The sequence below is a fragment of the Manis pentadactyla genome, chromosome 12, assembly GCF_030020395.1.
Source record: "Manis pentadactyla isolate mManPen7 chromosome 12, mManPen7.hap1, whole genome shotgun sequence".
Taxonomy (NCBI): domain Eukaryota; kingdom Metazoa; phylum Chordata; class Mammalia; order Pholidota; family Manidae; genus Manis; species Manis pentadactyla.
Window position 1 is genome coordinate 1,146,267 of NC_080030.1, and position 112,381 is coordinate 1,258,647.

The 112,381-nt window shown below is 62.4% G+C and overlaps 7 protein-coding genes across 23 annotated transcripts; 6 read left to right on the top strand and 1 right to left on the bottom strand.

The window, feature by feature from the left end:
• Positions 1 to 3,766: 3,766 nt before the first annotated feature.
• Positions 3,767 to 20,417, top strand: STK11 (serine/threonine kinase 11). Of its 6 annotated transcripts, none has more exons than XM_036889874.2 (10): positions 3,801 to 4,723; positions 12,172 to 12,255; positions 13,263 to 13,352; positions 13,931 to 14,063; positions 14,143 to 14,279; positions 14,899 to 15,026; positions 16,865 to 16,958; positions 17,187 to 17,380; positions 19,285 to 19,496; positions 19,935 to 20,417. In XM_036889874.2, exons 1-10 carry the CDS (start codon positions 4,434 to 4,436, stop codon positions 20,106 to 20,108), a joined length of 1,536 nt encoding a protein of 511 aa, XP_036745769.1. In that variant the 5' UTR covers positions 3,801 to 4,433; the 3' UTR covers positions 20,109 to 20,417. The 6 variants fall into 6 exon arrangements, with proteins under 6 accessions (XP_036745773.1, XP_036745774.1, XP_036745769.1 ...); XM_036889875.2 differs by having other exon boundaries at positions 4,103 to 4,723; positions 16,901 to 16,958; XM_036889876.2 differs by having other exon boundaries at positions 4,103 to 4,723; positions 19,280 to 19,496; positions 19,935 to 20,110.
• A 272-nt stretch (positions 20,418 to 20,689) lies between these two features.
• On the bottom strand, positions 20,690 to 39,542 carry CBARP (CACN subunit beta associated regulatory protein). 6 transcript variants are annotated; one of them, XM_057489603.1, is made up of 11 exons: positions 28,876 to 29,180; positions 28,600 to 28,714; positions 26,985 to 27,098; positions 26,757 to 26,896; positions 26,463 to 26,527; positions 26,032 to 26,176; positions 25,630 to 25,801; positions 25,314 to 25,451; positions 24,581 to 24,791; positions 23,317 to 23,500; positions 20,690 to 22,310 (listed from the first exon to the last, which is right to left on the bottom strand). In XM_057489603.1, the coding sequence occupies exons 3-11, from the start codon at positions 27,075 to 27,077 to the stop codon at positions 21,260 to 21,262; spliced, it is 2,199 nt and encodes a 732-aa protein (XP_057345586.1). In that variant the 5' UTR covers positions 27,078 to 27,098; positions 28,600 to 28,714; positions 28,876 to 29,180; the 3' UTR covers positions 20,690 to 21,259. The 6 variants fall into 6 exon arrangements, with proteins under 6 accessions (XP_057345586.1, XP_057345589.1, XP_057345585.1 ...); XM_057489606.1 differs by lacking the exons at positions 28,600 to 28,714; positions 28,876 to 29,180 and adding an exon at positions 39,526 to 39,542; XM_057489602.1 differs by having other exon boundaries at positions 28,600 to 29,180.
• Positions 31,296 to 33,575, top strand: ATP5F1D (ATP synthase F1 subunit delta). The gene is made up of 4 exons (XM_036889887.2): positions 31,296 to 31,517; positions 32,069 to 32,222; positions 32,774 to 32,862; positions 33,009 to 33,575. Exons 1-4 carry the CDS (start codon positions 31,377 to 31,379, stop codon positions 33,129 to 33,131), a joined length of 507 nt encoding a protein of 168 aa, XP_036745782.1. The 5' UTR covers positions 31,296 to 31,376; the 3' UTR covers positions 33,132 to 33,575.
• On the top strand, positions 36,400 to 45,723 carry MIDN (midnolin). 4 transcript variants are annotated; one of them, XM_036889883.2, is made up of 9 exons: positions 36,400 to 36,523; positions 37,699 to 38,339; positions 39,343 to 39,430; positions 39,571 to 39,633; positions 41,627 to 41,755; positions 41,840 to 42,151; positions 42,328 to 42,472; positions 42,734 to 42,994; positions 43,735 to 45,723. In XM_036889883.2, exons 2-9 carry the CDS (start codon positions 38,107 to 38,109, stop codon positions 44,010 to 44,012), a joined length of 1,509 nt encoding a protein of 502 aa, XP_036745778.1. In that variant the 5' UTR covers positions 36,400 to 36,523; positions 37,699 to 38,106; the 3' UTR covers positions 44,013 to 45,723. The 4 variants fall into 4 exon arrangements, with proteins under 4 accessions (XP_036745778.1, XP_036745775.1, XP_036745780.1 ...); XM_036889880.2 differs by having other exon boundaries at positions 36,401 to 36,523; positions 42,325 to 42,472; XM_036889885.2 differs by lacking the exon at positions 41,627 to 41,755 and having other exon boundaries at positions 36,401 to 36,523.
• An 8,405-nt stretch (positions 45,724 to 54,128) lies between these two features.
• Positions 54,129 to 58,944, top strand: CIRBP (cold inducible RNA binding protein). 3 transcript variants are annotated; one of them, XM_036889900.2, is made up of 8 exons: positions 54,129 to 54,274; positions 55,341 to 55,449; positions 55,533 to 55,639; positions 55,726 to 55,864; positions 55,958 to 56,039; positions 56,129 to 56,199; positions 58,538 to 58,667; positions 58,815 to 58,944. In XM_036889900.2, the coding sequence occupies exons 2-7, from the start codon at positions 55,347 to 55,349 to the stop codon at positions 58,540 to 58,542; spliced, it is 507 nt and encodes a 168-aa protein (XP_036745795.1). In that variant the 5' UTR covers positions 54,129 to 54,274; positions 55,341 to 55,346; the 3' UTR covers positions 58,543 to 58,667; positions 58,815 to 58,944. The 3 variants fall into 3 exon arrangements, with proteins under 3 accessions (XP_036745795.1, XP_036745793.1, XP_036745792.1); XM_036889898.2 differs by lacking the exons at positions 58,538 to 58,667; positions 58,815 to 58,944 and adding an exon at positions 56,585 to 57,359; XM_036889897.2 differs by lacking the exons at positions 58,538 to 58,667; positions 58,815 to 58,944 and having other exon boundaries at positions 56,129 to 56,578.
• Positions 58,945 to 59,570: 626 nt separating this feature from the next.
• FAM174C (family with sequence similarity 174 member C) lies at positions 59,571 to 61,707 on the top strand. Of its 2 annotated transcripts, none has more exons than XM_057489609.1 (3): positions 59,571 to 59,866; positions 60,548 to 60,661; positions 61,429 to 61,707. In XM_057489609.1, coding segments are annotated over exons 1-3 (384 nt in total). In that variant the 5' UTR covers positions 59,571 to 59,597; the 3' UTR covers positions 61,430 to 61,707. The 2 variants fall into 2 exon arrangements, with proteins under 2 accessions (XP_057345592.1, XP_036745819.2); XM_036889924.2 differs by having other exon boundaries at positions 59,574 to 59,866; positions 61,331 to 61,707.
• Positions 61,708 to 67,192: 5,485 nt separating this feature from the next.
• On the top strand, positions 67,193 to 79,565 carry EFNA2 (ephrin A2). Its single transcript, XM_036889986.2, has 4 exons — positions 67,193 to 67,445; positions 75,763 to 76,073; positions 77,698 to 77,763; positions 78,327 to 79,565. Exons 1-4 carry the CDS (start codon positions 67,312 to 67,314, stop codon positions 78,446 to 78,448), a joined length of 633 nt encoding a protein of 210 aa, XP_036745881.1. The 5' UTR covers positions 67,193 to 67,311; the 3' UTR covers positions 78,449 to 79,565.
• Positions 79,566 to 112,381: the final 32,816 nt, after the last annotated feature.

Here is a 112,381-nt window from a genome sequence, read left to right on the forward strand (position 1 = left end):
GAGAGGGTCATAAAGGGGGGTCAGCAAGGAAGCAAGTGGGTCTGGGGGCTGGCTGTGCACAAACATGTGTGTGTGTGTGGAAGTCACTGGTGGGCAGAAGTGAGAGGTGTGAGGAAGAGATGGGGGCAGATGCAAGACCTGAACCCTAGAGGGGCTGGTGGACCCCGCCTGTAACCTGGGCCCCCACCCATAACCTGTGGCCCTCTGCTATTAGGTGAGGCTTCCCTTTATAACCTGGAGTCCCTGCCTGGAACCTGGAACCCTCCAGTTATAGTCTGAGGCCACCTACCTACAACCTGGGCTCCCCCGACTTATAACCTGGGGCACCCACCTATAAACTGGGGTCCGTCAATGGTAACCTGAGATCCCCACCTCTCACCCGGGACCCCCACTTGTAACCTGGGTCCCCCACCTGTATCCCGGGGTCTTTAACTAAGCCTGCAAGTCAGTGTGAATGAGAGGGTGTGGAGAAAGGATGTTCACAGGACTGTCATTACAGTCCTTACATTGCCTATTTCTACTGTTATTCCCACTTCTGTTTGTTGTCCCTGAGTCAGTCCGGAGTGCCAGGCTGGCCGCTGGGGCTTTTCCTTCCACGGTGGTTCATACAGAAACAGCACAGCCCACCGCCCGTGGGCTCCTGTATCTGATGACTTAGGGTAGTTAGACTCCGGTTCAGAGAATTGGGAAGGGAGAGGCAAGGACTGCCAAGCTGAGAACTTCTACTGGAAACGGTCTGGGGCCAGAGAGAGGGTCCTTGGAGGGGCTTAGAGCAGCCCCCATGGAGTCCCAGGCCCTGTGATGCCAGGAATGGCCCGTAAAGTCTGGTTTTGTGCTGGCCCGACCTGGGTTTGATGCTTGCTGTGAATCCTAGGTAAGCAGGATGGCTGGGCAGCCTGAAGGCTTCTATCACTGTGAGCAGAAGGTGCTAGAATCCCCCCACAGGACCTCTAGGGCTCCTCCACCATGGACCTGTGCAGGTGGCTTCCCTTCTGCAAGCTTTAGTGGTCTCAGTTGTCAAGGGGGGTGGACGGAGGACTTTAGGACATTCCATCTCCCCAAAAAGTTGTCCTGCCCCCTTAGCAGTCACCCCAGCCCCTGGCACCCATGAGCCCACATTCTATCTGTAGATTTGCTTACTGTGGATGTGTCACAGAAATGGGGTCACACACTGTGTGGCCTGTGTGTCTGGCATCTCCACTGAGCACCGTGTTCAGGGCCCGTCTGCATTGCAGCATGCATCAGGGCCCGTGTGTAGATGGACAAGTATGTGTGTCCATTCACCTATGGATGGACATTTGGGTGTTTTCCGAATTTTGGTATTGTGAATTGAGTTGCTATGAACATTTGTACACAAATTTTTGTCTGGACATGTTTCCAGTTCTTTCGGGTACATACCAAGGAGCAGAACTGCTGGGCCACATGGAAACATTGTGTCTAAACTTTTCACTGTTTTTCCAAAGTAGCTGTACCACCTTTTTGAGATTTCTGTTTTTTTTCTGCATCTTCACCAACACCTGTTATTGTCCATTTTTTTTGATCATAGGCATCCTAGTGGGTATGAAGTGGTTAATTTTAATAATGTTTCTTTTAACCAAACATATCCAAAATTATATCATTTTAACATGCAATTAATGTGAATTATTATGTATGTATATATGTGTGTGTATATATATGTATGTATTTTTTCACACTAAGCCTATAAAACCTAGCATGTAGTTACACTCAGCACATCTCAGTTCCGGCAAATATACGACAAGAGCTTAACAGACACAGGTGGCCAGTGGCTACTGTACTGGATGGCACAGCTTTCACAACTGAGAACACAGCAATGAAAAAGACAGCCCCAGCGAGCTCCCAGGGTAGTTAGTACCAGAAAGAAACAAAAAATGGGTAGAGAAATATATAAATGAGACAATTTCTGGTGGTGACAAGTGTTAAGAAAAAAGTCAAACTGGAATGGTGCTACATTCCAGGGAATGACCAGGAGGGCTTCTCGGAGGAGGTGGCATCCAAGCCAAGATTTCACCTTCAAGGATTCCTGTGAAGGAGAGTGGGTCCTACAGATGCCAAGACTGCTGAACATACCCACAGATTCCAAGAAGTTTAGGAGGAAGCCAGCAGTCAAAAACACAGAAGATACCAAAAGGAATTTCAGTTAGGCAGCGTTCCCTCCTCTTCAGTTTTCTCAAGAGGTTGTTTAGAACTAATATTTCCTCTTGAAATGTTTGGAGGAAATTCAACGAAACATGGGGCCATTGTTTTTGTTGAAAGGTTTTTCAGTACCTTTCATTTTTTTGATCCCTGTTAGACTATGCTACCTATTTCTTCTTGAATGTGCTTTCATTGCACTGTTTTTCAAGGTGTCTGTCCTTTTCAACTATGAGTTGTAGAATTTACAGGCATGCAGTTTTTCCTCGTATTTAATTCCTTTTGACATCCATAAGGTCTGTAGCAAAATCTTTTCTTTCATTCTTGATATGGATCATTTGTTTTTCTTGGCCAATCTGTCTAGAGTTTTATCAACTTTCTGGATCTTTTCAAAGAACAATCATTTGTTTTGACTTTTCCCTATTTTGTTGGTTTCTGCTCTTATCTTTAGGATTTCCTTCTCAAAAGGAATTTGGGGCCGATCCACATTTTGATTGCTGTGCGTTTTGGCCCCCAAAGTCAGACCCATCCCCCTCCTGTGGGTCACTTGATGAAACTCATGGGTGGTCTCCACTGTCACGCACATAGGCACATTGTGTGGCAGGTAGTTTTGGGGCTCAGAACCCCCAGCTTGGGGCCGAAATCCGATGGCCTCAGCTCCCCTAGCTTCCGCTTCCTGGCTCTGGCGAATCAGGAACTTCACACAAGACGAGTTTGCTCTGGGAGAACAGGAGAACAGTGACCTGGCGCTGAAAAGCAGAAAGGTGGGAAGTACCAGAGAGGCAGTTCCACGCCGTCATGCCGGATTTTGCCCACTCCGGGCTACTTTTTGACCTTTGACCTGGCCTCCACCAGTGTTTCGGGGGAGGGACCCAGGCACGCGCGCCGCAGGGTCCCCGAGCCGCGCGGCCCGGCCCTCGAGGGCACTGCCCACGGTGCGGCCATTTTGAGGGCGCCGTTGGCGCTCGCGACCTCCAACCCCAGCCCCGGACCCCTCGAGGTCAACGCAACCGCCTGGCCTCCCCGAGCCCGCTTTCCTCCCCTCCCGTGACGGGCGCCGGCCGGGCCAATGGGCGATCCGTCTCCACCCTCGGGGCGGGGCCGGGCGCGAGCCAATCCCAGCTCGGGATCCCGCCCGGGTCCAAACGGCCCAATCGGCAGCCGCTGTGGGGCGGACATAAAGAAGGGGACAGCAAACTCAGCCAACGGGCGGGCGCGTCAGCGGCGTGAGGGGTGGGCTCCGCGGCGGGCGTGGGGCGGTGCGGCGGCGCAGGGCGGGGGCGGGAGGTAAACAAGATGGCGGCGGCGTGTCGGGCGCGGAAGGGGGAGGCGGCCCGGTGCGCCAGCGACTGAAGCGGGGGCGCGGGCGGCAGCGGCGGCGGCGGCGGCCCGGCCGGCTCCGCGCCGCCTTGCATGGGCTGGGCCCCCGCGCCGCCCCGCCTGCTCGACAAGCGCGGCGGCCGCGGCGGGGGCACACGCCGCCCGGGCCCCGGTGGCCTCGGGAACCCCCGGACCGGGCCTGCGGCCTGCGCCGCCTCGGTCGCCCGGAGCCCCGCGGGTGCCCCGCGCCCTGCGGCCGGCGGCGTTCGCGGCGAAGAGCGAGCGCGGGCTGCCGTTTGGGGCGGGGGCGGCCTCTCGGGGGTCCCAAGCGGTAAGGGGCGCCCAACGACGGCCGGCTTCTTCGGAAGTTACTTGCTGGGGCGGGCGGGTTCCGGGCCGCCCCTCGGCCGCCGACGTGCGCCCGGGGCTGGCGGGCGGTGCGGCCAGACCTCACATCGGTGCCCCGCGCGCGCTGCGAACCCGCACCTGCCGCCGCCTCGGGCGCCCGGGACGACCGGGGCAGTGCCTGGGCGCGCGCCGCCGCCCGCTGGTGATGCCCAGCCCTGAGAGGACCCGGCCGGGCGCGTCCGCGTCGGTCCGAGGGTCTAGAGTTCCCGGAGGATGACCTAGCAGCCCACGCCCCACCGGCCTCCCGAGGGCCCGCGAACTCGCTGGCGCGACCCTCAGCGGCCAGGCTGGCCGGCGCCCAGACTTGACGCCTGTACCCTCGGGTGCCGTGCCCTGGGCCAGGCTCGCCGCTGGAACTCACAATTGGACAATCGTTTCTTCTCGAAGAAGAGTTTTCCTTTTTAATTCCCCCCCCCTTTTTTTGGTGTTTTTGTTGAATTTTTTTTTTTTTGAAGAAGGGAATTTTGGGGGGACAGAAGGAAGAACCGCTCACCGGGGGAATACACAAAGGGGACAAGGGTCCGCCGGTGGGAGTCGGAGGCGTTGGGTCCAGGATGGATGTGGCAGACCCGCAGCAGCTGGGCATGTTTACCGAGGGTGAGCTGATGTCCGTGGGCATGGACACATTCATCCATCGCATCGACTCCACCGAGGTCATCTACCAGCCACGCCGCAAGCGGGCCAAACTCATTGGCAAGTACCTGATGGGGGACCTGCTCGGGGAGGGGTCCTACGGTAAGGTGAAGGAGGTGCTGGACTCAGAGACGCTGTGCAGGCGAGCCGTCAAAATCCTCAAGAAGAAGAAGTTGCGGAGGATCCCCAACGGAGAGGCCAACGTGAAGAAGTAAGTGTGGGCTCCGTGGGTCCGCGCGGCCTCCCTCCCTTCGGGCCCAAGCTTACCAGCCACCTCCTGGGCCCTCCTTGCCAGGGAGAGTGTTATGGGAAACCTGCTTAAGTACTTTGTCCAAGTCAGGCCAGCCGGTTGTCGTTGGGGCGCTGCTGTCAAAGCCTTCCTCTGACGGGCACCCCCCCACCTCCACCCTCCCAGCTGCCTGAAGAACTTACATGCGGGGCAGAGCCAGCCAATGTTTATCTGGCCCAGAGAGTGCATGTTGTGAACCAGTCCCGGCTGCCAGCACGTTTTCTGAGCTGTGTGGGGTTGTTACTAGGGCTAGGGAAATGGGTTTATTTATCTTGTTAAGGGGAACCCTGTGGCTGCCAAGAATAATTGTTTTTACGAGCTTATAGTCGGTAGGGGGTTGTGGCCCTTTATGTGCCGTCCAGGACATATGTGACTGCAGGCCCCCTGGCCTCCTGGAGGGGACCTGGCTTGTGTCTGGGAGAAGTTTTTATGTGCAGTTTCTCAGGTGGTGGTGGGGTTCCAAGCAGAAGTGTCCCAAGGGTGGCGGGAGCTGGGTGTCCTGTCCTCTTGCTGGTTTCAGGGAGACGTGCCTCTCCTTATCGAGGCTACTGGGCGGGCCCCCAGCCTGTTTGGGCCCAGCTCCTCTGCCAGCCTCTAGTTTCCAAGAAGGGGTTTATCTAACGGGCCAGGTGGCAGTGCTGACTTACGCCCTTGGACGCCTGCATGCCTGCCAGGCCCGCCCTGGGACGTGCTGCTCCCCGGTAGCTTCCCCTCCTGCCTTCCCACGGGCGGTCACGGCTGTTTCACTTGCTCTGCGATGCCTGAGCCAGCTGGGTGAAATCAGGGATGAGGCAGAGAGCTGAACCCCAATTGACCTGGGCTCTGCCGGAGTGGGTGCCCAGCTAATCTGAGCGGTCATCTCATTGTGGGGGCCGTGCATGGCGGGCCATGTTCCAGTAAGGCCTTTGTACTGTGTTTGGGGCCCAGCCAGTGGGCAGGGAGAAGGTGTGGCCAGGCGCCCTTGGGCAGGTCGGTTAGCTGTGTGCTGTGCCAAGCTCTCACCTGGGAGGTGGGGGCTGGGCGGGGCTGGGAGACTGGCCAGGCTACAGCAGTGGCCTCCCCGGGGCCCACATCAGAAATCCCCACTCAGCTGCTGGCTCGCAGGTTATGTTTCCCACAAGCCAGGGCACCTGGGGCAATGTGGCCCTGGGTCTGTCACTGTGGCGCTGCTGTGGGTTTGGGGCAGTGAGCGCCTGCCTCCTGCTTGCCGTCCCTGGAAGTGGCTCCCCTCCGGCCCTCTCGGGAACTGGGTGTCTTCCTGCCTGGCCGAGCCCTCCAGAACGGCGTGGGCATGTGTCCATGCTGTCCTGCTGCTGACCTCTGTAGGCCACGCTGCCATGGCAGCCCGGGCCCCGGCCTGGGGAGCATACCTCCAAGTAGGAGGGGTTCCCAGAGCCCTGGCCGGAGTCGCCCAGGTCCACCCTGCCAGCCGGGAGCTCAGGATGTAACCCGTCCAGGGGTGCCTACTAGGGCAGCAGTTGAGCAGTCGGTCCCAGAAGGTCCGCAGATGCCCAGTTTGGTGGCGGTGGCACTGGGGCAGGCCGACATGTGGTAGGCACTGTTCGCAGGGCACACTCTGGGTTCTGACAGACGCACACACCTGAGGTCAAGGGAGAGGACGTCTCACGGCCCCAGAGTGCACCCTGCTCCATGGGACACACATGACGGCCTGCCTGGAGGGGTGCAGCACGCGGGCTTCACAGTCCGGGCTCTCCTGACTGGTCAGCTGAGATCCTATGGGTTGTGGGGACCCGTGGCCGGCACTCTTGGGGATGCAGGGAGTCAGGTCCCATGATGTCTGTTAGGAGAACTGGAGGGGAAACTGAGGCCAGGGAGGCAGAGTAGTGGGTGGTGCTTAGTGGGCCTGGCCTTTAACATAAGATGTCATAGCTGCTGGGCATGAGCTGGTGCCTGATTTCACTGCTTCGCCTTTCGGGGGCTCCCCTCCGCAGGCAGGGCTGGCGCACGCTCTGCTGCCCACTGGTCTGTGGCATCTGGATCCTGGGCTGCAGTTTGCCACAGAGCCCCTGCCTTGGGCTTCCACCAGCGGTGTGCATGCAAGGGAGATTGGCTCCCGGTGGCCTTGCCGCCTGCAGGGGGAAAAGGCTCCTTTGTCCTCCCAAGGTTTGATGAACTCAACTCCAGTCACTTCTCGTGGTGAAGTGTCTGGAACTTTCCAGACAAGCCTCAGGAGTCTTGTGGGTTGGGTGGGAGGCTTTTTCTTGAAGAGGGCTGTTCTCGGTGCAGGTGGCTGGGGGCTCGGGTGGTCCCCACTCCATGTGGCTCTCCCCCAGGAAGGCTGCTGTGCGTCTGCACCTTCCCTGCCTTGCTGGTAAAACCATAGGTTCTTAATGGCGAAGCAGGGAAGCTCCAAAAAACATCAAGGAGAAAAAAAATACTCATAACCTTACCACTGACACACCTGGTTGAGCTTTCTCGAGCTTTCCCTGTCTCACCTGGGTGAGCGCCGTGAGTGAGGAGGAAGCCCCCCGAGGACCGTCTGTGGAAAACAGGTTGTGTTTACTGGTCCCACGACAGGCAGTGGAATCGCACAGACAAGCCCCGTGGAAGCTGGAGGGGTCTCCCTGCTCCCTCGACCCCAGGCAGCCAGGGTGCACTGCTGCCCCAGGTCCTGCGGGGGGTCGTGTGGCTATAGAGGAACTGCGTACATTTTCCCTCTTCGCTGCTGCCTACCAGCTGTGCCAGGCTGCATGTCCGTGCTGCTTGGTGGGAAAGGCGCGGGATGGCGCGGCCGTGCCCAGGACAGTCAGAAAACCACCAAGCTCCATGTCACAAAACTCTGCTCTTTGTGTTTTTCTTTCCAACAGCTGTTTATGTCACTCACTGCTCATGGTACAACAAAATGGTGGGGCTTTCTGTGTTTGCCCGTCAGACCCCTGACCCATGACCAAACCGGTCTGCCTCTGTGTGAGGGCAGGAGCGGGTGGGGGTCTTGGTGGTCCCTCAGCAGTGGAGCATGCAGTGGCCAGGTCTGCAGGTCCTGAGCTGTGGGCGAGTTTGCTCTGCGGGTGAGTTACTTGGGCCACGTCCTGTGACGAGGGTGATAGTATTTGATGGGCACGTCCCCAGAGGTGGAGTTTCTAGGTCAAGCTGGGCGGAGTTGCATTTCATAAGCTGTGTGGAGACCCCAGTGTCCCCAGCTCCCCCAGCCTAGCATGTCCAGCTGATGTCTGCATCCTGACTGGCCACCAGGATCCCTGTCTGCCCACCCCTGAGAGCCAGCTGTGATGAGGCGGAACCGCCTTGCGGTAATTGGTGGGCGTTGGGATTCTAGTGTGCCGAGAATCGAGCCCTGGACCCTGTCAGCAGCCTCCACAAGGCCCCGGCATCTGCTGGGCCTCCTGCCTTCCTGAAAAGGATTCCACTGTGCGGCCAGGCTGGCCGGCCACCAGAGGTGGCGGCTGGAGGGCACCGTCTGCCTGCCGAGGCTCACCTGCACTGCACTGCACCGCGTGTCCAGGCACTCCCTGCTTGTCTGGTCCTTTCCAGGCAGAAGGGGTGGTTCTGACGAGGGGCGGGGGCTCGGGGCACGTGCAGAATGTGGCTCCTTCGCAGGGGTGTCCGAGAACCGCATCCAAAGCCCCCCTTTATCCAGTGTCTGCCGTGTGGCTGTGCTGTGGTTTATTCTTGTAGCAACTTGTCGAAATACAGTTTAACATGTAACTCAAGGCATTTAGTGCTTCCCAAATCATGAAACCCTCACCACCACGTGACTCCAGAACATTCCTTCACCGCAGAAGACCACTGTCCCCATGAGCAGTCACCCCCATCTCCTCCCCAGCCCCCAGCACCTATAAGCCCATGTTCTATCTGTGGATTCACCTGTCGTGGATGTTCCACAGAAATGGGTCACACTGTGTGGCCTTGTGTGTCTGGCATCTCACTGAGCGCCGTGTGTTCAGGGCCTGTCCATGTTTGGCGTGTGTCAGGGCTTCACTGCTCTTCACAGCTAAGAAATGCTCTGTGTGTGTCTGTTCACTTGTGGGTGGACTTTTGGGACTGTTCCCACCTGATGCCTGTTACGGGTTGTCCTGGGAACATGTGTGCAAGGGTCCGTGCTGAGCTGCACTTTGAGGGGATCTGTCCTTGTCCTACTCTGCCTGCTGGACATCTGAGGACTGCTTGCTGTTTAGAGGCATCAGCAATTGGGGGTGAGGGTTCCCTTGCTCAGTTGCCTGAGCCTTGGGGTCCTGGCAGCCTCCTCCCCGTCTGCAGGGGAGCGAGGTGGGGGTGCTTCCTGGCTGACTCGTCTCTGGGGGGAGTGGAGCCCGCTGTCGCCTGCCCTGGGCCGCCTGCAGGTTCTCTTTGGGGCAGTCACTTCCCCTCCCCTGCGAGCGCATCTACAGGGGTTAATCAGCAAGTCAGCCCAGCTGGGGCCACGCCTGGGCAGGTCTGTGACATCCGGTGCGGAAGGCGCCACTTCCTCTCCCCTTCCTGCCTCCCAGCGGAGGGCTTGCTTTTCCTTTATCTTTACATACTGTTTTTTCCTTTTTTGCCAGAGAGATGACTCGTAGGAGCCATGGAAAATACAGAAAAAGGCCGTAGAAACCTCCCGCCCAGAGGTCCCCCAGCAGCTCAGCTGTCTGGGTGTCCCTCTCCCGCGCCTTCCTCCCCAAGGCGAGGTCGCTCTGGTCACCCAGTCCCATCCTGTCGGTATCCACGGCCCTTCCCTCTGGGTGCACAGTCTCCACCACCCAGCCCTTCTCAGTCTGACGTGTGTTCCTTCTTTCCTGATGTAAATAACGTGATTTGCCTGTTTGCGCAGAACGGTTTGATCACAGTTAATTAACAAATAGGCGGTCCAGCCCCCGGGCGGCAGCTAAGCTCCAGGGTGGTGCCTCTGACGGGGCCTGGTCTGTGGATGGCGGAGCAGGAGGCTTGGCAGCCTGACTGCAAGGAGAGGGCACCATCACCTGCTTTGGGTCAGAATCCGTGGTGTCGGTGCCTGCTGCAGAGAGGGGGCGCTTGGCAGTCGTTCTCCCCTGCGCTGGAGTGTGCTGAGGGGGAGGCACGGCCTCAGAGGTCGCTCTGCGCCCGTCTGTCCTGAGACTCGGAAATGTGGGGCTGCAGGCTGCCCTCTTACCCGCAGCGACCTGGGGCAAGGTCCCCAGGGCCTTGCCTTGTTGCAGGAGTTCTGTGCCTGTGTTGAGCTTGGGGCACGTTTCACACAGTAACCTCCAGGGCTGCCCCCCGAGCCCTGAGGTGTCCACGAGGGAGCCGCTGCATGAAGGGTGCCCTGTCCTAACATGTGCCTTCAGTGTGTTGGCAGCGTACGAAGTGGCCCCTGAATGAAGAGAAAAAGCTCCAAGGAGTTTCCAGAGCTGGGAAGTTGGCACCACTGGCCAGGAGCAATTGACTTAGCAGGCTGTGTCGGTCGCTCTGAGCCATCCCCACGTGCTGCGAAGCTCCTTCCAGCATTGTGGCTGTGCTGACCCACCCCCAATCCCGAGTGCAACCCCAGGGAGCCCCCGTGTCCGACCCCTCGGGTCCTGCTGGGCATTGGGGACTCACTGACCCCTCCTCTGGGGCTGTCTCATTCTGTGCCCAGGCCAAGCGCCCACTGTCTGGTAGCTCAGTGGGTGTTTGTGTGGCTGAGTGGGGCGGGTGCCTAATTGTGCCCTCTGAGGGGAGCTGGCTCCACACATGCTGGCCTGGGCATCACTGTCACAGCAGAGGCTTGTCCCCTCACTGAAGTGGTCAGGGCCGGGGGGGTCACACCTTGTGGATGGGTGTCCGCCCATCAGGTAGAAGTGGAGCGTGACGGCAGGTGGAGCATCCCTGGGTCCTTGTGAGAGGGCTGGATGGTGAGCAGGGGCAGGAGAGTCGGGCCTGTGGGGGGCACAGGCAGGAGAGGGGCAGGTGCCTGGAGCACTGGAGGAGCGACGGGCCCCAGGGAGGGCCTGCAGAGGCCAGGCGGGTCTGTTTCCCAGGGCCGGGGCGTTCCTAAGCCTTTACAACAGGGCTCACCGGGGCAGTCCTGCTCCCAGCGACACTGGGTCATGCCTGGGGACGCATCGGGGTGTGGTGGGGGTGTTGCTCTCCCCCACAGTGCCCAGGATGGCCCCAGTGTCTGCAGTGCCAGGGGGCAAGGGATCCCCTGTCGCTTAGCTGGGAAAATACCTGGGTGTGCCCCTGCCCACAGTAGACATAGGATAAATCCCCAGGCCCAGACTGTGAGCCTGGCCGCCCCCAGGCCTGGAAGCCACTGCCTCCCTCCCTCCTGCTCCGGGTGGCCTCTCAGGACCTCGGTGTCCCCTGGAGCGATGGGAAGACAGGGTGGGATTCCCGCTGCGTCCAGAGGCCCCTCAGTGGGGGCCAGGGATGGGGAGGCCAGCGAGCCGTGGGGAAGCGAGTCCCTGGTCACCTGTGCTCCGTATCTGGGGGGCCCACACGCCCTGCTTCCAGGCCCCCCTCCAGAGACTGAGTTCTAGTCCAGGAGTCTGCATGGCAGCAGCCCTGGTCGGGTGAGTGAGGTTGGCTCGGGATTTGTGCAGGGGAGACGGGAAAGGCTTCCTGGAAAAGGTGTCCTTCACAGGGAGCCAGGAGTCCCTGCAGAGGTGGGGCCACCTCTGCCTGGCCTTTCCTGTGTTTCGTGCTTGGCCTTCCTGGTGATGGTGTTAAAATTAATCTATTGAGGTATTGTGGACATGCCATATGCGACTTAGTGGCATTTTGTCTGTTCACGGAGCTGTGCCTCCAGCACCCTAACCCCAGGATATTCTGTCTCCCCAGAAGGAAGCCCTGCCCCATGAGCAGCGCCCCCCTGGCCCCTGTTGCCTGGGCCGCATTGTGTGGGATAGGCATTGGGCTGTGCCCACCCGGGGCTTCTGTGGGCCGTTCTGCCAGCTCCTGGGTGTGCTGGTGGGTGTGTTCCCCCTTCTGAGCAGCTTCAGCGGCCTGCTCAGACCCGGGCAGTGCCGTGTCGGAGGCCATGTGTGCAGCGGGCGGCGCTGGGCCACTTTATCCTCCGTGTGCCCCCTGCCTCGTGCAGCCAAGGCCTGGGAGCTCTCCTGAGCAGGGCCCTGGTCCCGCAGGGCTGCGGGGTCCCAGGAGGGGAAGGCAGTTGTCACAGGCCTGTAGCCTTGTGCCTGGGGAGAGGGGACACCGGGGGTCCATGTGGCCCCCTGGGCTCCCGCTGCTCGAGTGTCCTGCCCTGTGCTGCCATTGCTGGGTCCCTCATGATGCGAGACTGACTGTCCATCTGCAGCAGTGTGTTGAAGACCATCAAGGTCAGGTTGTCGCCGTCCAGGCCCCCTCCAGGTGGCTTGCTGCACGCGCCCCCTGTGCTGTCCCCTCACTGAGCAGAGGGCTGCCGCAGCGGCTCACGGGCGCCCTGTCCTCTTCTCCAGGGAGATCCAACTCCTGAGGCGGCTCCGGCACAAAAACGTCATCCAGCTGGTGGACGTGCTGTACAACGAAGAGAAGCAGAAAATATATCCTCATGGGGGCTGGGCCGGGCTCGGGTGGCGGGGCGTTCTGGGGGCTGGGGCGCTGTCCTGAGGGGAGATGCGCCCCTGGTGGCAGACTAGCAGCCCAGGAGGAGCGGCTCTTAACCCCAGACGTCAGCTGTGTGGCTGCGCCAGCCACGGGCGCCTGTGGGCCCCCACGGGCCGTCTCAGCAAAGCGCCCTCACAGAGCCCCACTCTGGTGCCCTGTGCTGGGCCTGTCCTGGAGCGTGGGTCCTGGTCTGCAGAGGAGACCCCTCCCCAGTCTTAGTCTGGGTGACCCCAGGCCTGGGGGCCTTGCCTGGCCACCATGGCTGCCATTTGTGGTCGAAGCCAGTGGGGGTCATCCTGCAGGAATGCTGCCCTCAGCTTCTGTCCCAGGGATGGCTTTCTCCAGGAGGTGAGGTGCCAGCTCCAGGAAGCAGACGCTTGGGGCTGCATGACCTGCCCAGGGTGCCCGTCCCCGACTCCCTGGTGTGGTGTGGTGACATTCCCAGCACCAGTCTCCGCTCCACCCCCATCTTTGCACTGCCCTGTGTGGAAATGTGGCCCAGACTTCTGCCTGACTGCAGGCCTGCCTGGCACCCCCCCCCAGCCACCTTACCCTGTGTCATTAGACATGTAGCTGTTTCTGGTCTGTCCTGACCAGCCACCCTGCCTGCCCCTCCTGCCCAGCAAGCTGTGTCCCCTTGTTCTGGGGCTCCATCTCATATTGAATGGCAGCCATTGAATGGGGAGAGCCTCCTGCAGGGCCAAGCCCAGAGGAAATAGCCACAGTGCTCCACAGAGGGACCCCGCAGGGAGCCCTGCAGGCCCTTGCGCCCTCTGGCCCTTCTCCTGCGTCCTCCGGGGAGCCAACTGGTCTCAGGAATGCCGCCACCCGGCTCATGGGCCTCTCCGCACCAGGCCCTCCTGTGGCCACTGTCCCAGCTGCCCTGGGACAGGCCCTGCCCGGGGTGGGGTCTCCACTGAGCCACATTTCCTTAGCGCCGCACGTATATGGTGATGGAGTACTGTGTGTGTGGCATGCAGGAGATGCTCGACAGCGTGCCCGAGAAGCGGTTCCCTGTGTCCCAGGCTCACGGGTGAGTGTGGCACCTGCCTGGGGCTTTGAGGGTACAGTCCTGTGTTTAAACAGCCTTTTCTGATTATCAGTAAAGCAAGAGCTTGAGTGTTAAAACTCGGGGCTTTGGGGTTCCATGTGCAGAGCCCCCAGCCTGCAGCCCCGGCAGCCCCTCTCTGCCCCAGGTGCCCACTGTCTGAGGCCTAGAGACCTGGTCCTTGGAGAGCCCCTGACAGAGGTCTGCACTGCCAGTGGCCAGCTGGCCCTCCTCGGGGTCCCACAGCCCAAACCACTTGCTGCAGGATCAGCTACCTGTAGTGTGAAGGGAAGGGGGGCTGGTGCGGTGAGCTGGGTTCTCAGCTCCAGGGGCTGCACGGCCCGGGCCAGTGGCTGGGGGGGACAGCACGGCCTTGGGGTGACAGGGAGCGTAAGGAAGGGCGTCCTCCTCTGCCTCCCTGTGCAGCCCCGATGGCAGTGGCTTCTGCCCTTGTGGGCCCAGCGGCGGCTCAGCCGGTCAGTGGCCCTCTGGCTCTGGTCTGCCGGGTCACCCCGGGCGGCTGAGTCCCCTTGTAGGACGGGTCGTGAGGCTGTGCCCTGCAGGTACTTCTGCCAGCTGGTAGACGGCCTTGAGTACCTGCACAGCCAGGGCATCGTTCACAAGGACATCAAACCGGGCAACCTGCTCCTCACCACTGGTGGCACGCTCAAGATTTCCGACCTTGGCGTGGCTGAGGTAGGCACGTTGCCTGGGGGCCCCTAGGGGAGGTGTCCTGCCCTGGAGTCACCCTGAGGGCCGCCCGGCACTGCCACAGGCCCTGCACCCATTTGCCGAGGACGACACATGCCGTACGAGCCAGGGCTCCCCGGCGTTCCAGCCGCCCGAGATTGCCAATGGCCTGGACACCTTCTCTGGCTTCAAGGTGGACATCTGGTCGGCTGGGGTCACACTGTAAGTGCCCGTGAGCCCTGGCCCCCAGCCCCCAGGCCACACTGGGACTGTGCTGGGGGCTGCCAGTGTGGGAGGGGGTTCCAAGGGAAGAGCTGCCTCCTGCCTTCAGGGTCCTGACCCGGGGCTCAGCACCCAGGCCACCCTCGTCCCCAGGAGGTGCTCCTGTCCCTGTGCCTTATGCTGAGGATTCCCAGCAAGGCAGGTGGCAGGTTGGAAGCTGCTTGGCCGAGATTGTGTGTCCTGCCCTCCTGCCGGCACACGTCCCCAGCACCCACAGGGGCAGAGCCCAAGCGGTCAGGCCCACCCCTCCAAGCACAGGCCCGTCAGTCCAGAACCTGCCCTCCTGCTCTGCGCCAGGGCGGCAGCCACCAGCATGGGTTCTTTTACTTTATTGGGAGATAATTCATGTGCCGTGTGGTCCACCCTTGTTGGGAATGTACAGTCCGGTGACCTGGGATATTTTCAGTGGTTCAGCTGCCACAGCCGTCTGTTCCAGAGCATTCCTGTCCCAGTATGAGGTCCTATGGGTGAGGGGAGTTAGGACTCCTGGGCCTGCTGGTCCCAGGTGGGGCTGCTGCAGCCCTGACTGACCAGGCCTCTCTCCTTCCCGGGGACACAGCTACAACATCACGACAGGGCTGTACCCGTTCGAGGGCGACAACATATACAAGTTGTTTGAGAACATCGGGAAGGGGGACTACACGATCCCGGGCGACTGCGGGCCCCCACTCTCAGACCTGCTGAAAGGTGAGAGACACCCGGAGTGCGGGGGGCTGCCATGGGGTGATGGTGTCCTGGGGACTTTCCAATGGCCGCCCACCTCTTGAGAGCTGGGTCTCTGTGCAGCCCGCGGGCCGGCCCCTCTGGGTGGACCACACCACCATTGAGGAAGGGCAGCCCTGAGAGGCTTCCTGGCTCCTTTGGGCTCCGTCCTCTGCTTTAGGCCTCTGTTCTACCCTGTTCTGACCCTCCTTCCCCCAGAGGGATGGTGCAGCCTGTACCCCAGCCCCCTGCTGGGTCGAGGTCTCCCCAGGCCCCAGGCCTGGTCCTACCAGCCTCTTCCTGCTGCGTTTCCCAGGCTGCGCAGCAGGTGGCGCTGTCCTCACACCGGTGGGCCCCAGGCTGGGGGCCTTCAGGTGCGGGTGGGCCGGAGCCTCCACCGTGACCTGAGGCCGGGCTGCAGTAGGCTTTGACCGCTCAGTTCTCCGTCAGGCATGTCCAGTGCAGCCCCACGCGTGACTGGCATTTAGTTTAGGGTTCTTCGGCCGGTAGGACATCCAGATCTCATGCTCTGCCGTGTAGCTGACCCTGTGCGCCTAGGCCTGGTGTGACCTGCGGCTGGAAAAGCAGATCCCCGTGCCTGGGACTCCCCACCCATGCCTGGGTTTCCTAATAAGTGAGCCAGGCTGATTCTGTGCTCAGGTCAAGGTGCAGTGAGGCTGACCCCGCCGGACTGCTGGGGCTGTGGCCACATTCCGGGCTCTGGCGGCCCCGCCCTCCCACTGCCCCAGGACTGTTGAGGCATGCAGCCTGGGGCGTGGGAAGGAGCCAGGTGTCAGTAAGTGGCCCCGGGTGGTGGCCTAGCTGGCTGGGCGTCCCAGGCACTGCTGGTCCTTCCCGCGCTCTCCTAGGAGGCCCTGGCTTCAGTGTGCCCTGAGCACACACTCCGTGCCCCCCTCAAGGACTTTACCTTCCTGCTGGCCTCGGCTCCTGCAGGGACGTTCGGGTCTTCCCCTGCCATGACATGGTTGGCTGGCATTTCTGCTAAACAGCTTCCTTTGCTGGTGTCTAGAGCAGTGACCAGTTACTGCCCTTCTCTGTCCCAGGCCCAGGCAGGATGCCTCATCCCTTGCTCTCTCCTGCCATCAGCCTTGAGGCTGAGCCAGTGGGGGTCTATGGCTCCCTGCTAGTCTGGCAGTGCCCCAAACCTCCTGGTATAGCACCCTGGCCCAGGGACCTGGGTCCACCCCCTGCCCACCCATGCCCCAAACTCAGCCAGTGGCACGGCCCCCCACCAGCCCCACGACCCCCACCAACCCCTGAGCTGCGAGGCCACAACCTGGGTTCCCCACGTTGTGCAGCCCTCAGGTGTTTGAGCACGTTTGCTGAGAACAAAGCTGCCTGCCCTCGCGGGCACTACAGTGCCCGGCCCTCTCCCATCACGCTCGGCCCTCCCACAGGGAGCTCACGGCAGGCAGCATGGACCGCGGGCTCTGGGGCTCCTTGCTGGCTTGCCCTTGAGCCAGCCCAGCCTGTGGTCAGTCTTGCCCTCCACAAGTGTCCAGATGTGGGATCTGCCCCAGTGCGTGGCCCTTGCGGCCTCCAGTTCTCCCCCGCTGCTGTCTTGGGCTGCGGGATTCTGGCTAGAACCCCTGGCCACCAGCCTCACTGACCTGGTGTGAGCAGGGCGGCCCACATGCCTCCTCTTCCTCTGGTGTTTGGAGGACTGGGCCACTGGCTTTTCCTACCCTCTCGGGTCTGTCCTCGGGGCCCTGGGGCCGTGTCCCCAGTGTTCACGCAGCTACGTGCAGTTCCAGGCTCTGGGCTGGCTGATACATGCCGCCCTCTCCCTGGGGTGTTCTCAGCGCGTGCCCGGGCTGATCCGCTGGTCTCCCTGCCAGGGATGCTGGAGTGCGAGCCGGCCAAGCGGTTCTCCATCCAGCAGATTCGGCAGCACAGGTGAGCGGGTGCCGGGCGCACCCAGGCCCCGCGGCACTGGCCCCACCAGTACCTGGGGTCTCATGCGAGCAGGTTGTGGCCGTGGGAGCCGTTTAGCCATGCTTGTCCCTGGCCCACCACGGCATGGGGGTTGGAGGTGGGCCTTGAGGCCAAAGCGCCATCCTGAGGTGGGGCCCGCGTGGGGGACTGGCAGGTGGCCCGCACCCTGCTGACTCGTGGCTTCTGCAGCTGGTTCCGGAAGAAGCACCCGCCAACGGAGGAGCTGGTGCCCATCCCGCCGAGTGCTGACTGCAAGGACCGGTGGCGTGGCATGACGGTGGTGCCCTACCTGGAGGACCTGCACGGCTGTGCTGACGACGGAGACGAGGACATTTTTGACATTGAGGATGACATCATCTACACTCAGGACTTCACGGTGCCTGGTGAGCCCAGCAGCCACTGTGGCTTCGTGGCCCGGCTTCAGCATCCACCTGCCTGTGGGAGTAGAGCCCTCGTCCCCCACGTCACTGACATCCTGAGTCTGTGAGGCAGGTGTGTCCACACCAGTGCTGACCGCGGCTTGACCTGGACCCTGGAGGGGCTACCACGGGCACAAGGACAGCGGTGGGGCCAGGCTGGTGCCCCTGTGCTCACAGAGCAGATGGGGGCCCGGAGGGCGGAGGCTGCCCAGGGCTCCGTCCTGTGCTCTGCAGCACGGGTGGGAGGCCCTCCAGAGGCCCTGACAGGGTTGCCTTGCTCCTCCAGGTGGCGAGGAGGCAGCCGGGGCAGGGCTTAGAGAGGAGAATGGCACGCAGGAACTTCCTGGAGAGGAAGCTGAGGCCCTAGTGTAGTGCCGCCCTGCTGCCCCTGCCCAGCACTCGGAGGCCAGGCCTCAGCACCTAGCTCAGGAGCTGCTGGGCAGCAGGGCCGCCTTGTATGCCAGCACTGTCTGTGACAAAACCAGCAACCGACGGCCCCGGGAAGGGGAGGCACCCTCAGCGGGCAGACCTTTATGAGGACCTGCGCGGCTCCTGAGCGAGAGCTTTGGGCTCAGAATGGTCCCTGGGGGGGTGGGGGCAGGGCCCAAGCGTCCGACTCTCCTGGGGGGCCTGCTCGGGGACCTGGCCTCCACTAGGCTGGCCGCGGGTCAGCCTGGAGCTGGTGCCACCAGGCCGTGGGGCCCAGAGCCCTGAGCCGTGGCGTCTGCATGGTGTCCCCGGCCCTGAGTCCAAGGCCTGGAGCCTCCGGCCCCTCCGCAGAGTGGGGACGGGGCATCTGGTCTCAGCGGCACTGAGGCCCCGTAACAGATGCCTGGGCATGACCCGCAGAGGTAGCCTGCTGTCCTGGTAAGGGACAGGCCAGGGTCCTGCCAGGCCCACAGCACCCTGCCATTTGCAGGCAGGGGCCTGGGCTGGCTCACAGGCACCGCAGGCCTGTGTGAGGCCAGGGGGCTGCCCTTCCTGGGAGGAGTGGCTCTCCAGCCTGGGAGCATCTCCCGCACCAGAAGTGGCACAGTCCTGCCCTGAGGCCAGCAACTACTTCTGACCTGCCCGAGGATCAGGGGCAGCTGTGCTGGGCAGAGACCCCTCCCACTGTGGTCCTGATTTGGGTCCCGGTTAGTTCCCAGCTGCTGGCCCTTGGTCTTCCTGGGTGGCCACACACCTGAGAGCTGGGCACTGGGTTTGGGGCTGGTAGCGGGTGATTGGTGGTCAACGACCTACGTGTCTTGAGGGCCAGCTAGTAGGGTGTGTTCAGGGCCTGCTGATCGCCCTGCCAAGCTGGGCTGGTGGCTGGGCCGGGGCACCTGTGCAGAGCCGCCACCCCTGGTGCACCAGCGGCTGCTCCCCTATCCGGGCAGGGTGCCTAACCTCACAAGCTCTCCAGCACGAGCCTGTGGGCAGTGAGGAGGTCTGACCTAAGACACCATCTGTGCACACACCAGTGGCTCTCGGCAATTTCCAGAAGCTGCTGAGTCAGACACTGGACACCCTTGGCCGAGAGGGCAGTTTCCCGCTGATGTCTGCAGGAGGGGGGGCTCTGGTGGGTCCCCGGCACGCCGTCCTCTCCCTTGCTTGGGGAGGGCAGGAACATGGCCGGCTGTTGTGGGAGAGACGCTGGCTCATGCGCCCAGCCGAGCCCAGCCCCTTTGGGCCCTGCAGGGCGCAGGTGAGTGGCTGAGCTCAGGGCCTGCACCCCAGACCCCAGGTCCCTCCCTGGGTGCTGAGTGGAGGGTAAGCCTGCCAGAAGGACCTGGTGGGACAGGAAGCATGGCCTGGAAGCAGGGCGGCTTGGGGTCCTGGTCCTGACCCTCACTCAGCCCTTGCTTGCCCTTCCCCTCCTAGGACAGGTCCCGGGGGAGGAGGCTGGTCAGAACGGACAGAGCCGGGGCCTGCCCAAGGCCCTGTGCATGAATGGCACAGAGTCAGCCCAGCTGGGTGCCAAATCGAAGGCAGAGCGCCGGGCCAGTGCCGCCTCCAACCCTTCCCGCAAGGCCTGCTCTGCCAGCAGCAAGATCCGCCGGCTGTCAGCCTGCAAGCAGCAGTGAGGGTGACCATGCAGGTGGGACGCGGGGACCAGCAGGGTGGGTGGGGCACATCGTGTGCACTGGCCACTGACCATGGCCAGTTCTGTCCTCCACTGTCCTGCCTGTGGCAGTGGGGGCCACTTCTCCCAGGGCCCTGGCCACTCCCTTGGGGGCAGGGGACTCCATGTGCAGGAATAGGGCCCCTCACGCCCTTGGCCTGTGCTGTAAACACGGGGGGCTCCCCTCTGCCCAGCTGCAGCCCCTCTCCCGGGCAGTGGTCCCCACAGTGCTCACCTGCCAGCGTCAGGACCAGCGGGTGGCATAGGAAGTGCTTTGAGGGAGGCCCAGTGCCAGTGGGTGCCAAGTCAGCATGGGATCTGACATCCCTGTGTGACCAGGCCCATTTCCCTGCCTGACCCGCGGGCCCCAGTGCTTCCTGGCCCAGGAGTGACCTACTTTCTGTCCGTCTACAGCCCGAATCTGGAGCCCAAGCTCGGTGCCGTGGCCCAGGCCCTCAGTCTTCCCGCCGACGGCGGGCCTGCCACCCATCGCCCAGAGTGGCTGCTGCTGCACCCTCCATGCTGCTGCTCGGGAAGTGGGGTGGGGTCCGTGGGGTCTGGCCCTCCTGTGGCAGCCAGTGGACATGACCTGTTGACTTGCAATCCTGTGCTGAGCACCTCCCGGTGGGGGGAGGGCCTGGCGCTTGGGCCCATGCGAAGCCTTCACATGCACTTTACGTTTAGACTACTGGTTCTCGCCTGCCCCTGACTCTCCTCTGCTACACGTGAGCGCCTCTCACACCTAGTGACGTGTTCAAACCACAGCCAGAGCCGGTGTGAAGAGCAGGCTATCCACTGAGATGCATGCCTAGCGCCCCAGAAGCCAGGCGGAAGTCTTGTTCTTGTTTGGTTTTTTTCTTTTTTTTTTAAGAAAAAAATAAAAACAGGTGGATTTGAGCCATGGTTGTGGGGTGTTTGGGAATTTCTGGGTGGCAGGATGAGCTGTCAGGCAGGTTGGTGGTCTTGAGCCTGGAGCCCTTGGGGGCCCTACAGTGCTGGGGGTTGGCGGTGTCTGGGGGACCTGCCCTTGGCCACAGGGGGCCTCTGCCTTGGCGCTGACCCCGCCCCAGGTCAGCAGGCCCTGGCTTAGCCCCCAGGCCCCCTGCTCCGCGGCACAGCGGCCGGGCACCTTCGCTGACTTTGCCCAGAGAAAACTATGAGCAAGAACGTGCAGTAAATATTTATAGTCAACCGGAAAACACAGCCAGGGGCTCCGTCACTGGGCAGGACGCAGACAGCACACAGCTTGGCAGGGCGGGGCGGCCCCGCGTTTTTGGCAATAAATAAAGCTTGGGAAACGTGAGAACTTGGCCATTGGTTTTGTCAAGTCTCAACACTGAGGAAGCGCGGGCTCTTCGCACGGCGAGGCAGTGGGGCGGGCGGCACGCTCACATGCAGGGGCGGAGGGGTGGTTATTGCTCGGAGGGGCGCGGACTGCCGCGAGCACACGCCGCGGTGAGGTAAACGGCTTCGAGAGTTGGTGGCCCCGGTCACCCGGTCCAGCGCGCTCGCTACCGACCCCTGGGGCCCGGCGATCCCGGCCCTGGCGGGCTTGGCGCATGCGCTCTGGTGGAGGCTCCCGCGCACGCAGACCCAGCGCACCTCTCGGACTTGCGGCCGGACACAGGGCTTCGCACAAGCGCCTGGCGCAGCCGCAAGCCCCGGGTACACCCAGCGTTCGCGTCCCGCTTCTGGGCGCCACCCTCGAGGCCGCTGTGGGGGGCTGGGCCCTGGGCGCCCTAAGCCGGGCTGTGGTCAGGGGACGTGGGCGCGGCCGTGGCCAGCACAGGGGCAGCGGGCTGCTCGAGGCGCGGCGCGAAGAGTCCGCCGTCGAGGCCGGCCACCAGCTTGCCCAGCAGCACTGGTGGGGGCGCGGCGCACAGGCCAGAGCCGGGACAGCCGCCGCCCGGCTCCTCCTCTATGGCCGGGATAGGGGCGCCCGCAGGCACGGCCGGGGGGTCTCCCGCGCGCCCATCGGCCGGGCAGTCGACACTGTCGCCGCGGCGCAGGGGCGCGCGGGGGGGTCGGGGGTCGGTGCCAGGGGTCGCGGCTCGCGCGCCGGGGTCGCTGTGCTGCCGGCCGCGCTGCCACTGCTTGCGCGCGTGTGGGTGGGCATGGGCGCGCACGCGATGGCGCACGCCGGCGGGCAGCGCGTCGTCGAAGTGCGGGTCGTGGCGCAGAAACTCGTGGAAAAGCGCGTCTGTCTTCTCGTCGATGCTGTAGTCGCGGCGCGGCGCGCGGCGGGGCCAGGCGCGCGGGCTGCGGGGTCGCACAGGCATCTCAGCGGAGGCCTCGTCCGGGGCGCCCTCGAAGCTGCCGCCCACGGTGGGTGCGCGGCCCGCGCTCGTGAAGGAGGAGCGCTTCTCCGAGGCGCTGGGCGGCCCGTCCTCGCCGGCGCCGCGGCCCTCAATGCTGGCGTAGCCGCTGTCCATCTGCAGCAGCTTGCGCGGCCCGCCCGCCTCGCTGTCCGTGGGCCGGGGCGTGGGTGGTGGCGAGGGCGGCGGGAAGGCGGGAGCGGCACCCCCGGAGCCGGAGCCCGAGCTGTCGCCGCTGCGCACCGAGTCATGGTCGTTGCCGCTGCTGCTGTGGTCGGAGGCGGCGGCTGCGTGCAGCTCCAGCGAGGCGCGCAGGCTCCAGATGTCACGGTAGATGGTCTGCGCCTGCTCGGGCCCCGCGTCCCGCTCGCCATCCGACTCCGTCTGCTGCTCAGGCCCCACGCCAGCGCCGCATTCCGCAGGAGACTCGGGGCTCGCTCCTCCCGCGGCGCCAGCCTCCTCCGCCGCCTCTAGCCTGTAAGCCAGGCCGCGGCATTCAGAAGGCCGCACGCCCACAGCCCCACTCCAGCCTCACTGCCTCTGGGTTTGGGAGGGTGGGCGCATGTGGGGGTCCTCGGGGCTTGGCCAGGCTCAGCAGAATATTAACGTTTAACAGTGCTGCCTGTCTCCTCTGCAGTAGTACGTTCTGGATAAACCGCGGGCCCTCCCGACACCTGCCTTCCAACCAGGGAGTCTTTTACGCCTGACCCTGCACGAGGGGTCTCTTCCCCAGAGACTGAGCGTGCTTCTCTCCCAGCTTCCTTCTTCCTGATATGTCAGTGCGGGAGGGGGCCGCCGGCATGGACCGGACCAGGTGGAGTCCAGCCTGGTCCCCACCCCTGGGTGACTCTGCATAAGGTGCTCCACCCCCTCATCTTGGGTCCATAAGGAACCGGGTGACTGAGACCTGATAGGAAAGGTTAACTACTCAGACCAGGAAATGCCCACGTGTGGGGACCCTGCCCTTGCTCCTTGGATCCTGGCCCCCATCCCAAACTGCGGCCCGGAACCACAGGATTGTTGCCCTTGGGCTGGAGGTGGGGTGTGGCTGGCAGAAGGGGTCATGCAGACCTGAGGAGCAGGTGCAGGCGGGATGCAGCTGGGGGGCCATGGGCACAGACCCCCAGGCAGTGGAGTCTACCTGGAGGTGGCAGTGGGGGTGAGGTGGGGGGCGGCAGGGGGCGGCTGGGCAACACCCACTGTGGCCCTTGGCCCCCTGTGAACTGTCTTGGGGCCCTGGGGCCATCGTCCAGGGTCCTGCCCACCCCTGTACTTTACCCAGTCTCCCCCAGCTTCCCGCCTCCGGTCCATGCTGGAGAGGTGGTCCCTGCCAGGCAGCCTCCAGGGGGTACGGTGGCACCGGCGGGGACACGCCTGCCTGTCCTCGGGGCAGGGAGAGTGCTCCCTGGGACACCTAGGGGGTATGGGTGGGGTAGGGGCCCGCAGGCCCACCCCTAGCACCTCTATCTACTGAAAAATACCTGCCGAGAGCGGGGGACGGGCTGGTGGGGCTGGTCAGAAAGGGGCTGGGGGGCGGGAAGACCACGGTGCCACCCGCGCTGGCGATGTACTGGATGAAGTCCACGTCGGGGGCACCCCCCTCCTCCTGCTCCGTGCTCTCGCTGGCGGCCCGCTGACGCTGGAAGTGGTGCCGCTTGGGAGAGCCTGTGCAGAGGAAGCCAGTTAGCTTGCCGGGCCCTGCCACAACCCCCAAGCCAGCAGGCACCAGCCTGGGCCAGGGAACTCGCACAGAGGGCAGAAGGGCCCCAGCAGCCCAGCCAGATGGGTGTGCAGAGCCAGGACTTGTACTGGACTCCTGGTGGCAGACCAAGCCCAGCTGAAGTGCAACAGCCAGAAAGGGTGGGTGCTGTGGGAGCCCGTGGGACAGGTGGTGGGCCTTCACCCAGCTCCACCCCTGCCCATGGGCTCCTGGGGCCAGGGGCTTCCCTCATGGAGGCCTGGGAGGGGCCTGGTGGGAATGGGGTGGGGGGGGCAGTCACCCAGCAAACAGGTCCTGGGTACTCCTGCACCTGCGCTCACCTGTAATCGCGCTCTGCGATCACGGGCCCTCCCCTCCCTGGCCAGAAGCTCAGAGGCCAGGGCGCTTCCCTCCCTCCCTGCACCTGCCAGAGCCAGGCCCCCAACCAGGGGCTGAGCCCCACACCTTCACCTTCCCTGCCTTCCCTGCTGCTGTGGCCCTCCGCCTCTTCACAGGGTAGCACGTGCCTCCAGGGCCTGGCCTGGTCCTGCTGCGCTACCCTGAGCAGGAATGGTTACAGCCCTCGGTGTCAGCCTCGCCCGCCCCTGTGCACGGCCCCACCTCGGGCTGAGTAAGGAAGCCCGATATCCAGGGTCCCACATGACCAGGATCTGCAGAATTGAAGATCGGCCCGAGTGGGCATGCTTGACAAAATGCCCCCCCAACCTGTCCTCGTGAATGAAGTTTTACTGGCACACAGCCACACCCATTCACACTCCGGCTACAGCTCCAACACTGCCAAAGCAGGCAGACAGTCTCACCCCAAAACCAAAGCTACCGCTGTCTGGTGCCTCACAGTGGGGCTCACCCAGGACTGCTCCAGGCTGACAAACCCCTCGCTTCACTGGGGCATGGTGCACGGCTGGTCTGGCTAAGACCGTGGCAAGGTGCCGACTGGCAAACGGGCACCACCGGCCCCTCTGGGGCAGTGACCCCTTCCTGAGTGCCGAGTCTCCACGCTATGGCTGTCCAGGGCCACTGCTCACCTCTTGTGTCCAGACTGGATGCTCGCTGGTTGGGCTCCATTTTCCACTTCTTGACCTTGAAGTAGGGGCTGGCCCCATCCAGGCTGGCATGGCGCCGCAGACGGGTGAAGAACTGCAGGACGGGGCCTGCCCCGGAGCCTGGGCCCGGCTCCCCGGGCCCTGCGGCAGCTGCTGTCCCTCCAGGCTTTGGGCTCCTGGCCTCCGCATCCAGCTTGAACGGGAAGAGGCATTCTCTCAGGCACAGACCCTCTCCCTGCCGCCCTGCCTGGGCCATGGGCCTGCTCACAGGGGCAGCTCCAGCCCTGCAGGCAGGCGCAGCAGCCCCCCACCTCCCTGCCACCTACATGGGGTGCAGAGCAGGGACAGGGAGTTCTTGGTGGTGGTCAGCGGTGGGAGCAAGGCTAAGCCCAGGGGCCGGGCTTTCCCCTGAGACCTGGCCCACAGGCTCCCAGGGGCTCAGCCAGGTGCCGGTCAGCTCTGCTGTCCTCAGCCCTGGACAGAGGGGTTCCCCGGGGTGTCTGGAGCTCTCGACCCCCAGCATGGGCTGGGTCCTGACCTTGCCCTCTCCAGCTGCCCCTCTCCCTGTGTATCTGCAAGCACACACCAGGATGAGATACTGTGCATGTATCCCACGCAGTGTGCCCCACTCCTCTTCCTCCTGTCTCCCAGGACCAGGCAGAGCAAGGAGGCTGACCTCCGTCTCGGGGTGGGACAGGGAGGGAGGATTCCTCACCGAGGTTCCTTCTCCAGAGGCGCTGGATGCCGAGGGGCTGATCTCGAAGTCAGCAGGGCCTGCGGCCGAGTTGTAGGGGTCACCTGGCAGGGCGGAGCTGGGGCCCACGGAGCGGCCGGTGAGGGCCTTCCCCGGGGGCTGTGGGACAGAGCCAGGGTGGGGGAGGAAGCAGCAACAGGTCAAAGAGCACGGGTAGGTGAGGGGGTGTGCTGGACTAGCCACCCGCAGTGTGCCCCGGCCAGGCCCCCTCCCCATCCTGAGCTGAGGGCTGGCCTGTCAGGGGAGGGCATGGGGACCCCACCCCCTGCACTCTCACCTGGAATATAGCGAGGCTGGCCTTGGGGGTGGCCATGGCATGTGGCGTGGTGACTGCACTGGCCTCCCCAGAGTCACACTCGTGGATGGTGACGATCTTGAGGGGTGGCAGGTGCAGATGGGTGAGACGGGCATTCTTCAGGTGGTGGAAGTCCCCCTCAGTCAGGGTGTACCTGTGTCCGGCACACTTGCCCGTTACCAGTTGACCACCCCTCGGCAGGGCTGGATCCCCAGGATCACGCTTTGTTGCCATCTCTGGCCCGTCGGCCACCCTATCTATTCTGGGCACCAGTAGGGCAAGGACGGGTACTCGGCAGAGAGCAGCCCACCCACCCCAGGAGCCCAGTGTCAGGGCACAAGCCTCAGCCCTGAGCAACGACCTGCCTGTGCACGCCCTGCTCACCGGCGGCCCTTGTCCTGTGCTTTCCGGCTCTGCTCGAACAGGGCTGCCTCGTTGAAGGACACACGACGGCCCATGGAGCTGGTGGACAGGAAGCCCTCCGTCTCGGCATCCTGGCCCTCGGGGTCCTCCCCCCTGAAGTCGGGGTCTGCGAGGAGAGCCAAGAGAGGGTGGGCCCCGGGTGGGCCCTGCGAGGCACAGGGCTGCTGGCGGGCCGGGGCGGGGCGGGGCGGGCACTCGCTCAGCCGCACACACACTCACTCGCTCAGCCCGCGCCTGTGAGCACCTACGCGTGGGCTTTAAGGACACAGAGCTGAGTCGGAATCGAGCAGCGCCCGGTCTGGTGGGGGAGACAGACAGACACAGACGGTCAGGCAGCCCAAGGGGGCGGGGCAGCAGGCACAGGGGTGGTGCAGGCCAGGCCGGGGCCTCACCTTGCGCAGGGTGCGTGCCACTGTCCAGGTAGGTGGCAGCAGCCTTCTCTGTCTCCTCCGTGGCTCTGGGAAGAGAGAGCAGGAGAGCCAGGTGGGACAGAGGCCGCGGCCTCAGCTCACAGGAGCCCACCTGCTGGGACCCGACCCCCACCCCCATCCTCCCAGGACCCTGGCCAGTCCCAGGAGCAGGCCCTGAGAACCCGCTGCCACAAAGAGACACCCGAACAGCCGGGCACCTCTCATGTGCTCCCGGCCTCTCCACCCGAGAAAGCAGCGGGGTGGGGGTCCACGCACCTGTTGAGGCGCCGGTGGACCTCCCAGCAGCGCTTACACAGGAGCAGCACCCCTGAAAGCACCACGAGAGTGCCCCCCACGAGGAGCGACATGACCACCAGCCGCAGCACATGGCTGTCCAGGATGTGGTCGGGCTCCGCCTGCGGGAGGCAGGGGCCAGGTGAGCCCACCCCACGTTCACACTCTGCCAGCCCCACCCAGCCAGCCCCCTCGCTCCCGCCCACTCACTGTGGGGCGGCTGGTAGAGTTGTCCCATGTTGCGGTCAGGGCAATGGTGGCAGCGCTGGGGGCAGCCGTGGCAACGGTGGCAGTGGGCTGCATTGTGAGGCTAGGAGGAGGGACCTGAAGGGGGGGAGGGCCTGCTCAGCTCTGGCGCCCCCGTCCCCTGCCCCATCCCGGCGGGGGCAGGAGCCCACACAGGGCAGTGGCTCCCGGACGGGTGGGGTGAACCCCGAGGCAGCCCCTCTCCGCTCAGATCAGCGCCCGGTGGCCGGGCCTGCGTGCCCCATCTTCCAACCCGGGGAGGCGTGTGCGTATCAACCGTTTCCTCAGCCGGTGGGGCCGGCCAGACAAGGTGGCACTAGGCCAGGGGCCCAGCCTAGAAGAACGGGGAAACTGAGGCTGTCAGCTCATGCCCGGGAGACCCCGGGGGCCCTGCCTGCCCATCAGGGGTGAGGGAAGGGCCGCCTCGGCCCCGGGAGACTGGCTCGGAGCAGCGGGACCCCGCGGTGGAGGGGGCCCGGGGGCTGAGCGCGGGGACCGCCGGGTCACGATTCGGGAAGGTACAGGTCCCCCTCGGCTGAGCGCTGCTGGGAGAGAAAAGGCCAAAGAAGGCGCATCTGTTCCTGGCCCTGAAGAATCTAGTTCCCATGGCGACCGAGCGCGCAGGCCCGCGGGGGAGGCGAGTTGCCAGGGAGTCGGGGAAGGGGGCGCGGGGGAGGGCGGCCTCCCGCTGGGCGGCAAGATGGCTGCGCGCCCCGCCGTCCCGCCGGTACCCGGCCTCCGCGGGCTGTGGTCGGGAGGGGCTCCGCGCTGCCGGGCCCGCGCACCTGCCCGCCCCTCGGCGCCGCTCGTCGGGGCGGGGAGGGCCGGGGGGCTGCGTTCCGAGGTCGCGGGAAGCTGAGCCTGCGGCCCGCGCGACTGGCAGGCGACCGGCGGTCCTGCCCGGGGAAGCGCGGAAGCCCGTGCCCAGGCCCCGGCGGAGCCGGCCCACACGGGCGGTGACCCCGGTGCCCAGCGGGGGAGACCGAGGCCCGGAGGAGGGGAGGCTGCGGGGGGAGAGACGGCGTCCTCGACACCGCGGGTGGGGGCGGGCCCGGGCCCCTCCGGGCCTCCGGGGGAAGGGGGCGCCTCGGTAGGTCGGGAATCGGTTCCGGCGGGAGGGGGCGGGGGCACGGCGCAGGGACGATGACAGGCCCGGGAAGATGGCAGGACGCCGAGGGGGGCCGAGGGGGCTTCTTGGGGGCAGGCAGGGCCCAGGGCCGGGCGCGAAGGTTCGCCACCGCGCCCACCCGCGCGCCCCCAAGCGGCCCCGGGGACGGGGATGGCGAGCGAGGAGGCAGAGCCCGACTCGGGCACAGCGGCGCCGCAGGCTCAGTCTGGAGGCAGAGACGCCATCGCGCTCGGCGGTCTCGCGCGGGGAAACTGAGGCCGACGGAGACCGTGGGCGGGGGGGGTCCCTCTCCAGGCCGCCGAAGAGGGTGCACAGCCCCGTGGGCACGTCCCCACGCCACCCGGTCCCTCCGGCCTCGCATCATCGCCGAGTAGGGCAGGCGGTCCCGAGACGGGGCGGCCCCGGTCCGCTCCCCCCCTGCCCCGTGCAGCCCGGGCCCGCCGTGCCTACCTCAGCGCCGGGGCGCGCGACCCATGAGCGACGGCCGGGCGGCTGCGCGGCGCTCCCGGCTGGCTCCCGCGCCCGGTGGCCGCGGATCAGGCGGAGAATTTATGAATGGAGAGCGCTGCGCGCGGGGGAGGACAGAGGAGAGGAGGGGCGCGCACGTGACCGCGTTGGCGGCGAGCCCGCTCCGACTCGCTCGGTGCCACCCGGTCCCCGCCGGTCGCCCCCGCTGCGTGCGCTGCCGGTCTGGCTCGCCGAGCGCCGGCCACCGCCTCCCTTTACCTTCCGGCGGGGGCGGGGGGCGGAGCTTGTCCTCCAGGCGCCCCCTCCCCATGCGGAGCCTCCTCTCCCGTAGCGGCGGAGTCTCCGCCCCCGGCCCCTGCGGCACTACTCCGGGCTCTTCCCGGGGGTCCCCAGGAACCGGGAACCAAGGAAGGGGTCTTGCGGTTCGCGACTCCCCCCCAGCCGGGGGTCCTGGGGTGCACTGACTCCTTCGTTTACCCCAACGTGGGGTCCCCCAGGGTGCACAGCCCAGGGGTTCAGACACATGTCTCCCCCCGTTCTTCCCTTATGCTCGGAGCACTATCAGTGGTCATCATGCTCTCTGCTTGCTGGGATGAGCAAAGATAATAGAACAATCTGTGCCAAGTGCCACCAGGGCCTGCCCAGCACCAGGTGACACCAGGACAACCACGGCAGAACCCCCTCTTGTGACCCCCAAAACTGCTCCCCCTTCTCCCCAGACAATCGTGCTTCGCGCTTCTAGATGCTTAGGCTCTGGGTCCCATCCCAGCCTACCCGGCCCTGTGCGCCACACCCCACAACTAGGGTACCCCTTTATCCTCCAGCGAAAGTCCACACTGATGGGTCAACCTCAGGGCCTTTGCCCTTGAAGGAGCCTGGCCGGTCCTTCCCTTATTCAGCTGCACAATTCCCCCCCTGGCCTCCTTCAGTTCTTTCCTAAATTGTCATCTCTCTGAGTATCCTCTCTGTTGCCTTTGCTAACATAATAATTGCCCCTGCACACCCTCTCCCGGCCCTACCCACGGTCCTGCCCATTGCTTACAGTTGCTTGCTCCTAGGGGCTCTTTCCTCACTGCTGCGCTTGCTATATGGTGAGCGCCTAAGGGCAGGAATTCATTCACAGCTGGGTGTCCAGGCGCAGCTCGTGGCTTGGCAGGCAACCTGGAGGGAAGGAGCTTGGATGAAGGAGTAAAGAGAGCAAGGGGCAAAGGGTGGATAAACACTCAGAAAGCTGGCTGAAGCAGAAACTGCATATGCAAAGGGCCTGAGGTTAGGAAATGTGTTTGCAGATCAACGTGCTGGAAGGAGCAAGGGAATGATGGGGTCTCTCTGGCTGTATTTGAAGACACCTGTGATGATGCCAAGGGATGAGGCTGGAACCACCCAAGCCAGTGATGGTCTTAGGGTCTGAGAGGGTGGAGAGGCCTGGCTGATGGGCCCACCAGGGAGTTCCAGGATAATAGCCCCAGGTTTGGGGCCTAACAGGTGCTGCCTTTATCCATGGGCCACCCTGGGGTGTGCACTGGAGAGGTCTTCCAATGGATGGGACAATTAAATAGATCAGGCCTCCATACAGGGCCCGGGGCTCTGGAAGAGACTGGCACTGCGCATACGACGCACCTCCTAGAAATTAAAGTAGGGCTTCCTTCTGTACCTGCACCCCCATAACAGGATGCCCAGGGTGTCGGGACTGACACCAGGAGGGCTGCAACGGCGCTGGCCCTGGAGGGGGTGAGGGAGACGAGGGTCTGGGCGCCAGGCCGGGACCTCCCTCCTGTGACTTGGGGAGGCAGAGGCGCAGCCACGGCGCCTGCCCGGACTTGGCAGGGAGCTAGGGTGCACGCAGCCCCTGGGGTCTGCAAAAGCACCTGCCCAGACTCGGCCCAGGTGTGACACCCCTTGCCCTGCGCCCTGCACCCGCCGGAAAGGGCCCCGGCCCGGTCTAGCCTTGGCTCTGCGTGTTGTCTGACCCCAAAGTGGAGGACTGTGGGTCGGTCCCAGCTGCCGACCTGCGTGAGCGCGGGGGCGGGGGCGGTGACGTAATCGCAGCGAGCGTGGCTGTGCGGACCAGGGAGACGTCAGCGGAGCCTAGGTCGCACGCGCACGCGCACTTGCATCAGCAGCGCGCGGGAGCGCGGGCTGGGCGGTGCCACGGCGAACCCATCTCCGGGTGCAGGGTGCCCTCTTCCGGCCTCTGCGGGGATTGCAGCCGGGTCGTGATGGACCCCGCCACCTGGAAGGAGGCTCCGGGATGTCTGCACCCTCTGTAGTCGCAGCCTTCCCCATCCCATATCTCCACCCTGCCATCTTTAAAAAAACTTTTTTTGACTCGTGATATACTATACGATCTGCTTATTTTATTACGCTGAATGTCTGTTAAACGCCCCTCACCACACCCCAAACCAGATCAGGAATCTTGTTCCCCTGAAGTCTCTCCAGAGTCTGGCATCCAATAGACGTCCCCGAAATCTTATATCCAATTAGAGTGTTTGCTCCTCCACGTAGGCTGCCAGTCTTCCCCACCAACCCTCTCCCGGGTCAACTAACCTTCCGGCTGGAAGCTGGGGTCGAAAGGAAACTTCAACCCCCAGCATGCCGCGCGCCCGGGATGGGGGTACACTGACGACAACATCGCGCGGGGCCCGCCGGGAGTCGTAGTTCGCGCATGCGCCATCGCACGCCCTCCTCCCAGACGTCGCCGCGCGCGTCCTCCTCGCCCTCCACGCCGCTAGTCTGGCCCGAGTCGGTCCTCCGCCGCCATGCTGCCCGCCGTCTTACTCCGCCGTCTCGGCCTGCGCCGCCTTGTGCGCCTGGCCCGCGCCTACGCCGAGGCCGCCGCCGCCCCAGCCCCCTCTGCGGGCCCGGGGCAGATGTCCTTCACGTTCGCCTCACCCACGCAGGTTCGGACGCCGGTCGTGCTCGCGACCCCGCCGTGGTCGCCCGTCCCCACTCGGACCCGCGCTCTGTGCCCATTCCCCATGAGGTCCGGACCCAAGCCCCTCAACCTTGGGTCGTCGACCCCTGATCAGGACCACGCAATCGGAGTCCCCCAAGTCCTGGATCGCCGAACGCCATTTCTGATCCTTTTTCCATGTGTGGTCTGGAATTTGAGCCTCACCACCTCTCCACCTCCTGGGCCTTCCACTGGGAATCCCCGTCCCAAGGGCTGGCCTTGCACCCCCCCCCCCCAATTCTGTGTGCCGGACCCCCGGACACCTATCCTTCTGTGACCTTCCTGGGTTGGAGCACTGTGTCCTTAAAGCAGGTCCTGGTGAAGGGCCCCCGGTTGGGTCGATTTTGTTCTTGCGCAAAGAAGGCAGCAAGGCCTGCCTGAGGATCCCCGCCAGCTCTCTGTCACTCCTGCCCCGACCAGTGTCGTTACTGGGGAGACCGCGTCCCAGGCAGCCTGGCACTGGCCTGTGATGACTCGTTTACTATGTGTTTGTTTCAGGTGTTCTTCAATGGCGCCAACGTGCGGCAGGTGGACGTGCCCACACAGACGGGAGCCTTTGGCATCCTAGCAGCCCATGTACCCACTCTGCAGGTCCTCCGGCCCGGGCTGGTGGTCGTGCATGCTGAAGACGGCACCACCTCCAAGTACTTTGGTGAGTGGAGTGTGAGGCCAGAAGGGTGCACAGGGTCTGTGCAGCGGGTCAGTGCTTCCTCCGTCGACATGGCGGGGAAAGCAAAGCATGCAGAGTGCCCATGCGGATACTGAGAACACAGTGGGGAGCTGGCGAGGTGCAGCCTGTGCCCCCCACACTGGGAGCCAGCTGTGGTGAGGGAGCGCATGGTTTCTGGGACCACAGATGCCAGGAAGAGAAATGAAACCTGTGGGGAGAAGGTCAGTCTAAAAGAGGAAGGGTGCCTCTGGGAGAAGAAAGTGATTTTAAAAAGAACTTGATCAACGCTCTGGGTTCAAACCCGTGCAGTTGGACACAGGTCCTCTTCACCCCTGACCTCAACTCAGTGGTGGGCTGGTGTGTGTGCAGAGGGGACTCTGTCCCAGTGTCCAGCCCCCGAGCAGGTGCCCTTGGCCCCTGGCCCCAGGTGTGCCCTCTGGTCTCCTGGCCTTTGTTCTCTCCAGATGCCCGGCTCTGGGTGGCTCTCCCGGCTGGAGCTGGGCACAGAAGTCTCACACCCCCTCTTCCCACAGTGAGCAGCGGCTCAGTCACAGTGAACGCTGATTCCTCCGTGCAGTTACTCGCTGAAGAGGCGGTGACGCTGGACATGCTGGACCTGGGGGTGAGTGACCCAGGGAAGCTGAGGCACCAAGAGGCGAAAGCAGTCCAAGAGCTCTGGAGTTACAAGAGGGCATACTCCCTTGGTGGAGGGGCAGACACGAGGCTAGGGTCCCTGCTGGCCCTCACCTGCCACCCCATCCCCTGCAGGCAGCCAAGATGAACTTGGAGAAGGCGCAGTCGGAGCTGTCGGGGGCAGCAGACGAGGCCTCAAGGGCTGAAATCCAAATCCGAATTGAGGCCAGTGAGGCCCTGGTGAAAGCTCTTGAGTAGGCGGTGCGTGGCCCTCGCCAGCTGGGAATCTGAGGCTGAGCTGGGCCGGGGATGTCCCGAGAGGCTGACCCAGCTCCCCTGGGCCCAGTCTGACCGGGCAGCGGGACCCTGAGCGGTTCTTATCTGCGGGGAGCTGTTCTTGCCCAGGGGGCCGCCAGGGGGCAGCATGGTGCCAGCTTCTGCAGCGCACCAGCTGGACCCTGCACAGCCCCCAGAGAGGAGGAGCCCCTGGCCTTGGTGGCTGGGGGGTGATCTCAGAGGCCTTGCCCCGGCCTTGGGGGTCTGCCATCCTAGGGGCCTCTCTTCCCACCTCCCGAGGTTCCCCCAAGCTGACCTGCCACCCGTTTGCCCCTGCAGAGCTTGCCACAGAGACTTCTGTCTGCTCCCAGTGCCTCCATGGGATAGCCTCCCTGCCCGCACTCCCATTAAACGCTGGAGACCCGACTCTTGTGCTGGTTTTGTTTCCCACTCACGGCAGTGGGTTCGGGACCCTGCCTGGTCTGCTGTCCTCCCTGTGAGCCAGGCGTGTAAAATGCCAGTCCTGCCTCTGGAGTGTGGAGGCTGTGGCCTGAGTAGTGTTTTAGGTCTGCAGTAAACTGGGGAGTGGGGGCGTGCAGGGGCACAGCCAGCAAAGGTGCTGGGCAGGGTGCTGGCTTCCACCCCAGGAGAGCAGGATTGGCACAGGTTTCGGGCCAGGCTATGGAAGGCAGGCAGGGGCGTGGCAGCCATTCCTGGGTCAGGCTTGGGCTTTTGGTCAGACACCTGGGGCTCTGCCAGGTTTGAGGCTGTGACATCCGCCCTGTGAGCCTGAGGCCCTGCCCTAGCCCTCTGGGAAGAGGCGGGTCCTGCCTGCTCCCACGGAGGCCCCGCCCTATACTTACCCAGCTGGCACCTCTGTGAAACCCAGGCCCCTGGGCTGGTGGCGGGTGGGGTGGGGTGGGGTGGCTGGGCGGGGACAGCCTGGTGCACAGCTGTTGTGGTGCCCCACCTCCATTCTGCAACTGTGGGGGTGGCCAAGGCACTGGCTCTAGGTGGCAGGCAGGGGTCTCCCGGCCCCCCACCAGCCAAGGGCCTGAGCAGGGCTGGCGGGATTCCAGGGGGGTGAGTGTGCTGGAGAGCCTGGGCCTTTTCGTGTCACTGACAGCCATGAGGTGACAGGGAGGCCACCCCCAGGCATGTCAGCACAGATAGGCTGTGCACATGTGTCACCGTCCCGTGTGAGTGACTGTCCTTTGGTGGCATTCAAGGTTTAGCCTGGTGAGAGAGATGCATAGGGGGCCTTCAGGCAGCTTGCAACTCGGGGGGGGTGTCTGCTGGGGTCCCCTACTTGGGCTGCTGGTCATAGGCAGCCACCATCACTAACCCCAGAAACCCCCAGCCCAGAGGAGGTCTTGCTGGGTCCCACTGCTGCCCTACCCCTCATTCTCCAGCTCAGGGCCCAGATCTAGGGTTCCTAGGCAGGCCCTGGGTGCTGTAAATAAGAGCAAGGACATGATCAGGCTTGGCAGGGGCCCAAACAGGCAGAGACCATCACCGTGCTGCTGGGTCATTGCCACCCCCCCCCATGCTAGGGCTCCTGCCCCACCCTGCAGTCGACAGGCCCAGTGTTGGATGTAGCCAGGACCTTGCACAGTGCAGGGCCCCCGTGTGAGGAGTGAGTTTGGGGGCACCTGCACCTGATTTGGCCCCAAGGGAACTGCTGCATTGGCTAGGTCTTGTCCTGGGGCTGGAGGTGCCTGGGGTGGGGGTAGCTCACAGGGCCAGGAAGCAGGAGGGGTGGTGATGCCTTTGTTCTCACAAGCCACCCTAAACTGAGAAGCACAGGAAGGGGGTCGACTTACCACATTTATTACGTTGGGCTTCTAGAATCAGGTCAGGCCATCCCTGAGTGTGCAAAACCTAGGTCCCCCCATCCCAGGGACTCAGGGGTGCACGGCCTCACACCTGCCTGTCACACAGCCCTGCCTGCCTCAGCACAGTACTCGATGGTGTGCTGTCCCTTCTGGGAGCAGAGCCTGCATGGCCCACAAGCCCCTCTGGGGCACCAATTGTGGCCCCACAGCTTGTCCCCGTGACCTGATTTGCGAGCCTCATTTGTGCTGTCTGATCCCATTTCCAGAAGCAACAGCTGCCTATCCAGCCAACTCCTATGCATCCTTCAGCCCCAGCCCCTCCCTCTGGCCCAGCCCTGACCGTGTAGGCCTGGGAGCGTCAGGGTGCGCCTCTGTCGGGTGGGGGGGTGGGGGGGTGGAGACTGCGGGAACATTGGGTGAGAGCAGGATGGAGACCTGGAAAGGAGAACAGCCTGGGAGGGGCGCCCAGGGCGAGGGTGGGGGTGGAGGTGGTCAGGCCAGATAAAAGGAGAAACCAGGTAAGTGGGCAGGAATGGGGGAGTGGGGCCTGGGGTCCCTTCTCCTCAGGACAGCAGGAGAGGAGGACTGAGGGTCCCACCCCCAACCAGCGTCATCCTCAGAAAGCCCCCTAACCCGGGGCACCCTCCGCAGAGATACCGGACAGCACAACTCGTTCCTGCTGCTGGCATGGCCTCAGTCTCCTGTCTGTGAAATGGGTAGTGTGGGCATGCCCATTCCCAAGGTGGGCACCAGCCTGTGGGCACAATCTGCTAGAGGACAATGTGGTGGGGCCTGGATGAGGACTCCACACCCGTGGGCCCCAAGCGAGACTTGTTGGGTTCTCATGTCACCCAGGCCCGGGAAAAACAGGCTGCGGAAGGCTGAATGTGACCTTCATGGCACCGCGCGGTGGCTGCCTGCACAAGGCAGGCCTGGTGCAGGTTAGTCGCCACACAAATGCCCTCTGAGGTCACTGTTAAGGGATGAAGGAGGTCAGGCTGTCCGGGCAGCTGCTGGGCACCCCGACAACAGGCAGATGACTTGGGTCTGTTTTCCTGGACCACAGCTGCTAACACAGGTCCCCTTCCTGCCACCCGCCGCGGGCGCCCCCAGGCGGAAGCACCCGGCCTGGGGCAGCAGCAAAGGGGGCGGAACAGGGAGCGCGGCGGTACCTCCCAAATGTCATCCTGGGGGCTCGACTAAGGGTCGCTCAAGCCTGTGCGGTGGAACGTGATCCCAGGGTCAGCGACATTTAAGGAGGATCTCCCTCATTTACGGGGCGAGGCTTAGGGGGCAGGTGGCCCAGGCCCCACGGCGCCCCAGGGCCCAGGCCAACAGGCAGGGGCGGGGGCCCGTGTGCGTCACCACCCGCCCGGCACCCCCCCGCCCCCTGCCCGCCCAAACTCCACCCCAAGGGAAGGCGGTGCGGATAAAGGCTCCGGGCCGCCCGCTCGGCCCCAGACCTGCCGCTGCCACCGTGCCCTCCGTCTGGGTGTGGATACTCTCGGAACTGAGGGGATTCGGGACTGACCGCGCCTGGTGAGTGGGGGGCGGGACCTCGCGGGCCGAGGAGGGATCCCAACCCTAGGCTCCTAGAGTGTCCAGTTTTCTTTGTTCCTGGGGCAGGCAGGGTTCGAGGTTTCTCCAGCCCTGGAAAGCCCCCCGGGTCGTGGGATTGGAGGGGCTTGGCGCAGCCATCACAACCCTGGTAGGACATCAGCCCGCCCCCCGGGCACTCCCCCTCTCTGCAGTGCCCTTGAATTAGTGAGTGTTCCGGCCTGTTTCCTCAGGCGTGCGGCCCCAGTGCCCTGACTCAGAGGTTTCAGACCCCTAGCGAGGCTCCCCGGATGCCCGCAGCCGCGCCGCTTCCCCCGGCCCGGGTCAGCCGCGGAGCCTCCCCGGGACTCTCGGCGACGCCCCCGGGAGGGGCCGGCAGGGGGCGCGCCGGCCCTGCTGACTCACCGCAGCCCGGAGAGGCGCGCGGGCGCAGCCGGGGACGCCGCGTCACGTCACGGCTCAGGCGGGCGCGACTTGGGAAGCGGGCCGGGCCCGCTGGACGGGGGTGGAAAGCGAGGTGGCACCGGCGCGGGGGGGGGAGGGCCCTCCAGACACCGGCCACGTCGCCAGGGTGCAGGCCCCGCCTGCAGCCCCACCTCTTGGCGGTATTACACCCGCGGGTGGATGGCGCCCGCCCGCCAAACCTCCCTAGAGCAGCCCCGCGGGGCCTCCCACGAGACGTGGGGATCGCCTGGCACTTCCGCTTGCGGCGGCTTCTCGGATGGGCGCAGGGGGCGGCCCCACGGCTTCCTGCCTCTCACGGCGCGGGGACAGCGCCCGCCCTAGGCCGCGCAGCCCGGGGCGAGCCCGCATCCTTCGGCCGTCCGCCTTTGTTGCGGGCGCCCGTCATATGAATGGCCCCCGGCGCCTGAGGGCGGGGGCGGAGGCGGGCTTCAGCGGCGCCAGCCCCGCCCCCACCGCGCTCCCGTTGGCCGCCGGGCCAGGGGCGGGGTGAGGGGCTGGGCAGGCGCGGCCACGTGGGTCAGCGCCACGGCGAGTCCCATTGGCGAGCCCGCGCGGCCGACTGGGCGTTAGGCGCGCGCCGATTGGCCGGTGCGGAGCCGGCGGAGTAAGTAGTGAATGGGAGGGGGCGGAGGCTCCGCCCCTCGGAACGTTGATACATTATAACTTTTTTTTCGTGTTACTTTCACCCCCAGATCTTCCGAGCGGCGGCGGTGGTGGTGGTGGTGGCTGTTGCTAAGGGAGGGGACGCGCTGGTAAGCACGGCCAGAGCAGCAGACTGCACCGAGAGTGGCCGCCTGAGCGGTGACCCCTCCTCCAGGACCCTCCTCCGCTCCTGCCGTGTCCTATTCGTCGCCCGCAGCCCTTGAAAGGAGCCCCCACCCCCGGAAGGCGCTCCGACGAACCTACGCGACCCCGGAGCGGCACTCGGATTTTTTATTTCTGATTCGCTTTCCGCTCCTGGGACTTTCTCCAAGGGGACACGCGCCGTACCCCGCCCCCAGGGACCCCGAGGATCCCGTTAGGAGAGCCCCTCCTCGACCGGAGGCGCGGCGAGTATTGGCGGCGCCCCTCGGACCCCAGCCCCCCAGCGCGGGCCGGGGATGGAGCCGCAGCCCGGTGGCGCCCGGAGCTGCCGGCGCGGGGCCCCCGGCGGCGCCTGCGAGCTGGGCCCAGCGGCCGAGACGGCCCCCATGAGCCTAGCCATCCACAGCACGACGGGCACCCGCTACGAGCTGTCCGTGCCCCCCGACGAGACGGTAGAAGGGCTGCGCAAGCGGCTGTCTCAGCGCCTCAAAGTGCCCAAGGAGCGCCTGGCGCTGCTCCATAAAGACACGTAGGTATCGCGTGCCGTCCCCGGCCTCCAGGATCGGCGCCCCCTCGGGCCCCGGCCCCCGGGCGGGAACAAAGAGCGCGCCGCACTGGGAGGGAAGGGGGCGGCCAGACGGGGGGCGGGGGCGCGCCGCGCGCTCTCGGGCGCCCTCTGCTCGGCCTTGCCTGCCTCGACCCCCTCCCCCTCCCGGGGTCGTCGCACAAAGGCGGTTGTGGGGGTGCCCCCGGCCAGACTCAGGCAGCCCCTTATCGGGGGGGTGGAAGTCCCGGCGCGACGCGGGGTCCCGGGGCGGGTGTAGAGGCCGGACGTCGCCGCCTCCGCCTGCGAGCCCGCCGGCTTCCGCATCTGCTCTCCCCTACTAGCGACTCTGCCCTGCTTTGTTCTCGCCATCGAGCACCCCCCGCAGCCTCCCCCTCCCCCCTGCTATTTAAGTCGCCTCCAGGCTGGGGAGCTCTCCCCCCGCGGGCCTCCAGGGACACGCAGTGTCCATCCCCAGCGGAGGGGCCCCGGTGGGGGAGGGGCGGAAGGGGGAGGGTCTCCTTTGTCTGAGCGGCGGCGGTGGCGGCCTGCGCCTGACAGGGAGGGAGGAGGGGGAGCCCGGCCCCGCAAAGCCCCTAAAGGCTAAGCCCTCTGGTGCCCACAAAGACGATCTTAGAACCCGATTGGGTAACTTGAAAACGGACTGGCCCTGGTGGCAGGGAGGGTAGCTAAGGGTGCACTGGGGCTGGGATGATGGAAAAGTGCCTTGCTAGAGAGGTGCAGAGGGGCTACCCCAATTCAGAGTTGGGATTCCTGGGCAGAACAGGTCTGAACTGCCAGCATGGGGCCTCTCAGGGCACGACCGTGCACCTCCGACACCCAGGGCCTTGGATCTGGAGGCCATGAAGGGGTGGGGGTGGGAAACACTCCTGTTTCTCCCCCAGGAGCACAGCCCTTCCCCCCATGCCTCCGCTTCCGCGTCCCTGCTTGTCTCTGAGTAGCCTCACCCTCTTCCTTCCTCCCCCAGCCGGCTCAGTTCGGGGAAGCTGCAGGAGTTCGGAGTGGGGGACGGCAGCAAGCTGACGCTGGTACCCACCGTAGAGGCGGGCCTCATGGTAAATGGCTGGGGCAGTGTGCCCCAGAGGCCCCCACACAGGCAGGCAGCCCTTACCGTGCGAGCTGCCCCCCCCCCCCACGTATCTGGCCCGACCCTGCCGGGGCAGCGCACACTGAAGCGCCTCCTTTCTCCTTGTAGTCTCAGGCCTCCAGGCCGGAGCAGTCTGTGATGCAAGCCCTCGAGAGCTTGACGGAGACGCAGGTAAGACCCGCGCCGGCCCCTCCTGGTCCACGGGGGTGGCAGCCCCAGGCCCTGCACCCTGGAGAGCCCTGGGGTTGTTTGTGCTCCCAGGAGGCCTGTGGGGAGGGGAGGGGACGCGCCGCCCCGCCTTCGTGCCAGCTTGGCCTGGTCACCAGCTTCCTCTTCCTGTACTGCTCACCACCTGACCTTGAGGGCCTCCTCTCCCACGGTGGCCGCCGTGGGGGAGGGGGCCGAACTTTCACAAGGCTGCCTGGGGTGACCTTGGCCCGTACTCCCACACCGGGGCCTGTATCCTCGGTCCCATACACCCCGCCTGCAGGCTCCCCTTCTGCAGCCACTTTCCGTGGTTCCCCTAGAGCGACCTTTCTTAAATTTCTGCTGGGGAGTAGGGGGGAGAGGGAGGGGCCCGCTCTGGTGACACTGCTTCCGCCTTCAGGGACCCTATTGTGAGGGGTGGGGAGTCACCCCTCGCCTTCTTCCCTCTGGCCTTTGTTCTCTGCCCCATAGGGGGAGGGGGGCCAGCATCGGGGCCAGCCTGGCCTAGACAGGATGTTAGGAAAATATTTAGTAACCGGCCGGGAGGGAGGCCTGGACTGGCCCACACCCCGGTTCCCGGTTTTGTTGCAGTTCTTTTTTTTTGTTTCTTTTTTTTGTTTCTCTTCCTTTCCTCATTTTTCTGGTGGCGGGGCCCTCCTTCTAGGAGGGTGACACAGGCCTCAGCTATCCGCCTGCTGTCAGGGTGGGGGAAGCAGGCTGCTGCCCGCCCCGGCGAGGAGGTGGGCAGGTTCCCGGCCTCCCTGGTTGGGCCGGCCGCAGGAAACCTGCTCAGCGGCTTCCCTTCCTCCTGCCCCGAGGCCCTCGCCCCCTCCCCGGCATGTAGCATCCTGCCCTGGCCAGCCAGCCAGCTAGTGGCGGGGAGGAGGAGTAGGGGGCCAGGTGCTGGGTGGTCTTCCATCAGGAGGGGTAGCAGGGTTGGGAGATAGCAGGGGGTGCCTGGAGCCAGGTGGGGCTGTACATGATCTCCTGGGCAAATGTGAACTGAGCTCCCTGTTCTGGGGGGGGCAGGGGGCTGCAGTTGGCAGGGGGCCCCAGGGTGTGTTTGGTTCACAACCTCAGCAGCGTGCCTGCGTCAGGAGGGAGATGGGGTGCATTGGGTGGGGTAACTGCTTTCAGGGCTGCTTCCCTGCCTGGCTCCGAGTCATGCCTGCTCATTTGCCCTTCCCAGGGAGGAAGTTACAGAGAGGTAGGGGGGTGGGGGTGGCAGGATACCCCAGCTGCTCTTGGGAAGCCATTCCAGGCCCTTTTGCAAGGAGTGTCTCTGGGACTGGGGTGGGGGTGGGGGGCCACACACTGCCCGCCTCCCTCGCCTGCCCCCATGGCCCCCAGCATGGAAGGTTACGCCAGCACTGCCAGCGGAGAGCTGGGAGGCGGTGGTTCTGAGTCATCCCGGCCTTGTGTCACTTCTCAGAAACCTCCGCCCCCCCAATCCTGGCCCCTGGGGAGAGCTCTGTGCTGGCCATGCCCCAGAGGAGGTGCCCGTGCAGACGGGGGTCAGATGCGCCCCTTCGCCCACTGCGGAAGGGAGCCAGAATGAGGACTCACGTTTGCGTGGGCTGCATTGAGGCCCCAGGGGACCCAGGCCCCGGGGAGCCTCCTGTCAGGGGCCCCCCTCCAGCAGCCACGAAGCCTCCCCCTCAGCCTTGCCCCACCCAGGACAGATAAATATTTATCTTGAGAAAGCAAAGGTTAGGAGGAAGAATTTGTCCAGGAATTCCGCCCACTCCCTGTCTGGGTGGCTTAACTGGGAGGGGGCTGTCCCAGGCCCCTCTCCCATATCCGCAGGCAGAGGATTTGGGGGCTGAGAGGGTAGGAGAAAGGACTGAGGTGAGCGGTCTAGGGCAATGACCGCTGGCTGGCCTCAGTTTACCTTTGAAAGAACCAAGCTGGCAAGGGAGGGCCAGGCCCCCATCTGACCCGCCTCTGTCCCCCACAGCCCCCAGAGGCGCCCGGGCCGGGCCGGGCTGGCGGAGGCGGCTTCCGGAAATACCGATTCATTTTATTTAAGCGTCCGTGGCACCGACAGGGACCCCAGAGCCCAGAGAGGGGCGGCGAGAGGCCCCAGGTCACGCAGCGCGGGGGGCCGGGCTGGGCCGGGCTGGGGGTGCCACGGGCCAGGGTTGCGGGGCTGACAGGCTGCTCTCTGCAGGTCAGTGACTTCTTGTCGGGCCGCTCGCCGCTGACCCTGGCGCTGCGTGTGGGTGACCACATGATGTTCGTCCAGCTGCAGCTTGCTGCCCAGCATGCCCCACTGCAGCACCGCCATGTGCTGGCCACTGCTGCCGCCGCCGCCGCCACCCGCGGGGACCCCAGCGTGACCAGCCCCGTGTCCTCACCCTGCCAGCCAGTGTCCAGCACTGCCCGCGTCCCCCCGGTGCCCACCAGCCCTGCCCCTGCATCCCCTCCACCTGTCACAGCCGGCTGCTTCCGGTCCCACTCAGCCTCCACTGCCTGCCCCGAGGTGAGTCTGGGGAAGCCTTATTCTTGGTGTGGACCATTGGGGTGTTGGAGGGAGGGGCCGAGCCCAACCATGTACCTCATTTCAAGGGACCTCCCCAGACCCTGACCCCCCAAAGAAGCTGTTCTTAACATCCAAGCTGATGTGCACCCCCCCACCCCGCACTCCCCCACCAGCAGATGGACTGTTCTCCCCCTGCCAGTGCTGGAGCCAGCCCCTCGTCCACCCCCGGGGGCAGTTCCACCTCCCGCTCCCGCAAACCCGGTGCCGTCATCGAGAGCTTCGTGAACCATGCCCCAGGGGTCTTCTCAGGGACCTTCTCTGGTACGTCAGGGTACCTTCAGGCATCCGCACCAGGATGGCGTGCACACATGCCGGAGGGAGGGACACAGAGCACACTCTCATTAGTCCTGCCTGGAATTTCCATGCACACGTGACCCACAGGAGGCCATGTGTCCACACTCGTGGGAGCAAGTTGCCCTGTCACTCCCACCCTGGGACCCCATCTGCACACATGGGACCCCCTGCACTTCTGAGGTCACATGTCCACTAATCGTGCTCACCAATGCCCCTCTGCCCCCACAGGCACGCTACACCCCAACTGCCAGGACAGCAGCGGGCGGCCTCGGCGGGACATTGGCACCATCCTGCAGATCCTCAACGACCTCCTGAGTGCCACGCGGCACTACCAGGGCATGCCCCCGTCCCTGACCCAGCTGCGCTGCCACGCTCAGTGCACACCTGCCTCACCTGCCCCGGACCTCGCCCCTAAAACTACCTCCTGCGAGAAGCTGGCGGCTACAGCGCCGGCCTCCCTGAGCCAGGCCCGCATATGCAAGCCCCTGGGTGAGTGTCCACCGGGCCCCGCCTGTCCTCAGCTCCTCAAGGCTTCTCTGTGCCTGCTCCAAGCAGCTGACCTGCCAGGGGACTGGGGGGGGTGCTGCCAGCTGCCGCTCATCCTCCCTACAAGAGCCTGGAGAGAAGGGAGCATGTGTGCCGAGGGCACAAAGTGTCCTTGTGCCCTCCCGAATGGGGGGTCCGTCCTCACTTCCTCTTGCCCCCCCTTGGGCACCTTCTCCGGATGGCATGTGGAACCTCTGTGAATGGCCCACTCAGGCTGAGGAGGGAGCCGGAGCTTCCTGTCCTACAGGAAGGCAATCTGTTCCTCAGCAGCCCGGTCATTCCTGACAAATTCAGAGTCCTGCAGAATGAGGGTGCCGCTCCGCCACGTGGGGTCCCCCAGCCCCGCGCACGAAGGGGAAACCGAGGCACAAGCCTGCTTACCTCTCCTTGGTCACAGGAATAGCCCAGGGACAGGTTCCCGTTACTTTATGCAACGGTGGTCCTCATCTCGTGGTCTGCTGGGTGGTTGTCAGGAGAACAAGTTTCAATGAATCTGCAACCCCCAGGGATCCATGGAGGGGCCAGTACACCTTCCTGACTGGCACCCTTGCCAGAGCAGATGTCCAGCAAGGGCTGGGTTGGGTCTGTCACACAGCATTTGTACAGGGGGTGGTCCTCGAGTTTGAGGGAACCACTTCTCCGTGGAGGGGCATCTGTGCTCATGGTCACTGCCTCCTTTGCAGGGGACCGTCTGCGGCAGACGGAAAACCGTGCCACCCGCTGCAAGGTGGAGCGCCTGCAGCTGCTGCTCCAGCAGAAACGGCTCCGCAGAAAGGCCCGGCGCGATGCCCGTGGCCCCTACCACTGGCTGCCCAGCCGCAAGGCCGGCCGCAGTGACAGCAGCAGTGCTGGGGGAGGCAGCAGCCCCAGCGAGGCCGCCGGCTTGGGCCTCGACTTCGAGGACTCCGTCTGGAAGCCGGAAGTCAACCCCGACCTCAAATCTGAGTTCGTGGTGGCCTAGGAACCGTGTCCCTCGCCCAGCCCAGGGTGGCCAGTCTGCCGCCCGTTGTGGAGGGCAAGCAGGTGGTCATCGCCAAGGGAAGCCCCCTCATGTCCAGCATCCTTAGGTTGTCTTTTTTTTTTTTTTTTTTTTTTATTCTTAACATGGTTTCCCGAGCCCTCCATCCTCGCCTGTACTGGGTCCTCCCCACCCACCTTCCCAAGCTCCAAATATGTAGCAGTCAGTCTGTCCAGATGGCTGGGAGCGGAGACCAGGAAGCCGCCCCCACCCCCTTCCGCTCGCCAGCCTCCCCCACCCTCTGCAGGTTCAAGTCAAAAATGTCCGATGCCTCATTATGCACTTTACAGACAGGGCAGGGCGGGGGCGCGCAGAGGACACCCACTGCAGACCCTGGCCTCCACCCTGGCAGGGTCCCTGGGCTCCAGACTGCCACCCCAGGGCCACAGGTGCACCGCAAGGAGGGACTTTCTCTTCCACATCTGTACTTTTTCTCTTGTTCTTTTTTTTCCAATTTCCTTTTTTCCGGAAAAGAAAAGCCGTTTCAGGGGAGAGGCTGGCCAGCCTGCCTCGGGGTTTGGGTGGGGGTGGGGTACCCCTTCCTGGCAGGGAAGGGAAGGGGTGGGCGGACACAGGGCTACCGCCAGCCTTCGCACACTCCCACGGGCTCCTCCAACATCCCCCTCCCGCTGCACCCCTTCTCTTTCTGAGCTTGGGGTATTTATAGACTTTAATTTTTCTGACTGAGCCAATAGTGGTTGGGAATCTCTTGAAAATGAGGAGAATAATGGCTGGGGGTGGGGGCAGAAGAGACGCCCCCAGCCCTTCTTCCTGGGCCAGGCTGAGGTCAGCCTCTGGACTGTCGGGGGTCCCTCAGCCCCTGGGGGGGAGGGGAGGGGAAGGGGGTGCTGAGCTGTGAATCCCCCCAACGGGCAGGGGCAACGCTGTGTAGCATTAACCCCCTGGGGGGGGTTCGCTGCTGGTCTACTTTGGACCCTCCCCACTCATGCCCATGCCTCAAGGGGGCCCCCCAGGGGTGAGGGACAGGACCCCCCCCCACCTTGCTGGGGCCATTTCAGTGGGGGTGGAGTGTTTAACTTTTTTTTTTCCCATCATTTATTTTTTACTGATAATGGAGATGTTTGGGCCCTGCCCTTGCCCACCTGTTAGTCTCGTCCTGGCCCCACCCTTCTGTCCTGCCAAACCCCCACCCTGCCTGTCTCCCTGCCTTTGTCCTCATAGTGAACCCCAGGTCCTCACCTACTCCACCTCCCCCATTAATGTGTTTAAAGTTAATGGTTTCAGATGTGAACATCATGTGTTAACTGTAGCTCTGTAAACTTTTGTGGGGGGGTGGGCAGGGAGGGGTCATGGATATGTTTTTTTTTTTCCAAAAAAAAAAAAAGAGAAAAAGGGGATGGGTTTGTTTTTGAAGAACTGTCTTGGATACCTATTTAAATGTGTGTTTTGTTTTTTTAATAATTTTTAAATAACGCCTGTGCCTCTGGCGGGTCTGAGGGTGGAGGCCCCAGGCAGGAACCAGCCCGCCCCCTTCTGCCCTCACCAGGGCCCCCCCAAGAAAGCATTACCCACCCTTGGAGGGTCGGGCGGTGGGGTGTCACGGCACCTTGCGTGAGTTTCCTGTATGAAAACATCAAATTGGAAAAGAAACTACACCAACACCGTGATTTCAAGTAATAAACAGAAAATGAAACTCGGCTGGATGTTCCGTCAGCTCGCCTGGTGGGGGCAGTCGTGACCATTATGGAGGGTCTCCAAGCGTGTCGGTTTTAACCTACCGGGGCGTGATTGAGGGGTCTTGTCTCCAAGGGTGGGTGGGATGCTGTGGTCTCCCGACACTCAGGTCCCAGGGTGCCTTCTGCTGGACCAGTTCACACGCGCCCTACCTGGCTGCGGTGAGGGTGGGCAGGAAGTCTGCGCCCGGGGATGGGGAGGGGCCAGCCACTTCCCAGTTCCCAGGGCCGGAAGCCTTGCAGGGTGTGGCGAGGCCTGCCGCTTGCTGTGTGCCCTAGGTGGGGTTCCTGGCTGTGAGTCTGACCCGCAGGACTCAGTCTTCAGGGAGACCTTGACTGCCCTCCCCGGACCTTGGTTTCCCCAGCCAGAGACAGGGAGGTGGCTACGGTGGACTGCCCACCTTCCGGGCCATCCGTGGAGGCACCACCGGGGTCAGCTTCAATGATTCCGTAGGGCCTGGGCTGTCGGTGAATGCCTCCCGCTTGGCTTGACCAGTACCAGGTGAACTCTTGGCCTTCTCTGGCCTTGTTCCCGTGTCCCTGACAGTCATGCATCCAGCCTCCAGGCCTTTGCCCGGGATGTGCCCTGCTCAGGAACACCCCTCTCCAGCTGCCCCTGCTCTGCCAGGGAACTTCTTCAGTCTGTTTATCCCACCTCTGCCTTCCTTGGGCTCCCCCAGGGTCTGGCCAGGTGCAAATTCTGCAAATTCGCCCTGGGGTCCCCATCTTCATCCACTCGGGCTGGGCAGGAACAGGACCATCATGTTAATACTCAGGTCATTCTACATGTATTTCCTCACTTATGCCCTGCCACCTAAGGGTTAGAATTAATACTCCCATTTCATAGATGTAAAAAAACGAGGTTAAAGAAACATTATTTGCCCTGGAGGATTTGGGATGTTTGTTAAATGAAAGACTATCACCCCTGGCCCAGATTTCTGATGGCCCAAGCCCCTGCCTGCCCTTCCAAGCTCAGGGACCCCAGAGGGAAGAGAAACAGGTCCAGACCCAGGAGTGGCCTGGGGGCACCTTGCAGACACCCTCTGCCCCTCCCACCATCCAGTCACCCCCAAACCATCACACACCCACAGGAGGAAGGTAGGATGCCCAAGCCAGGCTGATGCCTCCATGTCAAGGGTGTGAACGTCCCTGCAGGTCTGAGGGCCACAGGGCGGAGTGTGGGTGGGACAGCTCAGATGGAGCCCTCTGCCCACGCTGCCGGGCTGGAGGTCAGGGTTGAGGGCTGTGACCCAGGTGACCTCCCGGGGCTGGGTGGCGGATGCGGAGGGAGGTGTCGACAAGCAGCACAGGCTGAATCACAGGGCCTGTGTCTGCACGGTGCAGGGCGGGGGCATTTGCCCTGCAGCCAGGGAGCCCACCCCTCAGGGCGCTGCCTGGCGTCCAGTCCGGGGGTCCTAGGACACCACCCCGGTGGGGGCTGCCGGCCACTGGCCCCTCTCTCCCTGCGCGGGCACACACCCAACCCCGGGGCGAGATGCTTCCCGAGGGGAGTAGTGCCCGGAGGGGTGGCAGCCCAGGCTACCTGGGAGCTGGAGTCGACGGGGGGGGGGAACGAAAAGGTAAACTGAGACGCAGAGAGCGCTGGGGGCGGGGTCAGCCCTGCACCTTCCCCTTCCCCCATTGAAGAAAACTATGAATGGGAGGGGGCAGCCCCCGGAAACCCGCAGGGATGGAAACGCGGTTTCCAGGGCAACGCGCGGCTATGAGTCTGACATCACCACGGAGAGGACGCTCCGCCCGCCCCCGTCCGCCAGTCGGGAGGTGCAGGCCCCGCCCACACATGAGGACGCCTCATTGGTGGCTGCGCCGTTCGGTCCCCTCCGAGCACCAATGGGAGTGTGGAACTGCCGTTCGGAGACGGGACTGCGGCGAGTGCGCAAGTGCGGCGCGGAGGCGTACGGCCCCCCCCCAACTCCGCGGCCCTTCTGCAAACTTGGGGGCGGAGGCGCGCCGAGACAGAAGAGGGGGCGTAGTCGGGGGCATCACACCGGCACCCCTCTTTCCAAGCCCAGGCGTTGCCTGCTACCCCCTGCCCCACAGCACCGTGTGCGTGACCCCCGAGTTGTAGGAGCACTGCAGTCTCTGGCCCTGGGAGCTCAGGGGGGCGAGCGGGGAGAGGGCACTTGGACTGAAGCTTTGCCAAAATAGAAGTTTGCCGTGTGTGGGAAGAGGGAAAGGAGCCCCACGTAGGGGACACGGCGTGTGCAAATGCCCGGAGAGGTGAAGGCGTGTGCATCTGGGGGAGGCGGCTGGGAAGTCAGGTTGGGGGATAAAAAATAAAAGGTGGATGGAAAAAGCGCATTTAAGGACCCGAAAGGTGTGGTCCCCCAAGGCTGTGTCTTGCGGCAAGCTGGGGACCCCAGGGAGCAGAAGCAGATGTTGAGAGCGCAAGCCACAACATTTGGAAGGCAGCGAGACGGCTGGGCCTGGGCAGAGCGGGAACGATGGAGCTCTGTTTGCAGGTGGCCTCCAATTCCTGCGAGGTGGAGCCACAGGGGAAAGAGAAAGAGCACCCAATACCTGGCTAGCCTCTGGGCCAGGAGCAGGAGAGTCCCAGCCCTGGGAGGAAAGGTTAGGGCACCAGGAACTCCACATTGCTTCCTGGCTGTGGGCTACACCGTGGTGACCACGAGTTCACTCAGAAGGCAGTGGTCAGCGTGAACAGAGGTGCGCTTTGCCAGTTGGGGAGGATATGGGCCAAAACTGCTAATCCAAGATTAGCCCCAGCCTGGGCAGAGGGTGGGCGCAAGACTGAACCGAGGGTTGGGGCTGGCAGTGTGGACAGGTGTGGCTGCCAGGGTGTGGTGGACTGGAGGCTTGGGTTCAGGTGGGCAGTGCTGCCGAGGTGATGAGGCCCCAGAGAGTGGGCAGAAGGTCACTGGGATCAAGACTTTATGCTTGAGGGCAGAGGCCCCTGGGGGTGGCCAAATGGGTAACTGGGGCTGCTTCCAGAGTTTTGAAATGCCAGAAGCCGGGGCCTGGGGGGAACTGTGGGAGGAGACAGGCACTTGTCCAGGAGCCATCCGGGGGGATCATGGTCCACTGGGGCCAGCACCGGACCTGGCGGGCAGCCCTCCTCTGCAGGGACCTTGGGAATGGGAGTTAACCAAGCCGTGGTCAAGGGCGCTGGGCCCAACCCAGGAGTCGACTCCAGCCCCACCCACGGGCTGCCCAGCCCTGGGAGGCTGCCTCACAGGCAGCCTCTGGTGTCACTCATGTCAGGTGAGCTCCTAGATGAGAATGGGGGCAGGCGCTGTCACCTGGGCCCTGCTCTCCCGAGGGGCCTCTGCCCCTCTGTGCCCTTTGCTTGATTTCTCTTTCTTTTCCCTTCCCCGGGCCTGGCTGCCGTCTCTATTCTCGTCTGGGGCTGGTCCCACCGCCCCGCCCCCACTTCTGCCCCCTCCCTCACCCCCGGCACACATTCCAGCTTCCGCCCCCGCCTGGCCACCCCTCCCTGGAGCCAGCTGCCACTGCGTTTCGTGCCCAGGATGGAGGGGGTGGGCTCAAGCTGGGTCAGAGGTCATGGAGGGCACTCCTCCCCCCCAGCGCCTCTGGAATGTAGGCCGGGCTGAGGGCTGAGGCAGCTGGCCACAACTGCGCTTCGTACAACCCCACCCCAGACTCTACCCAGAGGCCTCCGGGAGAACCTGCACACCCCGTACAGGGCCCCTTACAGCTCCCCCAACACTCAGCACAGCATATCCCTTGACAGGGGTAGATACTGACCCCAGCTGGGTGCCAGGCTCTGGCTCTGCAACACGGCCCCCCCCACACCCCAAACTGGTCCCAACACACACTTTGGCACCACTGCGACCCCAAGTCAATGGTGTGACCCTCGAAACAACAACATTCCACTCACCCTGGGCCAAGACCTCCCTTAAGAAAACCACAAAATCAAGTCACACCAGGCAGCCTGTACTCAGGGCCTCAGAGACACAGTGCTCACCCAAGGCAGCACCCTCCACCAAGCACACCCTGCCACTCCAGCCGCAGACACTGCCCACGCGCCCACCACCAAGGCCTGCATGGCTGTAGGCCCACCGGAGCAGAGCGTGCCAGGGGGAGGGTGCTTCCTCACAAGTGTGGGTGTCCTGTTGCATCAGAAGGCCAAGAAGGCCCAGCGGTGCCTGCATGGCTTGCTCTCGTCCCTGGCTACCCTACACTGTACTGATCCGGGAACCCCTGCCACCGTGCCCACTTCTCAGAGGAGACAACTGAGGCCCAGAGTGGGGACTGGGCGCTGCAGGCCCTGAGTCCCTGACAGCAGCTGCCTGGGAGGCAGCAGTATCCATTTGTGCTACTCTGGCATTGCCATGGAGCTGCCACAAGACCCAGGCAAGAGTCCTTCTGCTTTTCTTTGTGCCTGCGTGTGGGACCAAGGTCAAATAAGTGACCTTCTGTCCCTGGGTTTGGGGTTGTGGACCTCAGAAACCCAGTGGGTTAGATGCATCCACCCCCCTCCCCCATAAACCTTGGTGTTTTCATGGGCACACAGGGGTGTCGACATGGCAAGTTCTGGCATTTCACAGATGCCTGATAATGCCATATGCATGAATGTGTGTTCTTGGCGTGAGCTTGTCTGTGCATCTGCCACCCCGACAATGCCTCAGTTTCCCTCAGTAGAAAGGGTTACCATCCAGGTGTCTTTGGAGCATCATGAATATGGATAGAGTATGACTTGAGTGCATGGGGCTCCCACAGTCTATCCTAGCACAGTTGGGCCACAAGTACACAACATGCGTGTTCCAGGGTGTGCCCTGGGGCCTGCCCTGCAGCCCACACTAAGTGTACACAGTTGATGCGGATGACAATCACCAGCACACCCCACGCTCTACCTGGCCTTTGCCCTCCTGGGATGGGGGCCTGAGCAGGCGTAGAACGATGGCAGCCTCCACATTCCTGGGCTGTGAGTCACAGGGAACTCGGCCAGGTGCCCCCCTGCCCTGCAGTGCATGCCCCCCTCCACTGTGGAGACCCCATGTTGGGAGCAGAAGGGAAACAAGCCAGGGCACAGCTCCGTCTGGCTGCTCTTTGTGGCAGGCAGCTGAATCTCCTGTGTTCACCGTTGGCTGCCACCTAGGGCCCTCCTAGGGACCTCAGAAGTCCCTCTCTCCTCTTCCTTGTGCAGGTGGGAACTGGGGCGGGAGGAGCTGCTTAACTTTAACTCCTCCTCCTCCCGGCTTCTGGCCTCCTGGTGCTCTCTGCCCTAAGAGGCCCAGGTGGTGCAGACACAGCCCTCGTGCCCACCCCAGGGGCATGAATCACGCTACAGCCATGAGCACATATGCTCTGTGAGTCCCAGCCCCACAGTCACGCACAGCCAGCCTTGTCCACGGCTGTTTCCACATCCATAGCCAGGTTCTGCAAACACTTTGGGGTCCTCAAACCACCCAGGTTCTCGCACGTGGGCCACTATGCAGACACGCTCCCATGTTTGCGCACGCAGGCACGTCTCCAGGTACTTGCACACACTTCCACACCCCTGCGCACACGCACACAGCCCCACTTTCGTGTCCACACAAGCACCGTCCCCAGGGATCCTTGCTTCTCCGTCTCTGTACCCAACGACTGCCCTGCCCACAGGCACACATGTGCACCACACCTGGCAACGCGCACATATCCAGACTCCGCTTCCCCCACCCTGGCTCTGGGCCCCGCGGATTAGGGCCAGGCGGGCGGGCTGGAGCCACCGCCAGGACGGTTCCACTTCCGCGCCCCCGCCGGGTGGCCGCCAGGTGCAAGGTCCCCGCCCCCGCCAGGCAGGCCGGGAGGGGGCGTTAATTACGAGGCCCCTGGTCCCCACACACACCTTTCATCCCGGCCACGCCCGACCGGGGCCCAGACGCTCATTACCGCCTCCCGCCCGGTCATTAGCCCCGGTCGGGGGAGGAACCGGCGTCCGGCGGACCGGTCCGGCCCGCGGGGAGGGTGCGGGGCGGTGCGGGAGCGAGGCGGCCCCACCCCGTCTCCATGGCTACGTCGGCGCGGTGGGGCGGGGCCCGTGGGGTAGCAGGGGGCGTACAGAGGCGGGGCGGCGGTCGCCCGGGGACCTCCGTCGTAATCCCGGTTCCCGCCGGGCAGGCGGCGAGCACCACTGGTCCCGCCACGAATACCAGCCTCGCCCCAGCTCGCGGCTATTTTGAGCCACCTCCTCCCCTGCTATGGTCCCCAGCGCGGGGGCGGCCCCAGGACCACCTCCCACGCCCGGGCGCGCTGTCCCATGGTGGGGCGGGACCCGAAGCCCCCGGGGTGACAGCGAGGCCGCAGCGCCCCCTCGTGTTCGTGGGGAGAGAGTGACCGAGCGGCCGCGGCAGGGATGAAGGTGGTCACAGACCCTTAAGAGCCCCCGCAACAGGGACACATAGTCCTGGTTACACACCGAGTCACAGGGACACGCAGACGCAGGTAACCACAGAAACACAGGTACGGAGGTGGCTAACACCTGAGACGGCAAGCACACAGTCCCCACACAATGCCCGCTGCGGGCGCACCTGGTGGACAGTATTTACAGGTATGGGTCCACCGCGTTATGGGAACCCAGGACAGTCGTGGGTGCACATGGAGCCCAATAATGGGCTCGTAGTAGACGCTTAATAGCTGTGTGCTGGCGGAACGAATGAATGAATGAGCGAGGGCGCTTCACAAAACCAGGAGGAGGAGTACTCAGCACTACAGAAGCTTGGGGACTGGCGTGGAGCAGTGATCCGGGCCACCGTGACTGCAGGGACCCCTGCCTGTGCAGGGGCAAGGAGCCGCCGACCTGACTTTGCTAGGGCAGCAGATCAGAAAGGGGAGGGGAATTGCACCTGGCCGGGCAAGCCTGGCTCCAGGCCCCCCATGGGTGGGGGCGGGAGGGTGAGCGCTGATGGCTCTGCTCCTTTTAATAACTGCCTTGCGTGAGTGGCTGACGCAGCAGCAGTCTCCTGCTGACGGGGACTTGTGGGGGGGGAATGTGGCGTGGGGGGGTGAGGTGCAGAGGGGGTGGCAATGAGTCATGAGCTACTGCCTGGGAGCAGGGTTCCTGAGCCGAGGAGGGGGTCCCAGGGATTTTGCCACGGGAGACAGTGTCCCTGCCCACATCCCCTGCTGCATCACCTGGACCCAGCTAATGGTGGGAGCAAGTCTAAGGCCTGGGGTGGGCAGCAAAATGAGGTTCTTTTGCAGAGGATCTATCCCTTGAAGACTCTCTAGAGCAGGGCTGTAGCTTGGGCCTCTGGTCTGGGCAGTTGGGGTCCACAGTAGTTTTCTTCCACCCCATGGTGGGGTCCAGGGCCCAGCCTGAGTGAGACCTGGGCGGGAGGCAAATGGTGACCACAAGAAGCACTCCAGTAAAGCGGTCTTGAGTCTCCCAAGGAGCGGCCTTGGGAGTGAGGATCACTACAAAGTTGGTTCTCCTGATAGCAGAGGTCCTGGGACCCTCAGACAGGAAAAACTGGTAGGGGGTCGGGTAGAGAGGGTGGAGGGCACACAACAAGGCAGTGAGTGGGTTCTGGGTATGCAGAACTGTGTGCTGGCTGGGAGCTGGTGCATGTGATGGAGTTAAGGCTTAATGTTGGGGTGCAGTGCAGACTGGAGGCTGGGGAGCCCAGGGGTGTCATCCTGCCATCTAGAGCTGGGATGCCTCCAAGTGCCTGGCCAGGTGTGTTAAGGTGTATGTGCAGCACCAGGTGGGGGAATCAGAGCTGGGAGTTAGGTGTGGGTGCGGGATAGAGTTTGCCAGCAGACTGGGTTGGGTGAAGTTGGGATGCCCCAAAGTTACGAAGTAGTTGGAGATGGGATCTTGGCAAATATTGGGGTCCACGTAAGTGGGTTTGCTTATGTGTTGGCATTTGTGTGGGCTTCGAGGCTGGCCATGTGAAGCGTTGTATTCAGGAGCGCTGGCGTCCCTGAAGCACTGCTGTGTCGGTCAGGTTGGCAAGTGTATCAGATCCAACGTTGGGGTTCAGGTAAGGTTGGTGTGTCTAAGAGCTGCGGTTCGGGTGGGTATGGGGACTTGGGTAGGGTCGCTATATCGGCGATTGATGGAGCACAGCGAAGGTTGGGGTCCACGCGCTACTAGGAGTCCCCACAAAGCTCCGACCCCCGGCAGCAGCGGACGGACGTCCCTTTGTTCAACGCTACAGGCCGGGGTCTGACACGCGGAAGTGGGTCAGCCCCGCCCCGCCCGCCCGCCCCAGCCACGCCCCCTGGCCGAGGGCGGAGGACTGCGGACCGTGCGCGTCCCCGTCAATCACCGCGCTCGGCGCCCGCGCGCGGCGTGGGCGGGGCAGAGACAGGTTCAGCCCCCAGCTCATGAATATGAGGCACAGCGGCGGATCTCGTGGCTTCTAATTGGCCGGTGCAGTGCCGGGGGCGGGATTAAGGGCGGGTCCCGGTGGCGGCGTATTTAAGGCCGGGTGCGGGGCGCCCCCTTCACTCTCGCGTTAGGAGGCTTGGGTCGTTGTGCTGTGCTGTCTACCCGCGTTCGTCAGGGACCTGGCCGACTCAGTGGTGAGGGCCCTGGCGGTACCGGCTCCGCGGGCCCGGGGTGATAGGCGGCCTACGGCCGGCCAGACGACACGGGGCGGTGGCGGCACGCCCCTGGGCGGGGACGGCGCCGGGGCGGGCCCTGGGTGGAGTCCGCTCCGCTGGCGGCGAGGGGCGGCGGGAGACCGGGCTGAACCGCGGCCGGAAGGCTTCCCTTGCCTCAGGCCAGGCCCGCTGCGAGCGGGGCGCCACCGCAAAATGGCGGCCGCGAGCGCGAGATTGCGCTCAGCGAAATGGCGGGAGTGCAGAGTACCCGGATGGAGTGGCGCAGGGCGCCCTCGGGGCGCATGCGCGCGGTTGGGGGGGTGGGACCACGTGGCGGGACCGGGCCCCGCTGCTTAGGTTTCCCGTTGGTGCTCCAAGGGAGTGCAGTCCGGTGTCCACTCCCGTACCCCAAGTTTGGATCGAAGTCGTGCGGTTCCATCGTTCTCAGGCCTGTGTCCCTGGAGCCTCTAGGCGACAGCTCTCCCAGCCTGTTAGGGGGTCGGTTTGACTCAGTACCCGCTACTTGGGCTCGGCAATGGATCCCCGCGGGCCAGAGGCCTTGGCCTCCATCCGCCCTCAGCTCCTAGCTAGCCCTCAGGGGCCCCCTACAGTGGACCAAGCACTTTGCCACGCCGCACCACAATGGTCAGGCTAGGAGTTAGTGTCTTGTTAGCAAAGGGGAGCTTCTGAGGCTAGTTAAGCCGGTGACAGTGGAAGCCGCCGCCTTCGTCAGTCGCCCCTCCGCCGTCAGCCTGGCTGAAGCCGGACAGGGCCGAGGAGGGAGGAGCGTTCTAGGCTTGGGGTGTGGCCCCAGCCTTCAGGGAGTCTCGGGGCTCGGAGCTGGGCCAAACACGGGAAAAGGGTGATGGGTTCGCTTGAATTTAGAAGTCCTCGGTGTGGATTTGGGATGATTGAAGGGCAGTAAGATTGACTCCAGTGTTTTCTCAGCGAGTGCCCGTTGTTTGTACAGATAGGAGGGTGTGGGCGGGCGGGCAGTGAAGCTGGGGAGCATCCCAGGGAGGGATTTCAACAGTCTTTTCCGTAGGCCGCCATGGCATCGGATGAAGGCAAGCTTTTCGTTGGAGGGCTGAGTTTTGACACCAACGAGCAGTCCCTGGAGCAGGTCTTCTCAAAATACGGACAGATCTCTGAAGGTGAGGCTGCTGCTGGGCGGCGGCTTAGCAGGCCCCTCTAGGAGGCCTGGGTGCTGACTTCCTGGATCTCTCTCCCTGCACAGTGGTGGTGGTAAAAGACAGGGAGACCCAGCGATCGCGGGGCTTTGGGTTTGTCACCTTTGAGAACATCGATGATGCCAAAGATGCCATGATGGCCATGAATGGGAAGGTGAGTGGTGGCTGTCCTGAGGGTCTGATGGATCCGGAACCAGGGTCAGGAGGCACAGAGCTAACCTGTATCACGCTTCTCTCTAGTCTGTGGATGGGCGACAGATCCGAGTTGACCAGGCTGGCAAGTCATCTGACAACCGATCCCGTGGGTACCGAGGTGGCTCTGCCGGGGGCCGGGGCTTCTTCCGAGGAGGCCGAGGCCGGGGCCGTGGGTTCTCTAGAGGTGAGTGCTGTGCTTGGCCTGAGGCCCTCAGGAATGTGGTGGGGGCGCTGCTGGCAGGAGCTGGCATTCACTTCTTGCTGTCCTTGTCTGCAGGAGGGGGGGACCGAGGCTACGGGGGGAGCCGGTTCGAATCCAGGAGCGGAGGCTATGGAGGTTCCAGAGATTACTATAGCAGGTGAGGGTATGGGGGGTGCCTCTGACTGGGCATTGGCCAAAGGGCTGGGGTGAGGGGCCTTCCAACACTCACATGTGTCCTTCCTGCAGCCGGAGTCAGGGTGGTGGCTACGGTGACCGGAGCTCGGGCGGGTCCTACAGAGACAGCTACGACAGTTACGGTAAGCCCCGCTCCGAGGGCGCCACGCTGCCGGGGCCTGCGGTGGGAGCTCAGTAAGCCTTGGCGCCCTCTGCAAGTGGCACGCAGACCTTGTTACTGTGCTTACTCGTAAGGGGCGGACCGCCCTCGGGTCTCAGTGCCAGCAGCTCTTCTCTAACACAAATCGTAAAGGCACAGTCAGATTGACCAAGGAGAGGCAGAGCGAGGGGCCCGCCGGGCAGGCAGCAAAGTGCATGTGCGGCCCCCCGCCCAGCCGCCCTGGCTCTGGGGGGGTTGGTTGCTCCCGAGGCCACAGGGCCGAGCCCTCCAGTCTGGACCCGGGAGTGGATGCTGCATCTTGTTGCGTGCTTCAGTGCCTTTACACTGTACCTGCTTCTTGTTCTCAGCTACACACAACGAGTAAAAATCCTTCCTGCTCAAGATCGTCCTTCCAATGGCTGTATATTTAAAGATTTTGGGAGCTTCGCTGAATCGTTAATGTGTAGTGAACACACCTCCTTGTACCCCACTTTTGTAGTCTTATCGGTTCTGATCTTGTCAAACACAGCCTGACTGCTTCTGACCCCCAGATGGCCTCATTATCAGACACTTATTTTTAAGGCAGTGCTGTACGTTTTTAAGGGTTTTAAAAACGTTTTGAAAAGCACTTCAGATTTTCCTTTTTTTGTTTTACCGTGAGCCATAAGATTTTTAGAAACTAGTTGGGGGTTGTGTGGGCTTCAATTTTGTTTTTGGTTGTGTTGCCATTTTTGTTACCTTTTTAGTGGGGTTGGCCCCGTGAAGTTGGGTGCCCTGATTTAACTTACCTTTGAGACCGAACGGACTCTGAATCCGCTCTTTGTCGGAAGCTGAGCAAGCTGTGGCTTTTTCCCACTCGTGTAACGTTTCTGAGCGTAGCGTGGTAGGACCCTTCCCAGGCAACAGCACAGGCGCCTGGCTGCCCTGGGCCCAGCCTGTCTGGCCCTTCTGTGCTGTGTATGACCCACAGTAGACTTGCAGACGTACCCTGAGAGGTTCTTAAAAATGTTTATTTATATTGTCCTTTTTTACTGGAAGACGTATTGCATACCCCATTGATGTTGTATTTGAAGTGGTTAAGGAATTCTTGTACACAGTTTTTTTTGGCTTTACGAAGCCGATTAAAAGACCGTCTGAAATGAACCTTGCTCTGACAATTTCCCTTTCATTACACAACACACTCCTGCTGCGGGCTCACGCAGCAGGCCTGAGCAGAGGGCAGTTTGAGTAGTTCTGCAAATCCTGCCTGGCCTGCGGAGAGCTAGACAAGGAGGGCAGAGTAAACTGACGCTGGCCGGGCCCCTGGTGACAGCTGACAGCCACCGGTCCAGTTAGGTGAGCAGGTGGGTGACGGGAGCGGGCAGCCCTGGACCTCAGGGCAGCCTGGAGGCTTCTGGCAGTGGAAGGCAGAGGGCTCGGCGGGGCGGGCAGCCGAGCAGGGACGGTGGACACTGGGCACGTGACGCTGACAGGACAGACAGCCTTAGTTGAGAGGCAGCCAGAGTGGTGGCAGGTAGTGTCCCTGGGCGACCACAGGCTGACGGACCACTAGCTAGCTCTGCTGTTGCTTTACGAGTTCTGAGCGTTCTCTGCTAGCCTATGGAAGCTGCAGCCTCGGAGGACAGAAGTGTTGTGCGCCCAACAGAACCTCTGAGACGCGAGCTGCTCCCTTGGCTAGCTCATATGTGGAAATAGCCCTGTAATTCGAGGTAACTCCTTTTGCTCATGTCCGCATCCCCCCTCTTGTCGAGAGCTCATTTGGAGTAAAGTAACGTACCTGGGGAGTGCTCCTTCGACTGGTTTTTGCTTTTCCATTTTTTTTTTTCTTTTTAAGTCAAGCTATAATTAAAAGTCAGGCCCCGGCCATCTGCCCTCCCTGCCTGTGGCTGGGCAAGCGGCCCGGGCAGTCGTGCTTCTGAGTAGGTTTGATCCATAAGCAGGATTGGAGACCACTGAGTGCCCTGCCTTTTGGATATTTTGTTCATCAATTGACAGTGTTTTCCAGACCTCCTGGAGTCAGGCTCCTAACTAACTTTCTCTGATGTCTGCTGCCACCCTGAGATTTCCCAGAGCCCACGCCTTCTCCAAGCAGCTCCATCCCAAGTGGGTAGCTGGCTGTGCTTAAGGGCAGCACATGGCCTGGCCCATCTGAAGGTGCAGGACTGCCCTGGGCCTGCTGGCCATGATGGGGCCTCCACCAGGATGGCCCAAGGACTAGCTTGAGACCCTCCTAGGAGCTGTGGATGGTTTCGGGGAGGCAGGGTGGAGCAGCTGTGAGTTGCGGTTAGGACTACAGGGGTAACCCTCCTTTGCTTTGGCAGGTTGAAAGGAAGCTGGTGCCACTTGGAAGGCTGGCCTGAGAGCAGCGATGACCTGGGGTCACCATCCCAGGGGGAGCGTCACCTGGGAGCAAGAGCCAGAGGCACAGCTGTCTTGTGCGGCCTGTCACCTGTAAGTTTTTCTTGGAGTGGGTGACATACAGTCCTCTGGCCCCACTACTGGGCCCTTTATTGATCTCCCACCCAACTGTGACCCGGGGTGGGGGGGGTGTGAAGGGTCAGCGTGTGTACCTCCTACAGCATCCCTCTTTCCCAACAGGTGCTTCATTGGCGAGGTTGAGGTGCTGGGCTTCAAGTCGCTCCAAGAAGACGGTGTGTGGTAGCTCCTAGCCAGGGATAGTGTGTGGCACGAGTGGAAGCTTGATTTAAATAAAGGGCTCTTATGTCCACCCAGAAACCTGAGTCTGGTTTGGGGAGTGGCCATGGAGGGCAGTCTCTGAGGGGGCTGGGGGTGGAGTCCAGTAGAGAAGGGCCCTGGAACAAGAAAAACCAGCGGGTCACTTCATTGTTCCCTCAGGCATTTCTCAGGGTCGGAGGGGGCGCTGGGCACTGGGTCTCCCAGGGCCCCTGAACCCTGAAGCCTTGGCACGGACACCCCGGTGCCGTTGGGCCTGCACCTGGCCTGACTGCTGGTGCTGGGTGACCCAGCTCTCAAGGCAAGGGGCCCGCCTTGCTCAGTACTGAGCCCAGACCGCAAGGCCGCCAGAGGGTTGCAGCGGGGCCTGACCCCCTTGTCCTCCGCCCACTGCGTGTCTGGCCTTTCTGGCCCACCCCTCCGGCACACCGCGCTTGGTGGCCGTGGCCCTTTGCTGCGGGCCATGGGGAAAGAGGCTTGGCACTGGGGGCGGTGGGGGCAGGGTGCGAACGCAGCCGGCGGGGCGCGGAGCAGTGTGGGAAACACCCGGGGTGAAGCGAGGTAGCGGCGAGGGCCGGGCGCTTCCGGGCACTAGGCCCCACCTCCGTATGCTACTGGTTGGCAGGGCCCCGCGCGGTGAGTGGCAGCCGCCCACGGAGGCGGGGCAGGCAAAGCTTCCGCCCGGTTATGGGGCCGCGCGTGTTGCCGCTGCCGCTGCTACTACTGCTAGCTCTGCTGCACGGAGCCGAGGCAGCAGCGCTCACGCCACTGCTCCCCTCGGAGGACACGCATTCGCCACTGCCCGCCGTGACGAACGGGAGCCAGCCGGGCACAACGCACAATGGCACGCACTCGCGGCTGCCGGGCTCATCAGGCTCGCCGCTTCTGCGCTCCTTCTACGTACTCATGGGCCTCGTTGGCCTGTCGCTGCTGTACTTCCTCATCCGGGCATTCAGGTGTGTCAGGCGCACACCGCCGCCCTGGCGCGGCCAGTTAGCGAGCGCCTCGCGCCTCACGTGCTGGGGGGCGGGGCGGGCGCTGCCACGTGACGGCCCTCAGCTCGCGTGCTCTGTGGCTGGCCGCCGGGATCCGGCCCCGGCTCTGGCGGCGTGAGAGCTCCTTGTTCTAGTTGTCCCTCAACTCCACCGTCCGGCAAGCGTCAGAAGACGGCCGGGCAGGGCCGTGACCAGTTCTCCCGCCCACCCGCGGGGCTCTGCGCCGGGGCTGCCCCGGGGCCTCGGTTACACGCAGTGGGCCGCATCCGGCCTGGCGCCCCGGGGCCTCCGGTGGCAGAGGTCCTCCCTTTCGTGGGGCTGCTGCTGGTTTGGCCCCCAGTTCTCAGAGGGGCAAATCCCCAGCCCCTTCTGAGACCCCGGTGGAGTGGGTGGGATGGCGGTGTCCACCTGAGGGGTCCTGGCCCAGGGGCCTCTACGCCCTCTGTTAGGACATAAAGGCGCCAGTTCTGGTGGTCACTGTAGAAGGCGCAGCTACACCAGGAAGCTCCACAGAGGGCCGTGGGCTTAGGCCGAGGGCCGCTGCAACGGGAGGTGGGGGCGTGGGGAGGGGCAGGGCGGGTGTCACCTACCCCGGGGAGGTACCCTGAGACGGCTGCTGGGCCCGCCGGGGCCTGCTTGCAGGTTGAAGAAGCCACAGCGGAGATACGGCCTCCTCGCCAACACCGAGGACCCCGCAGAGATGGCCTCACTGGACAGCGACGAGGGGACAGTGTTTGAGACGAGGAATCTGAGATGGTAGCGCAGCCCTTCCCCCACCTCCAGCGGGCCGGTCTTGGGGTTTGGGGGTGCGGTGGGCCGACCCAGGAGGTCATTAGGGTCATCACTGCACACGTGGAGAGGCCGGCCTGGAGCCCTGGCTTTGCAGTCGCAACCCCTATGGCTCTGGGCAAGGTGTGTCCCCCCACCAGCCCTGGTTTCCCATTTGCTTAGGAGGGGCTACAGGGTGAGCACTTTAGCCAGTGGGTACCTGCTGTGGGCCTGACCACGAGGCCAAGACGCACCGCAGAAAGGAAGAATTACCTATAAGGGCTGCCTGGGGGTGTGGTGGGGGGATGGTCTCTGTGTCTGGCCCAGGTATGAGCATCGGGGGCCTAGAAGGGAATGCTGGACTGAGGCGACCCAGGGGTCACCACGTGGCTTGAGCAGGGAGTGAATGCCCCTTGGGGTGCACAGGAGTGAGACTAGGGGTGCTTGTGACTCCACATCCCCCGAGGGACATCTCTTCCACCGTCCTTTCCTGGTGGACCCCCTACGCACCAGGCAGACAACGGCTCGGCCTGCAGTCTGCAGAAGGTGGACTGTAGATTCGGGGGCAGGGGCTGGGCGGGCTAAAGGGCCCTGCTCACCACTTGGAGGGTGAGCCGCAGGCACTGTGGTTCTCACCCCGCAACCCTCACGTTTCAGATGCTCAGGCCAGAGAGGCTGTGTTTACAGTGGCCCCGGGGGAAGGACAGAGATGGGGCTGCTCCCAGTGCCTGCTCACCCTCTGCTTCTTGTGCCAGATGGCCCCGAGAGCTCGTGTGGGACCTTCCCAGCCTGTGAAGCCACCTTGGCCCTCCACCCAGACAGGACCGCCCAGCCCAGGATGCTCGGTGCCACATGGGGAGAACGTGGACCCCGAGGCCCCCTGTCTGGACTGTGATTTGTTCCTGTCGCCTTCCCTCACAGGGACACAGCATCCTGAGCTGAGGCCTGGGGGGTGGGGGGCTGACGGCCTTGTCTGAGAGTGCCTTCCCACTGGCACTGGGCTGGGCATAATAAAGGCAGCAGTGGCTCTGTGATTGGTACTGAACGCCACACTGAGCCAGACCGGCATCCTGGCTCCCGGGGGAGGGAGAGGGGGTGGCGGGTGGGGTCCGTTCCACCCCGGTGCTCCTATCCATGACCAAGGTGGGTTTCTCTGGCCTCGCCCACAGTGGCTCAGAAGGTCCCACAAGGTAGACAGGGAGACTTGCCTTGAAAAAGGCCTGCCAGTCATCTGCCTGGACAGCTGCCCAAGGCCTGATAAGGGCTCCCTTCTGGGTGTTGCCTTCAGCCTGGGTCTCCTCAAGGGAAACTTTCTGGGGTCCCCACTTCACCCGACAAGCACCTTTGTGGCGGGTTATTATAAAGGAACTGGAGCTTCCTGCAGCTTGAGAACCCCTGTGCCCACCGTGCTCTCCCCTTTCAGCCTACTGTGGACTCACCAGTGAACCTGAACCACCGTCGGGGCACCTCAGCCCCATGGGGACAATATAGCCCAGTCCCAGGCACCTGACCCCCATCCCAGGTGAGAGGTTTGATGGTTCCTCCTGGGCCTTATTTTCCCAGCAAGGTGCCGTTTCTGGGCAATTCCAGCTGTGGTTTGTCCCCTGCCCCCAGTAAGTTTGGTTCTGGAGAGTCAGGGCGGGGTCTGGCTTGTGGCCTCCTGAAGCCTGGGGTTCCTCACCCCAGGCAGGCTTCTGGCCCGAGCCACCACAGTGTGTCAACAGGAAGGGCCGCCACTAGGTGGCAGCCTTGCGCCGCCCACCCTCTGCACGCACGCGGGCCCCAGGTGTGGCTGGGGACTCTTCACCAGCCAAACCCTTGCACAGGTCTAGTTGGGGGCTGTTTCCCACACCTCCCTGAGCCCCAACTTGTTTCCACATCCATCGTGGATGGGCCAAGTCCACTGCTTCTTGGGACCTTTTGGCCCCTGGGGCAGGTTCCCCTCCCTACCAGGTGACTGCCAGGGTGCAAGAAGCTGTCTCCGCCACAGCCAGCTGGTCACCTCTCTTCCTCGGTCCCCAGTTGGCCTTTTTGGGATGTCTGTTACCACTCCCTAATTGGCTGACACTCCCCTCCCCCTATAGTGCCCAGCTGCTGCCTCCAAGAAGTCCTCCCTGACTTCCTCCATTCTTTTGGAGGGTCTGGCACTGGGGTGCCAGTGTGTCTTCCAGGGAAGGTTGAAGAAGGCCCCTGGAGGCCTGGCGATGGCAGCCCCTGCCCCTTGGGCTCTGCTCCTGCCACACTCCCCCCACCAGCCTCTCTTTGTCTCTGTGACCCTCTCTCCAAGTCTGAGTGTCCCCCTACCCTCTGCCTCCCTGTTTATGGCCCCCTCCATCTGCACCACCTCTCACCTGGTCTCCCTCTGTTTCTGCCTGTCTCTTCGTCTCTGAGTCTGACCCACTGGGACATGCTTTTAACAGGCGTTCAGGCACCGTCCCTGCACCCTCCCACCCTGTGATCTGCTCCCCTTTCCCACAGCTCTGAGCACTTTCTCCAGCTTCAAAAGACACATTAATTACTGTAATGAGGTCAGGAGAGACCCTGCGCTCTGCCATCCGGAGCTGAGAGCACACCGCGTGCCCGCCCCAGCCCTGCAGCCTTCTGCACACTCCTGTCTGGGCGCCCAGACCCTGTGCCTGTCAGCGCCCATCAGCATCTCCCCCCAACACGCCCCCGGCATTAGTGTTGAGTAATTGGCAGCTCCCGCCAAGGTTAATGCACTATTAGCAGGAAGTTCTCGGTGGCTAAAAGCCGAGAGAGGGCCTGTCAGCGTGAGATGCAAGGCCCAGGGCCAGCTGCTCGTAGGCCCACGTGTGCATACTCACCAGTGTAGGTGTGCCTGCCAGCACCTTTCTCCCCTTCATGCACTCACAAGCAGGTACAGGGACATGCGACACGGACTGCCACACATGCAGGATGGACGTGACAAGCACACACATGCATACACGTGGGTGTTGCCTGCCTGACCTTTGCCAGGTGGGGGTGCACAGACCATAGCCAGGCCCCCTTGGAGGCCTCTCCTCCATGTGCCCATCTGACCCAGCAAACCAAGTAGGTGTCTCCAGGTCTGAGCGGCTGGCTGGGATGCAGGGTCCTGGCTGCAGGCCTCAGTTCTCCACCAGGGAAACAGGGACAGGTGAGAGAGGTGGTGAAGCTGGACACCTTGGGCTCATTATAGTGGCGGCTCGTGGCCTGGTTGCCACCAGCGGAGTGGTGGAGGTGAGGCATTTTTCCTGGGAGTTGGGGTTCTGGCTGGTTCTGATGTGGGTGCTCACCTGGGATTGGCAGGTGGGGCCACTGTGCTGTGCCTCAGCCACTGGGCACCCCATCTCATCCTCCTTGGGGTCTGAGTCACCACCCCTGTTAACCCAGCCCTCAAGTGTCCTGGTCCTGTGTAGGGGTTGCCATCCAGTGCCCAGAGCTGGGCTGCCCAGTACGGCAGCTACGTGGCTATTTTACATTTGAATTAATCATAGGTAAGTGGAATTAAAAGTCTTGTTCCTCGTCCTGGCCATGTTCATGTGTCCAGTAGCCAAGGGGAGGCAGCACCCATATTGGATAGCCCTAGTCTGGAATGTTTTTGGACAGCGGTGAGTGGTTGCAGTGGGAGGTTGGGGTCTGTGTCCAGGCCCTAGGGCTGGGAGGGTGGCAGGAAGGTGGGAAGCGGGAGGGAAGGAGGGGAGAAGGCAAAGAGGGAGAGGGTGTGTTGGGGTTGCAGGCCCAGGCTGAGATGTCAAGGGCCTGGCTGGACACTGACCTTGGGGGAGGGAATTTTAATTTACCAGCAATAGAAAGGAATATGCTGTTATTTGCAATGAGGACAACCTGCTGTCCTGGGACTCTCCTTGACCCCACCCCCTGCCAGGTGCCAGCCAGGCTCGTGCTGTCTCCTGTGCCCACTCCTGTGGCTGCAGGCTCCAGTCTGAGCAGGGTCAGTGGAGCTGCCAGCCTACTAAAGGCCCCACCCTCCCCAGAGACCCCTTCCCCCCACTGGATCCCCACCTGGCTGAGTGGGGCTTCTGAAAACCACTAGAGGTGGAGCAGGCAATGGATTTGGTCCAATTTATTCTGTAATGAGAAATTTCTCCCTGCATATTTTTAGCTTCCTCCGAGGCACTGTGGCCTTTGAAGACAAGGGCGCTGGACGCTCATTCCCCAGTCTGGGGACTCGCCCTGCGGGCTGGCGTAGTGGGTGACAAGCAGCCGGCTGTGGGTAATGGGATGGGTGCCAGATCTGGGACTGGCCGAGAAAGACCCTCCCCAAGTCTAGAGCAGAACCCTGAGCCCACGAGTGCACCCCGGGGTGGATGGGGACAGATCCCCATCAGAGACCTTGTCCTGGGTCAGCCTGGGTGGTCCCTGACCCCGAGCCTCGAATCCCAGACTGTGACTGCTGTGCCCAGAGTGAGCCTGATCTCTGACCCTTGACCCCAGAGGAAGCTTACTCCAGGATGACCCCTGGCCCCAGCTGAACCCCGTCAGCTGCCCCTGGAGACTGTGATGACTATTCACCCTTGGAGGGGACAGGGCCTGTGGGCCCCAGCATCAGCCCCCTGCTGGGCAGAGGTCCCCAGAAGCAGCAGGGTGACTGTTCCTGGGCCCCCACCCCCGCCCTGCCCTCCTCTCCCCGGGGTCCCTCCTCTGGAGCGGCGGCCAGGCTCAGGGAGGTTGAGTGGGGGACGCACGCCTTTGTTCCTGTCCCTGCTCTGGCTCTGACCTTGAGAGAGACGAGAACACAAGGAAAACGGAGCTTCTGCTCAAATCCGCGCTGCCTCGGCGGCTCCCGCCTCGGTGGCCCCTGCATGCAAATGAGCCGACCCAGCGGCCAGGCCGCTGAGGCGGCCCCTCACCCCAGCCCAGGCAGCTCCCAGTCCTGCTGGCTTTGACAGAAAAGACCCCCGCCCCGACCACCAGCCCCCGTAAAGTAGGAGGGATTCTCTTCTTCAGGTGGAGAGAGCTTCCAGAAGGTCCCCCTTTGCCAGGCAGGACACCGGGCTGGGCCAGGCCTCTGTCGCTGGGACACCAGGCCCTTGCCCTAGGGACTTCCAAAGTCTGTTTGAAGGCCCTGCCAGGTGACTCGGGGGCATTCTGGGCCTCCTGGGCCTACCTAGGCTACCGCCTGGGGGCAGGTTCCCACCCTCCTCTGTGGAACCACCTGGACCAGCTGTGGGACTGAGGTACCAGCAACTGGGTCAGAGGACAAGACCCAGAAGCCAGAACACCCGGAATAGATGGGCTGAGTTCCCTGGAGGGCAGAGGACTGTGAACCTCATGGTGGTGGTGGTGGGGCACCAGGTGGGACAGGCTTTGAAGGCTGAGCAGAATTTTAACAGGAAGGGAAGGGAAGGGAATCGATCCCAGCTTGGTACAGCCCTGACAAAGGGTCAGCAAGTGCCCAGGGGATGCATATCGGAGGTGTGTGGCTGGGGCGAGTCCATCCGCCCTACCACCTTGGTGGAGGTCACTTTGCCACTCTCTGGTCTTGAAGTTGTGCAGGGAGTTTCAGTGATGCCTCACACCCTGGACCCAGCAACGAAACAGACCCAGGCGGGTGGAACGTGGCCGGCGTGGCACTTGGTGACAGTGTACCCTCATAAATTCAGTGTTTGGTGAAGGAGGTGGTGTTGTGATCGAGGACAGAAATGGAGGGTGAGCCCCCAGTTCCTTGCCTGCAGCCAGCCCCCCAGGGGCGGTGGTCACTCTGTGAGTTCTATGAACAGGTCAGGTGCTCTGGGCCTCTGTGTACGCTGTGCCCTCCGCCCAAATGCCCTTCCCATTCTCCTCTCCCCGTTGGACTGATCCCGAGGGCCGACTTATCTGTTGTCAGCCGGGATCCCATCCTGAGCTGCTCAGGCTCAGCATACGTCGGGCACCTGCTGCTCGCAGGACCCCTGTCCCCTTTCTCAGATGCAGAAGTGCAGAGCCAGCTAGTTGACGTCGCGCTGGGCACCCCCAGTGAGGCACTAGCAGACGGGAACTTTGGGCGTTGGTCAGCCTCTCCAGCAAAACTCTTCACCAGGCCAAATGGTAAGGCGCGGAGTTGGCCGGGCCTGGTGTGGGACTTCGGGGTCTGCTTTGAACGCTCCGGGAAAGATGGGGTGAGCCACGCCTGCGTCTCCTGCTCCTCGCACAGGGCTAGGGTCTGCAGGCGGGCTGGTGGCCGGAATGGATGCAGAGACCGTCGCCGGCACCCTCGTGGGGTGAGGCACCCCGCAGGGCCCCGCAGAGTTGGAGGTCTCCGGGGCAGGACCCTGGGGACCAGGCAGCCCGACCAGCGGCGAGTTCTGGGACGGGCTGGTGGGGTGCGGTGGACGCAGGAGCCCCGCGGCCGGGGCGCGGCAGGAGGGGGCGCCCGCGGCCCTCCCGGCTCTCGGGCGGGACAAAGGCCGGAGCCCCGGCCCCTCCCCGGCGGGTGCGGCGGCCGCAGCCCGCGCTCCGAAGTCCGCGCGGCGGGGCAAGGCGCCCGGGGCGACCCCCGCCCCACCCGCCGCCGCCTGGCTTCTCGGCGCCCGAGGTCGCGCGCGCCCAGGCGGGGGCGGCGGGATCTCCAAGCGCGGCGCGCCCTCCTCCCTCCCGCGCGGCGGCGGAGGCGGAGACGGCTGGCGGCGGCGGGAGAGCGCGGCGGCCGGACCGGGGCCATGGCGCCCGCGCACCGCCCGCTGCTGCCTCTGCTCCTAATCCTGCTGCGGCCGCCGCCCCCCGCGCTCGCCGAGGACGCCGCCCGCGCCAACTCGGACCGCTACGCCGTGTACTGGAACCGCAGCAACCCCAGGTGAGCGCGGCGCCCGCCTCCCGCCCGCCGGGCGCCCCGCTGCCGCGCGGACCCGGGGTCTCGCTCCCTGCTTGCCCGCGGGCGCCGCCGCTCTGGAGTTCGGGGAGCCCCTCCGGCGCCCGCAGAAGCCCTGCAGCCCTCAAGTCCCGTCCCCGGACCTGAGGGGCCACCCCCGATCGCCGCGACTCTCCAGGGACTGCGCCCACTTTGGAGTTGGTGGGGATCCCCGGGAATCTTGGCCCTGAGCTGCGCCCCGAGGTGGGGGACTGTGGTCCCCCGGGGTAAGGGGTCCGTGGGCGCGTCCTGCTAGTGGGTCCCCGGATGAACTTGGGGAAGTTGGAGCATCCCTTCTGCACCTGGCTGCCTGGACTGCAGGGGTTCCCCGGTCCTGGCTTTGTGAGGACAGGGAGACTGAGGCACAAAGGGCTGGGGTCAGCCCCAGGAGCGGCCACTGGGCAGCATGCACTCTCGTCGTCCTGCTGCTGATAGGGAAACTGAGGCGCAGAGGGGATGAGCAGCTGGCTCAAGGTCACGGTGCGGGGAGCAGAGCCCGGCGGGGACCCAGGTGGCCTGGTGCCCAGCCTGCCACGCCCAGCCAAGGTGCCCCGCCCGCCTGCCTGCCCGCACTGAGCACAGTTTGGGGGGGCAGCAGAGGCCCCCCGTTAGTTGGAGCGAGAAAAGTTTGCTGATGACTGACCACTTCCTGGACATCAGCAGAAACCTCTGGGCCGTTACCCGGTCTCGAAGGCCAGAGTGGGCTGGGGGTCCTGTGGGAGACTGCGCTTTGGGGTCAGTTCCAGCTGTCAGGGGCACGTGGTGTCCCTGGGGCTGGCAGGGCTGTGCACAGGGACCGAGGTGGCCGGGCTGCCCACTCCCTGCCCCTCGACTTCAGGTCACTTTTTCTCCATTTTCACTGCCCTCCGGGGCCCGCTGTCCCCCACCATCCCCCCGTGGTCCCCCTGCTGTCCGGGATCCTCTGGCAGAAAGTTGCATAAAGGGCTCTCTTTGAGGCAGGCCCTGGGACAAGGGTGGCCAGTGTCTGCCATGGAGGCAGGGAGCATGCCCACACCCCGCCTTCAGTTGCCCGGTGGTGGGCTCAACCCCAGGACCGAGGGTAAGAGACCCCGACTGCGGAGGGACTGCCGGGCCTCTGCGGAGCCGGTCCCCTGTGACGCCCGCCCCGCCAGTCACATGCGGGTCTGATTAAGGCTCTTCCCAGTGGGCAGCACTCCCCCAGCCCAAGTTTTCGGTTTCAGTTCCAGAATCTCCATCCCCGGCGTGGCCTGTCCTTTGTTCTAGCAAACCAAACACGCGAGGAGCCTCGAACGGGGACAGATGGGGGTGCTGGGGCCGCCCCACCTGCCAAAAGGCTGTGGGCAGGATCCCGGCCAGAGGAAGGAAGCGGTTCCCCAGTGCCTGGGTGTGCTGGTCACTCAGCCACCTCCTGTTGCTGGTCCAGCAGCTCTCATCCGACCAGCTGCCGTGAGCCTCGGCCGCCTGGGCACCCATCAGGCTTGGCGTTCAGAGGTGGCTGGACCAGGGCCTGGAGGCTGGGTGTGTGTGGGGCACTGAAGGAGGACAGTGTGAGGCCTCAGGGCCTCAGGGCACCTGGGAGGGGAGATTTCCTGGGGTGCAGAGTCCTGGAGACCGCGGTCCAGGGGGAGGGGTGCAGGCTGGGCGAGCAGGCCTGGAACATGAGGCAGCCCCATGGGCAGAGATGAGAGACAGGCCGGGCTGGGAGAGACATGGACGGAGTAGAAGCAGAGATTGGTGGCTGGCAGACGCAGGAGACGGGGGAAGCGTGGGAACAGGCTGTGCCTGCCAGAGGGGCGCACAAAGGCACCGTGAGGAAGGGCCAGAGAGGGGCTGTGCATGCTCCCGGGGGGCAGACAGGCAGAGAAGAGCTGTGGGCACAGATGTGCTCATGAGGACCCGCAGGCACTGAGGTGCTGCCGTGAGGCCAGCCACTTTCACTGGCTGGGCCTGGTACCTGTACTGAGGTGGCAAGTACTCGGCTGCTTCCCAAACTGTATTCCCCTGCTGTGCACTGGATTCCTGCCCACATGCGGCTGGCAGACGTTGCATTGGGAACCCCCCACCCACCTCCACCTTTGGTGTAGGGTGCATACAGCCAGCCAGGCTCCCCCACCAGCTGGCTGTCCTACCCGCCCCTGCCTGAGCTGGGCACCCCTGGGCTGGCCACCGGGTGTCTCTGGGTCCGTCCCTGGCTGGATGGGGCTGGGCTGGGCTGGGCCAGGGGCCTGGGGGGTGCTGCCCTCATGTGGGGCATCTGCCCATGCATCTGCTCGGGGCTCATGCACCTCTGCGCACCAGGCTGTGTTGCTGCAGGCTGCAGGGTGTGTCTGCACACATCACTGCGTGCAGCTCTGGGTTCTTGTCTGCAAGATGCAGGGGTCCACGCGTGCACATGTGTGTTGGTGGTAGGGTGACGCATGTGTGCATAGCAGCCCCGGCCCTGGCATGTGTGCGCATGAGTCCGCGTGATTGTGCATGGAACGCGTGCCCGTATTTGGAGGAGCATGCCTGTGTGTGGAATGTATGTGCTGTGTGGGGGCACATGGGCATATGTGTGTATGTGATGCACACGTGTGTCTAGCATGTCTGCGTGGGGTGCACATCTGCGGGGCCTCAGCCCCCACCCCAGCCCGCTGGGTCCCGGCAGGGGTGCGGATCTGCATCCCAGGAGCCCCCACCGTACAGGCCGCCTGCCATCCCTGAGGTCCTCCACCTGATTGGGGACCTGCAGCCCGAGCAGATCCCGAGCTGCCGGCCTGGGGTGGGGGGCTCTGGGCTTGGAGCCTACCCCGACCAGCCTCTCAGGCTTGCCCCCTGAGCGGCAGTAGCCGAGTTCCCCTCCCAGAGAACTGGGTAGGAAGATGGCGACTGGAGAGGATCTCCGGGTGGAGGTGCCGGGTGGCCTGGTCCCTGCCGGCCTCGCTGGGTCTCCCAGGGTACTTGGCTTTGAAGGGGGCAATGCCATGCTTTGAGGGTTTTTGTTTTGTTTGAAAGCAGCTCATCCACCTGGCTTGGGGGGATTGGAAAGAGAGGTCTGGTGGGTGTCGGGGGCTGTGGGGGCCTGGGCTTGGATTCGGGGATCTTGGAGAGCTCGCATGACCTGGGGCGGGTGGCTTGGCTGCTCGCTGCCCCAGTGCCACCTCCGTGAAGTGGGGGCTGGCATGCTGTGCCACTAGGCAGATGGTGGCAGGGCCTGGCATGGATGGGCAAGGTGTGGGCATGATCCCTGGGGCTCAGAGGCCCCCATGGAGAGGGGAAACCGAGGCAGCTCCTGCAGGCGAGAGAAGGGGCCTCTGGGACTGGGCCCACAAATCTGCGGGGACGTTTCCACCCAAAAAAGAGGGGGAGCTGTGGTGCCGGGCGGGGAGCAGTCTGGGACACCCCCTGTGGGGGGCCTGGTCTTCTTTTGTCCTGAAGGGTCTGAAGCCAGGGCCCACTGGCTTCCTGGGGGCTGATGGGTGGGTGGGTGTTCCCTGGGTGTCCCTGTCCCCCTGGAGGCCTCACTGTGCAGGTGGAGAAACCGAGGCTCAGTGGTGGGGCCTCCGGGGCAGGTGGGGGACACATGAGGTCTGGTCTCCACCTGTCTGGGAGCTGGGCCGGGGTGGGGGCTGGCCACCTGACCCCCCAGGCCCCTGGCAGAAATCTCTGTGAGGTCCACGGAGCCCTCTGGATTGTAGGTGTTTTTTCCAGGATGGCAGCCACATTTTGGGAACTAGGAGGCCATGATTTCACGGCCGACGGTTTCCTTCTATCAGCCGGTTCCATAGCAGGAGTGGGTGTCCAGCCCTGCCAGCCATGTCTTTGCAGGGACGGCCGCCCCCTTCCCCCGGGATGGGCTGCTGTCCGGCCGTGCCCCATCATGTTGCTTTGGGAGATCTTCTCTTTTGGAAATGGTTCTGGAAGGAGGGTTAGCTGTGTCTCCTCCGGGTGGGCCACACTGGGGGAAGAGACAGGGCCACCCCCGCGTCCCCAGCCTGCGGCTCCCATCCTGGACAGCTGGAAGCTCGGCTCCCACGACCACAGAGGCCAGCAGGGTTTTTGTTCTGACCTCAACCTGACTGTGACCTCTGCGGCCAGCCAGCTCTGGCCTGGCACTCCCTGGACCTTGCTGGAGTGGGAGGCTCAGCTGCCGTGCCTGGACCTCCCTGTTAGGGGAGTCTTGGGCTTTGAGGGGCTCCGTTCACGATACGGGCCGAGTCACCCCACCCCAGCCATGCACCCCCATCCTTCCACCCCGTGGGGTAGGCCTCCCCTTTGTGCCTCTGTTTCTTGGACCCAGAAAAAGCAACTCATCCAAGGCCCCAGGGAAGACGGGCTGATGAGGCATCACCCTTTCCCCAGGCAGCAGCCTTGCCTGGGGCTGGCCCAGGAGAGTCAGGGGCACGGCGCGCATTGTGGGTGCAGAGGGAGGGTGGGGTGACTGAGAGAGGCGTACCCTGTGGACTGTGCACCCCAGACGAAGCCCAGGGGCGGGGTTGACTCTGTGGCCCCATCCGCCACCTCTCCTGCCTTCTTGCTTCGGATCTGAGGGCTCTGCCTCAGTGTACCCCCTGCCCCCACGATTGTCCTTGGGGTGATCCTGCACCTGCTTGGGGTCCTTCCCTAATTTACTGAGGTCCCACCCAGGCCCCCGGCTGGAGGAAGGGGGAAATGTCCTTCTCAGGTTGCTGAGATCCTGGGGGCCTCACTGCAAGGGAAGGCAGGACCCTGCTGCCCTCTCAGGAGCTGGCCTGGGCATCCTCTTTGCTGGGGTCTTCCTGGGGTCTCTTGGTCCCTTCACTGAGAGCCATGAATTGGTTGGGACCACGGAGCTGAGAGGTGACATCGCAGACCCACCAGGTGCGACCCACCCACTGGTGCCCCCTGCCCCACTCCTGCCTCAGTTTCCAGTCTGGGACCACGTATGGCCCACCCCCACCCCTATCCCAGGTGAGACTCCTAATTAGTTGCTTTGCTGTTAGCATCTAATGGCTTGACAGTCGCCCAGTTGGAGCTAATTGGCTGCAGGCCTGGCAGTTGCTAGAGATAGGGCTGCGGGTGGAGGTGGGCAGGAGAGCACGTCTGGGGGCCCTGACCAGCGAGGGTCCGCCCAGGGCTGGAGGGCTGCCTGGAGGAGGGAACGTGGGCAGCGCGTTGACCAAGAGCTTGAGCAGATGTGCTGGGGAATCTGGAGGGCTCCGAAAGCCCGTGGAGCCCTCTGACTGGGAACAGGTCTCAAGTCAGTCATTAACCCCTTAGTGAGAATTTCGATCCCTATCTGCTGCTCTCAAGGAGACTTTGCATATCAGGCTTCTGCGCTGGTGGAGGAAATGAAAGGTTTGTTTTGCTAGCACCAGGCTCGGCTCGGGGGCTGACCCCCCTGCCCCGCACAGGCGTCAGCCTGGGCAGTGGCTAGGCACCCGTCCCAGGCTCTCCCACCAATTTGGAACCTGGAATGCCAGCGCAGCAAGGCCATCGCTATTTTAGAGCCTCGAAGGGAAAAAAATGGCCCACTTAGGCGACCAGAGCTTGTGTGGTGGAGCTTCTGGGACCAACCTGCCTGGGGTCCTCGCCTCACCGTGTGCAGAGCTCCATCTGCTCCCTGTGACTCTAGCGCCTCAAAGATCTCAAATCCTTGGCCTTTGTTTGATCAACAAACACATGATGAGCGCTGCTGTGTTCAGGGCCAGGTACTGGCCACTGGGGAAGGGGTGAGCGAGGCTGAGGGCCAGGCTCTGGAGGGCAGACGGCATACATAAAGGTGTGGTCATGTCAGAACGAGATAGGCAATAAGGTGGGGAGGCGGGGAACAGCATTCCAGGCAGCGAGAGCAGCATATGCAAAGGCCCTGGGGTGGCAGCTGGGGTGGCTAGAGCCAGGCTGAGGGTGGTGATGGTGGGGTGGTGTGGACAGTGGGGGCCTCATGGGCCTGGAGGACTGTCTGGTGTATTCTGGGTGCTACAGAGCTAATGGGGGATTTTGCTCCAGTGACCAGAGGGTCTGACTTACTCTCAGAAAATTGAGATCTAGGTTTTGGGAGGCCAGGAGCCCGGCTGGCCCACTGGAGCCCCAGGTGTCCAGCCTCTGAGCTAGCAAGGCAGCCTGGATCTTTGACGTGTTTCAGAAGATGAGATGGAAGAGGAGGAGGATGGTGGTGCCCAGTGCTGGGCAGGAAAGCAGGCCTTACGGGGGAAACACAGGCAGAGGCAGACCAGGGGAAAGGGGTGATACCCCACCTCCCAGGGCCTCCCGTCTGGAGGAGGGCCCTGCAGAAAGCAGGCTCCTTCAGACTGAGTGTGCATCCCCAAGAACCTCAGAGCCAGAGAGGGCTGGGGTGGGGGGCCAGGCCCCTGTGCCCCGTGGCTCCCCTCTCTTGGCCTCCCGCACTGGGCCAGCCTGGGTGTGGGTGGGTCCCGGGCGGGTGCTCAGCTGAGGATGGCATCGATCGACTGATCAATTGGGCTGGGAAGGCGTGAAAATGGCATTTGGAAAAGCCTGGAGCAGCCTCGGCATCGGTCCCATCCAAGGCGCCAGAGGATGCATCCGGCCAATGAGTCGCCCGTGCCCAGTCGGCCGTGGGGCAGCCCGAGGGATGGGCACGTCCCAGACGGATCAGGGTGTCAGTCCAGCCTGGGGCTGCCCCGAATCTGTGCGCACACAGCTGGAGTTCCCCTTCCCACCCCCCCCAGGACCGTCCCCAAGGCACAGGGTCGGAAGCTGAGGCGCTGAGCAAAGAATGCGCGGGGAGCCCCCGCTGGGCCCAAACCATGTGCACCTGGAACTGCGCGGTTGGTTCCACAGCCCTCCGCGGACCCCCCTTGCCCAGCCTCCCTGCAGACACCTTCCCCATTCTGCGGCGGTGGGGTGACTCCCTCTGCGGGGAAGGGGATGGGCACAAATCCGCCCCCTCTGGCTCCCTGACCTCCAAATTCTGCCGCCTTTGCCCCAGCCACAGGCTCAAGTCCCCACTGGCTGTCCAGTGACGGACAGGGAGCCGTGAGTAGGGTCTCCTGCCTGGGGGAGTCCCAGGAGCCCTTGCCTGCCTGGCGCAGTCTCAGGGCAGTGGGGCGCCAACTGATGCCATCTGATGATCCAGCCGCCCCGTCAGGTGCCGGCTGTGCCAATTAGCACACCCGGCATGGGGGCCGTGCCATGCGCCCCTCCTGTGGGCCGGGGCAGCTGGCAGGGTGGGCAGAGGCAGCGGCGGGGCTGGGATGCCAGCAGACTGTGCCCTCCCTGATGCCCCCGCCTCGCTGGGCCCCAGTTTCCCAGCCTGTGCAGGGAGTGGGGAGGGGCAGGCTGGGGGAATCTGCCCCCCACCCCTGCGTGGCTGGAAACTTTTATGTGCTAACAAGGCCCGCTGGGGAGGCCCCCTTGTGCCCCCTTGGTCCGGACCATGTTTACGTGACAGGGAGCTGGGGGGCCTTGTCTTGGACATCTAAGGGCTCCTGGCTGTGTAGCCCAAGGCAGTGGGGGGAGAGGAGCCGGTGGCCTCTCCTTCGACCTTCCTTGCTAGATGCGGCCGAGTCAGCGGGGCTCCCAGAGGGAAGGGCGCAGGCTCTGTGGCAGTCTGGGGTCCTCAGGGCTGGGGATTGGTTGGAGGGTCTCAGGGGTGGGGGAACTGGGGGCGTGAGCTGGAGGTTGGGGGACAATGGCTGGTTTCCAGAGGCCTCGGGGAGGACGTGAGACTCTCTGGGGTCACACGTGGTGGTGGGGGTGGTGGGGTCAAAGCCAGAGGACTACTGAGTTGGGAGGCCTGCTAAGGCCTGCACCCTGTGGGGAAACTGAGGCTAGGAGAGGGGAGGGGGCCGAGCTTGTCCTAGAGGGGCCCGAATGCCGGGTCTGCATCCCCACACGGCCCTGCGCCCTCCTGGCAGGCAGATCTGCAGAAGGAAAAATAAGGTGTCTGCATCTGATGGGCAGCATGGGGGGCTGCCTGGAGGAGGGGTTGTGGCACAAACGGAGTGGGGTTTTGGAGAGGGGCTTCCTGGTGGGGGGAACAGCTTGTGCCCGCAGAGAGGCCCAGATGTCTTGCCTGCGCCGGGGAGCAAGGGGTTCCCAGTCACGGGCACCTGCTTTGCATGCGGCTGCTCCCTCCCCCAGCGTCCCCTTCACTGTGGGGCTGGGGCTCCAGGCCGGCCTGGGGGGATGCCAGACAGGGGTGCGTGGGCTGGCACCCTGGAATGGCCGTGGACATGGGGTCCACCCTGCGGTCCGGCTCACCTGGGCACTGCCCCCGACCCCTTCCTGTTCCCTCCATCCCTGCCCCACTGACCCTCGTGCTGACCCCCGGCCGCCCCAGGTTCCACGCGGGCGCGGCTGGCGGCGGGGGCTACACGGTGGAGGTGAGCATCAACGACTACCTGGACATCTACTGCCCGCACTACGGGGCGCCGCCGCCGCCCACCGAGCGCATGGAGCACTATGTGCTGTACATGGTCAACGGCGAGGGCCACGCGTCCTGCGACCACCGGCAGCGCGGCTTTAAGCGCTGGGAGTGCAACCGGCCCGCGGCCCCCGGGGGGCCGCTCAAGTTCTCGGAGAAGTTCCAGCTCTTCACGCCCTTCTCGCTCGGCTTCGAGTTCCGCCCGGGCCACGAGTACTACTACATCTGTGCGTGTGCGCCGGCCGGGCGGGGGGCCGGGGGGCCGGGGGCCGGGGCGGGCAGAGGAGGGGTCCAGGGCGCGTCCCGGGCCGGCACTGGCCTGCGTCCAGCGGCCGAGCCCTTGGGTTTTCTCACCACCCTCCCAGCTTGTCCCCGAGGCCCCGCTGTCAGGTCCCCATTTTGCAGGCGGGTAAACAGGCCCAGAGCAGGGCCGAGACCCCCCACCCCAGCCTGTCTATCGCCTTAGCCTCCGGACTGGGGAGCCAGTGGCCCCGCAGTCGGCCTGTCCCACCCTGAGACCAGGAGTGCCCACTCCCCACTGCACTGGGGCGGGCAGGAGGGAATCTGGGGGAGGCGGGGAGGCACGGGCAGGGCCGGGCATTGCCCCCAGCGAGATGGAGTCTTGGGCACTAGACTCCATGCCTCTGCAGAGGCCTTGAGACTCTGCCGGATGGTGGCGCACCCCGATTCTCAGCGCCTCGGGGCGGCGGGAGGCCAGGTGGAGAGCGGGGTGTGCCCCCCGACTCCAGCTCCCACTGTGTCAAATTAAACTCGACAGAGGCCCCATTTCCTCCCTTCTGCTCTATTTGGATTTTTTTCCCTTTTAATTCAGGGAAGAAGAAGGTGGGGGAGGGGGGAAGAAGGTGTTTAAGTCCCCGTAATATAAGAAAAATTACATTTTTCTTTCCAAGATGGGAGTTTCATAAGATAATTATTGTAATTATTCGTCCTATCTCTGTGACGAATTCTTTTTTTTTATTACATGCGGTTTTTATCTCTATCTCCCAGCGTGAGGGGCTTCTGGGGGGGCAGGCAGAGATGGCGGCTGCCGAGAGGGCAGGTGGGGACAGGCCAGGCAGCAGCTGTGTGGTTGCTTGAACGTGCACATGGCATGGCGGGTGTCCACGCTTGCTCAAGTGTGTGAACCCCCTCGGCCTGCGCTGGGCTCCGGGCCTCCTTTCCCCTCCCCATCCTGGGCCCTGAGCCTCCCTCCTGACTCAGGCTGACTCTGCGGTGCCCCACCTGCCCCTCCACAGCCCTTGCCATGTCTGCCAAGAAGCGGGGAGAGCAATGATTTTAGGCATGAGGACCGAAGTACTTCTGCCTCCGTGTGACCCCCAGGCAGTGTGGGTCCCTATTGGGGTGACAGGGGAAAGCTGCCTCCCTCTCAGATGGAAATAATCATTTCCAAAGCACCTACTGTGTGCCAGATGAGGCCCAGATAGGGAATGTCTTTCCGACAGAAACCCAGAGAAGCAGGTTTTTGATCTCAGATCAATCATTCGGTTACACTCATTTTTTTTTGCTGATCAGTTGAAAACAAATGTATTTTTTGTTCATCACCTTTGAACATTGCCCTGTGCAGCCCTGGGGTGAGATGGAGTTGGACACAGACACCCCCAGTCTCTGGGGTTAGGGTTCAGCAAAGAAAGGAGTGGGTGTATGTGCAGGAGGACTTCTGGGAAATAGGGGGCATTGCCTCTGGGGCTTTGATGTATGAGTCGCAGTTGTATGGGTGGCTTTCCCCGACCTGGGCCAGGGTTGAGTCACTGGCATGGGAATGGGGGTGCAGCCCTAGGAGGTCTTGGGCACTGAGAGCCCCCCGCCTCACTAACCTCCATCCCCTCCTAGCTGCCACACCACCCAATGTTGTGGACCGGCCCTGCCTGCGGCTGAAGGTTTATGTACGACCAACCAGTAAGTGCCTGGGGGTCCTGCAGGGTCCAGGCCCTCAATCGCTTTGTTCCGAACCCACAGAATCCATTGATTGGTCAGCAGTCAGAGGGTGGTCACAGCACAGCTGTGAGAGCCCCACAGCCTCAGTGAAGGCTGGGGCAGGTCCTGCCCCTGAGCCTCAGGTTCCCCATCTGCAAATCAGGACATTGTCTCAGGGCTTCGAGAGTGAAGGTGAATCCGTGGCCAGGCCCCCTGCCTCCGAGAGAGGGCGCCAGGGGGGTGCCCCACCGAGGACAGAGGGCCTCTCTCCTGAGCTCTTGAAAGGCCATGGCCAGGTGAAGAGGGGGCTCCCAGGCCCCAGGCACCCATTTATTGGGTGCCTAGGTCTGCCGCACTCTGCACTGGAGGCACAGCCCCAGCCAAGATGGACAGAAATTTCCGGGGCTGGGAGGTGTGGCTAAGTTGGAGCCCGTTAACAGCGCCAGGTTGTGGTGCCCCAGGAAACAGAGGGGAGTGGACGTGTGGCCGGTTGGGGATGGGGGTCTGGGCCACCTGCTGACTATGCTGCCTCCGTGTCCCCCCAGATGAGACCCTGTACGAGGCCCCCGAGCCCATCTTCACCAGCAATAACTCATGCAGCAGCCTGGGCATCTGCCAGCTCCTCCTGGGCACCGTCCCTGTGCTGTGCGCGCTCCTGGGCTCCTAGTCCCCACCCCGCAGGACGCTGACCCACCCGGACCACTCCGCCTCCGAGACCAAATAGAGACGCCGCTTCTCCCATGACTGGTGCTGCCCCTGCGGGGCCAGGGGCCTTCCGCCCACCCCAGGACCTGCCCCAGGCATGGCTGGTCGCTGAGGACCCCCAGTGCCCGTGGGCCCATGTTGGCACAGCTGCTGGCCGAGCCATCCGGTCTAGGGACGCTGGAGAATCTGAGAACCTCTGAGCGAATTTTTTTTTTTTTAAGTGTATTTTTCATGGTTGGATCAGAAGGACTTGAGTTTTTAATTTAATTTATTCCTTGCTGTTCCTGTTGACCTTGGGAAGGAAACAGAATGGACGGTGGGTGGGGCGGGGGTCTCTGGCCCCCTGGGGGTTGGGGGGTGGAGGACCCCTGGTTTGGCCACTCCATTTGTTGGGTCCTGGCTCCAGCGGACCCCTGCGCCCTCGGCCCCACAGTGTGTCACACGGGCCATCTCACAGCACCCACATCTTAGAAACCATCTTGGCACTGCTGTGTCCCACCAGCCCCGCATAGTTGCCCCCGAGGCCAGAGGATGTTACATTTCTGTAAATAGAGCCGGTGAACATATACTGTGATCGACTCTCACCAGACTCCTGCGAACGGCCTGGGGAGTCACTTATTTCCTCACCCCTTCCTTGGAGGTGGCTTTTATTTTGGTGGGGGGGTGGGCTGGACTTTTAGAGTAGAAGCTGCACTTTGCAATAAGCTCATTGTCTGTCGGAGTCCCTTCCCTCTACTCTGTGACCTAATCATGTTTATAAGAAAAAAGAAAACAGGACAAAACAAAATGGGGGAGGGGGCGGGTGGTGGCCAAAAAGAGACCCCTCCCCAGACACTTCAGTGAAGTGAACAGTGCATTTGTACAGGTTTCATATTTCTATCTGCCTTCCCGATCTGTGTTTTATATATATTATATATAAATATATATCGTGTGCGGTTGCCGGGGGCCGGCTGGCACGCCTGGTGGGGCGCTTCTGTAGGGATAAGTGTGGGTGGGCGGTGTTGCCACGCCTGGAGCTGGTGATTGGCCTGCCCACTCCCATCATGAGCAACTTTGATTCTGTATTTTTTTATAATAAAATGAGCGTAAATCTCAAAGTTGTGCATCTGTGTGGGGGCCTCTGGCTCCAGCCGGAGGGGTGTGCCAAGCTACTGATTTGGAGTTGAGTCTGGAATTGGCCAGGTAGGGTGGGGTGTCGACGAGGAATGTCTGGGGACCATCACGATCGGCTCTTTGGTTCTGTGCATCCTTTGGGGGCCAGGCCCTGGAATGGGCATTTTATGGGTGTTGTGTATCCTTTGTTGCCACCCATGCGCCTCAGCGTCCCCCTCTGAGAAATGGGAACAAGCTTCCCTGCCAGGAGGACTCGGCAGGGGCTTATTACACGGCCATCCCATGCTCCTGGCATGGAGGAATCCCCGGGCCCCAGGCTGGACCCCTCGTCAGCGCTTGCGGGGAGGGAGGTACTCAAGCCCCAAATTCTGTGACATCTCCACAGTCAAGCTCTGCCACTCGGTGACTTGGTTTCTCCAGCTGCCGCAGGCCAGGGTCGGGGGTCTGATGTCTCTTAATCCCTTCCTGGCTCTGCAAAAACCATGTGCCAGTGGGCGGTGGGGTGCCAGGAGCCTCCCCCCGGCCCAGCCCCCGAGGAGTTGAGGGAAGCGGGCCCCCAGCGGGGCCAAGGCACAGGGGTCCCCAGCCGCTCCTCTGCCGTGATGCCACCCGCCAGGCCTGTGCATCTCAGGCACGGTTAGCCGGGAGGGAAGGCTCTCTGCTAATTAATTCGGCAGTGCCGGGCCTAGCGACGGGGCCTGCCTTGTAATGAGGCCTGTGCGGCACAAAGACCCCTGTGTGTGCCCCGCCCGGGGCGGGAGGGAGGCTGACACCGAGCTGAGCACCACGGAGAGAGACCCTCAGCGTGCCCACTCCGCAGCGAGGGCCCCAGGCATCCTGAGCCCCCCAGGCCCCTCGCCCACACTCCGCCCCGGCCAGAGGACTGAGAGGCCCAGAGGGGTTAGACACAGGGGTCATGGGGTGAGGTCTTCGCAGCTGACTTTGATGCTGTTATTTTTTTGTTAGTTATTGAGGTATAATCCACATACCATACCATCTACCTGTTATAGCGTAGAGTTCAGTGGCTTTTGGTACTATCAGTTCCAGAACATTCCATCTCCCCAAAGGAAGCCCCGCCCCCTCCCCAGCCCCCAGCGCCCACAAGTCCACATCCTGCCTGTGGACCCGCCTGCTGTGGACGTGTCTCTGAAATGGGGTCACGCCGTGCAGCCTGTGTGTCTGGCTCTCACCGAGCACCGTGTGTTCAGGGCCCGTCCACGTGTGGTGCGTGGCAGGGCTCCGCTCCTTTTCCCGGCTGCGTGATGCGCTGTGTACGGGTGTATCTGTTCACTAGTTTATGGATACTTGGGTTGTGTCCACTTAATTATTATGAGGACTTTTTTTTTTTTTTGAGACAGAGTTTTAACACAAAAGGTGACCTTGGACAGGTGAGTAAAGAATGACCTTTGCTCCCACTCTGGGCTCTGCACGTGCTGCGCCCCCCGCCTGGTAACCCTTCCCACAGACCACTGATCTGATGTCTCCTTCGGTCCACAGCCCACGCGGTCAGATCTGATCCTTTACTTGTCCATCTCCCCCACGGGCTGGGAGTCCCCTGAGGTCGGGGGCAGCTCTTCTTGGTCACCGGTGGGACCCAGTGCCCAGCCCACAGTCTGGAGTCTCTCCTCAGACTTGCCTGCAACACGCACAGACGCGTGTGCACACATGTGCAGAGGAGCCGCGCCGCCTCACGCTGGCGTGCACCCCTGTACGGCCCGAGCCCATCATTGAAGTGCAGACTGCTGGCTCGTTCCTGAGGGCTGGGGACCCCTCACCCTGCCCACCCACAGCTGAGACCCTGCCGTGCTCAGCCATCAGTATGTGGGTCCCATGCAAAGCTTTTCCTGCCCAGAGATTCCAGAGGGAAAAGATTTCCCATTCTCACAGCTGGTTGCTGCCCTCTCGGCACCGGCCACAGGGGCTTGGGAGGTGGGCAGGAGGGCGCCCTGAGGATCCCCGACATTGACAGTGGCTCCGGGGTGGAGCTGTGTCTGCCCCCTTCCTTCCCTCCCAGTGCCATCAGGTTCAGACCATGGCCGTCCTGGTTGCAGGATGGGGTCCCCTACAGCCCCTTCTGCCCTCTGGCCTCGGGACCACCATGCAGGGGCCCACCCCTCGCCCTCAGCGCTGATGGCCGCCCTGACACTGGCTCCCTGGCATCCTCTGAGGCACTGGGGCCCTCTGCCTGACGCACGCCATCTCCCCCTCCCTTGCACATCTTGTCACCTGCAGGCATACCCTGAATTCACCTCTTTCATCTTATTTCTTGTCTGTGCCCTCCTCCAGATGGTCAGCGCCCCCAGGGCAGGGATTTTTGTCTGCCTTGGTCCCACTGTGTCCTCAGAATGTGCCTGGTACCTAGTAGGCGCTCAATAAATGCCCATTGGTGGACTGAATGACTGAATGAAGGTTGCACATGGATTGACATGGAAGCTACATGGTCAGAAAAGGGGCAACCATGCAAGAAATATGGCTCGCTCGTCAGTGTCGGCAGCCCCAGCGAGCATCTGGTGAGCACCTGTCACGGCATTGGGGTGGAGGCAATGGGTAAGCTGCCCTGGTAGCCTCCAGGCCCCGTATTTGGAGGACTTGGGGGCCAAGGGTGGAGGCCGTGGTGTTGGGGACCCTGGTCCAGGTTGCAGGTGGCTGGACAGCAGAGCCACAAATCACCAGGAGATGATACACAAACCAGAAATTATGTGGCCGAATCTGGGCTGTGGCAGCCGGCCGGGCAGAGACCGCAGAGGAGGGGCTAGAGCCCCCCACCATCCTCAATTTCCCCTCCGGAGTGGTTGTGTTAGCACAGTACTGGTGGTGACCTTTAGGTCTGGGGCTGGCGTGGCACAGGGGAGACCCTGGCACAGGGCAGGTGGCACACCAGCCTGAGGGGTGGTTCAGGCATTTTTGGCCCAGACTTCACGGAGGCTGGGGCAGGCAGGACGTGGCCTGAGTGGGGGGCCTGCGGAGGCTAAGCAGAGGTGGGCAGGGACAGCCACAGGGGGTTTGGGGCTGGACTGGGGGCCAAGGAGGAGTAGACCGGGTGGGAGCTGCCCCGCGGAGGCATCCTGGAGGCAGCTGACCCCACGGATCGGTGCCCTGATGGGGCGGGGCAGACACCCACTTCGTGTCTCCAAACTCACCCTCACTTACAGGAGCCAGGAGCCCCGTGGCATCTGGGGCGAGACCCCTCCCTCCGAGGCCAGGACAGAGAGAGACCCTCCTTGGGGTCGCCCGCCTGACAGCCCCTGACTCACCCCCTGGATCGGAGGGGGAGGCTGGGAGCCCAGAGGCGAGCCATCCACAGATGGGCCCTGATGACCAGGCGGCCTGTGGGGGCGCTGAGTGGCAGAGGAGACCCCTCTGTGTGGATGGGGACACTGAGGCCCCACCAGTCACTGGGGTGAGGCCCAGGTGAGTCCCAGGACCCCATGGAGTCAGGAGTGGACGTAGCTGGGCTTAGGGGAGCCCAGGATGTTCCAGAAGCTTCCAGGAGACCATGGGATCCCCCAGCCCTGCTGCTCTGCAGCCGCAGCCCCCCAGGGCACACACTGATGGATGGAGGGGCAGGGGGAGACGGTGCTACCATTGAGGGTGCCTCTGGGAGCCCCCCAAGGCCCCCTCCACCCAGCCTGCATCCCGTGGGCTCTCCTGTTTGCAGGGTCAATGACTGACAGCTCCAGGGGGCTGCCCCTGTGTGAATGTGGGAAACTGAGGCACAGCCCAGGCACAGGGTCCTGGAAGGGGGTCCCGGGGGAGGAAGAGGCGGTCAGGCAGTGGTTCCAGCCCCAGGGCTCTTGACCAGCACAGCTGGAGAGCCAGCCCTTACCACACCCCAGTGTGCCAGCTAAGTGCTTAAGGCTGGCACCCTGGGCCCCGGGGCACTGGGCAGGAGGCCCCCTGCAGAAAAGGCCTGGAACGTGACATAGGTGGGGAAACGGTTTGTCAACACCAGCCCCCCAGGCCCTCGGGTTGGGCCTCCCCACGCAGGTGTCTGCCCCCCTCTGCCAGTCCACCAGGGCCTGTTCCCTTGGGCTCGGTGGCTGGACGGTCCGTGTGTGTCCTTAAACAGAAAATCTTAGAGACTGTCATCCTGTGAGGGCGCCCCAAAAGGGCCCTGGTAGCAACGCCAGCTGGCGCTGGCCATGGAGCTCACCGCCCCCTCTGCACCCCGCCGCCCCGCCGCCTGCCTAGCATGCCAGAGTTACAGCTTGCAATATGCCCGCTCCCCTCTGGGCCGCAGTGTTAATGACAGCAGCCCTGGAGTCCCTGCACACCTGGGGACCTGTTATTAGCACCGTTCATCACGCCCACGGCCCAGCCAGCAGTCCCAGCTGCTCCGAGGCCAGGAGGGGAAACTGAGGAACAGAGCAGTTAGTTGCCAAGCCCCGACCAAGGGCAGGGCTGCAGGCATCAGAGAAACCCAGGCACCACCCCTGCCTCCCACTGTGGGGACAGTGGGGGGGGCCCCCTGTTTGCTCATCTGGAAGAAAATGGTGCTGGGGTGGCACATGGCTGGGGGCTCATAACCTGCAGGGTGAGTCCCAGAAGCCCTTGGTTTTCCCCCCTGCTTCGGCCGCAGCGCCTGGCACAGTCAGCCTCCCACAGCTCTTGTTTCTTGAATGACTGAAGAAGTGTTTTGGGTGTGGACTCCAAATCAAGTGCTCTTTCTCAACAGCTGGACTAGGCTGGCGGCACTGGCCTCATTCTCTGGCGTTCACTCCTGGGGGATGGCGGAGAACAGCCTCTCTCGGCTGAGGGGGGGCAGCGGGGACGCCGCAGGAGTCGGCTGTGCTGGCTGGCAGATCTTTAAATTAAAATACATATATACACCAGATAAATAAACTCAGCCCACATCCTGGTGACAGGCGGAATTAAGTGGCCCAGTTGGGGACAAGGCAGCAATGGCTGGGGGGTGGGGGGTGGGGACACATCACCAGCTCTCGCCCTCCACTGTCCCCCACTCTATCTTGAATGTTCTGGCACCCCTGAAGCCTTCTGGGGACCTGGGAGATGCTTAGCAGGTCAGGGAGTCAGATCTGGGCTTCAGGACCCAAATTCCGAGCCTCAGGGTGGGAGCCCAAGACCCGATGCCACAGGCCCGGGCCGAGTGAGGCCAGCTCGTCAGCTGGTGCCCCCCGGTGAGTCCTGCGCCCCCACCTGAGCAGGGAGACCCTGCTGCCTGGGCCTCAGGGGTGGACAGAGCAAGCCAGAGTCCTCCTTGGCCCCTTGCGGGCTGGGGTCCTTGACAGACCATCCTCGTTTGGCCCCCGGCAGCCCCCAGTTGTGCTGGATGCCAGGAGACCCCATTCGAACACATGGGGAGGCTCCCATGGGGCCCACGCAGCTGTGGGTCCTCCCTGACCCCTTCCCTCCCCTGCCACCAGCCCCGCTGAGAGGGCAGACCGGGTGGGGAGGGAGTATTCAATTAAGCGGCAGCTAATCGCTGGCGAAGGCCGTCCTGGAGCCCAGTAAATCTATTATGAAAAGCCTCTAAATGTATGTAAAACCGGCCTCTGACAATCCAGGGATTAGGCCTCTGGGAGGGGAAACCGAGGCGCACAGACCGGCTGGTGGATTAGCAGAGCTGGGCGTGGAGGGTCCAGGGAGCAGTCCCCAGGGATTGGGGCAGGGGGAGAGAGGTCTTCCTCTGCAGAAGCCAGTGCCCATTTCACAGCTGTGGACACTGAGGCCCAGATAAGCCCAGACCCAGTGAAGGGGCCCCTCCCAGGGCATCCTGCAGCACCACAGGCACGTCCCACCTGGATCCTCCCCCCCTGGTGCCACACAGCTGGGGCGATCTTCCCACAGGTGGCAAGCGGCCATGGTGGGTCTGAAAGATGGAACTCAGAGATGGGTGTCTGCCCTGGAAGCTGCCAAAGAGCTCTGGCTCCCTGGCCAGGAGGGAGGCTGTGCCCACACTTCCCACCCAGCGTTCCAGGGGCCCCCACCCCCGACCCCTGGTGGAGGGTCCTGCTGATCAAAGGCCAGGGGCTGAGCTGGAGAGGTTGGACGGGTTTCTTCGTTACTTCCAGGTGACAGGGGGCCACAGGAGGGTCTTCAGCCCAGGAGGCCCTGGCCTCTCCCCCAGAATCTGCCAGGGGAGCCCTGACTCCAAAGGCCACCTCCCTGTGGGTCTCAGCCTCCCCGGCTGGGCCCACCACCCTCCCGGGCCCCAGCGGCCTTCATGGCCCGTGACTCCCCTCCCTGTCCAGCCTCCACCTGGAAATCCTTCCGGGCGCCCAGGTGCTTGATGAGGAGGGATGTGCCCTGCAGGCCCCCATCTGGCGGAGCTTGGGCGCCCTGGCAGCAGGGAGACTGAGGCACAAGGCACATGGCCTTTTCTGCGGGGCTTGGGCACAGCTGCTGGGCCCCTGGCCTGGCTGTGGTCCAGCCACCCATGTGTGCCTGCCACCTAGATGCCAGGGAATGACCAGGAGGCGAGTGATTTCCGTGACTCAGCCAGGTTCCAGGTCTGTGCGGCCAGTGGGGGGTGGGGAGGCCCCAGGGAGGCTGACCCAGGGCCGGGGCCTCGCTGGGCTGTGTGGTGTGGGAGGATGGGTGCGCCTGCCATCACTCAGTTTCCCCGTTGTGCCGTTGGCGATGGCCCAGAGCAGTTCCCAGCCCTGGGGTGTCAGAAGGCTAGGCTTCGGGCTCCCCCCACTTGGCTGTCAGGCCCCATGGGCCCCTTCAAGCCGTCACGGCCCAGAGGAGGTCATGGGAGGGATTATTCTGGCCTGTCTAGGGTGGACTCAAGTGGAACCGGGCTGACTAGCGGAACACGCCTGTGGGCCCCCGCCCGCCTTTGCCTGCAGCCTGGCCTGGCTTGCCCGCCCCTCCCCACCTCCAGGACTGCAGGGCTCTGCCCCACCCTGGCGCTCAGCTGTGGCACCTGCCTGGCAGAGGTGGCACAAGATGCCCTGGACCCTCCTAGCGGCGTCCTGCCCCTCTCCCGACTCGGTTTCCCCATCTGCAGTACAGGGGCACCCACCACCGTTTGAGGCCTGCAGGGGGCTGTGTGGGCAGAGGCGGTGGGAGGAGCAGAGACCCTCCCAGGACTTTCCCAGGGTGCCCGCTCAGCCGTCTGCGCTGTCACTCCGCAGAGCCTTTGTGCAGAAAATTCATGGTGGCAGGGAGAACAGATCTGCTCTCAGCCTGAATGGGGCCGCGGCAAATGCTGTTGACCCTTGACCCCAGCCCCATAATCCTGGGTTGAGGCCCTTCCTGGGAAGGGCCCTGAGCGCTGGGCTGGGGTGTGCCCTGTGCCCTGGGCGCCAAGGGGGGCTTCCGGGTCAGGGTCTCAGCGGCTCCATGGGGCACGGCTGCCCTGTTGCCCACGCGTCTGCTCACCACCCCGTGGAGGCCCACAGGAGGCGCTGGGAGCAGGCAGAGCCCTCGGAAGCCCCTGGGCCCCGGGTGGGGTCGGGCCCTGCCGCTAGGCTGGGTGACAACACCTTCGAGCAACTGCTCTGAGCCTCAGGACAGGAAATGCGAGGGAAGTATGGCCCCTCTCAGAAGGCCCGCAGTCCTGAGAACATTTGGGTTTAACTGGCTCTGTGCCTCCGTGTACCCCTCTGGGGCAGGGACGGCTGTGGGTTACATGGCCCGGTGTGCCCTCTGCGCAGGCCCCAGGAGACCCTCGCCTGCCTCCCCTCCCCTGGGGTCCCCAGGCTCCCACTGGCTTAAAGACAGCTTTCCCAGCTGGGCCTCCCGCTGCGGGTGGAGGAGCCCCAGCCACAGGGAGACCGGGGCCAGGCGTAGGGCACCAGCAGCTTCGGGTGGGGCGGGACTCCAGCCCTGGCTCTGGCCCTGACCTTGGGTCCCGGTGAAGGAGGGGACGCCCTCTCTGCTTGCATGGGCCCTGCAGGGCTGGCTGGGGAAGGCCCACAGGGTTCCCGGGTACGTGGTCCAGGAAGAAGGGGGTGAACAGATGAATGGAAGCAGGGAGGGAGGGGTCCTCACTTCTGCCAGTGGTGCAGCCTCAGCCCCTCGCCTTCTGGCTCCTCGGAGGCTGCCGCTGGAAGCTTCCACTGAAGAGTGACCAGTCCTCCAGTGCCGGCCAGGGTGCATTCCCATGCTTGGATGCCCCTGCGCTCCCCAGCGGCCGCGTGTCTGTTCCAGCCTGCTGAGCTGTTCCCCATGATCAGTTTCAGCTTAGTCCGGTCTCTGCCTCTGCAGCCTGACCCTCTGCAGGGGCTGGGGTTGGGGAAGCGGAGGTGGTGCCTTCCTCAGCCCTCCCCACTGGGGCCTGGGGACCTGTGTTGGGTGACAGGAGGGCTCTGCTCGCTGCCTCGGTTTCCCTAGAGTGATGGCATGGGGGGTGGGGAAGGGCAGCCTGGGGCCGGCCCTGTTTCCATCCAGCTCTGTGCGTCCTCCGTGTCTGATCCCATGCCGGATGCCAAAGACACAGTGGGGACCAGAGCAGATGACCTCAAGCTAGAGTCCATCGGGGATGGGGGTGTAGGGCATCCCTGGCAGGGGATGGGCCATGCAGAGGCCCTGAGGCAGCAGGGAGCCCCGTGCCCTGCAGGTGCTCAGGGAGACCTGTGTGGCAGGAGTGGGTGAAGAGAGGGAAGCAGTGGGGAAGGTGGGCAATACGTTAACCCACAGCTGACCTTTATTAAGCCCCTGTGATGGGCCAAACGTTGACCTACAGGCTTTACCTGCCTCGTCTCCCCTGAACCTCACAACTGCCCTGGAATGATGCCCATTTTACACGTGAGGAAACTGAGGCTGCGAAGAGGAGGTTTACTGAGCGGGCGATTGGTGGAGCGGGGTTTGGTCCCAGCTTGGACCTGTCCTGGAGCCCCAAGAAAAATGGCGGCCTGGGCTGCCCCTTCCTCTGCTCTGGACCCTCAGCCAGTCCCTCATCCTCCCCGACTTCGTTCCTGCAGGCCCGTCCATTTCTGGGGTGGGAAGCGAGGGCATAAAGAGGGTGCTGAGTCCCTGGAGTTCTGTTTGAAGCGGTGTGACCGCCTGTGTGATCTTGGGGGTGTGCCCAGCCCTTCCGCGTCTGAGTCCTTGCCTGGGGGTGAGAAGCCCCCCTTGTAGCGAGAGGCTGGGAGACCCTCTTGAAGGCCAAGGTGAGCTGGGGAGAGGCGTGAGGCTGCGCCCATTGGGCTGTGGGCCCCCCGCTCCCTCTCCGGGCCTGCGGGTCTGCTCCGGCCACCGCTAGGGGGAGACAGGAGGCCGTGGAGACAGGGTGCGGGGACGCACGCTGGAAGCTGCAGAGGCTGGGAGCCGGGGGTGGCGCGGGCCTGGCTGAGTGGAAGCCTCCCTTGTCGCCCAGGCCTCCTGTCCTAAACGGGGCTGGCTGGGCAGCCCTAGAGGGGCGTGAGCAAGGTCACGAGGGGAGGGCCTCCTGCCTGCGGACCTCGGCCCCCGGCCCCTAACCTGAGGCCGTGCACAGAGGCCAGCGGGGAGCTCCAGGCAGAGTCCGGGAGGCCAGCTCCGGGCGCTGCCGGCAGCCTGGCAGCTGAGGAAACTGAGGCTGGGTGCCTGGCCCCTGGGTGGGGCGCTGCTGAGGCTTGGGGGGGCTTCTCTGGGTCCTCAGGACACCCCCACACACAGGCAAGGACTCAGTGACACATGGACAGGTGGGTCTGAGGAGGCAGCATTTCTGCTGGAGCTGAAGCAGGAGAAATATGGGGTGAGGCCAAGCGTCCTGCACAAGGGGACAGCGTTGCTAGGGCCCAGGGGGTGCAGCGCGTTCTGGGACTGGGGGCCAGGCAAGGAAGGCACAGGGACAGGGCTGGCCCTGGAGGAACCGGGCCCTGGGGAGCCATGGTGGGCGGGAGTTGGGGGGACGCAGTGTGACCTAAATCCTGTTTCACTGCTCCCCGGCCTGCAGGTGACCGGCTGTGGGCAGGGGCAGAGGCCAGGCAGGGCTGGGGAGGAGGTGGGTGGGGTCCAGGCGGGCCTGGGCAGGGGCAGAACAGGAAGGCTTGGAGACATGGGTGGGCAGCCTGCGTGGGCTCAGATGCCAGCCGGCTCCCAGGCTGTCCCCTGCCTCCCAGGGCCTCAGGACTGGAGCCCCGAGCCTGCCCCACGCCCCTCCCACCCGGGCCAGCTCACCTGCCCCCTGATGAGTGGCTTCTGGCTCAAGCTCTCGCAAGACCTGTTTGCCACGAAAGGAAGCCGAGGTGCAGAAGGTCTGGTCACTTGTAGCACAACCGAGGCCCCTTCTGTGCAGCCAGCACATCTGAGGACCCCCTTCAGTGTGATGAGTACATCTGGGGCACTCTTTCTGTCCTGCGCCACAGAAAGGCCACATCTGCCTGGAGCCCATTCTTGTTTTCATTGTGGGGAGATGCCCATGAGCCCCATGGCCAGTCTCCCCCTGCCCATGGTCTGCCACGGGGACTGAGCAGGCGTGGGGTTCCTGACGGGCCACATGCAGCCCCGGGGCCCTGGGAGGTGGATCAGTTTGGGGTGGGGGCCCGGCATTTTGCGCCGCCTGCTCTGCCCCGGGGCTTCGTCTCCCACCACTTCTCCCTAAGGGTCAAGGCACCCAGAGCGAGGGGTCAGGCCACTGCCCTCAGGCCAGGTTCGCACCGGCCTCACCCCCACGCTCCCTCCCAAGGGCCCCCCTATTCTGCCTTTGGGACAAACCAGTCTCCTGCCTCAGGGCCTTTGCACAGGCCTTTCCTGTGCCCGTGGTCTCCTTGACCAGAGAGCAGTGCCCTCACCAGCCTCACACCTGGCCAGGTGCATCCCCCCCCACCTGCTGACACCATCTTTATTTTCAGCTCAACAGTATTCGTTACAAATGCTTTGTGCTCCACAGGTGAGCGAAACAGTCTCTTCCCTCTGGAAAGTCATGACCAAGCATGGGGGACACGCGTGTTGAACAGCTTGCGGTGAATTTGTCCTTGTCCTGAAGAGCCAGTGAATCTTGTTTTTAATTCACATACCATGAGTTCACCCATTCAGAGTGTGTGGTTCAGTGGCATATGGGACATTCACAGAGCTGCGCATCCAGCACTGTTGTCCAGTTCCAGAACGTTCCATCCCCCAAAGCAGCCCATCCCCAGTAGCAGAGCCCCACCCCTCACCCCTGCCAGCCCACGACCTGTCTGTGGCTCTGTCTGCTGGGGACGCGTCCCAGAAGCAAGGTCAGACATGTGGCCTGCGTGTCTGGTGTCTCACCGAGCACTTGTTCAGGGCCCGTCCACGTGGAGCATGTGGCTGCGTGGGGCTCCCCTCGTGCGTGGCTCTCCCCACTGCCCTCACCCTGTCCTTTTCTCTGCATGGGTCGGGGTCCTGATGAGATTCACACCCAGGCATCATGTGTATGCAGCAGGTCTGGTCCTTCCTCCCTTGGGGCCAGCACCCCAGCCGGGCAGCGGGTCCCGGCCTTGCTCTGGTCCAGCTCTGTTAACTGCCCCGTGCTCCCTCCCTCCCGGGGCAACAGGAGGACTTTCCAAAGCTGAAAACCAGGCCCTGACCCTCCCCTGCCCAAATCCTCATGTGGCTCCCGTGGCCCTCAGGGTTAACCCGAATTCGGGGGCACACAGATGTCCCTTCTGGCCACACGGAGAGGCCAGAAGACCTCAGGAGGACCCCGGGTTGGCGAGGAAGGGCGGGGGCTCCCTTCCACCAGGAGTAGGGGCCAGTAAGGGCCAGGGACATGGAAATGGGGTGGCCCCCTTTTTCTGGGTTAGGAAACTTAGTCTGGGGGGTAAGGTGCAAGTCGGGGAGCCAGAGAGCTGCGTTCTCGGCTGCACAAGGCCATGTCAGCCGGACCCCCAGGCGCCCGGCCTCGCTGCGGGGCCCACCTGCTGCTGGGAAAGGAAGGACCCTGCTGCGGCCTCCTGCTGGTGGGGAGCTGGGGAGGGCGGGGTCGTCAGAGTCTCCAGCCTAAGGAGGGTCCCCAGGGACCCCTGCCCAGCCAGGTCGGGAATAAAGGCCGCCGCCTCTTCCATGCGCTGTTTCTCTGCCTCCTGCTGTAATAGGATTGGCACGTTTGAAGTTAATAGGAAACGAGGAGGCTCCCACGTAGAGAATACGGGGCAAAGGGCTCCAGGGGCCTCCCTGAGCTGGGCCGGCTGAGATGAAAGCACCGTGAAATCCACGGTGTCACCAGTGCCCCGCAACCGTGACAGGCCCTCTCACTCGAAGGGAAGGGGGAAAATCCCCCAACGGCTCTGTGCATGCACAGGACACACGTGTGTGTGCGTGCAGTGCTGGAGGCCCCCGGATGCCAGGTGCTTTTAGAGGAGGCCGTTTGTCTCGAGGGCAGGGAGCTCTGTCCACGGCTCGTGGCTGGAGACACGACACTCACCACCTCACAAACGGTTGGACTTCCAAAGTCAGGCAGGAGAGGTGACCCAGGGCAGGAGGGACTGTGACATGTACAAATGGCTTTATTGAGATACTCATATATCTTACCGTCCATTCACTTACACTGGACAACTGCCTTTGAATATTCATATTCAGTTATGTGTCCATCAACCCAGCGGGTTCCACAACCTTTTCATCCTCCTCAAAGCTGCTCCGTCCCCACGAGCAGTCCCCGCACCCCCACCCCGGCCCCCAGCCCCCACGAGCCCACGTCTGTCTGTGGTTTCACCTGTTGGGGGACGTGTCCCAGAAATGGGGTCACACGCTGTGTGGCCTTGTGTTTCTGGTGTCTCACTGAGCGCCATGTGTTCAGGGGCCGTCCACGTGTGGTGCGTGGCCGGGCTCCACTCCTGTTCATGGCCGCGTGATGCCCCGTGTGTGGGTGAACATGTGTGGGTGTCTGTTCACCCGCTGGTGGGCACCTGGGTCTGGTGCTTATGAAGAGGTACTATTCCTGGAAACCTTTGAATTGTCCCTTGTCTTGGGCATTAGACCCTTGCAGTGGGTCAGGGCCCAGCAAGGCCAAAAGCAATCCCACAGGGTGCTGGGGGTACCAGGGCAAAGCTCCGTGTGGGCTCAGTGTGCCCAGGTAGGCCATGCTCCCCCATGACCCCCGTGGGGCCAGAGAGAGAGGAGCAGCCCCCAGGGCATTCCCCTTGCCCTGCAGGCCAGCCCCTGCCCGTGGGCCAGCTTTAGGGCCTGAAGGCACCTGAGGGGGTGGCCCCTGTGTGCCGCTGCCCTGGGTGAGTGGCCCCCCACTGCTGTAGCTGGCTGGAGGGCAGCCTGGGAGCATGGAGAGGGGATCCCAGTCCGCGCCCTCCGGTTTTCTGCCCAGACCCCCAGGAGGGTGGCTTTCCTCCTGCGGCCCAACGTCAGATGGGTGGTACCAGCGAAGCGACGTCCCACCTGTCCCCACTTTGGGGGATGGGGGTAGGCTGGGTGGGGGCCCAGCCTGGGGAGTTGGACAGCCCCCTTGCCCGCCAGCAGGGGGTGGCAGGGACAGGTGGCGGGTGTGGGGTCTTCTCCGCCCCAGGGCAGGGGTGTCTGGGGGCCACCTGACCCCTCCTGGGCCATGGCAACCCGAGTCCCTTTCATTTCATGGGGGGCAGGGGGTGCAGAACGGAAGGGCCTCGGGTCACCGTGGCCCAGGAGGGGTCAGGTGTCTTCCCCTCACACCTGCCCACCCAAGCAGGTCCTTGTCCTTTTCCTGAAGATCTCAGATGGGAAAGGACCAGAGAGGCCCAGGGAGGCCAGGGGTCATGCAGTGGGTGGGAGACAGACACAAAGGTGGAGGCGGGGACAGCGGGCGGGGGCAGCGGGCGGGGGCAGCGGGCGCGGGCCCTGTGCAGGCCAGCGGCCTCAGCCGGCTTTCCTAGCCTGCCTGAGCCCGCCGCCCCACACCCAAGACCGGGGGTTCTGCTCTGGGCCTCGGGTGCCCACCTGACTCCTTGGCATCTAGGGTCAGGGCGAGCAGAGGCTGCCAGGGGGGACTCCCGGGACCACGTCACATCCTGTTCCCCACCAGTGGGCACCCGCTGTGTGCCTGGTGGGGCCGCTGGAGCTCAGGAAGAGGCCAGGGCACCCTTGGCTTCTGCCTGGCCTGGCCTTAGCACTCAGAGAGGGGCCTCTTAATGCCAGGCCCCAGTATTTCAGACGGGGGGCCCCAGGCCTGTCCTTGGGGTGCTCACAGCACCTTCCTGGGTCCCAGAGGGGTGGAGGAGGGCTGGGGGCCTCCGTGCAGGGGATGGAGAGGGAAGGACCCCGGCCCACGGACATCTGTCCCCCAGAGAGATGTGCCCAAGTCCTAACCCCTGAAATGGGGTGCTGTTTGGGGCCCTGCCAATGTGATCGTTAGGATGAGGTCATTAGGGTGCTATGACCGTATGTAATACTTGAGCTTTTATCGAGCACTGGCTGTGTGTTCTGGGTGCTGAGGGGCAGGGGCAGCAGCAAGAGGAACTAGTCCGCTGGCCTCAGTTTACCCCTCTGGACATTGGGGTAACTGGGTGGTTAGGGGTCCACTGAGTTCATATTTGAAAAGTGCCTGGCACAGTGTGTGGAACAGAATCAGCAGGAGTGAAATGGAAAAGGGGACATCAGATGAAAACGAAGAGAGCTGGCGCCCGTCCTCAGGGAGCTCAGTCGCTGGGAAGAGCCGTCCGTCTCTGTCTCTGTCTCAACAAGCCCGGAGGGAAGGGACGGAGGGCTTCTCGGAGGAGGTGCCATTCCAGCAAAGGCCTGAAGGGAGAGACGACCTTCTGGTGACAACAAGCTCCCAGGCAGAAGGGAGGGCGGTGCTGTGGCCTGAGGCCCAGGGTGTTTGCTGGGCCCTGGGCGGGGGCCCTGAGGGAGTGTGGTTTTCCTCCCAAGGGCACTGGGGAGCCACAGCCGAGTTTAGGGCAGGGGAGGGACACCATCAGACATAGTGCTCCTCAGGAGGGCCAGGCAGGGTGGGCTGCCTGGCGGCGGGGAGAGGAGCTCAGGGCAGAAATCCTGCCAAGGGGAACTCAGGAAAACCCCTTCTGGCCTCTGTTCCCCTGTTCCTTCACTGGTCAGGAGTGGAGGTGAGGGCTCAGAGGGCGCTGCTGTGCCCAGCCGGGAGTCGAGGGTCCTGGCGCCCGCAGCCACCTATCAGCGGGCACGAGCCCAGCTGAGCCAGCGTCCTCTTCCCAACAAACACCTGATCTGCCCCTGGAGGGGACCACCCAGGGCCAGTGAGGACCTTGGGCCTGCACAGGTGTCCAGCTGTGGACGGCCAGCCTGCCACGCCTGCCCGCATACAGACGGGGACATCGAGGCTGGGGCACTGATCTTTCCCCGACGGCGCCGCGAGGCCGTATCTGCTGATTCCCAGGCCCTCCCACCCGGGGTCGTACATTTCTAACCCCTTCTGTCTGGCTGCTCTTCCTTCCCTAAGTTGAGGAAGGGCCTCTCCACGGGATTGAAATTCTCAGGCCGTGTGCGCAGGGCAGAGAAATCCATAATGCATTGTTTAGACAGATGCCTTTAAACCACTCCGCTGCTGGGGGTGGCGGTGGGGAGGGGGCTGCACTGGGAAGGTCACCCTTTTTTCTGCACAAAGGTCAGTCGCAGACCGTTGCCAAGGCAACGGCGGGCTTAAAGATGGAGGCTTAAGGAGAACAGACGATTCCCTGCCCTGAGGTGGGCCGGCTGCAGGCTCCAGGGCTCTGAGGCTGGGGGCCCTGGGAGGAATGCGGGGGTCCGGGGAGGTCTGGGGCTCTGCTGAGACCACCGCGTGCCTCGTGGTTCTTGGCTGTGCAATGGAAACAGTGTCCACGCCCAGGTGGGAACACCGGGAAGTCCAGACCCTCCAGGTGCTGGGACTCAGCAGGGAGCTCGGGATCCTGTGGCCCACAGCCCCCTCCGGGTGGTGCTCCACATGCACAAGCCGAGGCCCAGAGAGGGCAGGGTCCCCTGGCGTCCTTCCCAGAGCCCAGGGCAGGGACCCTGTGGCCCTGCTGGGTCTGAACCAGACCTGAGGCTCAGATCTGAGACCGTCCTGGCCAGCCGGGGGCTGGATGCAAGCTGGCCTGGCTTTGGGGACCAGCGGCCTTTGATGACACTGCGCTTCAGCCGTTGTGTGACAGTGGCATCGTCTGTGCAGACCCTTTACCCTGGAGGGGACACTGAACGCTGGTTGGTCTTTGTAGGAGGCTGTGGTCTCCGGTGACCATCTTAGTGAGCGGTGGGCACACCTTACCTTTCACTGCAGAGAATGGAATTAGGAAGGTGACGTTTTCATTGAGATGCAATTCACACGACGTAAAATTAACCATTTTGCAGCATGTAGATCAGTGGCATTTAGGGCATTCACAGAGCCGTGCGATCACCACCTCCCTCTAATTCCAGAATATTCCATTGCCCAAAGCTGCCCATCCCAGTGAGCAACCATTCCCCAGCCCCTCCCCAGCCCCCTGACACCGCGAGCCCACGTTCTGTCTGTGGATCCGCCTGTTGTGGACGTGCCACAGAAATGGGGTCCACACCTTGTGGCCTCGTGTGTTAGGTGTCTCACTGAGTGCCGTGGGTTCATGTTACACACTCCTTCTTGTGGCTGATGTTCCAGGGTGTGGATGGACACATTTTGTCCAGCCACTCCTCCGCTGAGGGACACCTGGCTGTCCGTCATGCTGCTGTGAGCCCACTTGTGTATCTCTTTGTGTCCCCGGTTTCAAGGCTTGTGGGCAGGTACCCAGAAGGGAGACTACTGCCTCACATGGAAATCCTGGGTAACCCTGGTGGGTCTGGGGGCCCGCCAGACTGTCCTGCACGGCGGCTGCCCTGTTTCCCTTCCCAGCACCCGTGCACAAGGCTCCAGTCCCTGCCCAGCTGGCTTCGCTGCCATGACATTGTTGAAGAGACCCTACATGTGGTCACTGAGCTGTTTTAATAATTAGAGCAGGCCTGGGCCCTGGCCCACAGTGGGGGTCTCCCCCTGCAGGAGAGCCTGTTTGGGGAGATGCCTGCAGGGGGCTGCAGGGGGGTGTTTTGCAGGGCACCTCCCGCATGTTGCAGCAGCTCGGTGTGCGCCTGGCCTGGTGGTCCTGCGGCACTGGGCACCCAGCTCTGTCCTGGGTGACTAAGTGTGTGAGAATCCTGGAGCTGCCATAAGCAAATGACCACACATGGGCTGGCTTCCAACAAGAGAAATGTATTCTTTCACAGTTCTGGAGCCCAGAAGCCCAAAATCAAGATGTGGGATGGTCACACTTCCTCTGGAGGCCCCAGAGGAGGGTGCTTCCGCCTCCTGCAGCTTCTGGGGTCTGTTGGCAATCCTCGGCATCTTTTGGTTTGTAGTTGTGTCACCCTGATCTCTGCCTATGTCATCGTGTGGCCTTTCCCTGTGCATCTGTCCAAATGTCCCTCTTCTTACAAGGACACCAGTCATTGGATTTAGGGCCACCCCACTCCAACTTGATCTCATCTTAACTATATCTGCAAAGACCTGATTTCCAGATAAGGTCTCCTTCCCAGGTTCTCGGGGTTGGGAACAGGCCTGTCTTTTTGGGGGATACAATCAAAACCACAACACCGAGGGATGAGAAAGCCCACCTTTCAGAGATAAGAAATAACTCGTGTACGTGCCATTGGGAAAAAAAATATCAAGCAGATTCTTATATGACAATAACTTCCAACTGGACGTATCTGGGAGACGTGACAGCTAAATGCAACGTGAGATCCCGGATGGGATCCAGGAAGAGGAAGAAGACATCAGTGGGAAAACAGGGGAAGGCAAAGAAAGGCCGGAATTTCTGTGATGTCCGTGATGGTGACGCGTCTGTGTGGGCTTCTGGGTGTCAGGCTGATGGGCCGAGTGTCTGGGGCCCCAGGGTGCAAGCTTTGCAACTGTTCTGTAAAATCTCAAGTTATTCCCAGATGAAGCATTCACTTTAAAAATACGTCCCGGGGTCATGACAGGGCCGTAAAGTCCTAGAAGGAATTCCAGATAAATGGTTTTTCGAAATCTCGGGGTGAGGGAATCCTTTCTCAACATGCTCTAAAAGCCAGAAACCATGAAGAAAAAAAACTTCTGAGATTTGGCCACTGAAAAGTTTTAAAGCTGGCTAGGGTGCACGATTAATATTCATAATCAAAACCACCTCCCACAAAGACAGGTAACACCGTAGAAAAATGAGCCGAGTCTGTGAAATGCAGTCCCTACGGAAAAAAAAAAAACACAGTGACCCGGAAGTGACATTCAGCGCCCATACCGAAGAATTCACCCGAAAGGAGATGCCTTTTTATTTTTTTGGAGGGGGCCTGCACGACTGATATGTATGTAAACTGGTATAATGTATACATAGTCTTCATATATGACATTTATAAGATAGAGGTTAAACACTTCACTTTTTACCAATAGTCTGTATCATCTTTTTAAAAGTTTAACATTCTGCTAAGGAAACAAGTCAGAGGACACATACCGCGTGATTGCGCCTCTGTTGCATCTAAAACGAGAAAGGAGCCCGCAGGTGCAGAGGACAAACTGGGAGGGGAAATGGGAGAAGCAGGTCAGGGTGCCAGCTTCCAGTCACAAGGCAAACTGCCGTGAGGCACAGCCCCAGCCCCTGTCCTGTGTTTGGAAGCTGCTAGCGGAATAGAGCCAGAGAGCCTCTCATCACAAGAACAGCATTTTGCAACAATGTGTGGTGGCAGATGTCAAGGAGCCGTACTGGGGTGATCCTTCCCCAGCACATACAAATACTGAAGCATTACTTGCACACCCGAAGGGAACACAACGTCATGTCAATTATATCTTGATTTACAAACAAACAAAAAAAAGGAAACATGAAAAAGTTGAAGGGCCCTGGAGGGTGTGAGGCCACGTCTACCCAACATGAGCGTGTGTGAGTGTGTGCACATGTGCATGTGCATGTGTGTGTGTATGCACACGTGTGTGCATCCTCAGACCATTGACTCCACTTCTGCAAATGAAACGCCCCAGAGCTCCGTGTTCCCTGCCAGCAGCCAGCACGGCCTGCTCGCTCACCTCCCGGTAGCTGGGGAAACGCTTCCTGACGGGGGGTCCCGAGAAGCCGCTGTGAGTGAGAACGCACGTCCATATCCGGCGAAGAGAGACATTCTCCTCCGAGCATGGGGGAGAAAGCGGCTCACCCAACAGCATGTAAAACAGGGAGGACGCCACCTGGCAATCGCTGCCTTGACCCCGGCATTCACCCCAGAGAAGTGAACCTTTGCCCCAAAGGGCCACAGCCGTATTTGCAATGGTTCCCAAAGATGTCCGTCGGCTAGTCTGGCTAAACTGACCGGTGTGTGCACACCTTGGAGTATTACTCAGCAAGAGAAAGGAAAAACAGTGGGACTGAGGGTGAATGGGATGCATCCCGGGGGACGCACTGCACGTTCTCATGAGGACAGACCGGGAGCCGTGGGCCTGGGCCACAGGCGGCCGTGGGCTGCGGGGCTTACCGGGGCAGGTCCTTGTGCTGACGAGATGCCCTCTATCCCGGTGGGACACTGGGCACATGGATCGACATGTGGCTTGACAGCTCGGCCGCCCCCGCACACACACACACACAGTGTCAGCCTCAGGGTGTGGCCACCAAGGGAAGCCAGCCAGTGGACAGGGTGTCTCTGTACAGCCTTTGCAAGTTCCTGCGAGTCTGTTGCTATTTCCAAATAAAGAAGTAAAAAAAAAAAAAAGCAGCCGAGAAGATATGACCCCATTTGTGGGAAGGCACAGAGACTCCTGGTGGTATGGCCACGGGATGCTGACCCCCGGTCCACTCGGGGGGGGGTCCCTCGGTGTCTTTTCCTTTCTCCTTTGTCCATTTTCTGAATTAAAAAAAAATTTCTCTGAGTATGTAGTTTTACAGTAGGAGGAGAGCAGTCCTTAACTTCCAGGAGGCATGTGTGCGTCTTCAGTGCCGAGTGACTGAATGCTCGCTGTCAGTATCTGTCGGCCCCCGGACCCAACAGTCTGTGATCTTACGTTTGTCACCATCTCCCAGAGCGGGGTCGCCGAAGGGCAGCGCTAACCTCTGCGCCGACAGGGAATTAGTGTCAGAGCCGGGCCAGGCGCGGGGCCGGCTCCCGGACGCCTACCTCCTCTCCTCCCCTCCCCATGCCGACCGCCCGGGTCTCTCCACGCCCCGCACAGAACACCCGTCCTCTTGCCAGGTTTGCGAACAGGACACCGGCATCGCAGAAAATCTGAGGCGCGGACAAGCCCACCCAGTCTGCAGAATTTCGCCCCTGCAGATCTGCACCCAGAGCCACACCAGCCCTGAGCTCAGCCCTTCTGCCGGGTCCCCACCGCGTCTGTCTTTTCTTTTCATGAACAGCAATGTTTTGCCACCTGTTCATCGCTGAACAGAGTCTAACCAGACCTTTCCTGGGAGATTGTTCTTCTGGGACAGATTTCTGCCAGCTGCACTTCCCCTTCTAGCCGGGGCCGTGGTGGGACACTCATAGGGCAGAGTCCCCGGGCAGGCTGTGGACGGACTTCACCTAATGGTCCTCCAGGAGGGTGGCAGCGTTGGACCAGGGAGCCCCACACGGGGCGAGGCCAGGCCTCCTTGTCGTCATCCTGGCTGGTAGAGGCCCGAAGGTAGGCTTTGACTCAGGCCGTGATGCGGATTCTTGGGGCATTATCAGTGGATCTGTTTCTCTCCCCGGGTATTTCTAGCTGTTGGTGTTTGTTCTGTCGCCGGCTGCCTTGTCTCTGGGCTGTTCTATTTTTTATCTGGGGTCTTCGTGTCCTTTGTCTGGGCCTGGTTTGCTCCTGTCCGGCTGGGACGAAGGGACTGAGGCATGGTGGTTTTGCTCGGTGTGGTTTGGGGGTGTGGGAGGCCGTGCGGCTCACATTTGGCCCCAAGGTCCCTTGGGGCCATGCCCTCCTTCTCCATGGCCCTGGGATCACCTGAGACCCTGTGGGGTGGCGATGGCCCATTTGGGAGTGGGGGGGATAAACGGCTGGGGGACACAAGCCGGCTGCCTGCCCGTCCCCTGCCCAGGAAGAGAGCCACCTGCCCCCTGCTCTTTCAGGCGGGAGATCTTGTGTCTTGATCTGGGTGTTTTCTCTTTGGTGCCAAGCAAAAGGCCGTTTCCTTTGCCCTTCTGAAAACATTTCCTTGCACACTGTATTAAATTCTCCAAAAAACAAAATGAAATGACACAAAACCATCTACCAGCAACCCAGAGAAGCAAGCACAGCTTTTCCCACCAGGCGTTGAAGGAGGGCTGGCATGTGCCCCAGGATAAGGCCCTTGTGGGGTGAGGGGGCTGAAGTCAGGGCCAGCTGGTGGGTGACAAGGGGCGAGGCCTGTCCCAGCTCCGTGCCCAGGGGTGTCTTTTCCCAAAAAGCTGCACTGACTTCCCACAGGGTTGTGGGGTCCGAGGAGGCCTGGTGGGAGCTGGGGGGGCAGCCAGGGCACAGTGGGCTGGTGGAAACGTCCTAAGGGTTCGTTCTTCTGAAATTGGATGGACACGGCTGCAGAAAGCTGCAGCCTCTGATGTGGCTGGGCGTCGGGTGCACAATGCCGGCTGTCGTCCCACGTTTTCCGCTGTCCCCGCCAGTTGTCGCTGACCCTGGGGCTTCTGTGGAACCCTGGGGCTGAGGGGGCTTCCAGGCAGGCTGTCTTTGTCCCTGTTTTGTGCCTCCCTTTGGAGAAACAATAGGGGACACCTTCCTTTCTACCCTCTGAACAAGGCCGGGTGACAGCTCTTGGTCGACAGCGGTCACAGTCGGACCCTTGTGCGTCCGGACACTTGAAGGCTCTCTGGGGAGAGTGGGGGGTGGGAGGGCCGGCTCCGTCCCATTTCAGGCTCTGTGGGTACCAGCCATCCTCTTTCCCAGCAGAATCCTGACCCTGATTGGCATCTATTTCCCCATGGGGCTCCCTCAATGCCATGACTGAGGACACAGCAGGCATTGGCCAGCTGGGAGGGGCTGGCTCAGGGGATGGTCTCGGGCAGAGGGGCTAGGGGGGAAACACCGCCGAATATCTGACAGCCAGGAATTGGGCTGCCCAATGGGGTGACCCAGTGGGAACAGGGCTGTGGAACCTGCAGCCCAGCTCAGGGCCAGCCCCTGGGAGCCGCGTGATGCAAAATTACAGATTGCACAGCGTTCAGCCAACTTGAAAACAGCGTTGACAAGAAATAAGGGGGATGCAACTTCTGCAGAGACTCATGGACAGCTGTGGGCTACAGAGCATGTTTTTAGAAATGAGAAGCTGCCCATCTCAGCCACGGTTTGTGGTTTTTCAGCCAGAGCTTGGGCTCCCGGGGGTAGGGGTAGAGGCGGTAGTGGGCATCAGCTTGGAGGTGCCCGTGCAAGGGAGCATGGTTGGCTTTCCCTGCTTGACCTCTGCGTGAGGCTTGAAGCGTGCACAGGTGACTGGCACTCCCAACCCCTTGCGCTGACCTCAGCTTCCCTGCTAGAGCATGTGAGGCCAGCTCCATGGATCAGACGCCAGAATGCACCAGACTCCCTCTCCTGCCAGGAATGCATGATCAGTGTCAAACTGTGGTGGGCATGGGAGGCACAAGGGGCCTGAGGGGGTGCCTTAGGTACCCGGCTGCCCCGTGCCCCCCTACAGGGCCAGGCTGCGGCCCTGTTCTTCCAGGGTGGTCGGCATTTTACCCAGCTGGGGAGGGAGACGCCGATGTGTGGGCCCAGCTAGCGAACAGTATCGACTTCTGTGCTGAGGGGTGGTGGTGCTGCGTCCACACGTGTGGTGGTCCCCAGTGGCTGTGAAGCCCGGGGCAGGAGTGTTGCAAGCCCCTGCCTGGACCTCAGACTGCCCCATCTGTGGAGGGCGTCCTCCAAGCCCAGCTCGGCAAAGCAGAGCCTTGGGAGGGAGCCTGCCAGATGCCCTGGCTTCTGGGACAAATTCACCCCCTAACGTGGTCCCTGAAGATTTTTTTTAATGGAGGTGAAATTTGCATAATGTAAACGTCATTGTTTAAAAGTGACCAGTTCAGTGGCATTTAGTACATCTGCAAGGCTTTGCCACCACCATCTCTATCTAGTTCCAGAACATTCCATCCCCTAAAAGCAGCCCGGTCCCCGTGAGCAGTCCCCCCACCCCTTCTTCCCCAGCCCCCAGCACCCAAGAGCCCATGTTCTGTGGAGTTGCCTGTTGTGGACATTTCGCATAAATGGGGTCACATGCTGCGGGGTGGTGAATAGCTCCTCGGCATAAGTAGGTCCACAGGCTGCATGGCCTACCCTCGGCACCAAGTCACTTGTTCCCGATACTGGGCTCTGTGGGCTGTGCCGGGACACTAACACCAGCCGGCAGCCTATCCGGACAGGGCAGCGGCCTGTGTGCTCCTTAAGGCCAGGCCTCCGCCCGCCTCGGGACCCCTGCAGCACGGCTGTGCCATGAGCACACGATGACTGGGAAGCCTGTGCAGGCGTCCCCGGGTGGGCGGCTGTCCGGGCTGCAGGAGGGCTGCTCTGCTGGGGGCCCAGCCCCGAAGGCCTGAGGCCGTGGCCAGCCCCCTCCGTGCCCGCGTTGGCCACACTGCTGAGAGCCTGCCACGCCTGTGGGAGGCCGACTGCCCAGCACAGGGGCGCTCACGCTCTGGCGGTGCGGGGAAGAAGGAGGGAGCCCCCCAGGCATGCCCCTGGCATCAGAGAAGCCTGCCTCCAAAGCCAAATCTGAGGGAAACCATCTTGCCTGGAGTTGAAAACGTAAATAGTGTCGAAATCACATCAGCGGACAGAGAACACAGACTTCTCGGGTGTCTGCCTGACTGGGGGGCGTCCCTGTTGCCTCTGGTTACGGAGGGATCTCTCCACTCCCAGCTGGCCTGGGGCCACGATCCCCGTCCCCCGCCCTGGTGGCCCCGGGTCGCCTTCCCCGCCAAAAGTGGCCAGCCCGAGGCCAATGGGGCAGACAGCTTCCCAGGCCACCCAAGGCCACGCTGGCAAAGCTCTTCTCGATCTCCTATGATTATTTCTATGACTAACGGATTTCTGCTTCGATTCACGGGAAGGTTGGTAAGATGGCAGAGTTCTGGGATCCCCCTGCCCCCCCGTGTGTGAGTGGTGTTCCCTGCTCACGGTCAGTACGTAATCAACAACAAGCCAACATGGAAGCGCTATGGGTAACCGACGTCCTGGTTGCAGGGCCCTTCGCCTCCCCCTGTGTGCCCCCGTCCAGCGCCCACCAGGATCCCAGGCGACACCGAGCACCCGTCTCCTCAGGTCCCCCTGGGCTGGGGCGGCTTCAGCCTCGCCCTGCCCATGGTCTGGACAGCTTTGAGGAGGGAGTTTGTGGGAGGTCCCGCTGCTGGGGTTTGTCTGGTGCTCCTCATGATTTGATGGGGGCAACACAGTTCGGGAGGAAGATCAACACGTATTACGTATCAGGGGCATTTTCTTTAATTACAAAGTTTTTAAGTGATAGAAATTTTTGAGACGACAAAACCCAGGTAAGAGAGCAGGAAACACCCACTAGGCTAATTATACACGTGTCCACATGTGCATTTACTCTATTTAAAAATAAAATACATGATTTAAAACCTTGAGGCCATATAATACCATTCGTTTTTTTTAAACTGCTTTATTGAGCTATAACTCGCACACCATACAATCCACCTATTTAGAATGTACAAGTCAAGGGTTCCTGGAATATCACATTATTTTTTTTTAAGCTGCGGTAAAATGCACACAACATAAAACATGCCATTTTCACCCTCGGGGACGCTGGTTAGTGTCATAAACTCACACCCCCTCAGGGCCTGCTTCTCACACATCATGAACATTTACCAATTATGCATTGGCCCCCAATTCTGGTATTTTTTTAAAAATTGGCACGGCGGGGTTAAGTCCTCTTTTGAAAATTTGCCACGAGGGGGTAAAGGTGTCTCTCTCTCCAGCTGATTAGCAGTTTGTGGTTCTGCCCTTGCGGATCTCCTGCTCGTCTTCATGGAATGTTTCTTTTTCTTGCTCATCTGATGGGTTTTCTGGCGTTGGGTTGTTCAGCCCTTCCCAGCAAATGCATCTCCCGGTCGGGAGCAGGGCGGGCGCCTCCTTCTGCCGCTGCCGCCCGTCTCCCAGTTCCCGGGAAGTAGGTCAGGGTTTTCATTCCTGGGCTGTTTCCAAGGATTCTGAGAGCTCTTGAGAACTCCACGTGGAAACCAGTGAACAAATGGGCTGATCAGCTTCCTATCAGGTCCAGAGTTAGGTCAGGGAACCAGGTGCCGCCTGTCCCGACCCTGGGCAGGTGGTGGGGCAGCGGCGTCCACAGTGGGTACCGTGTGGACCGCCCAGGCCGCATGCGGCTTCCTCCCTGCCTGTCGCCGGACCTCTGGGGCCCTGGACCCCACTGAGGCCCACACGTGGGACCTTCTGGAAGAACAGCCACAGGGCAGCAGGTGCTCTGGCCGGAGGAAGCTCGGGAATGATTCTGAGGGCTCGTTTTCTTGGGGCTTCTCAGCAAGGCTGCAATATCAGTTTCCTCCACAAACCAGCCTAAACTTTTGTGACCGAAAACAACACATGGATTCTCTGACAGTTCCGGGGTCAGACGTCCTAAATCCAGGCAGGCAGGGCCGGCTCCTCCGGGGGCCCCAGGAGAACTGTGTCCCCCTCTTCCAGCTTCTAGAAGCACCTCAGCCTCGGCTCGGGGCCCTTCCTCCGTCTACATGGCCAGGAGGGCCGTGCCTTCCCGTCTCTCTGACCCTGACCTCCTGCCCCCCTGCCCCCATCATAGGAACCCTCGTGAGGACCCTGGGTCCCTGGGAATCCAGCGTCACCCCCATCCCAGGGTTCCTGACTAATGAACGCCCCATGCAGGGTCCCTGTGCCACGTGAGGGGACACGTCCTCAGGTCCTGGCCCAGGACCGGGATGCTTTTTGGGGGGGTCTATTCTAACTCACCACCCAGTAAAATTGGGCTCTCCCTGGCACCCATCTCCAAGCCCCTAAGCTGTACAGACTGGGTTTTATGCAGTGAGGGTCCTGGTCAGCCACGGGCACCACGGGGAGGCGGGGCAGGGCAGTAAAGTGGCTCGTGGGTCCAGGGCCCCGAGGGCCTCGGGCTGAGACGCCTCCTACAGGAAGGCTGTGTCCCCTGTGCCTGGGGTGGGGCCCAGGGAGCCGCTGCAGGGGTGCTGGTGACCATCCGGGAGGGAGCCTGAGGTGAGGGGCCCAGGAGGGTGACTGAGAACCACTGTGCTCCATCTCCTGGTCCTGAGTGTGGTCCGAGGCTGCTGATCCCTGGGCTGCCCTGGCCTCACTGCCACCCAGACCCTGGGTCCAGACATCCCAGGGGGGCATCCCCGGCCATGGTGGGTCGTCGAGGTGGACCCGGGGTGCTGTGATTGCTGTTGCACACAAAGCGGGGGGCAGGCCAAGCTCCCTAAGGGCACCCTCATTCCACACAGTGGAAGTTGGGCTTCCCAGGGCGGCCCCAGGTTGGGGACAGCGTGGACTGGTGACCCAGATCCGTGAGCCGAGGATGGCTGGGGGCCCACGTCCAGCCGGAGCGAATGAGCAGGCGGAGCCCCCAGTGAGTGCCTGGGAGATCCTGAGAGAGAAGCCCAGTTCCTGGGCGAGAAGCCTCCTGGCCATGAGGACGGTGGGGCCTGGGAGGCCACAGGCAGCCTGCACTGCTGCAAACCGTGTGTGTACGTATCTTAGGCCTCAGGTTTCATTTACATTTGTATCGCTTCCCCCTGCCAAAAACACTCACCCGTTGAAGTCCTGGCCTTCAGACCTCAGTTCGGGTCTCACTTAGGAGCAGGGGCCCTCATCCAACAGGACTGGAGTCCTTGTAGAAAAGGGGACACGTGGACGCAGGCCCATGAGGAGGTCAGTGACAACGGAGCTTGACTTGCCCCCCGCTTTGTGTGCAACAGCAATCACAGCACCCCGGGCAGCGATGGGGTGAAGCTTCTGCAGGCTGAGGACCGCTGGTGACCCCGGGAGCTCGCGGAAGCTGTGGTCAGACTCCCCCCAAGAAGGAACCAGCCCTGAGACACCCTGCTGTCAGATTCCGGCCCCAGAACAGGGGGGTAAGTGTCTGCAGGTGAAGCCACCCAGCAGCCATCTCTGTTGTGGAGGCCCAAGCAAACGGCACAGGTGTCCATGTTTATTATTACGTAGAAGGGTGACTGCTCACTGTCCACATTCAAACTCTCCCTGACTCCAGGGCAAAGGCCCCTAAGTCACCACCGCCAACAGCTTGGGGTGCAGCAGGCTCGGTTTCCTCCCTCAAGGCTCTGCGCGGCCGGCCAGACCAACACACCACAGGCCCGGGTGGTCACGTGGTTAGACCGGGTGGTGGTACCACCCCGGTGTAGACAGGGTGCTTCCGTGAACGCCTCGGGTCACGGGGTCGTTCTCCTGGATTCAGGTCCGGGGACGCTCTCAGGACACGCGTGCACCTCCTGCTGTGTTCCACGATGCCGGTAAGCGAGGCTCTTTGGTTTTCTGAAATGGCTTAGATTTGGACTGTTGTTTTATTCATAGTTTATGACCTTTCAAAATTAAAGCATACCACGTGTGTCTGCGATCCTAAACAGAATGGCTACTTTGCCCTGGTTTTGAACTTTAAATGTAAAGGGAATCAAAAAGTAACATTTTTGTGTCTTTTCAAAGAAAACTCTCAAGTGTTTTGGTCATTCGTATTTTTAAAAAAATGTATGCCCTTTTTTGGATTTCAGAGGGAAATACTTCCTTCAGTAGCTGGTGGCTCCTCCTAGGACCATTTTAAAAGAAACTGCAAGTTCTTTTTAACTTAAAAAGGAGGCACATGAGCTGAGACTTTTGACTGATTCTCACGGGGGCAATTCTGTCCCCTGGGGACACTGGGAAACGTCTGTGGGTCTCTCCTTGTCCTGCCCAGGGACTCGGGGGGCTGCTGGCACCGAGTGGGTGGGAGTCAGGGAGGCTGCTCAGGACGGTCCCCAGAGAACGACACAGCCTGGGTCAGCAGTGCTGTGGACACTCTGCTGTACACCGACTGGTGTTCCCCTCCATGTCCCTGCCCAGATTCCCCTTTTTATAAAGGCTCCGTCATATTGAATCAGGGGCCCCTGCTCCCAGGAGGCCTTGTCTGAACTAATTACGCCCTATTCCCACATACAGTCAGCTTCTGAGGTCCTGGGGACTAGACTCCAACGTGGATTTGGGGGTCACAGTCAAGGCCTAGCCCACCTTCTCTCTGCACGCCGGGCACCCCACACCCCACCGCTGTCCTGGCACGTCGTTCACTGCTCATGGCAGTGGCATCCAGCGCCCTTTACGTCAGGGTGACGCCGGGGTTCTTGTTTGCGGAGCCGAAGAATGAGCTCCACAAACAGTCAAGGTAGGAGAGCAAGGTACAGGCTTTTAGTTAGAGATAAAATAAAAGGACAGAGCTCCTGGCTCATGGCCAGGAGGGGACAAGAGAGTCTGTAGTGGTGCATTGTCTAGGGGGTTTTATAGACAGTTGAGGATTTTTCGAGAACATGAAAAAACTTAGGGGTGGGGACTTGTTAAGTGGTCCCTGAATATTAAAAATTAACTGTAAGGAATTTCCTGCCTTGATTTCTCTCTGGGACACCAGCGCCTGGGTCTGGGAGCATATCAAAAGGCTGCCTGCCCAGCCCCCAAGGTGTGCTGAGGCATTGTCTACTTGCTAAAGAATCCTGCCTCTTGAACTTCCTGGGTGTTAAAATGCAATCTTGTCTTTAAGATGGAATTCTTCCTGCCTTTAACCATGCCGTCTACAGCTGGGTCTGCAGCTAAGTTAGTCGCTCAGTTTGCAGAATCACCTCGTCAGATCTGAAGAAGGAGAGACAGCACATAGGCCTGGGCCTTTTAGTATGCTAAAGTGAACCTTACCCATGGTTACAAATGATTAGCATAATAAAACATGTGCTACTCTTCTTTATCTGGGGAACATTAACTGATTTCACTGAAGAACGACTCTAGAGCTCAATGTTTAACATAGAGTTTTAGCAGGGGGGTTTCCTTGCATGTAGTTACATTGCTCTGACTGCAAACATCCGGCCCTGCCCCCTGCAGAGGCCCTCACCCTGCTCTGAGAACATCCATGGTCCCTGTCTCAAGGGGACGGAGCACCATTTAAAGGCTTCCTTTCAACTTGCCACCCCCGTCCTGGGATGGGCACTGAGCTCAGGAGCCAGGAAGGGCTTTCTGCTGCCGGGACCCCAGGCCCCACGGGCCTTTCATCCCTGAGGGCAGCTGGCACGGCCTCCTGCCCACCACCCGTCCTCCCTGTTCTGGAGATGTGTCCCCCTCACCCCTTGGTTAGCAACTTTCCGGCCCCCAAAATGAGCATGGGGGCGTGGTAGCCGTGGGACCCAGTGGCTCCAGGGTGGCTGTGAGCACTGGGGGACTTCACTGTAAGCTGCTGCCCCCAGCCCACGGGGCACGGCCACTGCTTCCCTCTTGCCCAGTGGCCGGTGGTTTCCATCACACGTGCAGGTTCAGAACAGCGTTTTCCTGATGCTTCTGGAACCTTCGGATGCCCAGTGGAACACTGAGACACTCCAGGCTGGCACCGACACGGGTATCTGTCTCCCACGTAGTGACTCCAGCCTTGACATGGGTTTGCAGAGGCACAAGGTGCCGTAGGGTTTTTAATGCCTTGCAAGGCTCTGTCCCTGCTGAGATGGGCCTGGCGGTGACACCCACTGTGTAGGGCCCCCTGAGTGTGTCACTTGCATGTCTGGGGCAGAGGCAGACATCCTGGGAATGAGGAGGTTGGGGGGAACCTCCTGGGGTAACTGGGGCTGCTCCAAACCCCCCAAGTCTCCTAGACAGATGGGGATTTGTTCTGACTTGAATGAGGTGTGTGTGGGACAGAGCCAGGCACGCTGCAGCTCTTCAAATGGGGAGGGCCGCCCCGGCGTCCCCACAGCCTCTCCCCACGCCTGCCCTGCTGGGGGGTGTTCCAAGGCCCTCCACACGGGGCATGGTCCCACGGGCAACCACTCACCCTTCTCCAGGCAGCCATGCTGACTCAGGAAGAGAACCGATTTCTGGAGCAGGTCCTTTTTTTTGAAACACATTTTTTAAAGGTTTTCTTTTGAAGTAAATAAAGTCACTGAAAGGTGCGAAGAAATGTCCAAGGAGGCCTGGTACAGCCTTCACCCAGCCTCCCCCGGTGGCACCATCCTGTTACCAGAGGGCCTAGACATCCGAGCACCTAGATGCCAGAGGGCCTGGCTGTCACCGAACCAAGGTGCTGGAGTAGCGAGGTAACTGGAGTCTCGAATCCAGGACGCTGATACCGGTCCCGTCCACAGAGTCCATTCAGATCTCACCAGCTTTGGTGCTCGTATGCGTCCACGTTTCTCAGCCCCGCGATCGCACCCACACACGTGAGTCGCCGCTCCTTGATCTGGTTACAGAAGCCGGCCCTCACCCAGCCCGCCCTTCATCCTGAGAGATTCCAGAGCCAGCAGTGCTCGGGGACCAGGGGGGCCACGGAGCAGCAGACAGCGCCAGCCCATCCGTGATGGGACGTAGAGCGAATGGATATCATGGCAAAAAAGCAAAGTTTCGTTGTTTTTTCTCCCATCTCCCTTGCTCCCTTGTATTCTGGTGTGTGCAGCACTGTTGAAAGCGGGCGATAGTGTCTAGGATTTTTATCCAACCTAGAAAAAATAGGGAGCGTTTATGGAAACACAGGTGTATTAAACCAGAAGGGACGAGGGGCGCCACTAAACGGGGGTGTGCGGGCGGCTCCCGCAGCTGGGCAGAGAGGTGTTTGATGTGCAGACCCCCTAACGAGGACAGGGGAGCCCTCACTATGGGACAGGTGTTCAACACGCAGACCCTATGGAGGTCCGGAAAATGGGGCATGGCCGTGCCTTGTCCGCACCGCACGCAAACCCCAATGACAGAGTTTCTCTTCCAGGCACGTCCTCGCTTCGGAAGCCTGTTTCTTAAGCAGACTGTTCAGCTTTCATCACTCTGACGTGGAGTTGTGGTTTTTAAAAATTTTTTACTGGTCAGCTTCACACAGAGAGTGCGATTATGGCTGGCAGGTTCCGCTTCATTCTGGTAAGATTGCAAAGTGAATTCACCTGGTCCCAGTTAAAAGGATTGAAAGGCCCAAAGACACCCTGCTTCGTGCTGTAAGCTGACCCAGGAACAGCGGCGGACACAAAATGAGCGGTAACTGAAATAAACGCCGGCAATTCCCATTCCTCCACCAGGCCTGTGAGGTACCAGGGCTGCCCTGGGGGTGGAGGGGAAGGTCGTGTAAGGCGATGGAAAGGTCTCAAGACGGAGGGCAGCGACGGCTGTGCGACACGCGAGTGTGCTTCATGCCACTGGGCTGTGCGCCTGAACACGGTTAAGGCGGTGACATGTAAGTTATTTGTATTTTACCACATTTTTGCTGCCCCCACGTGAGAATGAGACATGAGCATACACGGCTCCCTGGAATCCACTTTGAGTCCAAACAGCAGAACCGCGGAGCAGCTGCCCGGTGAGATGTGACAGTCCCCACAGGCGGGTCCGGGCAGCTGTGGAAGGAAACCTACAGTAGCTGATCCCTTGATGCCGGCCCCCTGGAGGGAAAAGCCGGGGCCTGTGCCCACCGCCAGAGCTTTGCGGGGAGGCAAGATCCCCGGGGACCTGGGCAAGATCCTTATTGGCACCCAGGTGTGTCTCAGGTGGAAGGGAACAGGGCTGGGCGACCCTGAGAAATCTGGGTCGGGGCGCCCCGTGGTGCACCCGCGGGCACTGGGAGGGGCGCCAGGTCCGTGGAGTCGCTGCCAGCGAACAACGCAAGACAACCGGGTAGAGGACCCTGAGGAAAATGTGTAGGTTGCCCACAACTGGGAGAAGAACAAACAGAAAAGAGAAGGAAAACAAATCCTCCCAGTGGCGCTTTTTGAAATGCAGATGACACGGTGCAGCCAGCACTGAAATGCCTCACAGTTAAAATGAAAGGCTTTAAAAAAAAATCAAAGGCAAACAGGATGGAAACTACATGGGGCCTAATGCTCAACTCCTTGTTGGAGAGACACTGCAACCCACTGCCCGTTCTGGGACGTGGGATCTCATGGCTGGAGGGGCTGGGCGGCGGGTTACAGTCCTGATGGGGCATCTGCCGCCTGGCCCCAGCAGGCAACTGGCAGGAACATGCCACACAGCGTCAGGAATGCTTGGTTTGTAGGGACGGGGTTTCAAAAGGAGCTGGCCATCCCCTCAGACAGAAGCTCTGGCCCTCCCCCAGCCCCCGGTCCCACCGCCCACTTCCTGTCTCTGTGGATGGGGCTCCTCTGGGGACTTCCTGGGAGTGGGATCGGACAGGGTCTGCCCTCCTGTGTCTGGCTCCTCTCACTGAGCACCAGTCCCTGAGGTCCAGCCACACTGCGGTGTCAGGGTGGCCATTGTAAGGGGGACATGTGTGCAAGCGTTCATCCTTCGGTGGATACTGGGTGGTCCCCTGTTTTGGCTGTTGTGAGCACAGGGGTGCACCCGCCTGCTTTCAGGGCAACTGGGTGAGCGCCCAGGGAAGGATGGCTGGGTCACATGACTGTTCTGCTTTTAACTCTTTGGGCTGGGCTGTTTTCCACAGCAGCAGGCACCACTTCACCTGGACACCTGCAGCCAAGCCCGAGGCCAGGTCTGGGGAGGGTGGAAGCCAGGACATGCCCGAGAGACCGGGCGTGTTCTCTGCAGCAGGGTCCAGGCGCACTCCAGACACAGAAGTCTGGTGGCAGCAGGGACAAAAAAACAGGTTGCCACCGGCCACCGAAGGCTGCTGATCTGTCTGCTCGGTGGCCCTAAGCATCACAGACATTTATTCTCTCCCAGTCCCGAGAATGGAGGTGTGAGATCAGGGTGCAGGCGGAGCTGGTGCTCCCAGGCTCTGCTGGGCGTGTAGATGCCATCCCCTCCGCGTCCTCGTGTGGACGTCCCTGGCGCGTCTGCATCCTAGACTCTTCTTGTTATAGGATTTGGTCCTATTGCATCAGG

What these genes read in the sequence shown, in the direction of transcription:
- MIDN (XM_036889880.2), top strand. Translation starts at nt 38,107, where the DNA reads ATGGAGCCGCAGCCCGGTGGCGCCCGGAGCTGCCGGCGCGGGGCCCCC. An exon ending in GGGGCGGCGAGAGGCCCCAG is followed by an intron (nt 41,756 to 41,839) that starts GTCACGCAGCGC and finishes TGCTCTCTGCAG; the next exon opens with GTCAGTGACTTCTTGTCGGG. An exon ending in CTTCTCAGGGACCTTCTCTG is followed by an intron (nt 42,473 to 42,733) that starts GTACGTCAGGGT and finishes CTGCCCCCACAG; the next exon opens with GCACGCTACACCCCAACTGC.
- STK11 (XM_036889874.2), top strand. Translation starts at nt 4,434, where the DNA reads ATGGATGTGGCAGACCCGCAGCAGCTGGGCATGTTTACCGAGGGTGAG. An exon ending in AACGAAGAGAAGCAGAAAAT is followed by an intron (nt 12,256 to 13,262) that starts ATATCCTCATGG and finishes TTAGCGCCGCAC; the next exon opens with GTATATGGTGATGGAGTACT. An exon ending in TGGTCGGCTGGGGTCACACT is followed by an intron (nt 14,280 to 14,898) that starts GTAAGTGCCCGT and finishes CCGGGGACACAG; the next exon opens with CTACAACATCACGACAGGGC.
- CIRBP (XM_036889897.2), top strand. Translation starts at nt 55,347, where the DNA reads ATGGCATCGGATGAAGGCAAGCTTTTCGTTGGAGGGCTGAGTTTTGAC. An exon ending in ATACGGACAGATCTCTGAAG is followed by an intron (nt 55,450 to 55,532) that starts GTGAGGCTGCTG and finishes CTCCCTGCACAG; the next exon opens with TGGTGGTGGTAAAAGACAGG. An exon ending in TGATGGCCATGAATGGGAAG is followed by an intron (nt 55,640 to 55,725) that starts GTGAGTGGTGGC and finishes GCTTCTCTCTAG; the next exon opens with TCTGTGGATGGGCGACAGAT.
- CBARP (XM_057489601.1), bottom strand. Translation starts at nt 28,513, where the DNA reads ATGATGCGAGGCCGGAGGGACCGGGTGGCGTGGGGACGTGCCCACGGG. An exon ending in CCAGCCTCGCTATATTCCAG is followed by an intron (nt 25,452 to 25,629) that starts GTGAGAGTGCAG and finishes TCTGTCCCACAG; the next exon opens with CCCCCGGGGAAGGCCCTCAC. An exon ending in ATCCAGTCTGGACACAAGAG is followed by an intron (nt 23,501 to 24,580) that starts GTGAGCAGTGGC and finishes TCCTCTGCACAG; the next exon opens with GCTCTCCCAAGCGGCACCAC.
- FAM174C (XM_057489609.1), top strand. Translation starts at nt 59,598, where the DNA reads ATGGGGCCGCGCGTGTTGCCGCTGCCGCTGCTACTACTGCTAGCTCTG. An exon ending in TTCCTCATCCGGGCATTCAG is followed by an intron (nt 59,867 to 60,547) that starts GTGTGTCAGGCG and finishes GCCTGCTTGCAG; the next exon opens with GTTGAAGAAGCCACAGCGGA.
- EFNA2 (XM_036889986.2), top strand. Translation starts at nt 67,312, where the DNA reads ATGGCGCCCGCGCACCGCCCGCTGCTGCCTCTGCTCCTAATCCTGCTG. An exon ending in TGGAACCGCAGCAACCCCAG is followed by an intron (nt 67,446 to 75,762) that starts GTGAGCGCGGCG and finishes CGGCCGCCCCAG; the next exon opens with GTTCCACGCGGGCGCGGCTG. An exon ending in CCACGAGTACTACTACATCT is followed by an intron (nt 76,074 to 77,697) that starts GTGCGTGTGCGC and finishes ATCCCCTCCTAG; the next exon opens with CTGCCACACCACCCAATGTT.
- ATP5F1D (XM_036889887.2), top strand. Translation starts at nt 31,377, where the DNA reads ATGCTGCCCGCCGTCTTACTCCGCCGTCTCGGCCTGCGCCGCCTTGTG. An exon ending in CACCACCTCCAAGTACTTTG is followed by an intron (nt 32,223 to 32,773) that starts GTGAGTGGAGTG and finishes CTCTTCCCACAG; the next exon opens with TGAGCAGCGGCTCAGTCACA. An exon ending in TGGACATGCTGGACCTGGGG is followed by an intron (nt 32,863 to 33,008) that starts GTGAGTGACCCA and finishes CATCCCCTGCAG; the next exon opens with GCAGCCAAGATGAACTTGGA.